General features: G+C 41.1%; 4 protein-coding genes across 4 annotated transcripts in view; all 4 read right to left on the minus strand.

Annotated features, from left to right (window-relative positions):
- The window catches only part of CCL28 (C-C motif chemokine ligand 28), a 22,047-nt gene extending 7,992 nt beyond the window's left edge, over positions 1 to 14,055 (minus strand). Inside the window, exons 1-2 of the mRNA XM_054987176.1 lie at positions 13,938 to 14,055; positions 6,908 to 7,063 (exon numbers count right to left, since the gene is read on the minus strand). Of these exons, the coding sequence (XP_054843151.1) occupies positions 6,908 to 7,063; positions 13,938 to 13,995 (214 nt within the window). The 5' untranslated portion in view covers positions 13,996 to 14,055. The remainder of the gene's footprint in view (positions 1 to 6,907; positions 7,064 to 13,937) is intronic.
- A 26,583-nt stretch (positions 14,056 to 40,638) lies between these two features.
- TMEM267 (transmembrane protein 267) lies at positions 40,639 to 53,074 on the minus strand. Its single transcript, XM_054987088.1, has 3 exons — positions 53,018 to 53,074; positions 50,360 to 50,747; positions 40,639 to 42,074 (listed from the first exon to the last, which is right to left on the minus strand). The coding sequence occupies exons 2-3, from the start codon at positions 50,681 to 50,683 to the stop codon at positions 41,739 to 41,741; spliced, it is 660 nt and encodes a 219-aa protein (XP_054843063.1). The 5' UTR covers positions 50,684 to 50,747; positions 53,018 to 53,074; the 3' UTR covers positions 40,639 to 41,738.
- Positions 53,075 to 57,046: 3,972 nt separating this feature from the next.
- C8H5orf34 (chromosome 8 C5orf34 homolog) lies at positions 57,047 to 76,445 on the minus strand. The gene is made up of 13 exons (XM_054987168.1): positions 76,403 to 76,445; positions 72,534 to 72,756; positions 71,253 to 71,342; positions 70,069 to 70,727; positions 68,707 to 68,808; positions 67,478 to 67,598; positions 65,636 to 65,727; positions 62,774 to 62,843; positions 60,365 to 60,535; positions 58,939 to 59,033; positions 58,391 to 58,483; positions 57,979 to 58,019; positions 57,047 to 57,403 (listed from the first exon to the last, which is right to left on the minus strand). The coding sequence occupies exons 2-13, from the start codon at positions 72,726 to 72,728 to the stop codon at positions 57,177 to 57,179; spliced, it is 1,956 nt and encodes a 651-aa protein (XP_054843143.1). The 5' UTR covers positions 72,729 to 72,756; positions 76,403 to 76,445; the 3' UTR covers positions 57,047 to 57,176.
- A 1,847-nt stretch (positions 76,446 to 78,292) lies between these two features.
- On the minus strand, positions 78,293 to 100,230 carry PAIP1 (poly(A) binding protein interacting protein 1). Its single transcript, XM_054986645.1, has 11 exons — positions 99,890 to 100,230; positions 96,226 to 96,374; positions 95,451 to 95,639; positions 92,194 to 92,306; positions 91,400 to 91,511; positions 87,334 to 87,459; positions 85,969 to 86,075; positions 84,579 to 84,696; positions 84,401 to 84,455; positions 82,793 to 82,886; positions 78,293 to 79,228 (listed from the first exon to the last, which is right to left on the minus strand). Exons 1-11 carry the CDS (start codon positions 100,098 to 100,100, stop codon positions 79,123 to 79,125), a joined length of 1,380 nt encoding a protein of 459 aa, XP_054842620.1. The 5' UTR covers positions 100,101 to 100,230; the 3' UTR covers positions 78,293 to 79,122.
- Between the last annotated feature and the right edge of the window lie 1,941 nt (positions 100,231 to 102,171).

Genomic DNA, 102,171 nt, shown 5'->3' on the forward strand with positions numbered 1-102,171 from the left:
TAACAGTAGCCTCTTGTCCAGAGTACAGGTTGCGCATCAAAATAATCAGATGTTGCGGCACCCCCATTTCTTTTAACACTATCCATAACTTTTCGTGATCCATGCAATCAAAAGCTTTGCTGTAATCTATAAAACGCAGACTGATTTTCTTCTGAAATTCCCTGGTGCGTTCCATTAGCCATCGTAAATTTGCAATGTGATCTCTAGTGCCTCTTCCTTTCCTGAACCCAGCTTGAACATCTGGCATTTCTTGTTCCATAAATGATAAGAGTCTTTGAGCCAAAACACACGAGAAGAAATACCTAGATTCAGCACGTGTTCTCTTACCTCAAGGTTTGCCGGGATCTGTAGGCGTCCTGGAAGCTTAAAGTTTAGCATTTACAGAGCAGCAGGAAGGGAAATACAGGTGCCTGTATTTCCCTTCCCCTTCCTGCTGCTCTGTAAATGCTAAACTTGTTCTCTTACCTCAAGGTTTGTTGGGAAGTGTAGGTGTCTTGGCAGCTTAAAGTTTAGCATTTACAGAGCAGCAGGAAGGGGAAGGGAAATACAGGCACCTGTATTTCCCTTCCTGCTGCTCTGTAAATGCTAAACTTTAAGCTTCCAGGACGCCTACAGATCCCGGCAAACCTTGAGGTAAGAGAACACGTGCTGAATCTAGGTATTTCTTCTCGTGTGTTTTGGCTCTTTGCTGTAGAATCTTGAGCATCACTTTGCTTGCATGGGAGATTAATGCAATAGTCCGATAGTTGCTGCACTCTTTGGCATACCCCTTTTTATAAATTGGAATGTAGATTGAGCGTTTCCAATCTGTGGGCCATTGTTTTGTTTTCCATATTTGTTGACAGATTCTTGTTAAGATTCTGGTGGACTCCATATCTGTAGCTTGAAATAGCTCTATTGGTATTCCATCTACTCCAGGTGCTTTGTTTTTCCCAATTGTTTTGAGTGCAGCTTTTACTTCACTTTCTAAGATTTCTGGTTCTTCATCAAAGCACTCTTCTTCAAAAATATCTGTCATCCTTCCATCTCTTCTGTATAGTTCTTCAGTGTATTGTTTCCATCTTTCCTTTATTTTGTCCTGATCAGATACTGTATTTCCATGTTGATCTTTCAGCATCCCAAGCTGTGGCTTGAATTTCCCTTTGATTTCCCAGATCTTGTGAAACAGATCTCTTGTTCTTCCTTTTTTGTTGTTCTATTTCTTTGCACTGGTTATTATAATAGATTTCTTTGTCTCTGCATGTAGATTGCTGAAAAGCTGCGTTTAGAATTCAGACTCTATTTCTGTCACCTTTTGCTTTTGCTTCCTGTCTGTCTTTAGCAATTTTATGAGTTTTCTCAGTCATCTATTTAAGGCTTCTTCTTTCTTTTGGCTACAGGAGTAGTCTTTGCACATTCTTCCTTGATAATATCTCTGGTTTCAGCCCATAGTTCTTCTGGTTCGCGATCAATTAAACTTAGTATTGCAAATCTATTCCTTACCTGGACTTTGAATTTATCACAAAGATCCTTTAGATTGTATTTTGGCACTATAATTCTTTTAGTGTTTCTCTTCAGCTTTATTCTAATTTTTGATATTAGCAACTCATGGCCTGTATCACATTCAGCTCCTGGTCTTATTTTAGCAGATAGAATGGAACTTCTCCATCTTCTGCTTCCAATTATGTAATATATTTGGTTCCTGTATTGGTTACCCAGTGATTTCCATGTGTACAATCATCTTTTTGGTTGCCTGAAGCATGTGTTAGCAATGAACAGGTTGTTGGCTTCACAAAATTCTATGAGTCACTCTCCTGCTTCATTTTGTGATCCTAGTCCAAATTTCAATTTCATCTTGGACACTTGCGTAAAAGTTTTTGATTTCTTTCTCCTCAGCATCTGTAGTTGGGGCATAAACTAGGATCATGGTTATGTCAACAGGCCTTCCCTGAAGTCTGATTGATATTACTCAGTCAGACTTTGCGTCATAGCTCTTGACTGCTTGTGCTATGTATCTCGTCAGTATTAGGGCAACACTATTTCTTTTGAGTTTGTCATTTCCACAGTAAAACACTTCTTGTTTTTCTGACTGAAATTGTCCTGAGTCAGTCCACATTAGTTAACTCACACCCAGTATTCCAATGTTTAAACATTCCATTTCTTGTTTTACTATTTCTAGCTTACCTGGTTGCATACTTCTCACATCCCATGTTCCTATTGTGTGCACAGCTTTGGACATTCCTTTTGCATCTATTCACATCTGCAACTGGACGTCCTTTTGGCTTTAATCCAGTCCCATCATTAAGAATAGCGCTATTCGTACTTGTCCTCGGATCTTCCGCAGTAGCCAATTGAATGCCATCTGACCTGGGGGTCCTATCTTCCAACACTATATCTTTTTTCATTCTGGATAATTTCATCATAGGGTTTTCAAGCTAAGAGATGACCAGCAGTGGTTGGCCATTGCCTTCATCTGCTTCGCAGTACTAACCAGGGTTAGTTGAAGTGATACTACCGTTGTCTGTGAAAGATCCTCTGCCAGTGTCATCTTCCACTACTGTTGCTGCCCAGTAGCTAACCTTCAGGAATTCCTCTGCTCCCATCACCATTGGAACATTCAGTTCCCTTCTGCTGATGTGACCATTGATTCCTGAAGGGAATCATGTTAGTCTGGTGTCTCAGCTTTGACCATTCTGCCTTGAGTGACTCTTCCAGGAGTTTAGACTCTTGACAAAGCCTGTGCTTTTGATGGTGTTGCTCTCAGTTTCACTGAGACACTCAAACTCCCTGATTACCACGTTATGGTGTGTATCCAGGAGTAAGAGTAAGAGTAAACCAGGAGTAAATTAATAAGAGCAAAAGCCCAATAAAAAGGGCAGAGAGAGAAAAAATAAGGGGGAAAAGAACAGAAAAAGAGAGAGATGAAAAGAAGAAGAGAACAGAAATTAAAGAAAAAAAACAAAGAAAAATAATACATATTTCATTTTCCATTTTTCTCTTCAGAACCTTTCATATCTTTATAAACAATGTAGTTATAGTTCTGATATCTCCAAAATTGATCTTTTCATTATTGCCCCCCCTTCTATTTATTTTTTCCAAATTTATCTTCATAGAAATCAAATCAGCAAATCATCAGTTCATTTCCCCCCCCTGTCTCATGCAGAAAATCAATAAGGGGTTTCCACTTAACCATAAAAGCAGACAATGCTTTATCTCTGATTAAAGCAGTAGATTTAGCCATTTCTGTTAACTCCATCATTTTCACAATCCAGTCATCCATTAAAGGCAATGTTGTACTTTTCCATTTTTGTGCATATAAAAGCCTAGCCACCATTGTCATATATAGAAACTAGCTTGATGCCCGTGCTTCGCTATAGTATTTAACGACTTTAAATCCAGTTGTAATATTTATGGGTATGTAACTTTTTGGTTTGGGGTGGGGTGGGGTTGAGTTGGTTTTGTAGTATAATAGGATACAGCCCGGAAAACCCACAACAACCATATAATAGGATAGTATTTCATTAATGATGGCAGCCTTGTCATTCTTCAGGGTCAGAATGGCACGCTTGCACAGCCTGTCCATGGAGTTCTCTGTGATAGTGATGATATCAGGGTATTTCATGGCTGTTAGGTATGCTAGGGTTGTCACTACTGTGCCCAGGCCTGCAGGGATGGTCGCCTTTCCCTTGGACTTGGGACTTGCTGGTACTTGGCCACTGCTACTTAGTGCACCGCAGGAGTATGCAGTGTATATTTCTTTACCGCTTCTCTACATTGCTTCCTCCTTTTAGCATCAGTATATCTTACACAATGTCTGCCAGGAGGCTTCTTGGGAGCAGTAAGAGGTGATGGCTGCAAGAGGTGTGAGGTGGAGTTGGACTGAGGGAGGGGTGGTGTGGTGGGCACTTCGGCAGGTTCATGTGAGAGGTTCACATTGAAATGGCCCCTAGAAACGTCGTGCACCATCTCCCCATGAACATTTAAAAACTCAGTTGCCATACTGACTTTTATATAAAATCACTTTTCAGGAGTCTTGTACTGTCTTTCTTCAACTGTCTGCAGTTTCCTTGACCTGATTTTTACCTCATAACACAGTTCCACAGCTGACCCATCAGTCTACCAGCCACACAGGAAAGCCAGGCCCCGCAGGGAAATTGGCAACCCTAGAGGGGCAGACTGGGAGGTGTATTTTTACCTCAGGACACATTCAATGACTGGGAGTCATTGAATGTGTCCTAAGGTACTGCATGTGTCCTGCATACTGTTTAGAATGTTGAGATCATGGCCAATCAAAGCCGCATATACAAATGCCCTCAGGGAGGCTACGTTAGTTGGCAGTTGGGGGGGGGGGGGAGCAGGCAACAGCCTGCCAGCCACACAGGGAAACTGTATCCCTATGGGAAAACACATTTTACCCCTATTTATCCCCTTAGGGGGCAAATTTCATAAAACCCCTTCTTAGTGAGCCTCTACATCACAGAAGGAACATTCTCTCCAAATTTCATGTTTCTAGGTCCAGGGGTTTGGGCTGGGCATTGATGAGTCAGTCAGGACTCTTGTCTTTATATATATAGATAAGTTACTATGTTTATATTTTCCAGTTGTTTGCCAATTAGTCTCAGCAAAAAGGTTTCTGGTTTAAATTGTATATTGATCTTCAGAATTTTCTGCATTATCTTATGAGTTTGGGACTAAAATTTATTTGCTTTAGGACAAGATGATAAAACATTCTTTCATGTTGCTCACATTTCTAACATTTGTTTGACATACCTTCACTCATTTTTGCTAATTTATCTGGAGATGTATACCACTGATACATCTTTTTGTAAAAAATTTCTTGAAATGTGGAACTCAAAGCGAATTTGACCCCCTTTACCCACATATTTTTCCACTGGTCCATTTGTATATCATTTTAGCCCATTTTACCATATAATCTTTCACACATTCTTAGGAAGAGGACATTTTGAGCAATGGGACAGGGTTGCTGGCTCTGCTTGGGAAAATTCCTGGAGATTTGGAGGTCGAGATTTGGGAGGGTGGGGTTTGGGGAGGAAAGGGACCTCAGCATAGAATCCACCCTCCAAAGCAGCCATTTTCTCCAGGGGAACTGATCTTTAGTCTGGAGACCAGTTGTAGTTCTGGGAGATTTCCAGGCCACACCTAGAGTTTGGCAAGTTTTCTCATGGGTGATCCTTCCTATTGGACCAGGAGACAGAACTAAGCTTCAGATTCCTCTCTGCTTCTTGGGAGATCTGGGATTGCCAACTTCCTGGTGGGCCCTGAAGTTCTCCCAGAAATGCTGATTTTCAGACTACAGAGATTAGTTCCCCAGGAGGGAAAGAAAAGCTTTGGAGCACGGACATCACCTCCCTGCTCAGCTCCTCCCTCTCCCCAGACTCTGCTTTCCCAGGCTCTGCCCCCAAATCTAGTTGGATTTCCCAATCCAGAATTGGCTTCCTTAGGGAACCCCTTTTCCAAGTCTCCTGTCTGGGAAAGGAGTGCACAGTTTTTCAGACACTCTCATTGTCAACTCATTGTGGTTTTCCTTTTTTGTCACTTTTTCTCTGCTTCCTAGTTTGTCATTTTCCCTTTGGGATATGAGAGTCTTTCTTTATTTAAAAAAATGTTTCTTTAACTATTGATGCTTCAACCAAACTGTCAGAGGTGATAGCAAGGCTGCACTCTGATGCAACACTGAAAGCCAAAATCTCCTCTTTTTATATCAATCTCCATTGTATCTTGGTGCTCTCCTCCATTTAATTCTCACAACAGCTCTAAGAAACAAGTTAGGCAGAGAGAGAATTACTTGCCCAAGGCCACTGGGATGGTTTCACCACGTCTGATGTGATGCCACCACCTCCATTTAGCACGGTGCTCTTGTCCTTCTTGCCAAAACAGTCACCCTCCATTACTCCTAGTTTGGCCCTCAGATGGCTGCATAAGGAGCAGGGGGCTGAACCTGGGTCTTCCCAGACCTAGTCCCACACACTAATCATCACACCATTCCCCTCAGGGCTGAAGTTCCTGAAAAGTTTGTCAGGTACATTGGGCAGGGGATTGGACCACCTAGTCCATCTAGTCCACCCAAATGCCCCTAATCAATGGTTTAAATGCTGCTAGCTTCCCTGCCACTTTGTTTCCAAAGGGCTGTGCAAAACTCTTGGTTTTTATTCCCTTTGGCAAAGCCTGAAACATGCCTAGTAGGGAGGGTAAAGCAGCTATTTAATTCTTTCCTGGCTTTTAAAGCCAGGAGGAAAGTGTAGTAATTGTTGCCATGTTGCCATGTTACAATGTCACAACGTTGCAACACTTTCTTTTAAAAAGAGAGAGAGAGTGTGTCCATACTCCAAAAGAGGAAGGGAAAACCAGCCATTTAGCCCTTTCTTGGCTTTTAAAGCCAGCAGGGAATAAGCAAACTCCTGCAAACATGGGAAGCAGAACAGCCAGCACATAGCAGCAGGGAAAGGGACATTTAAACTCCTAATCAACTGCTTGTCGGGGAGATCTCCCCAACAAGCAGCTGATCCAAGCCGATCTCCGGTTGCCTAGGAAACTGATTTATTAGTGCCAGGTCTGCAGTGACGAACCAGCCTAGTTCGTAATGAACTTTGTTTCGTATTTCAGTTCGTGCCCATCTCTTATCAGGAATAGCATGGAAATGCTTCCATTCATTTTCTGTTCCACACTGTTGCTCATAGTGAGACCAGGGCTGCTGATTGATTTGCTCCTGTACCTTTAACAGGGTTTTGAAATGCAGATGTGATATGCAGGTGGTGATATTTTATGGCATGGAGGTAAATATTACCATCTACCTGTTGTGGCAAATCAAAAATCAGCTAAAACAATGTCTACAGGGCTCAGTGCAAAAGTTGGCACACCTACAGCAAGCAGGCTGGCTTTTCAAATAAAAATGAACCGTAAATTTTACCATTTGAGCTTTCCAGCGAGGTCATAATTTCATAGTTAGGGTTAAAGGTAGACAGCAGGCAAGTATGTTGAGAATGGCGCCAAAGTGTAGGCTGGATAGTAAGGAGGAAAGAAAATGCCTTTCTTGAACCAGTAGCAGCCAGATTCTGTGAAACTCCTAAGGAAGTCAAAGGGGAGGAATGAGAACTCAAAGTCCCCTTTTTATCTGTGAACACTGAACCCTTTCTTAAGTAGTGAATATTCCCTCCCCCCAATCCCTTCAGGGACCAGCTGTTTAATATGTCTGAGCTACTGTTAACTGAGGGAAAGATATTTTGTAGGGGGAAAACTTGTAGTTCAATTACTCCTCTAATTTCTACTTTATCATTCTTTGTGGAGGCTCAATAAGACAATTTTAAGCTTTTGCAAAGACAAGCTGAAACTTCAGAACACAGAACATTACAATGGTGCCCTCATGGTTCCAGAGCCATTAATTATTTCCCCGGTGTGAGTCTCAACAACTTACAAGTACCGATGAAGCCATCTTGTAAAAACAGATTTTGGTAGGTATGTGGGGAAAGGAGGGCTGGAATTTTTTTATTTTGGTCTCACACAATTTTAAAGTTGTGAAGAAACTGAAATTGTTAAAGATTCCTTGGTTCAATCATCAACCAAAAGGGAGCCTACAACCAAGAAATCAGAAGAAGATTAAGACTTGGAAGAACGTCCATGAAAGAACTAGAAAAGTTACTTGGAGACAAGGATTTGTTGCTCAAGACCAAGATTAAAATAATTCATATGATGGTATTCTCCATTACTATGTATGGATGTGAAAGCTGGACAGTGAAGAAAGCTGACAGGAAGAAAATTGATTCATTTGAAATGTAGTGCTAGAGGAGAGTTTTGTGGATCCCATGGATAGCCAAAAAGACAAACAAGTGAGTTCCTGATCAAATCAAGCCTGAATTCTCTCTAGAAACTAAAATGACAAAACTGAAGCTATTGTACCTCAGTCACATCATGAGAAGACAAGACTCTCTGGAAAAGTCAATAATTCTAGGAAAAGCTGAAGGCAGTAGAAAGACCTAAAATCAGACGGCTTAACTCAATAAAAGAAGCCATATCCTCCAGTTTGCAATATCTGAGCAAGTCTTTAACAATTGGATATTTTGGAGGTCTTTCATTCATTCACAGTCGGCATAAGTTGGAAGTGACTTGACTGCACATAACATACACACTGTTTAGAAGATACTTGTGTATATTAGTGCACATGTATGTTTTTTGAAAGAATGCTTTGGTAGGCTTGGGTCCATGCTGCAAGGACCTTTCCCAGGAAGAATCCTTGTGTCTAAGAGAGCAAGTTAGTAGGGGGGGAGGGGGGTAAGCCGACCTTTCTCTTTTGTTTTTAACAGTATGAAGGAATCAGCACGTTGTCACAAATCTTTTAAAGAATATAGGGAAAGCAGTTGCTGGTCTTGACTGAGCAGATTGTGAACGGGGCCCTTTTCACACTGCTTACCTGCTGCCGGAATGTCGCGAAATATCGCGCAAAAAATGCGGAAGATAGCATCTTCTCGCAAGAGTTTTGCACAATGTTGTGCAAAACTCTCATGAGAAGACACTATCTTCCGTGTTTTTTGCGCAATATTTCGTGATGTTCCGGCAGCAGGTAAGCAGTGTGAAAAGGGCCCGGGGCTTCTACCGGACAGAATTGGGGCTGGCGTTTGTTCCTTGGCCAAAACACGGCAAATAGGGAACAGGGAACCCAGAATAGAGCAGGACAAAAAACAGAGGAGCTACAGAATAATACAGCTTCAGGTAACTTAGGAACAATTGAGTCCATATCAATATAACATGCACTGGTGCCCAGGTGCGAGAAATATCTGAAAATGGCAAGATTGTCCAATCAGGTGAAAGTGAAAAGTAAATATGGTTCAAAGATGGGGCATTCTGATTAAGGGCCAACAGACAATCATATGCGTGAGAAACTTTTAGACATTATTTCTACTATTCGCTATTATGATCAAAAGTAACAAGGAACTTCTAGAACAGAAGTTAAATTTTAGGGCTCATGTGTGTATGGATAATGTTGTATGGTTGAAGTTTTAACATAATTGGCCAAGAATGTGAGCCTTATCAAGGGGAACAGATAGCAGTTCAAGATAATTTTGAAAGCTTATAAATATGGGGGTCTGAATTGGCTATCAGCTTCTTAGCAGAAGCTCCCTACTTGGTGATTATACTTCATTTGGGGTAAGACATTTAATGGAAGAGAAGGTGGCATGGTATACAGGCTGATCTCATCAGATCTCGAAAGCAGGGCCAGTACTTGGATGGGTGACCACCAAGGAAGATTCAGTAGAGGAAAGCACTGGCAAACCACCTCTGCTTCTCACTTGCCTTAAAGCCCCTTGCTGAAGTTGTTATAAGTCAATTGCAACTTGATGGCACATATATATATGCACACACAAGACATTTAATGGACTTACGCAATTGCTCTTCTTATTTTATAACCACCATGTATAATGTTATAACCATGTAGTATAAATAGTCATACTTTTAAAAATCACTCACTGTTAAAGGTGTTAATATAGATGTGTCTTAATACAAGGTAAAGTTGGAGGCATAGATTCTTACATAGAATTTGCTTGTGTACTCTACTCACAGTGAACCAGACAAGTTGAGTGTACTTCTTACTAGGAAGTAAAGGTTTATAAAAGTATGCATGGGGCAGAGCAAGTAGAACTTTTTCTTGCTCTCCCACAATACCAGAACTTGAGGGCACTCAATGAAGTTGATGAGCAATAGATTCAGGAAAGACAAAAGGAAATACTTATTTGTTCAGTGAGTGATATAAAATTTGGAATTCACTGCCAGAATTTGTAGTGATGGCCACAAGCATAGAGGGGCCATAAAAGGGGATTACATAAATTCATGGAAAATGGGTCCCTCAGTGGCTACTACTAGCCATGTTGGCTAAAGGAAACATGCATGATTAGGGGCATTAAACCTCTGCATATAGTATTAGGAGCCAACATGCCTCTACATCCTGTTGTGGGCCTTCCAGAATAACTGGATGGCTATTGTGTGATCCAGGATGCTGGCCTAGATGGACCACTGGTCTGATGGCTCTTCTTATGTTCTTATGATTTATGAATGCTAACTTAGACGCATAAGGCTTCTTAGGAGTAGGACTATATAAATAAGGCCTGACAAAATACATTTGGAACAAGGAAAGGTTTTTTTTAAAAATAGTGTAGATATACAGTAAGAATGAGCCGGTACAGTTTAGTGGTCAGAGTAAGATCTGAGAGATTTGGTTTTAAATCCTCACCCTGCTATGGAGTTGGTTGCGTAACCTTGAGCCAGTCACCCTCTTTCAGTCTAACCTACTTAACAGGGTTGTTGTGAGGATAAAATGGGTAAAGAACCGAGTATGATACTCTGAGCTTATTGGAGGAAAGGCGAGATAAATATGAACTAGGTAGATAGATGCATATAAATATCACTTACTACTGTGGGCTGGCTGTTGAAAGCGTGAGAACAGAAGGCACTAACTGAAGTTGGTGATTCTACAAGAATAACTGATTTTCACTACTCATACCTTGTAGCTGACCTTAAATGCAGTGTTAGGGTTACCAGCTCCAGGTTGGGTAATTTTTCAGAATTTCTGTACGTTATTGATTATCACTTAGTTCTGTGCTGTAAAAAACTTTGCATGCTGATTTCTACCTGATAAAGAGACATCATAATCTTATATGTACATTTCTATTGAACAGGACTGAAATTTGAGTATGCTAGGAAAATCCATAAAATTAACTAGTAGTGAATGTCACGAGGTGCATGAACTTTTCCTCTTTGCAGAATAGCTCAAGAGGGGTGAAGGAGATTTGGAAAATGGCACGGGAGAATGAATTAATCCCTCTCTGCCTGTATTAAAGCCACAATTTGAATAATTCCTCTCCTTGCAGTTTATATTTACCATTAACAAATGTTCACAGATCTCTGGACATCACATTTAGTTTGACCTTTTGTTTCAGCTCCATTATTAAGCAATCAGTTTGACAGTTGAAAAATGGCTGCCTCTTACAACTTTTATCATGACATTTACCATACTTGGTTCCCCCCTCCCTTACAGACCAATCTGAATGCTTACTATGTCTGCCAGTAGATGCATAAGACCAGTAAATTTCAGCATTCTGAAACTTTCTTTCTAAAAGTTGTACCTTAGGTGAAAAAATGAAATCCTGCTTTCAAGTCATAGTTGACTTATGGTGACCCCTGGTGGGGTTTTCATGGCAAGAAACCAACAGAGGTAGTTTGCCATTGCCTGCCTCTGCAACCCTGGTCTTTGTTGGAGGTCTCCCATCCAATTACTAACCAAGGCCAACACTGCTTAGTTTCTGAGCAAAATCAGTTTCTGAGCAAAATCAGTTTCTGAGCAAAATCAGGCTTTCCTGGACTATCCAGGTCAGGGTATATGTAAGGTGGTGTTAATAAAATATAGAAGCATACTTATGTCAGGGCTATATTGGTTGCTGGGGGGAAAGATGCCACAAATGATCATGGTATCTTGGCACCGTAAGAACAGTCATCTGATGAGGAGATATGCTAGTTTAAGGGGGGGAAGGTTCCACCTACTAGAGTTATATGGCAGAATGCTGTGCTTTGATTTATTCTTTAAAAAGTACAGCACCCTGCTTTTAATAAAAGACTAAGAAACCAGAGCGCTGGGTGGTTAAATCAATATAATAGGATCATACAGTTTTATGAGAGAACAAAACAGTTCTTTTGTCCACCAGGAAGCTCTTGTATATTTGGCTGAGCATGTTAAAATAACTGGAAGGTTACCTGGAAAAGAAACCACAATATTTGCATACGAAGAGAGTTATATCCTGGTCCTATTATATGAGTGGCACATCAAAGCCAGTGATAGTGGAAAACTCTTAAAACTGTGTATATTGTTCATCTCCAAGACATGTTATAGGCATAGAGAATGTTAGGCACTTATAGCCGTATTTCCTTAATGGAGGGATGCTATCCAAAATCAATGGGTGAATCCACAAAGTAAATACAAATGGCAATCGCTGGACAGCATTTGTAAAGAGGAAATAATTCAGTGCCTAATCTGATATAGCTTCATTCAAATTAAGGTTTATCCCTGGAAGCTGTTTTGCAAGCCATGCTGTGCTGCTGTGCTACGTGGCACACTTTTAGGCTTGGTATGGACTGTTCATGGATGGATTACCAATGGACATTCATAGGCAGTGGGGTGCAGCAGAAATCCTTTCTTCTAAACATTGGGCAAGTCATACCCACTTATGATGGTATGAGCTAAAATCAGGTTTGTTTGATGTGACAGTCTTGTGTGCCTAATTGACATGCTTATGGCCAAAGGATATCAACATGGGGGGAAATGCAATTCCAGTGACTTTGTATATATCTACTTGTTTGACATAATATACTCTGCTTGCTAGAGCTTAAAATAATTGGACTCTTGCTGTTTTGGATCTTGCATGCTATGCATCTCTCTGGGTGCTGCAAAGCCTATGCTCCTCTGCCAAGCAAATTTCCTCTCATGTTAGGAACTTTGGCTCCTTGAAAAATGTGGGAATTGTGCAAATGAACATGACCAGCACAAGGGAAAGCTTGTTTCACAGTGGAGGATCCCTTTCTCATCACCTGAAGAGAAGTATATGTCATATATGCCTTCTGCATATCTGCCATGAATGTATGTGGGCTCTGCCCCTGGTCTCTGAGAGTATGGGATGTTCTTTATTGCTGTAATGCCAGCAGGTTATCTCGCAAATGTTTACTTTCTCACAGTGTCCTTGACTGCTAGCTGAAACTGGCTCGAAATGTATCCTTCTTGAGAACCAAAGATAAGTCCATCTTTCTCACTGTCTACTCTAAAACAATGTCTCACTCCAACCTCCCCCCCCATTAATGGTCCTCTTTCCCAAGGTGGGAAGATTCCCTATAACTAACATTACTAGCCCCACATACACCACTTCTGCCAATTTCCACTGTCTGTGCACCTTGTACTGAATGAATCTCTAATAAAGTTACTTCAGCTGGAACACCTGTGTGTTAACTGTGGAGAACTTGGAGACCCTAACTGCCAGGGACTGACAGTCATAAAGTTACAAAAACATCTGTTCAACCCCCACCCCCCAAACTGAAGGATGCCATATTCCAGAGGCCCAATCCATCTTCTGCAGTGGAATTCCCTTGGCTCCTCGATATTTTCACCCCAATCCAATAAATGAGATCGACACAGGCAGTGAGTGTGGATGAATTTCTTTTGCAGATGTGCATCACGATATTAATTTTGTTCGCGCTGAATTGGATGCATCTGATCCTGACAGAGCTTTCATGTCTATCTCAGACAACTAGCTATACACAACAGATGGTGGCTGCAGCTGAAGGGGGGGCCAGTGAATAATTGTTTGGCTCAGAAAAGATACTGTGAGTAGCTCCATGTTCAGGGTGACCTGATGTGAAAAGAGATACAGATCCTGTACTTTTAAAAGTTGCACAGAATTTCATAAGGATAACTTTTTCCGTGTCTGCAAAGCTGTAATATAACAAACTGCACCCTATTCCGTTCAGAATGGCACAGAGAGAAAAGAGGAGGAGGTCCGAAATTGAGGGGATCAGTCCAGCCAGGACAGTTTGGCAGCTGAATCTTTATGAACTGGGATTGTCCCCAACTCTCCTTCACTAGATCAGACCATTCAAATCCCCTTGCTTTCAGTACACTTTAACTAAGCCTTGATGATTTTTCTCCAGATCATGTTTTTGTCCTATACCCCAAACATTGCAAACTGCTTATAGTGGCATTGGCATCCCAGATTCCTATTGATTTGTATATAATGTAAAAAGGAACTTGCTCAAAGATCTTCCCAGTGACTGCAGAGGAAACAAAAGCAAAACTAGCACCTCTAATTTTCACAGCGTAAATGGTTACTTTTCTCAACATTGTATAATGCTTTAATTAAATCCCTTTCTATAAATGCAGCAAGTTGGTAGTAAAGTTGGACATGACTTACCCGCTGATATATGAAGGATCAACATTCCAAATGTAGCGAGGACCATGCTCAAGTTCATGTTTCTTGTGTGCCAGAGGCCTTAGATCAGATTGGAAGCAATAGAGAAAGTGCTGCAAAGGCTATTACTACCTCTTTAGATAGAGGAACAAAGGAAGTTCAGAGGCCCGCCCCTGGCAAAGTGTAAATATAAGCAGAGGCTGATTATGGACTTAAAAAAAAACTTTTTGTAGCTGCTTCTTCTAAAGTAAAGAAACATCCTCCGTTCAATGGTTGTTGTGGGTTTTCCGGGCTGTATTGCCGTGGTCTTGGCATTGTAGTTCCTGACGTTTCGCCAGCAGCTGTGGCTGGCATCTTCAGAGGTGTAGCACCAAAAGACTGTGACACTGAGAGATCTTGGTCTTTTGGTGCTACACCTCTGAAGATGCCAGCCACAGCTGCTGGCGAAACGTCAGGAACTACAATGCCAAGACCACGGCGATACAGCCCGGAAAACCCACAACAACCATCGTTCTCCAGCCGTGAAAGCCTTCGACAATACATCCTTCGTTCATTTGGATATTTCAATCAATTTAAAGGAATGCTCTGGGGGATTTTAGAATTCTAAATACATGCTCTGTTGAAGCTATGGTGTAAGCTTGGAACATGAAACTCCTTGAAGCCATTGACCGGACTGACTCTGGTCGACCTTCTCCCACCCTTGCAGGTGAAGCCAGCGCCACACCAAAGCTACCTCAAGTCACACTCATAGGTCAGGATGGGTCAAGTGATGCTCCCATGACCCGTCTCTGCTTAGAATTCTAGGCCTAAGCAGGGCCGGATCTACATATTTTTTGAGTGGGGGCAAAAGTAAAAAATGGCGCCCCCTTATATTTTTCTTTATATATACGTATATGATCAATATTTTTAATATAGATATATAATAAACAAGTCTTTTAAACAACAGAATAAATTGTGTTGACTCCCTTTGCAGAAAGTCACTGGGGCAAGGCTGCCATGGGTAGGCACACTCTCGAATGCAAGCTGAACTCATCCCAGAGAAAGCCCAAAGTGACAAAACTGAGGGACAGGAATAAAATCCCCCCACAACCAAGGTGAAGGAAGGGGACCAGGGCTGGATTGACGGGGGGGGCAGGGGGATAGTCTGCCCCTGGCGCCGCCAAAGAGGGGGCGCCGGGCGCAGCTGCCAGCCACCAGGAGTGCACGGGGGGCTGGGAGGCCACCTGTGCCATTCGCCTGCCCCGCAGGATGAGGTGGCTGGCTTGCCGTGCACACCCTGTCCTGCGGGGCTGGTGAATGGCAGTGCGGGGGGCTGGGAGGCCGCCCGCATCATTCGCCTGCCTCTCAGGACAGGGGGCGGTGAGCTTCCCCCTGTCCTGCAGGGCAGACGAATGGTGTGGGCAGCTTCCCAGCCACCTGCACTGCCTCCACCAACTCCACGGCATGCCGGGGCAGCCAGCGAGCCGCGCAGGCGGCACGCTCCTCCCTGCATGATGACATCATCACGCAGTGCCAGGAGTGCATGCACGCTGCACGCACGCACGATGAGCTGGACTTGGGTTGCCCTGGGCGCTGGCAACCCTAGATCCAGCCCTGAAGGGGACAAACATCTAATCAGAGAATCACATCTATTCCTACCAAACCAAATGGAGGGAAGAGACATGGCTGGAACTTAGGCCAACAGTGCCAGTGTCATTCACAGCAGCCAGGCACTGGGTTCAGCCAGTGGGGAAATACCACAGAACAGAACCAAACAGTATCCAACCAGAAGCACAAGGCATTCCCTCGCTTCAGTCTGCTTCTTTTGGGTTACGTTGCAGCTGACTGCCTTGCTTCAGTTGGGGTTGGGAGGAAAAGATGTGATTCTTTTATGTGGTGTTGGTCTCTGTAATGATTTCAAGAAATGGGTGCATGTATCTTTAAATGCTTGGTTTGAGCTAGGTGAAGAGTGGGGGTGAAAGAGAGGAATGAGTGAGCGATATGATTGGTTGACTGAGATTGTGGGCGGAGTGAATGCAGTTGAGACTGGGAAAGAGAGAGCTAAGTGGGAGTCAGTCAGAGGAAAGCAGGCTAGCTGTGTGCTGCCTGAGTATGTTGGAGGATTTATGAGAGAAATATAAAACTGTGTGGAACCTGAACTGAGCATGTTTGTGAAAGGATACTCAGTCAGGGAAAGTGAGGCCAGCTGTGTGCTTCCTGAGCAGGTTTAATATTCCTGTGAATGAGAGTCAGAGAAAGAGAGGCTGGCTGTGTGCTGCCTGAGTATATTGAAGTATTTGTGAGAGAACTATTGAGTCTAGTGAAAGAGGCTAACTGTGTGTGAAGCCTTAGAAGAAATCTGTGTGAATGAGAGTAAATGAAGTAACTTTAAGAACCGAGAACTACTTTTATGAAACCAATACGCTTGACTAAATAAAAGTTTATTTTGTTTTGTTATCTCCCAGCGTAGCTATCATTGCTATATCCCATTCCTATCCTCAGGGCCACATAGAACCACGGAGGAGCCTGACGCTTTGGAACGTTACCAAAGGAAAAATTTAAATAAAATATCTTGGAATAATATATTCCTGGTGGCAGCAAACTACCCAGAGGGTGTAAGGGAAAGATTAAAATAAAAATCTACCCCAAAGGAAGTAAAGGTCATAACAGTCTCCTTCCTTCACTTTGGTTTATGGGGGGGGAATCCATTCCTGTGCTTCAGTTAGGTTCTGTTGGGCTTTCTCTGATATGAGCTCAGCTTGCATTTGGGAATTTCCCCTGGCCATGTCAGCCTTGTCCCAATGTGTTTCTGCAATGGGAGTCAGCTTTGTATTGTCGAAGGCTTTCACGGCCGGAGAACGATGGTTGTTGGGGGTTTTCCGGGCTGTATTGCCGTGGTCTTGGCATTGTAGTTCCTGACGTTTCGCCAGCAGCTGTGGCTGGCATCTTCAGAGGTGTAGCACCAAAAGACAGAGATCTCTCAGTGTCACAGTGTGGAAAAGATGTAGGTCATTTGTATCTACTCAGGAGGGGTGGGGTTGAGCTGAGTCATTCTGTAAGAGTTTCCCAGGGTGTGGAATGCTAATGGCGGGAGGCTTCACTGTAACCTGAGGAGGTTCTTTTGCATATGGATTGGTGCTTGATGTGCTAATCTTCTCTGCAGGGCTATTGTCGGGTGTGGAGTGTTTTGTTGGCCTGGTGTTTTTCAGAACTGGAGCCCATGCTCTGTTCATTCTTAAGGTTTCTTCTTTCCTGTTGAAGTTTTGCTTATGCTTGTGAATTTCAATGGCTTCCCTGTGCAGTCTGACAAAGTAGTTGGAAGTGTTGTCCAGTATTTTGGTGTCCTGGAATAAGATACTGTGCCCAGTTTGAGTTAGGCTATGTTCAGCCACTGCTGATTTTTCAGGCTGTCCAAGTCTGCAGTGTCTTTCATGTTCTTTTATTCTTGTCTGGATGCTACGCTTTGTGGTCCTGATGTAAACTTGTCCACAGCTGCAGGGTATACGGTATACTCCTGCAGAGGTGAGGGGGTCTCTGCTGTCTTTTGCTGATCGTAGCATCTGTTGTATTTTTCGGGTGGGTCTGAATACTGCTTGAAGGTTGTGCTTTTCCATAAGCTTTCCCATCTGATCAGTAATTCCTTTGATATATGGCAAAAACACTTTTCCTGTAGGTTACCTACATCTTTTCCACACTGTGACACTGAGAGATCTCTGTCTTTTGGTGCTACACCTCTGAAGATGCCAGCCACAGCTTCTGGCGAAACGTCAGGAACTACAATGCCAAGACCACAGCAATACAGCCCGGAAAACCCCCAACAACCATCGGAGTCAGCTTTGATGGCTTACCCTTAGTTTTAGGAGAGCCCACCCTCTATTTTGCTCATTCACACATGCAGATCCTTGTTGTCCCTCTAAGAGAGGAACAGGCCTATGCAAAGCAGCTTCTGGAAGTTTGCTCAGCTGTGGACTCACAGTATGCCCTTGGGCATATCAACATATCTCAATATGCTGAGAGGAAGTAGAGACCTACCCTGCAGGGTTATTGTGCAAATAAGAACTATTTCAATAATAAACCAGCCAGAATGCTCCAGCTGGACTCTCTATACCTGGCATTATTCCTCCTCCAAAAAGCTGCTTCGTGATAGGATGTATGTATGCTCTACAACCCTGGTATTCCTTTCCACTGGAAGTCTGCCAAAACCCAAGAGTCTTCTAGCTGGGCTGATTGTCAATGATGAGGCAGAATAGCAACCAGACTGAGAAACTTTTTAATCACAATTCAGACGGGGGGGGGGGGGCTTGAGGTCTAGAAACTTGCATAGACTTGCTTTCAAGGCTTGCTTTTTCCAGGCTGACAATGTGGCAACTAAGCGATTTCCCGCACCCCACCTTTGACCCACTAAACACGTATTGCCTCCTCTGAACCTTTGGGATAGCAAAAGATGGAGATTTACACAAAAGTACAAAAAAGAAACTCTTTAAAGAGAGGCTTGCAAATCCTATCTTTTGAGATTGCCAAAGAAACTTTCCCAAATAGGGGCTTTGAAGATGCAGCTAACCTGGGGTCTACAAGGAGTTTAGCAATACGACAAAGAAAGCACTCTGCACATGCACAGAGGCATTCATGTGTTAGGATGTTCCAAAGCCAGTATTGAATAAAGGTTCTGAAAAACAGCCCTGGAATTTAAAAAAAGTGCAAAGCCAGTTAAAGTGCCCCATAGCAGAAAATGGAGCTGTTCCCAACCTAGGCAGTGGACTCTTTAGCTGATTCCACACACGTTGGATAATGCACTTCCAATCCTCTTTAGAGATCATTTGGAACTGAATTTTTCGAGTGTGAAACAAAAAATCCACTTCCAAACGATAGCTAAAGTGCATTGAAAGTGCATTATCCAACGTGTGCGGAATCAGCCTTTATTTGTCTCCAGTACTTAAAAGAGAGGTGCCAGGAAACATGTGCCAAGCCCCATCCTTGAATTTCCCAATTCCAGATATAACCAGGCTGGTTGTGATTACTGTAGGACTAAATGAACTTTAAGGGCAAACTAAGGTGGATGTTTGTTGTTTTGTTTGTTGATTACTTTGGAAGAGGAAGCGAAGAAGAAGCAGAGGGGGGAGAACCTGTGGAAAAGCTTAACTCTTTCCTTGCCCGCCATTCCTCCACTCCAGACAGCCTCTCCACCAAACCCGGCTAGCAAACAGAGCCTCCCAAGGCAGAACTGCTGTCCTCCAGTGAGTGAAGGGCAAGTGCCGCTGCTGGCCTCTTTCCCTCCCTCCCTTAGAGCCTGACAACTTCTGCCAAAGTGGCTGGCCCGCGAGAGAGGCCTGGCCCAGTACTTACACTGCCCACCCTGCTCCCACAGCATGTGCTCTGCATGCATGCGCGCACAGCAGCAGCCACCTCGCTGCCACTTGCTCTCGGCGCACAGTTGGACACTCTGTTGAGGAAGAGGGAAAGGGTGGCGGCTGGCAGCTAGGCTTGCTCTGTATGCGTGCGCACATGTAGAAGCCTCCGTGCCTGCCGCCCTCTCTTTGGTGCCGCCTGGGTCAAGTGACCACCCTGCCTTTCCCCAAGATCTGGCTCAGGGCCTAAGTAACTAGAGGGATTTTGCTTTGTCTTTACTTAAAGGAAGGTAGGTGTGACACACATGGATACAGGATAACTGCCAGGGTGACAATGACTTAATTTAAAAAAAAAATATTTATGAATTTTCCAAGTATAAACAAAAAACATACATGAACAATTAACCAACTAAATAACTATTTACAAGAATATTGAGCTTACAAGCTGATTGAGAAAGTAGTCACATTAGCATTACTATGTTGTGAGCGGAAGAGTCAGGGGCATTCTTTTGGTTGTTATTGCATAGGACCTATGCAATAGGTAGTTCAAAAATGGTAGCCATTGTTTTAGAGGTGTTTGTCAGTGTTGTGAGTTGTCCAAATAGATAAGATAGTTGGAAATTTTGTCCATAAAGAAGAAGTCCCATAGTTTCTTGATCCAGTTTGCAAGGATTGTTCCTTCTTCCAGGAGGAAGCTATCATTGCAGCAGAAAGCATCGTTGAAATGAGATCTTTCCTTATAGTAGGGACTGTGGTCTTCCCATAGGCCTAACAAAATTATTTCTGGTTGCAAGGATATGGTATAACCAGTGACAGGTTTAATGCGCAAAATAATTGATTTCCAAAATGATAAAATTTTAGAGCAATTCCACCAGCAATGAAAGAAATCTCCTAACATGCCACATTGTCTCCAGCAATATGGTTGAAAAGTTGGGTTGATATGGCGGAGTTGAAGCAGGGTCATGTACCACCTGGCTAGGATTTTGAAAGACTGGGGTTTGATGTTGAATATCCTGCTCTGGAGATTTTTGCTACGCTAGATCGATGTGACTTAAATTTCTAAGCAGTATTCTCATATTGCTAATGCTCTGACAGAATGGATTCCCATGTCAGACACCCATACATAAAGCTACTACCAGTACTATGCAACTGAAATGAAAGCCTGAGCTAACCTTATCGCTCACCCATTGGCCTGTATCGCTCGTCTCATTGCAGTTCTCGTTATTCCACACATTGCAACAAATGTGCTACAGGTCAGCAGTTTCCAAGCCGTAGCTGCTTGTATAGTGTTGGGAGCCCCTGAGTAAAAAGAGGTCCCACAAGGCACAAATAGCAAGCCCACGGAAGGAAGAGCACTTGGTGTAGTCCATTCCACTGTAACGTTGCTGTTCACCAGGGCTGGTGTCAGCATTCCCTCTAGTGGGCCAGCTGCTGGGGTCTGGAGCTTCTGGTGGACCCACTGCCCTGAATCTCTTCCCCAGCAAGTTCACTTGGGGGCTCTGCCATCAGCAGCACTCCTGGCTGCATGTAAGTGCAGCGATGGCCCTGGTGAAACTCTCAGCTGTGCATGCTGCTCAGCTCAGCTGGGGAAAAGGCAGATGTGAGCATGGGCAGTTGGAAGGATTGTAAGTAGGTGAGGGAAGGATGCACTGGTGGGAGGGCAGTGTCTGCTCAGAACCCCCCCCCCCCAAACTTGGAGCTACCCCTGTCAAGAGAGTCTACTGCAAGGATGAGCAACCTCCCAAATAATTTTTTCTCCTGAAGCTCTGAATTCTACCTATCTGAAGTGTGATTCCTTTTGATTAATTCTCAGTTGCTCAGCCAGTGCTCTTATTCCCTTTTTCTCCAAAGCAAGACATGTTCTGGATCCTCTTTCCACTTTTCAGGATTCAAAATTGATAGATGGCTAATTAAGTTCTTACAGCCAGAAGTTCTCTCTTCCGTTGTGCTTTGTTTGGCTTTGTTTTAAATAGTTGTGTGAATAGCTTTGTCCTCACACAGTCAATGATCACTTGAATGAATGGAGACACGGTGATTTGGGGGCTTTTTCTGGACTGTTCAGTTTGATATTTGTTGGAAATAATGTATTGTTCAACCTTCTGGGCTCATAGAGTGAATGGCTGGGACTGTTTTTAGAATATCAGCCCTCTTGATGTACATTTCCTGCAGGTTGTCTGTTTTTGAAGTTGTTATTTCACATCAACATATTTAATTCTCAGCATGGCCCTGTCGGTGGATACTTTAAACCCAGAGGCTGGAGCCATGGGCAGATAAGACAGATTTTTATGCAAACATAAGAAAAACACTGGATTTACCAAAAACAAACAAACACTGAATCTTTTTAAAAAAGCCACAAATGTTGGAGGTGTTGAAGAAACCCCAAATAATAGAAACAGCACCTGTAGCTATAAAAACAGATGCCCTCCCAGTGGGCATTGTGGAAGTTGATAGGCAACCACAACAGTATTGCCAGCCTTTGAGTCTTGATTTCTGCCAGTAACAAGAAGGTGGAGGATGCAGGGCCCTTAATAGGGCTGCTTTTGGCTTCTGGGGGAGGACTCCACAGGCAGCTCACTCACTACCATACGACTTGCATGACTCGCCCAGGTCTGACTGCTCACTACTGTTCAACTGCAGCCACCCCATGAAAGCCAGTGTGGTATAGTGGTTACAGTTTCAGACTACAATCTGGGAGACCCAGGTTCAAATCCCCACTCTGCCATGGAAGCTCACTGGGTGACCTTGAGCTAATTACACATTCTTAGCCTGGTCTACCTCATAGGGTAGTTGTGAGAATAAAATGGAGGAGAGGAGAATGACCAACTACTTGGGTTCCCCATTGTGGAGAAAGACAAGAAAAATAAAAACAGCTGAAAACGGGGGCAGGTAAAAGGTCGTTTGGTTAGTGGGTGAGAAGGAAGCATGGAAAGGTGAGGATATGGTGGCTGCCAGGAGGAGGAGAAAAGGAAATAGTGTATGGAGGGGGAAATGGGGAAAAGTGAGGTGCTCCTTGCAAGTCCGTGCAGGTTCCCCACAGTACAAGTGGACCCAGCTTGCTGGCTGGCACCATGCAACTGGGTCATAGTTTCCTGGGTAGACCCTGCCACGGGGAGCGAAAGCTGAAGATAAAGGTAGGTTGGCTGTGGAGGAATAGAAGTGACTCAGCATGCCTGAACAAGGGGGGGGTACTACTTTTTTCCTTTACATTAGAAGCAAACTATGTATTTGTGTGATGTCCCCCTGCCCCCCTGTCTAATCTGGAAGCTTCTCTCTGACTCCCCATTCCCTTTCTGTGCTCCTTTGCTCTCTCTCTCCTTTTGCTCTTGCAAGAAGTGAATACTTCCTGCAGAGCTCTCCTGTGCATGCGTGCTAAGAGGCACACCCATACTCTCACTTATGTGCAGCTGGATTTGCTGGCCACTTGTAACAGGGAATAGTGTTATTTAAGTTAGATTTCTATGTTTTCTTCTGCTATTACAAGAATGCAAATTAATGTGAATTGAATTCAATAAAAAGTTTTACCAGATAAGCTTTATCTGTTGCAATATGCTAGCTTGGAGGGTGTTTCACATGTGATTTCACATGTGCATCTTTGCTACAACAACTAACAAATATCACCAACGGGCTGGTTAGTGGGTGGGAAGGAGAGAAGTAAGCAGGAAAAGGGGAGAGGCGATGGGACTTTCAAGGAAGGGAAAGAGGAAATAATGGGGGAGAGGAAAATGAGTTACTCCCGCAACTCCTAGTAGGTCCCTTGCTTCTTTTTGTAAAATCTCAGACAAGTTTTAAGAGTTTGGTGAGGACATCCAGCATTTTAAAAAAGGTTTCAGATAAAATGTGCAGAACATAGCTTTGAATGTAGACTTTGAAATTAATTAATTCAATTTCAGACCTCAATCGGTCTTGTGAGGCCTCCTCAGACATTTTGACACTGCGGGGTATGTTTGCCAGAAAGCTCTGACTGCTTCTACAATGATGCCACCCACCTTATATTTGAACGCTTTGTCAATTTTGGGGGAAGTGGTTCACAAGAGGTTTTCAGCGATCAGCTGTACAAAGATTATAAAGCATCCCAAAAGGCCTTCAAGTCACTTGGGGCTCCCTTGGCTTTTAAAGCTCCTTCTACAGAAAGTTCCAATCTGTGGTTTCGGCAATATTATAATATCCATTTCGGAAACTCCATCTGTAGTAGTTTTCCAAACTTTCATGCCTAACATCACATTTGTGTTGGAATATATGTGTGTTGCAAGGTCTGACATTCAGTCATTATGGGGTTAATGTGTTTACCTACCATGCTATTGTTTAGCTTGACCTAGAAGAGAACCTGGCACAGAGCCAATAGCCTAGAAGCCTGGGAAACTGAAGGGTGTTTGTAAATTGTTATTGGTCAATAGATCAGGTGATTTTCTTTCAGGGTCAAGAAGACAGAGGAAGAATCTCCATTCCTATCCAACTCTTTGTCTGTACTCGTGGTCAGCAGGATGTAGCCTTAGACTTTGTTATTTTGTAGCAATCCTGCGCACCTTTTTCCTTTAGAAGTAAATGATTTTTAAAAGCAAACTGACGCTCTGACTCTCTATTGAGATCCATTGCACCTCTGATTTTAAGCTATTTTAACCCTTTTCCCAACAATTTGCACCTTCTCTACAAAAGCAAATTAACACTTGGGCCATTTTCACACTGCTTACTGGCTACGGAACATTGGCCGATTCCAGACGGCCCCCTGCCTCGCGAAACGTCGCGCGTCGTTGCGCGTCGTTGCGCAGAAAACGCGAAATATCGCGTTTTCTCGCGCGAGTTTTGCACGACGTCGCGCAAAACTCGCGCGAGAAAACGCGATATTTCGCGTTTTCTGCGCAACGACGTGCAACGACGCGCGACGTTTCGCGAGGCAGGGGGCCGTCTGGAATCGGCCATTGTGCTGAGCTCCCGGAACGACAGTGTCTTCCTGGCAAAATCATGCCAGGCAAAATTGCGCCAGGAAGATGCTGTCATTCTGGGAGCTTGGCGCAATGTTCCGTGGCCGGTAAGCAGTGTGAAAACGGCCTTGGATTAGCAGCTATTGAGAGAACCTATAATACAGCAAATTTTAAAAATTTCCCTCTTTAATATTTTTTGCTGTTGCACTTTCCAGTTCAATCAAGTCCAGGGAAAACAAAATAGGACTCAGAATTTCATCTATACTAATGTTCAAGAAAATGATGTGAGTTGACCAGCTAGGGTTGTTGATTCATTGACAAGTTCAGTAGTTTTAGGCGTATGGTTGATAATTCTGTTGGCAATTATCTTTTCATTTCAGTGGATGGATGAGTGATTATTTGAGTTGCCAGCTCCAGGTTGGGAAATGCCGGTGATTTGGGGATTTGGAGGGTGAAGGTTGGAGAAGGTGAGGTTGGAGAGAGACCTCAGTGGGGTATAATGCCATAGTCCACCCTCCAACGCAGCCATTTTTTCTGACGAAACTGATCTCTGGGCATGCCTAGCTCTGTTCCCAGAAGAGAACAGGAAAAACAAGCGGTACATCATGATGGTTAGTGTTGTGTGCTGCGTGCTGTAAACTTGGTTATACAATGGCATCACTTTGCACAATTAACCCTGTGTCCATGCTGCCTCAAGGTATGTAGGCCAACTCAGCAACTGGTACAGTCTGATGACATCATTGGTTCCTGGTATATGCTGGCTGTCTTTGGTGGGAGGCTGGCTTCACTTTGATGTAGTAAAAAAGGCCTATAAAATCCCATCCTCTGCTCCTGCCACCCAGCAAACTAATTGATTATTGGTTTTACTCCTTTCTCATCCACCCCAGCCCAGTTCTGGATGCACACCAGTTCTTGCCCGTCTCTTTCATCCCTTTCTCATCTCTCATGCCTATCTTATCTCTGTCTTCCCTCCTCTTGGCTCTGTTCCCCCTTCTCCCTGACACAGGCGCGGTTAATGGCGTGGCTTTGTCAGAGCAACGAGCCCCATGGCGGAGAGTGGTAAGCTGCAGTACTGCAGCCCAAGCTCTGCTCACAACCTGAGTTTGATCCTGGCGGAAGCTGGGTTCAAGTAGCCAGCTCAAGGTTGACTCAGCCTTCCATCCTTCCGAGATCAGTAAAATGAGTACCTGGTTTGCTGGGGGTAAAGTGTAGATGACTTGGGAAGCCATGGCAAACCACCCCGTAACAAAAAAAGTCTGCCAAGAAAACGTTGTGATGCGACGTCCCCCCCATGAGTCAGTAATGACTCGGTGCTTGCACAGGGGACTACCTTTACCTTTACCTGTCAGAGCAAGGGATATACAATGTAGATATTGCTATTGTGGTGCTGCATGTCGGGCTTTATGAGTTTGCCATGAATCTGTTTTATTTTTTAAAACAAAAAGATTGACTCAATGAGCTTTGGCACCCTTGTAAAGATTACTCCTGAGCTGCAGTCAATTCAGGAGCTTCCTTTCTGTTGGATCAGATATAAGCCCACTGCTCAGCTTTTAAACTTGGCCTCCAAAGTAATTCACAAAAATTCAAGTTAAAATATGTTTTAAGACAAGAGGAACAGTTAAGTTTGTCTACTCATGCTTGTTCAGAAGAGGAGCAACTATGTAACCTTGAGCTCCTTGGAAGAAGAGTTGGAAACATGCAACAAGTCATAAATGCCAATGGGCAAAACTCCCACAAGGAAGACACTGTCCTGGGAAATGGCTTAGCTTTTAATAAGAGAGGATTATGGAGGGATCATTGCAGCCAGATTGCTAAATCCACGTTCTTCTATGACTTTGACAAGTGGCACACGGGACTTGGAATGAGAAAAAACCCCCACAGTCCTCAAGAGCTAGCTATGTCTTCACTACCAGCCAGAATACACCAAAATATCCTTGGCCATATTTATCTTCATTACTACCTTATGGTTTATAAAGAGGAGAGAGATGCTCCCTCTTGGAGACAGATCGATATCATCTTCATGTAACTATCAGTTACTATGCATGCCAGTCAGCACATGGTGCATTGCAAGGATCCTCTGAAGTACTGTGCAAGCATGTTCTTTTTCCTTTTTAATGTGACATTTTAACATTTGACAGGTCACCCGGCAGGTCTGGAACAGAGAGAAAGTGGACATTTAAAAATAAAAGACAGAATTTGTTTCTGGGTCCATGGAATAGCCACAGACGAAGCACATGGTTCAAATTCTTCTCACATGAGGGGTGGAATATGGGACACCCCCCCTTTATCCATTCCTCTCAAAGCAAACGGTGAGATACAAATCTAAACCATCACTCTCAGTGGCACATACTTTTTTCCTTATAGTTAAAAGCAAGAGATGAGGCAAAGCTGGCAAGCCTTGGCAAATGTGTTTCTCATTGTCAGAAGTCAGAACTGACGACGTTTGTTCAACAACTGTCCTTGTGCAATGGTATAAAAAAACCAGGAACAGCTTTTTTGTTTGTTATGTACCTTGACTGAAACCCAAGTTAAGTTACATAGGCTTTACAATGGTAGAAATGTTATACTTTTAGACCCAAGGGTAATACAAGCGTAAAGATTGTGTAATGTTGGCTGAATTGAATAGTTGCAACAGCTGGTACGCTGAAGTCCAAAGATCAAATAAACTTTTTGAGTACGTCCGGGAGATAAAAGTGGGAGTGTGTGAAGGTGTGGCATGTGCCCCAAGTGCCATCTTTGTTGACCCACTGGTGACCCTATTCACACACTTGGCAGTCATCTGCTTTAACCTCTGCTAATTGTATCAGACCCCTAGCTATCCTTCCCTATCAGGGATGATTCAAGTGGGTAGCTCCTCCAAAACGCTACCCTTCCATTCTCCCAGCTTTCAGGCATATTATATAAAGGGCATGCAAGTAGTTTAGAGCCCCTCCCATTCCTATCTTACACTCCAACAGCCAGATCAGGCCAATTCCCTAGCAGCCGTCTGGCAAGCCCATCCATGTACATGGAAGTGCAATGCAGAAATCTTCCCCCCTTCCATCTGTGGAAAAAGTCTTCCATGCTCTGAGGCAGAGATCTTTCCATGCCTCGCTACATGGGATCTTTTCTGCATGCAAAACATATGCTCCACCACTATGCCACAGACTTTCAAGAGCATGCATATATTGAGAATAAATATATAAGGTGGAGAAGGAAGGGTGTGTTCCTGCTCCCTTCTTAAATGGCACCTCCTGCTTACTCCAATGTTTTGCTGGAAGCCAGTGCTCTAAGACGTGACTTTGCACAGTGAGACACATGGGGCCCTTTTACATCATATGCTTTTCCTGCATTAACCCTATAGACCTACGCCATTATCTCCTCCTCCCTCCCAACATCTGTTTTCATGGTCATCTTGCTGCAAGTCTCCTGATCCATGCTCTATTTCATTGACTGTCACTTGTGAGAGTGGGATAATTCACCATTGCTTCTTGAGAACATCCCGTCCCAGTTTTTGCATGGCTAGACATCAGCAGGCAAAGGTTTATTGGTGTCCGGCTGATGATCAAGCATTTAACTGTGTTTCCTTATTTCCACTTACATCACTGGAACTTGGGCAAAAATGAATATTCTCTGTATTAGCTCCCATGTGTATTAGCGTCTTTGAAAACAAGCATTTTTACAGTTACCTTTGCTTTTAAAAAGAATTACAAAAAGGTTACAAACACTGCTGACTTCACATTTGTCCCCAGAGGGAAAAATGCAGCAGGAAAAAAGTCTTCATGATTGCAGAAACCTGACCATTGGAAAAATGACTTTGATTTATTTGCCACTGCTGGGAAAATTCTAAAAAAGTCGAACTGGCTTCCTTAGATAATCCAGGCTGGCTGCTGTTCCTTTGCATTGTGGTCCTTCAGCCACTGTGTTGATTTAGAAATCCCTGCTCACAGATAATCAACACAACACTGTTCTATTGCTGAGAGCTACAATAGCCATGTAGGCAGCATAACTCAAACCCCTGAAGGGAGGAAGATACCATTTGAAACAGTGCCTGAAGTGCACATTCACAGTCTTATCTCGACCCAAACTGTCTCTTCTCACCTGTTTTTCTTCTCTTGGAGTCCCTGTGAGATAAATATGGCTGAAGAAAGATTATGTGAACATGGGAATACAGATAGGAGCTGAAGCTCAAACCAAATGAGGAGTTGCCTTTTAAGTATGGTTGGTTACAATACAGACAGATAAAAGATCTATTTGACTCAGACCAAAGGAAAACAGGTTTTAGAATTAAAAACTCAGAATTTGAAGAACTCTTGTTGGGAGATAATACTAAAGCGATTTCAAAAATGTATAAATTGTTATTGAAGTGGTTCACAGAAGATGAAACAGTCAAGGTACAGATGGTAAAGTGGGCAATAAATTGTAATAATGAAATAACAATGGAAGCGTGGGAACAATTGTGGAAAAATACGTTAAAAATATCAACATGTACCAGTATAAGAGAGAATGGCTATAAAATGCTATATAGATGGTATTTAACACTGAAAAAATTAGCCATAGCCAATAAACAGCTATCTAATAAGTGTTGGAAATGTAAGGAGCATGAAGGCTCTCTATTTCATATGTAGTGGACTTGCCGTAAGGCTAGAGACTTTTGGTCTAAAATTTGTGTTGAGATGTCTTTGATACTTCAGTATAATGTTGTTAAAAATCCAGAAATGTTGTTATTATCTTTGCATTTAGAAGATGTTAATAGAAATGATAAGACATTGTTATATTATATGATAACAGCAGCAAGAATGTTATATGCTCAATACTGGAAGAAAGAAGAAATACCTGAAATTGAAGAATGGACAAGGAAATTGTTGTACATGGCTGAAATGGACAAGTTAAGAAATTTGGAAGATCAAGATCCGAATATGTTTTTGGAAGACTGGAAAAAACTAAAAAAATATATGGAAAAGAGATGGGATGTTAAGGGACAATTATGGTCTTTCGAAGGGTTTTAAAGATACTAAAGTAAGATAAGATTTAGTTAAGATCTTTACCAATAATGAGATAAGAACAACTATAGTATAGAGATAATGTGATAATAATAATGGGGGGTTGGAGTGCTGTTGGAAGTCAATATGGAAAAGGGGGAGGGGAGGGGGTGGGGAAATATATCTGTGGGAAATAAAATGAACTGTACATGTGTTTTAATCTGATTGTATTGACCCATCCAATAAAAAAACTATTTTACAGGGAATACAGATAGGAGGAGGGTTGAACAAGCCAAGCAGCTTAAATTGGCCCCCTGCTTTGGAAGGATTCGATGGCAACTTAGTTCTGATGCACAGGCCTGCTGCCACCCTGTTTACGTTACCCCCAAGCTCCATTGATTGCAATGGGATTGAAGAACACCACACTGCAGCTTTATAGCAATGATTGTCAATCTATTGTTGCTAGCCAAGAGACTTCTCATGAAATTTCTGGTAAGATGTTTTACGTATTTTCAGTGAGTACAATCAGTGAGGATGATGACAGGCAGAAAAAGCATACATGAATTTTCCGTTCAGAAATGGGTAATTGTGATATCTTAAGTAATTTCGATTATTGACTACACGCGGAACCCTCTGAAGCATCAAAGGGAAATGAACAGCACTTAGATAAATGATAAAATGGGATAGCATCCATGTATTCCATGCTGCACTCTTTAAAGGGTGGCAATACAAATGATAATCCATACAACCTTGGTCCCATGAGCTGCTGAATTCTTTTTTCTGGTCTTTTGAGTCATTGTTTGTAAAAGTGACAGATGTAATCACAGGGTGAACTGCTGCCACAACTTCAGTGATATAAACATTTTAGCTGCTTCTCCATTGTAGAATCTTGACCAAATCATCTTGCTCTGCTACAAACCAATATAAAACATTTAAACTAGATGAACAGGTGTAGTTTGAAGACCTGAGTAGTACATCAATTGTAACCTAGCTACATTAGGAAATTCACAAAAAAATAAAACATGTTTATGTAGATTTGTATTTTTCCTCAAGTTATTCCAGAAGACATAAGAAGTCTGCCAAGCATCTTCCAAGTACAGTTTTGGTATTCTACTTTGTCTCATTTGAATACAAGTTAGAACCATAATATCCCAAAATCATTATTAGATGTATTTAAAAATTGTTTTTGTTACTACTGTATATGACTTAAACATAATCAGATGTTTATTTGTATATGTTACAAATGTTGTTTATGTTACAAATAAACATATATACATATATTTCTGATTTTATTGTATGTTTCAGTAAGGTGTGTGTGTGTGTGTGGAGGGGGGCGCTGTCTTTAATTCCAGTCAAAATCCTTTTAATTTCTGTATTTGCTGAGGCTTGCCATAATAATGTTTTTTCTGAACTCCTTCCCTTCCCTTTTTAAAAATTATAAAATTTGTTAAAAGTAAACTAATTCTCAACAAATATCTCAATCCATAACTGGAAAAGAAAGGGAAGGGCCCCCGAAAAGAAATATACTAATCAACCCAAGCCATATAGCTGCAACAAGTCCTATTGAATGTCCTCATGTTTCTTGTACACATCTTTTCTGGAAAATGCTATACACTTTTACAGCTAAGTCCGAAGTTCTATATATAGAATTGGATTTCCATCACTGCAGGACTAGTCTTTTAGCTGTTGTTGTAACCCATAAAATTCATAATTGTTTCTCTTCTCTAAGTGGCCCTTATCTTTAAAGCCCCAACAGACTGAGACTAGAGCATCTGAGATAACCACCTGAGGGCCTGCTCCATTGTCTTTGCAACAGGGGCTGTCCAGTGAGAATGGAATGCAGTCATAGGCGACACCAGGGGTCATTCCGTAGAAAAGGAGCTGGAGGAACTCATTAGCACAGCTTATTAGCATATGCCACGCCCCTTGACATCACCATAAGTGTGTCATTAGCATAACTGATTTGCATATGCCACGCCCCCTGACATCCCCTATCCTGGCTGTTTTGGACCCGATCCTGGACATTCAGGGCCAAAAATAGGCCAAAAATGGCAAAAAAAGGGCTGAAAATGGCCGAAAAGGGGCCCAAAACGATCAGGATCAGGCCGCTGCTGAGCAGGAGAGTGATCCAGCACCCGTCAGAGGCCCTATCCAGGCTGTTTTGGCCCCAATCCAGGCTGAAATGGACCCCAAATGGCCGAGAGTCAGGTAGGCAGAGCCACCTGACATGTGACCTCTTTGGGGAACTGCCGGAACTGTGTTCCGGCACATTCCCCCTTGAAATGAGCCCTGGGCGACACACTCCTTATCCCATATAAATCCAATAAGGCTGTTTCTACATACAATTCTTCATTTAGCTTTTACCTGGCACTTCCCCTTTGCGCTTTCCTTGCCTTAGTCCCCCACAACTGCCATTGCTGCCCCTAGGCTTTAAAAAAATCAGCTATTAACATAATACTGTGATTTACGTTGTCCAAGACCATTGGGTCATCAGGATTATTTGAAATAAAGAAAAAAGATATAATGTTATAGTGGTCTGTCTGTGGCAGGGATCTCCAATGTGCTGTCCATGGGTGCCATGGCACCAGCTAACCCCATCCATGGCATCTACCAAGAAGATTTACAAGGTGGGCAGGGCCAGTTGGTGCTTTTGCCCGGCATAGCTTCTGATTGGCCATAGGAGATCCGATTGGCTGTGCAGATTTTTAAATGCAGTTACCATCACAGCACAAGGATCTTCATAAACTGTCTGAATGCAAGAAAATATGTTTAAACAATATGTTTGTTTTTAAAAGGTAAGCTTTTAAACAGCTTCTTCCTGAAATGTTGAAGAGTTAAGTGTTGTGCATAACCTCATTACCTGGTATGGGAGTGGCAGCCATGTCGTGGTTGAGCCGACCACCCTGTGTCAGAATTCCAAAGGTGGATACAGGCTTAAAAAGACCCTGACCTATGGTATCCTCTGAATTTCTGACTTTTGATTTTTTTAAAAAACCCTCTCCTTTCTCCACAACAAAATGGGCTAGATGCTTATTTTTAAATGCAATATTCTGATGTTCCAGTGCTTTGGCAATGAAATAGTACTCTGGTGGTGAGGAGAAATGACAGCTGAGGGGATGGTACCAAAGCAAGGAAAAAGATGCCAATTTGGGTAGTACCAGCAAAAATGTGCACCTCTATCCACATGGCATACACAGTTGGACTGCAATCTTTCCCAAAAGATTGTAGCAAAAAGGGGGGAAACATGGGAAATGAAAGATAGGGGGCATCACTGTGTGAATGCTACAAGAAAAAAACCCTCCTCATTTGGATTTCAACGTGGAACAAAAATTCCACGTCCAAGCACCCTAATACATCTATTTGTTTTCCTAGTTCCAGAAAAAGATCTAACTATAATTGTTTTCTTCTGTGCTTAAACATATTAAAATATTTTAGGTTTATTGAATCTTCACGCTAAACTAGCATTCAATATGCCTCAGTTCTTATCATGTAGTCTCTTTTACAGTTTAAACAGAGTTTTAAATGATGTTCCAAAAATATGACTTGTCTTTTTCTAGGCTTCTTGGAGTTCCCCTTTCTTTTTAAATTCAAAGCATCTATTGCTTGCAATTTGCTTTCCACCCAGTTTAGATCAATGATACACACTAAGTGGCTCCATGCCTCTCCTGAGCACTGTTGCCCAATGTGGCACCCACCTTATATTTCAGGAAAGAGGGTAAGTCCATTGCTTGTTGGGGCTTGTGGGTGGCAGGTAGTTCCTACCTTGAAACAGCTGTGAGCTTCCCACAGCTGTAGGACTTGTGCTATGGATGGAAGTAAAAGGCCTGACTTCTCTAATAATCCCCATCTTCTTTGCAGCCTCTGTGCCCCCATTCCAGCATCTGGGCAGCTACCGGAAGGACTGCAAGCTGGCCAAAGAGAAGAGTGTACATCCACCACAGCAGCAAAAGATCAAGCTCACCACAGTGGGATGGTGTTTATGTACTTCTAAACATTTTGCCAGTCTCCTGGAGGTTAACTGATGGACAACAATGGACCCTCTGTTCCTTTACAGTAGCTAAAAGACTTATTAGCGAGACAAATGGCCACCTGCCATAATTCAGTGAGGACCTTATAACCTTATCAACGTATGAACATATGTTATATAGACAATTGCATATTTATAGAAATGTGGAAACTTTTCATAGTTTGTGTGTAGACCTGTCACTATTGTTGATTTTTTTCTTATTTTATATGAGGTTTGTATCTTTTATAAAAATTAACAACTTTAAAAAATGGGTGGTGATGTTTTTACTCTCCTTTCACCACAACCAGCCCTAGAATGTTGCTCCTATTTTAAAAGACAGGTCAGGCTTGTTTATATAGCAAAGTAAGTAAAGCTTACCAATTAGAAGATGCACATTTCTACAAGATTTCACTGCCTAATATAACCGTGCAGTTAGCAAACCACCTGCAAGAAGCTGTTTCTTGGATTTTATGATTGTGAAAGTCTTTTGACGCACAACAGAGAAGTACAAAGTACACAAAGGGAAATACTTGGCAAAAAAAATCAATATGTAACCAGATAGGTACTCTCTAAATGGAATACAGGTAGTGCAAGATTCTTTTAAACTTCTGAGTGTACTATGGCTGGGGGTCACCAAGAGGCAAACAACTTTTTCTAACTCCAAAGGCCATTTGAGAAATACATTAAACTATGGCAAGTGTGCATTGTATTGTTACAATTAACTAACAAACTTATGGTAGGGATTAGGTGTCAAATTGCAGTTGACAGACATAATCTAAATATGCAGAAGTCTTTCTTCACAGATAAGATAACAATTTAAAACTGTCCTTCAAAATTCATTGGTAGAAAATTCAATAATTGATTTAGGCTTCTTCACACTTCCTTTTCCTGATACTATAACAAGTGATTACATACTATCTCTGAAGGCCAGAAGTCTAGCCACTTTCTAAAAATCAAAAGTAAGCAGTCTCTAGCTTTTAAGACCAATTTACTATTTAAGACCAATTATTTACTACCTAAGATGTTTTTCCAAAGATGGTAATTGATATATGCTCATGTACTTTTTCCAAATCATATCAAAATAAGATTTGTGAACAATTTGCTAATTTGCAAACGTTTTCTAGTAAAATAGTAGGTAACTTTCTCCATGGTTTATTAAATTAAATGCCACATCCACAGAGAACCTGCTTGAGGCAGCACACAAAGTAAAACATGGTAAGATTATAAAGCAGCATAAAAATCATAAAAATTAACAGACTATTAAAAACCCAGCCAGAGCATAAAACATTTTGCAGCCTAAAATGAACCTTATAATGCAGTCCTCAAGATAAAAGCAGATCAGATAAAATGTTTAAAAGATCAACCCCTTTAGTTAAAAGCCTAAGGAGGAAGAAATGTTTTGGCCTGGTGCCAAAACAGAACAAGCACCAGGTGAGCCTCAAGGGGAAGGGCGTGTCACAGGCAAGGTGCCACCATAAAAAACCCCATGTCTCTGACCACCACCTGCCTCACCTCTACAGGCAAGAACATGGAGAGCAGGACACGCAAGGCCGATCTCAAGTAGGAAGCTGGACAGTACAGGCAGAAGTGGTTCTTCAAGCATCCTTAGCTGACTGAGTGCTTCCCATAGCTGGACATTGTTAAAAGATAGTTCTGGACTACATGGTCTTTTTGTGCAACCCAGCAAATTAATTTTCGTCTTCCTAAAAACCATGCCTTGCAGCCACAGGTATTTTGATAAAATATGCTAAGCATCTGACAACCTGGACTACAAAAATATACCTCTGTTCATAGGGGAGTAGCCCTTACTTGATGTTCCCTCACATACATTTTTATTCCACCCTTCCTCCAAGGAACTCAGGGTGGTGCACATAGTTTTTTCCTTCAATTTATCCTCACAACCACCCTGTGAGGTAAGGTAAACTGAAAGGGAGTGATCCAGTAAAGTACATGGATGGAGATTTGAACCCATGGCCTCCCACCCCAAGCCTAATACTATCCACTATGTTGTCTCTAATGATTCCAGCTTCACTTGTTAATACATTTAACCAATGGAAATCAATGATGAAAAAAATTAGAACTATTCATATTATTTAGTACATTGGATCCCACTCTTCCTCCAAGGAATTTAGGGCAATGTATATTGTTTTCGATTCTATTTTACCTTCATTACCACCCTGTGAGGTTGTGGTATTGTGACTGCTCCAAGTCACCCAAAAAGGCAGTGGGGATTTGACCATGGAGCTCTCAGATCTCGTCCCAACCATTATATCACACTGCCTCAGAGGAAAAAAGAGAAGCCAAATTTTGATAGAAGTACAAAGCAAACTATTTGTCGTTGAACATTTTTAATGCCCCTTTAGTGTTACCAAGAAAACAATAGTCAGTCCAGTATTCACAGTTGTGTTCACAAACAGCAGAAAATATGAAGACCGAACATGTACCAGTGTATTAAAAGGGGAAAACCCTAGAATTTTAGGTTCCTTTCTCTTTGAAAAATAGCTAGGTAGGAATTCTGTGGTTGCCTGAAGCTAGAGAATGAAGGATAGGCTTGTGCAGTAACATTAAAAACAGCATATTCCAAATATTTCAGGATGTTGTCTCTTACAACCTATACTGATTTCAATGCAAGTTTCTGAGCATAGAATCATAGGGCTGGAAGGGACATCTAGGGTCATCAACCCCTTGCACAATGCAGGAAATTCACAACTACCATCCCATCCCCACGCCCCCAATGATCCCTTCTCCATGCCCAGAAGATGGCAAAATACTGTCAGGATCCCTAGTCAAACTGGCCTGGGGAAAATGGCTTCTTGACCCCAAAGTGGTGATTGGCCTTACCCTGGACATGTAAGAAGGGGCCACAAGAACGAAACACTAATGTAACCCTTCCTGCCCTCCCTCTCTTGATCTGAAGCAATGATTCAATTTAAAGATACAGATTCTCACCGCAGTTCCAAATTTGGCCTTTTGGATACACAATGTTTATATAAGAAGATGAATGGGAACTGAACTCTTATTTTCTGTATGTACTTTGTGGAAACTCAAGCATTTTGACTGCAAGACATGTTCATGTGACTTGGCTTTTCTTCCACTAACTGGTTCTTTATTCATATAGAGCTATTCTGTCTCCAAGAGGTGATCTACTTAGCAAGCTCACAAACTCAAGGCCATTTCAAGTTATAATTAATTGCATCAATTTGACTTCCATCTATCTTGGAAGCACCCACTGTAGCCAAGCACTCATGTGATTCCTACAGTTCTATGGGATTATTAAAAAAAAATACTGACCCTCTAGCCAGGAGCTGGAAGAGACTGCCATGCTTGTACCCATGTTTCCCTAATGTGTTATATCTTGATAAACTGTTCTTGGCTGAGAAGTCAGGTATCAATCTAATGAACAGTTGGTTTACATGAAACATCTTGTGATTGTTATTGTTACTAATTATGGTACCTGGTAAACATGTAACGTATGCCAACTAAGTGTTTTGATAAAGATACTCCTGCCCATTCTTAGTTCCTTTATCAAGTCATTAACTGTGCTTATTTAAAATATTTCAACTGTACTCACTCATCACATAGGTTCCTGAGGTGGCTTCAAAGTGTCAATAAAAACAGAAATAAGAATCAGTAGCCAAACAACAGCATCCAAATATTAACCACAGCACCACAAAAAAGCCCATAATAATAAAAAGAATGTCCAATGATAAAACAGTAAGACTTGCATTAACATGTGTAGTAAAATGAGAGATCAGAAGTGAGAACTGGGGTGGGGATTAAAAACCAGTCAACAATGGCTGGGAAAATAGATTTTTCACCTGCAATTCAGATCACGCTAAACTTGGTACCAGGCAAATTGCTGCACGGAGTCCTCTGAAACTGAGGCACGACAGGGAAGGCCCTGTCTGGTGGCAACCCTTCTGATGTCTGAAAGTAGAACGGAAAGCACACTGAACAGGAGGACCTTTGTAAAAGATCTTAAATTGTTGGTCGTTCATCTGGCACCGTGTAGTCCTTCATATAGCCTGGTCCCTTACTGTTCAGGCATCTCTAGGTCAGCACTTGAATTCTACCTGGAAACTAAACATTCTTTCACAGCTGTTCAGAAATATACCCTATAGCTCACACCAGCTAGCTGTTTTGCAGTTGCATTTGGAAAGAGCTTTCTGAACCATTTTCAAAGGCAGTCCCATACAGAGTACATTAAAGTAATCAAACCTGGATGGGATTAGAATATGGGTATTGTGGCCAGATCATACTTTTCATTGTTGGGAGTCTAAATATATTTTTTGAGGTTTAGTACCTATGTTGCCATAATATAATCATTACGCAGCTACAGAACAATTAACAAATAATTAATGTGTTTCATCTAGCAAGACAGTGCATTTATGGGCACCAAATTTTTAGGAGTGATTAGGTACCCGAAATGGCCTACCCCAGGTGGATGGTTATGCATGGTGATTACAAACAGTTGCCACATGTAAATTTCTGCATTTATCCAGAGATGCGTCGCTCTAAAATAATTTATCAGTGTTTGCAGGGTTGCATCATAAAATAATTTTACTCCAAGTAAATTAATAAACAGCTTTGACCCAAGTGATGATCAATAAGCTGTGTGTTTATATATTACAAAACTTTAAGGCACCCAAGCACAAGCACACAGAGGGGTTCTTTCGAATCAGTTCCCAGAGTATTAACTCTAATACAACAACTGCAACACCACACATACACCGTCTTGTTTTTGTCTTGGGCAACTGTCCACATTCCTGTTAAAGCCATCAGATAAGTAAAAGCATTTTATATTTTAATTAACTCACGATGTCAAATTTCTCTCTACAGCTTCAGTCATTAAACTGAACACTGTTCTACTTAACACAATGATAATGTGCCAGACAGCATAAAACAGCACATTACCAAAATATTTTATTTAGGAAAATAGATATTCTTCTCATTAAAAAAAATAGAACTAGGATTTTTTTGGCATTGTGCTAAACAACTTTAAATTAAACTCTTGGTCAACATAGAAAAGATGGCTAAAATGTAATAAGTAAGTTATCTTGCATTTGAAACTGAATATTAACTTGCATCAGCTGTCCTGAGTAAGGGACTAAGCTCCAGCCAGGATTGATTGTCTATGTAGGTAAAACAAACAAAAACAAGAGGTCAGTGCAAGTGGTGCAGAGATAGCCATTGTTCCACTCCTGTACCAACAGAGTCCTTGAGTCTCAGAGCCAAGCTACAAGTGACGTCTGACACAGATTGGACACTTGTCAGCTTCCCTCAAGTTTTGATGGGAAATGTAGGCATCCTGGTCTTGCAGCTGTAATGGAGAGCCAAGCTGTAAAACCAGGACACCTACATTTCCCATCAAAACTTGAGGGAAGCTGACAAGTGTCCAACCTGGGTAAGGTGCCACTTGTAGCTTGGCTCTCAGTATGAAAGGTCGGCAATAAATAAATAAATAAATGTGTCCTGCTTCAGTGGTTGCTGGGCAGGACATGGGTAAGGGAACAGGAAAAAGACCAACAGGGGGAAAAATCTACAGACAGTAGAGGGAAACATCCCATAGCAGCATATATATTATCTACTCTCTGCTGTCGTGCTTATGAAAAGATTGTCAATACTTGGAGAAAGGAAAACTTCATTACTAGAGATTCAGTCCATAGCAACTTGTATGCCAGAACTCTGAAATCCCTAACATAAGATCCCTAACACAATCCTGTTTCCAGTAAAACCACTGGCACAAACCACCGGATATGAAAGCAAAACTCTTTTATATATCTGTATTTATGTACGCTTTCTTTTAAATATCATGTTGAAGTTCAAACCATTTTTAAACTTAAAAGAACTGTTTCCATGGTACCGTATATGCCATGAAATCCTTGTATATTATAGAAAATTCTGGGGCATGTTCTAGGGTTCAGAATCAGCTCACACTGGGTGCTGGCTGGTCTTAATAGGCCTAATTATTGGCCTGCATATATAACTGCAAATCCTAAAACATGCCCAACTCTTTCCTGGGGCTGTGCAGTGTAGGAGAAGAGTGAATTGATGAGAAAGCTGACTTTCAGAAGTTATTTATTTACAGTATTTATATCTGCTGCTTTTCTCAAAAAAAAGACTCCAGGTAGATAAGCTTGCTAACTCTTACTAATCTCACTGAGGAAACCCAGGATTCCTTGGAGCGCAACTTAAAAAGCCATTGCATTAATTCATTTGGGTGTAACATATTCTACTAGAGGTGCCCTAAAAAGGCTCCTAAAAGAGCCTTCTGTTCTATAGCACGCAATCGCCCCTGAAGATGTCATTTTACTAAAAGGCAGAAACATTGATGAAATCACTGTTGATGAGTGGATTTAATAGGGCAGGAACTGGGGAGAAACAACCACAAACCCCTGGCTCTGGGCTATTAGAAGTGGTCAATGGGACCCATGGCTTTGAGCTTCATTTCCTTTATTAACCAATCCAATCCAGTCCAGTTAATCTAATTAGCTTCTTTTTGTTTAGTTTGTTCAGCATATTAAGCAACTATAATTCAGCATATTAAGACACTATAAGGAAAAGCAGCAGGGAGTGTATTTACATATGTTATAGATCCAGAGGAGTTAGCCGTGTTAGTCTGTAGTAGCAAAATCAAAAAGAGTCCAGTAGCACCTTTAAGACTAACCAACTTTATTGTAGCATAAGCTTTCGAGAATCACAGTTCTCTTCGTCAGATAACATGCATCTGACGAAGAGAACTGTGATTCATGAAAGCTTATGCTACAATAAAGTTGGTTAGTCTTAAAGGTGCTACTGGACTCTTTTTGATTTTATTTACATATGCTAAGTTTGATCACAGCATCTCTTATCAGGCTTCCAGATTCTACTCTGGGACTGGATGTTACAGGAAGATGAGGGGAGTGGCAATGATTAAATTTCAACTGTAGTGGAAGACAGAGTAAAGAATGCAGTTGTAGTACTGGTGGGAGCAGGAAAATTAACAGTTAAGTACACCTAGATGGAGTCATTTTTGGAATCAGCCAAAACACACACAAAAGTGCAAAGGCTTCTCTTCACTTTTGTTTTTGCTTATTATTATTCTAAAGACAGCCACCACCACAGTAGCTGTTCCATAAAACCATCAATAACTAAATCTTGCAAGTAGAATTAACTGGCATTTGTTTAAAGAGCCAAATAGTAGAAATGTATTTTTACAGGGCAACAAAAGTAATTAAAGTCTCCAGTTAATTCCATTTTCTTAAATTCTGCTATTGTATTTTATAAACAGCTGTGTTTCTATCAACTAAAGTAACATATGAAACAATTCACAGGGATCTCACAGCAGCAAGGCTTGAGGGGATGCACCTACAACCCCCTCTTCAGTAAATAAAACTGCACCCTAATATATTCTTCTGTAAACTAGAAGGAATAATAAATTAACTAAAAACTACTATATTAAAAAACCCTTGGTCAGTAAATGGAAAATATAGTGAGAAACCTTTGAACCTGTAGTTATTTTTCCAACATTTTAATTTAGTTACCATTCTAATGAAACTTTTTAAAGAAAACCACAAATAAGATTCTAATACAGTAGATTCTTTCCTCCCATCCATTTCACTGTATGTGAGATTAAATCCCTTAATTTTAAAATCAATCTTTTCAAAAGTTTTAAATACTAAAGCTGCTAAGACCTCTGTATCAGACAAACAAAAAGTTCAGCCTGTCTCATAAGGGGCCATTTGGCACTCTTCAGGGAGTCATTCTGGAGCCACCAGTGCCTGATCATCACAATCTAAAATGGCCAGAACACTGTGGTTGGGTATTTCTCAACAATACACGGTGCTGAATTTATATTAGTCCTTGGAACGTAAATGGCATGCTTCACATCTTCAATATGACTACTGACTTTAGAAGATAGAGTTAAATCTATACTGCATGTGGTTGCCAACTCAGGCCTGGGAAATTTCTGGAGGTCTGAAATTGCGATTTCTTCCAGGGGAACTGATCTCAGCAGTCTAGAGATAATTTGTAATTCTGGGAAAACTCTAGGCCCTGCCTGGAACTTGGCAACTCTAATACTGCAGAGCAGGAAAAATTCTAGAAACCACTAACACATATCTAGCATTGTTAACAGTGGTCTATTATGCTTTCCATATGTTCTGCTCTTTGTATTTGTCTTAACGAGATACATTTCTCTTGGGGTTGGAAGATGGCCACTTCCTTTTCTTCCCAGGCAGCTGCCCACACTCCAACCCAGTTCTATAACCACCACAGCTAGAGTTTGGGAACCAAGGAAAGTATTTACCTGGTATTTGTGACAGAAGCTGTGGGCTGATTCAGCCACTACTGAGTGCAGAGAGAGGAATGTAGATAGGAACAGCAGTTGTTACTGTTTTCTCACAAAATAATCTTTTTGGGAATCAACAAAAGAAAAGGTCTACAGAAAATGGTAATGAATATGCTAAGTGGAACACTGACCAATAACATTATCCTGTGCAGCAGCAGTGGCTTCAGGGAATTGCAGCTATAATAAGCAATGTGGTTACAGGTTAGATCTCAGAAAACTTGAGGGAATTATTTGAGCAATGCAAACACAACCATCTATAATATCCTTATACATCAATATGAATCCCATGTTTTATGGACATCAGTTCCCTTGTTCCTGTTAAATACATAATAAAGGAACAGAAATTAGGTAAAGATGCCGTGATTGCCACATAAAGCCAGTAAGGTAAGGGAGCAGTCTTTCCAAACGGACAGATCCACAAGCCGTGACGAGTTCCATCTCGAACGTGATGTGAAGCCCAAGATATAAACAGCATCCAGGGTAGAAAACACCAGGAATCCTTCAGCTTGAAAAGATGCATAATAAACTTTAGCATCAGACAGACAACAGGAATCACAGTAGAACAGTGAAGAAATGGTCTTTGTGGAAGTGTCAAAGCAGCCTGAGGGAAAGAAAAAAACAGTATGCAACTTCATTGCAAGGAAAAAGAATTTCTTCACCATTTTATAATTACTTTATTAATCTGCATTTTTGTAGAAACAGTCTGGAAAGGCTTCAATGGTCCATAACCAGAATTCTGAATATTGTATGCCATTTGTGGGCCCTAGCGTCACCTACATGTGAATATCACACATTTCTCCATTTAATTGATTGATTTGGTACATTGTTATCCTGCCCTTCCTTGAAGGGGCCCTTGGCAGCATTCATTCTTTTTTCCTTCACCAGTTTATCCTCAAAACCCTGTTAGGTAACTTAGAGTGCAACTAGTCCAATGTCACTCACAGAACTTCATGGCAGAGTGGGATTTGCACCTGAGTATTGCAGATCCTAGCCCTCTCTAACCATTACACCACGCCAACTCTATCTGAGTTGGGACAATAGTTGCACGTACTTCTTATTTATTTCACTGGATTGCTTAGCTTTGGGGAGTATTTGCTATTCACCTCGGTAAGCACTTCTAACTTTGACAGTGAGCTACTTCTATCACAGGCACACCTGCAAGACTCTGAAAGAGAAGTGCCAACATTCAATTTTCATGTTTGAGTGACTGGAGAATTTGGCTCGTAATTCCAAATTCTTAAAAAAAACAACTAGGAGCATGTCAGTTTCAAGATTATCAAAGATGTTGCAAAATGCAAGATACATGAAACAATTTCTAAGAAGTTACCCTTATCAGGTAGCTGGTGGCCTGATGTCTGTGTACCCCCAAAACGACAGTGACCATGGAGATTTAGCCCACTCAAGCTATCCAGTATCCTATGTCAGGAGCCAGCTGGCACAGAGTTACACTCACCAAGGAGGCAGAAGGGTCTGCCAATCAGCTGGGTAGCAGGGGTTGTTGTCCTGGCAACTGGATGTAGCTCAGAGTGCTGAACACTCTGGGGCTGTGTGCTAGGTTGGCTGCCAGGACTAGAGAAATGCTGGGTGTCCCATTAATGGGGGAAGATGAGGGGATCTGCTCAACCTGGAAAGGCTTTACAAGGATATTTAAAGCATCCCAGGCAAGGGAGACTCTCCTGCCAGCTCCTTAGAGCCAGAGAAAGAATCCAGACCAAAGAAGATCAAGATGCAGGAAGCTCCTCCCCTCTGGGAGTTGAGGCCTCTGGGAAAAAGTGGACTCATCAAAGCATTCTAATTTTGACCACCGGTCTTCTGACCAGCACTGGTAGTTAACAGAAATATGAGAGGCTTGCACTGCTGTCTTCCCTTCATAAGGCTGCTGATCCATTTACTACTGGGAATGGAGGAGCAAGTAGTTGCTGTGGAGAGACAAGAAGCTCACTGGGCTCTCTTCAAGGGCAATGGAGATGTTTTCCCTGTAATACATGTATGCTCTGTCAGCAGAAATCCAGGATTGGCCTGGAGCGCCACATACAGGGCTTTTTTTCAGGGGGAGTGTGGGAGAACAGAGGTCCGGCACCTCTTGAAAATACTTGGCAATAGTGCTTGAAAATAACATGATTTCAAAGAATCCCGTGTGTTTCTTCCTCATTTCCCTCTTGAAAGTTCCGCCATCTCTTTTCCCAGAAAAAAACCCCTGGCCACATATACTTAGTTAATGGCAGTTTTGTCCAGGACCAGATATTAGGTAGGCGTAGACAGAACAACGAAAAACAGCTTTGAGGATCAAGGAACCATATAATACAGGAAATACACAGTAAATGTTACTATGGGATTTTAATTCCATAGTATCATCTCATTCTTCTTGACTTTTATGGGTCTTTGTTCTTGCAGTCCCACCCTCCACACCTCCTACATAAAATGTATAGTGCAGATCCTTTTGTAACATCTGAAGAAGTTGGATTCAGTCCACAAAAGCTGGAACAAAATTCTATTCATGTTTAAAGTGTCCCAAGATTTCTGTTCATTTTTGCTGCAACAGACTAACAACCCCTCTGAAATCTGAGCAGCAGGCCTTCCGCCTCTTCCATCAGATTACCATTTAAATAAGGAGAAAATGACTATTAATACATGCAAACCTCACAAAAAATATGAAATTATATATATTCCTTGTGAGGTGCGCCATCTACTGGCAATAGATCAGGCATAATAAGATCTTGCCATCTGGTTTAACATCATTAAAATTTTAGAGAGCCAATTTACACTATTTTACATACTAAAACCCTCCCTTATTTTAAAAATCAAATACCCTTAACAAAGAGGGGGAAAAACAATTAGAATGTCAGTCAAAAATGCAATGAAATTCAGAGTAATATGATTTTATCCATTTATTCAGTTGCATATTTATCAATTGTAAATCCGTAATGGAACACTGAGGATGAACTATGGTTTTATGACAATAAGCGTCATCTAAATTCCTTATGCAAGCATATTCTGAATACTAATTTGGCATATTAAAACTGTGATCCTTAAACCACCTGTTCTGAAACAATTCTATGTGATTGTCTCACATTTTGATTGCATTCTGGCTGGTCCAGAATAGACATGCAACCAAATTCCTTATGCGGTCAGAACACAGAGTTTTGTTGGTTGCTGACACAAGCGTTAGAACTATCAGGGCGATGATGGCACCCTCTGGTAATTGTGCCTGAGTGCTGCCTGTTTACTCTTCACTATTCCTGTGCCTCTCTTGATTTTTCATGGGCAGGAAGACTGCCATCCAACACACAGAAGCCAAGAGGGTTCTCCACCCAGTGTCATATAGACTATAAGGCAAGACATATAACAACTCTAGTGACTAGTGGGAACAGTCTGTTCCTATGCAAGGACTGGATCTCTTTTTCTTCCATGTTTGTGTGTCTTATGCAGAAATGTGACACCCAGCATGAATGTGCAGAGATGGATACAGCTGTACTCGCAAGGCTTTTGTGAAGCTTTCAAAAGTACAGATGCCCTGCAGGCATGACAACCCAATTGCTCTTTGCAGGTTATTACAGCCTACTCTGTAACTGATAAGAGTTTAGTTAAAGAGTGCATCTGTATACATGCTGATATAATCAACTGACAGCGATCTCCTTTCAGGTGCTTTTATGATGGAAGGAGTGACAATGGGTTCCTCACTACCACAGACTATATTCATAGGCCTGCCACTGATGCATGAAACAGCTGAATAGCATCCTCCCCATGGCTATTGTTGGAGATGAACCAAGCAAACAAACATGGGGGAGGCGTGGTGAAGCAAGCAAAATGAATGGCATCTTGGGGACTAAACAAAACAGTTATTCCTGTGCCAGTCATCAGCTGGCTATAGCACTGTGCTCTCAGGCATACATGTGGTGCTTCTCTGAAAAAGTCCCATTTTTGCAGAAAAATTTGAAATCGAAACAAAAAAGGGGTGGTGCTGGTTAAAACCACACAAAATGTTAAAGCAGCACCCAAGGGCCATTGTTAGACAACCACAACAGCATTGCCAGCCTTCCAGGCTTGGTTTCTGTTAGTAAAAGGCAGGGAAACAGGAAGGATCCTTTTGGCATTTAAGGGAGGACTCATTGGAGCCAGTCTCGCTAGTAGCAACCACAGGACAACTTGATACCACATGCACAGGCCCGGCTCCTTGCTACTGTCCAATAGCAGATTCCCCACAAAAGCTAGTATGGTGTATAGTAGTTATAGACTAAATTCCAGGACATCTAGGTTCGAATGCCCATTCTATTACGGAAGCTGATTTATGACTCAGGAGAGTTACATATTCTCAGCCCAACTTACCTCACTGGGCTATTGTGAGGATAAAATGAAGAAGATAACACTGTAAGCTGCTTTGGGACCCTGATGCGGGGAAAAGTGGGGTATAAATTAAGTAAATAAATTGTGGGGGCCTCCTCTTCATCTGGGGCAGAGTCTGGGATAGACACTCCTCTCAAGGCCCCTTCTCCAGGGATTCTGGGTGGGAGGAGTTGGAGGAGCCTCAGAATTGAGGAAGGAGGGGGGTTAGCAATGCGCCCTGCTTCCTCTCTTCCTCCAGTGTTGGGCTGCTTAACTGGCTCTCAATCCCCTGGCCTGCCCCAGGCTCTGCCTCCTGTCTTGCCCATTGGAGGGGTTCCATGGAGCTGCCAGGCCACTGGGCTGGTGAGGTCACTGGGTCACATTCCAACCCCTGGCTCCTTGCAGCCCTCACCCTTCAGAATAGAGGGGCCGTATGACTCTCCTGAGGGTGGTAGCCAATAACACTACTTCCCTCCAAATGGGTGGCATCAGCCGCGTTTCGGCAGCTTTCTAGGCCTCTGTGGAGGGGCCAGGGGTATCTCTGGCCACCACTTGACGTGGCTGAGAGTCTAGGACTGAGCCTTCCCCCAGTATCTCCATCTGGGGCTCTGCCATTGTCAGCCATGGCGACTGCCAACCTGCAGGGCCTCTGCCCTGTTTCATTGTGGCTGCTGGGCAAGCCTGCACTGCTTTGCCATGAGGCTGGAATACAGGGCTGGCTGCTTGCTGTGGTGTCACTGCTTCTCCCTGCCAAGGATCCTCCAGGAAGTAGGGACGCAGCAGCAGCCTACTCAGGATATCAGAGGAACCGATTATAAATAAATATAGTTGAAGATGAGGGGGCTGTTGTCTGGGTAGGAAGGTAAGAGAAAAGCAAGCAGAATGCATCATAATGAAGATTTACAATTATTTCTCCACATATATGGTAAGAACAGAAAATCTCAAGAGTTACTGTGAATTCATTGATATAAATTACAATTATCGTCACACAGCAAAACAAGATGACTAGTACTCTTTCCTGCCGTACAACAATTACTGCAGATGCTTCATGATGTGATTTTTTCCCGTCTCAATCCATTCCTCCATCCATATTGAAGAAATTCTTTAAAAATGATTGAGCAGAAGCTTATCTATGGCACTTACATTACTTTATGTCAATGCTCCATACCACCCCCACCCCCTTATGGCATGGTGTACCTGAAGAGGTCAGGAAAGCTCTCACTCTCCTGGCTTTCCAAATGATTCCAGAGGGGGTTTTTTTGTACACAAGTAATAAGGCTGTGCTGTAAGGAAATGGTTCAGAGAGATGATTTGGGTACGTGATGGGGACTGTAGACTATACTATTGTGTACTGTCTGCTGCTGCAAGTATGCTCCTACTGGGTACTTTATGTCATGTTATATTGTTTATGTTTCGTTTCAGCATTGGTTCAGCTGTGTACTTGATTTCTGCTCCTTCTTGAATGTCTGTAATCCATATCTTATTGTATTGTTTACTGAAAGTCTTAGTCATCGATAGTATTGACTTACACTGTAATAGCTGCCTTGAATCTCAGTGAAAAGAAAGGCTATAATGTAAATAAAATAAATAAAGCTGAGAATATGAGAGTTGCCAAGCTGAGAAAAAAGAGCATGGGGAGGGGGGATACCAGGAAAAGGGAGGTGCCCCTGCAAGTCCTCCACTGCGTAAATGGGCCAACTGCCAGCTCTACAGAACTGGGCCTGGCCCAGCAGCTGGAACCATGCAGAGTTTTCCCAGGAAGAGGCTACCAGGGGGAAGGAAAGCTGATGACAGAGGGGCAGATAAAGATAGGTTGGCTGGTGGGTAAGAAGAAGGAAGCAGGAAAAGGGGAGAAGCTATAGGGCTTACAGGGAAGGGAAAGAGAATATAGTGTGGTAGGTGAAGAGATGCCTAATTTTTTACTTCAATGGGAGATACTTCTATGGAAATCAACGAGAACTTAAAATATCTAATATTGGCTGAAAGTGAGCTGATATTCATACTACTTATACCCAGGGTTTTTTTCTGGGAAAAGAGGTGGTGGAACTCAAGAGGGAAATGAGGAAGAAACACACGGGATTCTTTGAAATCATTATTTTCAAGCACTATTGCTAAGTATTTTCAAGAAGTGCTGGAACTCCGTTTCCCCATGTTCCCCCTGAAAAAAAGCCCTGCTCATACCTCAACATAACTTGTACATTTTGAAGATACCGAAGGACATTGTTTTTATTAAACATGGAACAACAAGTGAAAGTTCAATGTTTGACGGAAAAGGCATCACAACCCAAATTTAAATTAAGTATGCTGTCTATGCAAAGTGGAAGAGGACATATATGGTCCCTATGGGGGGTGGGCAAACCTCAAGTAATTCAAGAAAATCCTGCATTCTGGGAGGATCCCCACCTCCAAAGTAAGCAGGATCCCAGGGCTAGGTATGTATGCTGCCCTCATGCTGCCAGTGAACACAGGCAGGCATAAGCCCTGTTATTCAGGGAAAAACAGAGCATTGTTTCAGCCTGGAACTTAAATGGTAAAGGATGGGGGAAGGAGCAAAAGTGCTTCATCTTCACATTACTGTTGTCTTCAGCCTCTCTCAGGCCCAGGCTGAACAGTGGATTCGGAGCAGGAAAAACACAAGTGACCCCACCCCCATCAAAAGGAACTGAACGTCTTGAGCTTGCTGAGATATTCTTAAACCCAAGGCAAGCCCCTCCTTTTTTCTGGATAGAAGGTAGAGTGGAACAAGTTTGTACATACACTTTTAGCCTTCAAAGCAACCTGCCACTATAGCCCCTGTGCTTGAGCTGGGAAGCTGTGGCAGGTCTTCTCAGTCTGGGTATCAAACTTGCGATCATCCAGGAAGGTATCTTGGTGAACAGCAGCCACCATGGTAACATTTCTGCTTGAGCCAGGCACTTTCTGGCCCACACCTCAGGATCTTTGAACCTGTGGACAGTTTTTTTCCCTTGTACTTTAAAGTTGGGTTAAAGGGGGATAAAGGAATTAACATGTTTAGGGTTCACCTATATTGTGAGAAACCCAGATTTAAAAGACATACTGCTTGATTTTCAACTGTGCACTGTCAACCTGTTCTTATTTCTAGTAGGACAGAAATAGCCATTTCATCATAAAATTAAATGCAAAATTCCCTTCAGTTTGGATACTAATTGAAATTAGGTCATCAGCTTCTTTTTATCAAACCCAGGTAGAAGGAAAACAGCAGATGGAGATCCGTCCTTCAACTCATGCTGGGTAGAAAGGTGACATAAAAATGTTTTCAATAAATACATTTTTTAAAATCCCTCAGACTTACCAATTAATTAGATGTCAAATATTAATGTGCAACAGATACTTACAATATAATCTAATGAAGAACCCTCAAAAGTAAATTACATTGAGTCCAATGGCACTTAATCTTTAAAAAAGAGTGTTTAGGATTGCAGCCTTACACCGCAATCCTACAAATACTTTCCTGGGAGTAAGATTCCTTGAATAGACCTGAGTAGGAATCTGAGTAGACATGCTTAGTACTATTCTCTTAGGCCCTTTTCACACTGCTTTTGTAAACCATTTTTACTGCTGGTTGCTAATGGATTTTTGTGTCATTTCAGTCACAACTATTTCGGCTGTTGGTTGCTAACTGATTTTTTTTAAACCTTTTCACACAAAGCTGTTTGTGCACTGTTTGCAGTGCAGAGTTGAGTCGGTTTATCCGAAAACCCCTTTCTCCCATTCTTCAATTGTTCTGCGCATTTCTGCTTCAGAGCACTATTTGAAATGTCTATAGAGCTTCTGAAGCACCACTTTCTTAATTTTCTTGCTAATTTCCAGTGCCAATTTTGCCACTTTTTCCTTGCCCCAATTCCCTAGAAGTGGCCATCCCCTGCCAACAAGGCTTTTGCAATGAAAAAAATTGGCATTCGAATATTGTTACGTGGTTCACCATTTTAAGTACAGGTGTTCTTTGAATTACCAGCTTTCATTTTTTTTTAAAAAAATAAGCCTCTACCCCTTCCTTTGAGGAGATATACTTTTTTCCTTCTAGCTCTACAAGGGAATGGGATAGAGATTTTTTTTAAAATGAAAGCTGGGAATTCAGAGACCCTGCCACACCTATAGTAATAATAGGACTATTGATATAATGATATTCTAATGCTGACTTTAAAGACAAACACTGCAAAAGCCCTGGTGGCCCAGGAGATGGGGGATGGCCACTTCTGGCACCAGAAAAAGCTGTGCAATTCAAAAGGAACATAGTGCTTCACATACAGTTCAAAAACTGATGTAAATGCTGTTTGAAACTGCTGTCCTCACATCGCTTTACATGGAGCCAGGGTAGTAACAGATAAAACCAGGTCAAAACAAAAATGTGAAAGAGCCCTTAATATATTAACCTACTTGAAGCTCACAGTCCTAAATTTTGGTGTAAAATAAATTGTTCAGAGTTTTCCACTAAAAAACCTTTATATAAGTTCGACCTTCAATATTTGCAGTAGTCTTTGGAGCGACCAATCATGCATCAACTTTCAGTGATATGTAGATTACTGTTGTGGTTCTGCTTACCTTTAATGAAAATGAGCCAGCTAGGATAAAGTGATCCATGTCAATCACAGATGAGAGGAAACCAGCAAAAATTACTTCTGAAAAGTTGCTTTTCTTCTTGAGTCCAATCACAATTGCCCAAGACCACAAACCCACAATACCATGTACGGTGTTATCAGACAGTGCCCGCAACCAATCATTTTGCTGAATAAAAGAAAACTGAAGAAATTTATCTGCTGCAAAGCAGAAAATTCCCAATCCTAGGCTTGAAATAACTGAAGCTGTACTGAATGACTGGAGAAGAGCATGAGCCTTTTCAGTTTCAGATGCCATAGCAAGCAACATGTCTCCATACACAATATGCCATCAGGGTACATATGGTCCATCGTCTGTTAAATCTTCAGTCATTCTGTAATTAGCATAAAGAAAGCTTAATGAGATGGTTTATCAGCATGGAAAATCCCACTTTAAAAGAGCAAATTGATGACAGCTCTTAATGTTTTCTGTCCTAATAAATAAGAGCACCTTGTAAAAAGAAAAATCTGTATATGTATAAAGAGAAATAGCTCAGTGTAGCTTTTGCTGTTTCAAGGACATTAAGATCAGCACACGAAGTTATCAAAATCTGGTTTTACAATATTAGCAACAGAGAACAACATTTTTCATTAAGATAACAAAAATGTGAGGAGCATTTAATTTTGCTTGTTCATTAGCAAGCAACTTCCAAACCCAATTTATTCTTCTTCAGCAGCCACATTGTTTGCAGCAATCAACACAGAAAAAAACCCCTGTATTCACAGCTGTGATGCAGTCCAAAACATTGGTTCTGAAACTGGATACTCATGAGTATTGTTGGGAACGTGGACAAATTTCATAATGAAAGCTCTGGAGTGAAGAAACTTTTGGCCCAAAGAGCCTTCAGATTATACCCCTCAGCTGAACAAGTGAGGAGCCAGTGATCCACCTGTTAAAATACTGTAGAGAAAAGGTTGAAGCCAGAATAAGAGAAGCAGGAAGGGAAGACGTAGAGCTATTGAGGGCGGGGTATAGGAACCTGAGCTTATGCTGTCTAGAGATTGAGGCTGACGGAGCAGGAGTTATGGCTTTGAAGTTCCATAAACTTTCCTAGAAGTAGCAGGAAGAGGAGGAAATTGGATCATGCAGGGACCACTGTGGTAGGGCTGCATGACTACAAGTGACAGAAGTTGAGGGAGTATGTTTGATTTGCTAATGTCAAACAGTACATATATATATATTTCAAACCTAATTCTACTATTTCTCTACCTCTGTGCACAGTAATAGACCAAAGGCAGCCTCACACAAAACAAAGTCTATTAATTCTGGACAGATCCAGGATTGTACGACCTCTTTTACAACTCACTTTTTATAACAGGAAGTGGCCAGAAGGCAGAGAACCAATGTATTTCCTCTAGGTTACTTTTATCAAAAATAATGTTGCCAAACTCCAGCGTGGCCTGAAGAATTACAACTAATCTACAGACTACATAGATCAGTTCCCTTAGAGAAAGCGGCCACTCTGGAGGTCGGACTACATAGCATTATACCCTGTTGAGATCACGCCCATCCCCAAACCTTGCCCTCCCCAGGCTCCACCCCCAAATCTCCAGGAATTCTGCAATCCAGGGCTAGCAACACTATCAGGAAAACCTATGTAGGACTGTATCTCAATAGTCAAAACCTTGGAAACCTAAGCCTACTTAGAACAGATGTTGCTGGCCAAGATAGGTCCAAGCCAACTCTGTATGCTTTTAAAAGCTGGGAGCCCCAACATCACCCACCTTCCAAATTACGGTTCCACCCCACACTGTGGTTTCTAAACAAAGGAAAGATTTTTATCACTTCCTTGATTCCAGTATGATGTGCAGATTTTGCTAAGTTCATTAGGGAATATGCACCTATTATATGGCAACAAAGTTTTAAAAGGTGTTACTGGACCCAAATCTTGCTCTTCTACTACAACACTGCTACCCACCTGAAACAGTCTGTCATCAAGCACTCCGCGTGGATCTATGGGGGGATGGGGGCAGAGCAGGAATCCTGTGAGCCTTTTAACCTCCAGTTACATCAGCTTTCTTCATTTTGAGCCCACGAAAGGCTACACAGGGGCTGAAAACGTGTTAGATCTTTTAGATGCCACCAGCCTGTTTATTTTTGCTGCAACAGGCACCTCGAGTTTCAGGCAGGTAGCCGCCGTGTTGGTTTGCAGCAGAACAGCAGGATTTGAGCCTTAGAGACGAACAAGACTTTCAGGGCATGAGGTTCCGAGAGACAGAGCCCCCTTCTTCAGGCAACTCTATGGGCATTATTACTATAAATGATTGCTATAAGTGATGGGGGCCGAGAGAGAAAGCTTCCCCTGTTGAATTACTGTTTAAAGACATAGGAATTCTGCGAGAGGAGGCGGATGGAGACTGAAAGGAGCCCAGCAGCCACCTAGGCAACGACCGACCCCTCACGCCTTGCCGCCCCAATTCGCGTCTCTCTTCTCCCCCGCTGCTCCATTCCTCCCTCCCTTTCTCCCCACAGGCTTCGCCCCTCTCCAGGTCTCCCCAACCCAGATTTCCTGAGGCCGCCTCTTGCGCCCCCGCCTCGCCCATTCGGGCCTCGGCGCGGCATCCTCCCCCCTCCCCCCTCAGGCTCCCCAACCGTCCCTCTCACCTCCGAAACGCCGCCCGGCAGGTTGACAGCGCCGCTCGCGCCACAGCCCCGCCCACCGGCGCGCGCGGAGCATTCTGGGGTTTGTTTTTTAAATACGAGCTTGTTCCCTGCACCCCCCCCCCCCCCGCCCACGCACGGGCCTCGCCTCAGCTCCCTGGTAACGGCCTTTCTCTGGCTGCCCAGATTGAAACCCCAGCCAGTTTTATCACCCCTCGTAGGGCTTGTGTGGTTTGCGGCAGTGTGGCGTAGGCAAGGGTCCTCTTTAAAAAAACAACAGCTCCCCGCTCTTCACGATTGATACACCTACGAACTTCGCTTGTAAAGGGACAGCCAACCCCAGAAGGGGATTAAGAGTTAATTCTACAGGGAACGAATTTCTAGCCGTAACCCCTTCAAAGACCAACAATGGCCGTTGAACAATACACAAAATCCTAAATTCTACACACTTATAATTCTACAAAGTACATGATATAAATTCAACTGAGATATAGATTCCGCAACAGTTCAATTTGTTCCCAGTTCCCTCCCCCTCCCCTTTCTATAAAAACGTTTAGAATAAAAGCCAGTCTTTAATGTTTGGACATGAGACTTCCAGCGAAAAACAAAAAAAAAATTCCAGGGTGTAATCTTTGATAAGGCTCACTTCACCAGATACAAACAGGAATGAAGATCCACGAATCCTTATGTACAAGCCAGGGTTTTTTTGGTGTGTGTGTGTGTGTGTGTTGCAAACAAGGTCCAGTTTGGCAGTTTCCGAACTCCAGATGGCTCTTCTTTGTAACACCCCTATCTTCTGTCTTGTGTGTGTGTGTGTGTTGCAAACAAGGTCCAGTTTGGCAGTTTCCGAACTCCAGATGGCTCTTCTTTGTAACACCCCTATCTTCTGTCTTGGATAAAGACTGATGGATCTTCATTCCTATTTGTATCTGACATTAAGTTGGGACAGCTTGTAGTATACCATGGTAAATTATGTTGGGCTCAAGAAGACTGAAGACCTACTTCCAACTACTTCTAAATCCGTAGCTCTGTGTTACAGTGCAATCCTAAACAGTTTTACAACCTTCCAAGTGTATTGAAGTTAATGGAGTATGAACGCAGTTGCTCTTGCTTAGAACTTGTACTGTTAATCTGTTGTAGCAAAATCAAACATAAATCCATTGGCACTTTAAAGACTAACAAAATGTTATTTCAGCATGAGCTTTCTGAAATTAACTTCATCTGAATGGAGGGTACATCTATAGGAGATAAATGAAGTATCAATACATGGATAAACACACTACGCATCTGATGAAAGGGTTTCTCACAAAAACTTGTGCTGAAATACATCTTGCTAGTCTTTAAACTGTCACTGGACTTCTGGAATTTCTTTAATGCACCATTAGAGGGATTTTCTTCCTTTTCAACAAACATTGGACCAAACCAGGTTGTTATAGATCAGGGGTGGCCACACTTGCTTAATGTAAGAGCCACATAGAATAAATGTCAGATATTTGAGATCCGCAAGACATGATGCATTGAATTTCAGATGAAGAGGTAGGTTTGGGGGAGTGACATCACAGGAAGGGGTGGGATTTTGGTGCAATATGCTGGCAGTGATATCAGAAGGGGTGGAGCTTGGGAAGAGTCATCACCTGACCTTTGACTTGGAAGTGAAATCACAAAAGTGATATCACATTCTTGCCAGGCTTCACCCCCAAAGGCCCCCGGGTAATTTCTGAGTCAGACCTGGCAACCCCATTTTTATTGAAAATATGAGACATGGAAATAAAAAAGGAAAGAAGGAAAAAAGGAAAAGGGAAAGACATGAAAAGGGAGGGAAAGGGGGGAGGGAACTAAACTAACATGTAATGGCCATGGCAATACTCAGAGACCACCTGGAGCCGCACAATATGTCTTGAAGAGCCACATGTGGCTCCCAAGCCGCAGTTTGGCCACCCGTTATAGATGGTTCATAGGTAAAGGTGCAAGCACTGAGTCATTACTGATCCATAGGGGGACGTCGCATCACGATGTTATCTTGGCAGACATTTGTTACTGGGTGGTTTGCCATTGCCTTCCCCAGTCATCTACACTTTACCCCCAGGAACCTGGGCCTTCGACAATACAACCTGGGTACTCATTTTACTGACTTTGGCAGGATGGAAGGCTAAGTCAGCCTTGAGCTGGCTATCTGAACCCAGCTTCTGCCAGGATCAAACTCATGTTGTGAGCAGAGCTTGGACTGCAGTGTTGCAGCTTAGCACTCTATGCCACAGGGCTCTTAATGGTCCATATTCATCACCAAATAGGAAGACTCCTAGAGCACATGCTTTGCAGACAAAGGGGCCCAGGTTCAATCCCTGACATCTCCAATTAAAGTGTCTTCTCTGCCCAAGACCTTGGGAAGCTACTGGCAGTTAGACACCTTAGTGATCTGCCTCCCTACCAATTTAACTTTATTGACGTTGGTGCACTCCTGGAAATGGAAAGCCCTGCAGGAACAAGTGCAAAATGTACTTGGACACCGGAGCAATCTTCCTCTGAGGCCAGTACAATTCTGTGCTGGCAAAAGGTTGTTGGCTACTCTGAAGAGCAGCAGCTCCCTGCTGCCTTGTGTAGGAGTGTTCCTTATCCTTGTTGCCAAGATTGTGAATGCTGCAGAGTTGAGGTGCTTTGCTGGAACTTGACTTGGACTGGAAAATGCTCAGAAGCTCTGAATACAAGCATGGGCACAAGATCGACCCTAACAGTGACCTGCTACGCTGCTTTGGGATGCACTGTGTAGATCAGTTACTAAATACAAATTAAAATGGGGGAGACAGCAAATAAAGGCAGCTTGCTGGCTTGCAGGGGGAACTCATAATTTTGCAAGATTTTACTGACAACGTTCAGCAAAACTTTACAGATGGAGAAATAAGGAAAGATCTGTTGCAAATTTACATGAAGCCTTGGAGAACTTTGAAGAGGAAAAACCTTTATTTCATGAAATGAGGAACAGAGTTTCAACAAGTAAAAACACTGAACCCACCCAAATATGGCGGGGAGGGTCTTTTATACCTTTCTTTTTCTTGAGACGAAGGCTCTATTCTGAGAGAGAAACACGCCTCTTTTCGTTTCTGTGCCCTAGTGGAGCTTTCTCTTCTCCTTATCTCTTTAGCTCAAACTAGTTCGTTTACAACTTATGCCTTGCTGTCTAAGCTGTTCTCTTACGTTGTTATATATTGAATGCCAAACAACTAAGTTGCTCTGTATTTCAAGCTAGCAAAAATCGGCTGTACTTTTGCTCACAGATCTAACTTCTTTATGAGTATAGAAATGAAAACAAATATTAAACATTTTTATGTTGCCTTTGCAGAGTAAAATTTACCAGAATGTTGTATATTTCAAAGAGACAACTGAAAAAGTCTATTAAAACAATTAGGACCTTGATTAATGGATTTCCCTTATTCAAAAATGCAAACATAAACACTTTAAAAATGATACTTGAATTGCATATAGCTAAGTGAGACTTTGACTTCACACATCTCTTTGCCAAAATGTAGCTGGAAATTCAACATGAGTGAAGTGATATATTCATTCATTTAGGAAATCAGGACCAAGACCCACATTTTAATTAAATATAGAGGCTTTCAATGTAGCAATATTAAAACTAGAAATGATCTGCTATCTTCTGCCTTGCATATAATCTACAAGAAGGGAATCCATGAGGTCTCAAGAGAAGAAGGGAAGATAATCCCTACTTCCTAGCTGTAGTAGTATAGTGGTTGGGCTGTGAATCAGCTTCATGTTGATTTGACTCCCACTACTGCCATGAGCTCAGTAGGTGGCCGTGGATAAGCCACTCCTCTCAACCCCAGCTGTATTGTGGGAATAATGATAAAACTGACTTTGTTCGCCACTCTGAGTGGGGCACTAATTTGTCTAGAAGAGTGATATATAAATGCAGCTATTTTTTGTTATCTCCCTCCCCACTTTCTCCCCCTCCTGGTAGCCACTGCTGCCATATCATTCTAGGCTGCTGAGTCCTCTGTTACATGGGGTACTTTGGTGAATTAATGGCAGAGTCTCAATCTGCTAGAATTTGCTGTTTAAAGTTAGCGACACAGAACACCAAATCTTTATGGCCTATGGCTGCTTGCTTTATTGTTTTAAAATGAAATCCAGTAAATGAGGGACAACATTAAATACTTGTGTGTTTAACCATACTTCGTTTGGCAGAGGAAGCTAGAAGACAGTCAATATCTTTGATCACTTTAGATGTTTTTTCCAAAGTTTCAGATATGTTTTTTTCATTGATCTTCTCGGGTAACAAGATTTCTTTTGGGCTGTTTTGTCTATCCGTGTTGGAGGATGGATATTTTTTCGCTGTCAAAACATTATTTGGAATATTGCTGTTCTCCACTAAAACTATAGGTGTATTTATTGTCAAGGGAAAAAAAACCCTTTGTGTAACAGAATGTACTTTAGAGCTAGTTTTGCATGCACATAGATTGACACTGCAATCCTGTGCATTGTTATGCTAGTCAAAGTCCATCAAGATCAGGACCATTTATTTCAAGGGGCTTAGACTGGAATAACTCTGCATAGAATTGCAGAGTCTAGTTCAAGCTATCACTAACTATTTACAAGTAAAGCAGTCAGATATCAACAAGGAATTAAAACCACTAGTACAGAGGAAGTATATGTATATTAAGTAAGATCTAACTATCGCACACCAAAGATGGCGGTAATCCTAAATGGGTCTACTCAGAATTAGGTGTTATAATTAAGAATTATTCAATGGGGCTTACTCCCAGGAAAGTGCCCTTAGGATTCCAGTCATTATAAAATACACAGTTATTTTTTTGTTGTGTTGAAAGACAAACTGAACCATACTAAATAAAGAAGTCTTGTTACGGTTGGCTTCTTGGGCACTCAGGAGGGGATAATCTAATTTTAATAGTTTCATATGTCCCCTGAACACTGCAAAATAAAAAGGATACAGTTGAATCTTCTTATTTTTTCAAGTTCTGCGGCGGCGGACCTGTATAAAAACAAAAGGTCATACTTCTTAATTGCTGAATAAACATCTTTTAATAATTCAATAAACAAAAATGAACATGTTTCTCCAACCACAACATTTCATATAATACCACATTTTAAAACAAATGTTAAAAGTGCTTATTTTGAAAGAACAGTAATGAAAATCGTTCGCCGTTCAGAATGTTTGATGCCGACTGGCCCCTACTGTGTATGGACAACAAAAGCTCTATAATGGGGCCATACCAAGAAACTCTCTACATTCTGGGGGCGGGGGGACTCAACAGGCATGCAGAAAAAATATGACTTTTGTCAACTCAGCAAGAGAAAGAAAAAAAAGAGGAGGGGACTAAGAAAGACTTTCAAGACAAATACCAGTTTTCTTCAGGAATAGGCTGCGGAGTAGCCATATGGACTGCTCTGTCCTTGTTCAAGCTTGTGCACCATTCCACCACTGTTCTGATGTACCTGTGTTAGGAAGGGGAAGGTTTTGTTACATGAGCTAACAGCAAGTGGCATCCGTACAGGACTTACAACAACCACCCACCTCTGGCAGGAGAAAAATATAGAACATTCAAAGAACAGGTTTCCCAATACCTGCTTGGGCAGTGCAGCATGTAATCTGGCATATGGGGAGCACTTTGAGAAAAGCCAACTAGCATGAACAGAAGCGTTCCCTAACATACTCGGTGGTTGCTCAGACCTGCTAGTACCTATCAACAGTGTGGTCTTAATGGACTGACAAATCATGCACACCTGCGCTGAGAATATCTGAAGGCAAAGATAATCAACCACTCACTTTACAGAAATCCGTAATGCTAGAAAAGGATATCCATTAATAAAATTATCCTTCTTTTTAACAATTCTCTGAAGGTCACGCAATAAATACATACTGAATTTTCTCAATGTAGGAAAATGCTTACCTTTCATAAAGCCCAGGATGATCTATCTGGAGAAGCTCTTGTGCTCCCTCAGGAGAGATCAGTTTAAACCATCCTAAGTTTACATCTTGAAGTCCCTTAGAAGATATTTAAAAAATCAAGAAACGTTCCCTTCCTTATCACCATATCCTAATCAACACTTGTCTTCCCACCACAATGGGATTTAGCTAGGGATTGGTCCTAGTTTCCTCCTTTAAGTTAGAAGCTATGGGCATCACCGGACATACCTTAGCTCAGGAACACATTGGGTTAGTACTGCTCTGGGTTACATTTCTCTAGTTCCTCTGCAAACTCAGGAAGGAAGCTCTAGCAGCACCTCTTGGACTCACAAAAACAAATTATCTACGAAAGTTAAACAGAGCCTGAATAGATATAGTGTTGATTATTCTGTATTGAGGCCAGTCTGCCCAGAGGGGGAAATTATCTGGAAAAGCCCTCCTTTTCAGAATGCAGTACTCTGCCTCTGCTGATCTATGGTCTGTGAAAACTGTTCCATTCAATAAATGGGTGTGGTCTGGACTTCCTAAAGGACTCCCTAAGGGTTCCAGTGTGAAACCAGCCTCATCAATGCACATTCAGATTATGCCCCAAAGCTTTCGTGGAAGGGGCTTTTTGAGTCAATTAGACTATTAGCTCTTCTCTGCTTTGCGTAATTTGTCTAAAAAACAGAGCAAAGCTTTCAAGTCTTGATTTTGTTGCATCTCCACTACTTTTGTGTAGAGTTTCCTACACTTGTTAGATCCTAACAACTTAAAAATGGTTGTGTGAAATTAGCCAAAAAGAGAGGGAACAGTCACCACAAAGTGATTTTTCCCTTCAGCTGTCATGTGGCAGTCTTGTGAATCCATCCCCACATGGAGAACTGATGGGTTAATGATTAATAATTTTTGTTTATGATAATATTTAGCAGAGGATGGTTTGCACAGCATACAAAGAATCACAGAGACATGTGTTCAGCTTCTAAAATAATGTTTACTACATAAAGGATAAAATAATAAAGAGCTAACTAGCTTCTACTTCCTTACATGCTGAAGGTAACTGCAACTGACTAGTGTGGAATGGCGTCCTGGACAAAGGAAAGAATGTTAATAGCCCCCAATAAACTTGGTCAGCCAATAATCAATCCTAGATTAGTTCATTAGGCATGCAACTCCCCTTTGCCCTGGGGACCACACTTAACTGGCCTCATGCTAATTAATTATGCCTAGCTAAGACAGAAAACAGATTAACCCCTTCATGGCAGAAGTGAATGACACATGCATATCCTAACAAGAACTTAAAGCAAAATGAGCAATAGTCAGGATGTATTATTAAGCATTTGAACCATATGTTTTGCATATATGAAACTGAGACACGAGGAAAAAGTTTTCCCCAATGCAGAATTAGAAACAAATGACTCAATGCTCACCTGCGATTTTCCGCAGTAAGAACTGAAATCCCATACTGTGTTCAGGACCATTCCGTCATAAAAAATAGCATGTACTTTATTATCCGAATATGCAAGAAGTCTTCCGACATTGGGAATAATCTTTTCAGCCAGAAGGACTGGTAGTATTTCTCTTCTACCTGCCTCAGAGGACTGTCACAAAACAAACCGAGTGGGACAAAATTAAGTGTAGTTGACCCATACATCCTTAGACTAGTAGCTGGAGAATCATAAGGAATTTCCTTCTTCATTATGATCAGGGTCTTGGGAAATTCAGAGCCTAGATTGTGCTAAAGACTTCAGAAAAGCAGTCCCTAAGCATAATATGCAATTGCCTTGTGCAAAATCTTAAAGAGTCCAAAATTTGGGTAAAAGCTAATTTCTAGACCTCATCAGATAAATAAAGAGACATATGCATGCAGGAGAGAACAATGTATACAGTCAGAAACCCTCTTTGCTGTTTTTCTCAGCAGCAACTTCCACTGCCGAAGGGATGTTGCTCTTCAGTTGGGAGGTGGCTCGCCACGTCAGCCACGAGAAATGCTTCACAAAAATAACATCAGAGCCAGCACCTGTTATAGACATGGTTCTCTCCCACAACATGCTCAACTCCTTCTTCAGATTCAAGACCATATTTTTAGTGATTACATGTTCTAGTCCATCATCACTTCTCTGGCAGGCTGTACCTGTCTTTCCCACAGCCACTATATTATCTATAGTCCTGCATTCTTGCTGAGACTCAGAACAAAAAAATCAGGTGTCACAAAAAAAAGATCTAAAAGCTGAACACTTGCATAGATCAGTCTTGTGAGTCAATTCTATTTTTGTTTTATTTACACTAGCATCCACTGGTATACTCTTTTTTTTTTTAAAAAAAATTACAAAACAGGAGTGCACACTTGAGAACTCTTAAATGTCAAGAGCTGGAACTAACTGTGCAATACCCCTCTAAGCCCAATTATTTAGAAAGGTATAACTCTGCTTAGGATGGGACTATAAGTCTATCATATATGCATCTTTGATGTAAAATATGCCATGTAAAACAGGAGTATACTGGGAAGTTTCACTGGCTATTAGGTTTTAGCTCATGGCCTTTATCTTAAAAAAAAACTGTTATCTGCCCAGAATCTTCAGTTTGTTTATGAATCTACACAAATGAACATGCTTGTTTCTTACTTTCTGGAAAATGAAATGTATCCCACTGTAGCCTCTGGAACCCTCACCTTATGGGGACCCCTATTTTGATCCCCCATTTTGGATCTAGCATGGGCTAAGGGCTCCGGCTAAAGTTAAGCTAACTGAAGTGCAGCAGCCATGCCAAGGACAGGGTGGTGAGTCGTTAAAGCAGCAATGGAATGCAGACCCGCTCCTCCCTAAAGCCCTCCTCAGGCTGATTAAAGGGGGGGGGCATTCTCCCCAAGGCCTTTGGAGCCTCCTCTCTGAATAATTTGGCCCAAATGAATGACCCAAATCTCCAAGACAATGAGCAATGGACAGATCCCAGCTAGTTCCTCCCCTTACCTTAGTGACTGTACGGGAAGATTTCTGCCCTCTCCTTAATCTTATTATTTTTCACTTTTATGCAAAGGAGGAAAACTCCTCCTTTCAACATCAGCCTCCACCCCACTTTAAATTTGGGTGATTCTTCAGAGTTAGGTTTTTTGATAGCCTTAATGCAGGGCAGGATCTGGAAGGTGACCAGCCTTATCTCGCAGACAGACCCATCCTCCTCCCAGAGACAGCCATCTGTCACTGCCTGCCTTTTGTTCACTTCTCATTGCCCCACCTTATGACCAGCACATTCCAGATCATGAATATCGGTACTATAAATGTAGCCCCCAAAACTTTGCATCTGTTTTTCCAGCTACTGCCCCTGTGTGGCACAGGTTCCGTGGAGACACAAGCTGGTCTCTGTCTCTGTGCTCCTTTCTGCTGCCTTCCACATCAGGACTCTACAGGATTTCCATACTCTGAAGGACAAGTCTTATGCTCTCACTCCACCCCTTTGTTTATTTGTTTAGGTGTTAAGTTTAGCATTTTTACTCTGTGTGTATGCAGGTGTGTTTGGATTCTTGTGTGCCGCTTGCCATTCCCCTGTTCTATCAGTTTCTCAATAAAAAATTTAGTTTTATTCTGTCTTCCACCAGCTTGTTTCTGGTATTCTCCCCAGTCTGATAAGAGGTGCTGCTCAGATCTGAGACCTCAGTACAGATAGGCAGGATCCCGTAATTCTCCCAGTTACATATATCTGTACTTGACATGCTGAGAATGGGGATAGTCTAACAGTAAAGGAGCAGATGTGTGTAGACTATTGGGTAACACTGCCAGCAAGATAATTTGCATGATATTTTACAACTGTCAGACTTTCAACACACACTGAAAGCTACATACCACCTTCCAACAGCAGAAGCTGTTACTGGGGGTTAATGAAAGCAGGGCCTCAAGATTATGTTGAAGAACTCTAGGCAGAAAGAAAAAAACAACATTTCATAACTACTTTGGGCATAGTTCATTTATTTTTAAAAAGATTTCTATCTCCCCCCTCCTTTTTCTACTAAATATTTAAGGTGGCATATATATTTTAAAACCCAATATAAAACATGACTTCAAGTAAAAGCAGCAATAGTAATTAAAAAAAATACATTGTCACAGATCAAACAAAAAGCATCCATAAATTGCAAGCCACCAAAGAACAGGTTTCATCCAATGTCTAAAAGATGCTTAAGAAAGTGGAAGTTGAACCTGGATAGAGAGAGCATTCACAGCAAAGGTGGCCCTGGTTCTTGCAACAATCCACCAAACCTGAAGAACCAAAGCCCCCAGAGCAGGGTCTCCAGTACTGATTTTAATAAGAAATAAAGCCATGTTCCTTAAACTTCTTTCAGCCAAGAGATTATTGAATGAATTAAAACTGGAAGCACTTTGTTCCCAAAGGTTTCCTTTTATAATATGAGTGTGAGCGCTAGCTACCCTCAAATGAGCACCCTTCCCATGCTTCTGCATGAGTTCAAGTGCATCGTAAAACAAAGCGAGCAAACTCAGAGCAGCGACTCATGTGGAGATGTATCTGACAACCTCCTCTAACACAAGTAATTCTAACTTAAAAAAATATGATGTAAATGAATCCTCCAATCACATCTGATACAGAGATGGGACAGAATTACTCACCGAGAAGTTTACTGGAATGACAGGAGGCAAGAGCACTAAATCATGCAGAGATACAGCAACCAGCCTCCTCCGTATGTGTGGGGTGGGTGGGTGGTAGTGGTGGTAATTTTGGCTCAAAGGAGCCTTCAAAGAATAATATCTCACAGTATACTAAAAGTTCTGTCACACCACACAGACTTGGAATTACAGCAACAGGATAATTTGAAATCTCAGTTGAAATAAAAGTTGTACGTCTCCTTGGCTGGGAAATGTGCAAGCTTCTAATACAGCAACAGTCTGAGCACCTCCCAAGTGAGTTATTGATTGTTACGAAGCAACGGGAAGCACAACGCAATTTTGCTACTTGTTCACTGCAACCAAAGCTACTTGGCACAGAAATCCGCATTGGAAGAAAGAAGCTATTGGATAGAATACTCAGATCTGGGCTCCAGCTACTGCTCAGGAATGAAATACGCTGAGTGTCTTTAAGCAACCCACTATTTCCCAACACACATCTGTAAACCTGCAACATAATGATGGGTTGCTGTGATGATTCATGAACTTACGACTATAAAGCAAGCAACACTGCATTATATATGGGACTAGTGCTCTGCAGTCCACTTCACTGTGCCTCCTCTGCCCTTGCTTTGGCACAGTTTAAGGCACTAGAAGCTTAGCTCCAATATGCACTCTCCTTGTGTTTTAATATAATCAGTGCTGGAGAAGCTTTCTTAATTATACCCATCAACTGAGAATCAGGCTCAGTCAATGAGGGCATGAGGAAAGGTGTTCTTGGCAGCTGCCTTTCACTTATGGAATTTCCTCCCACTGCACTCATCAGATTCCTAGCTGGGAAACGTTGTAAAAAATACCTGTTTAAGTTGAGGTTTAGGGGTTCAGGTACCAAAGGACAGGAAATTTTTGTTGCGCTTCAGCAGACCAAAGCCACGTTCAGACAAGCATATCCAGAGTGCATGAACATGCATATAGGTCACCAGGGCTTTTTTTCTGGGAAAAAAGGTGGTGGAACTCAGGACCGCAGTGACGTCACTTTGGGTCAGCTGGAACAAGGGGGGAGGTTTTCAAAGTTTAAATTGCCCTAGGAGAAAATGGTCTTAGGGGCCACCAGCCATGTGACCATTTTTTAAGAGCTGCCAGAACTCAGTTCCACCACGTTCCCGCTGAAAAAAACCCTGTAGGTCACACACATTCAATTTAATGATTGAGTGAAGCTCACACACGTATAACAGTTGAGCAGTTCTTAGTGGAAAAGGTCCTGATCCTAGGGAGAAAGCACTGCACTAACACTGTCTTATGCACCTGGTTCTAGGCACATGTTCAGCAATGCATGGATCTCTCTTCTCCACCCCTATCCTACTTCCACCTCATATGTGCCATATGCCTAACAAATGCTTTCAAAAACACAAAAATGGCTCTTCTCGAAATAATCAGCAAAAAAAAAAGGGCGGGAACACCCGCTCGAGAAGGAAAATAGTAACAACACAAATAGTCACACCACAGTAAATTTCAAAATGTTTAAAGTTGCACACGAGCCTAAACCCATACAGTAAACACTTTATAACCACTTGTTAAGGCAGTGTACAACCTAACCAACAATATAATCATCTGCGGACTATCATGAATCGTTCATATGATGATCAAAGAATAAACCCAATAGGGAATCTATTTGTATTTTTACCTCCTCCAGATAAACACCCGTGGAAAGAAAAGAAAGAAAATACGTGAACACACACTTATTTTTGTGACTGTATCTCTTGACTCTTACCTGTACTCCCCTGGGGTCCCTCTGAGTGGGACTCAGACTCAAGGTTTATTCTTTGATCATCATATGAACGATTCATGATAGTCCGCAGATGATTATATTGTTGGTTAGGTTGTACACTGCCTTAACAAGTGGTTATAAAGTGTTTACTGTATGGGTTTAGGCTCGTGTGCAACTTTAAACATTTTGAACTTTACTGTGGTGTGACTATTTGTGTTGTTACTATTTTCCTTCTCGAGCGGGTGTTCCCGCCCTTTTTTTTGCTAACAAATGCTTTCGGCAAAGCACAGCTAATAAAAATAGAGAACCCCCAAACATTTCACCTTAGTGCTTGAGTAATAATTCCACACACGGAGTAGGGAGTCCCTGGCACGTCAGGTGGCAGACTGCTTACAGAAAACATTGTTTCTTCTCTCTTGAACATACAAGAAAGAAATCGGTTTGCACGGCTGTTGAATGAAGAGTCCTGGCCTAGTACAGCTTTAAACCATTGCATTTAAATTTCCAAGGTTGTTTGTCACTATTTACTTTGCTCTCAAAAAGGCTGGGGGTAGGGGAGGGATGCTGCTTTCAAATTACAAGAGCCTGTTTGGCAAATTGTTGATTAGGAGATGACTTCAGTGTCTTGGTTTGGAAACAGGAAACCTATTGCAGACCTGGGATTCTCCAATGCAGCCTTCTCATGGATAGGCACACAACCCATTCAGAAAAGCACTGCATGAAAGATGGTGCTCTTGGAAGTCGAGAGCATCCCAAAACGAGGATAAGGGGCCATTGTAGAGGGACCATATGCTTTGCATTTAATAATGTTCCCAGTTAAAGTTCTGGCATCCCAAAAGGATGAGGTAGCTAGAATGGGAATAACTTCTGCTCGAGACATTGGAGAGCAGCTTCTAGAAAGGGAAGAGATTACTTTCCCAGGACACAGGTGTGTCATATTACACTGCAGATCAAAGTAAGAATGTAAACAATTCAAACAGACTGGCCCTGCACCTGCCCAACCATTGGTGAACGAGAAGAGCTGAATGAATCCGAATAGGGCACCTAGAAATATGTTTGGAGGGACAATTGCTTTTCCGTAGCAAAAATTTACAGGATTGTGGTGCACTGAAGACTAACTAGAACTGTAAAATTTCCAGATATTTTGAAGCAATTGGGCAGGGGGAACGTATCTCTTCCCCTCAGGAAAAAAATTATATGGGAAATGAAATATATACGATACTAGCTTTCCTATCAAACTTTTGTTACTGACAGACCAACATAGAATATATCATTTATAATTGTACTACTTGGCATATTTATGGAATTTAAAAGTATAAATATCTTCATTTTCTGTAAGAAAAATTGTAAGTATACCCAACACTTGAGGAAAACATTGCAAACTACCGCACACCCTATGTTACCATAGCACTTGTTTCTTTACTTTTTGCCACCTGAGAGATAGGAAACAAATTCTGTAGAAAGCAAAAGAGTATTATTTGGACAGAAGCTCTCTCAGAATCATAATAGGTAGGCCAGCCAGCTAATGGATATTAATGGGTATTAAGCTAAACTACTTTGTTACAGAGAAAACACTAAGTGCTTTAATAATGTATCACCATTAAACACATTATAGCATATTAATTGTTGCTACTTAAACAAAAAAACTCTTGAAAATACTATATATCCAATTTTTTTTCCATTTGAAAATTTGAAAAACTCCTCAAACTTTTTCATGCTATACATTTTGATTGGGGAAAACTTTGCTTTAAGAAGCACTTAACTAATTTTAAAAAAGAAATTCCATAGGAAGTTTTTTTAGTGCTCCCATAAATTTTCCAATTTTTTTTCCCATTAGAAAAACTGAAAACAAAGCCCTGGGGGTAAATTCCCCCTGCCGCAGTCTTTTCAGGCCCTCATATCTCTAAACGTAACAAAATGTGATTCCAGCAAAACTTTTGTGGACTAGAGCCCATTTCTTTGGACACTAAGACTGAATCTTCACTTCGGATTCATTTTATATAGGTTTGGGGAAAAATAAATAAATATCAGGGTCAAAAGACCATGAAATGCAGAAAGTACAGAGTGAAATGCACTACAGATCTGCTTAGAATCCCTACTCAGACTTGTTCAGGGGGGCTCACTCCCAGGAAAGCATTCTTAGGTTGGCATTTATGGTCACTTACCTGTTTTGTTTCCTCCCGAACAAAATTACGAGTGAAGTATTTTCCCAAAAATGAACCTTCAGATTTGAAAACGGACCCATCACCAGGGTAAACTTCCACACATTTAGAACCATGGAGAAATCTAAGAGAAAGAAGTGGTCATTAGGCTCACCCAATGTTTTACAAGTCAGGTAAGATGTTATGAAACCATTACAGATAAAATACTGGTGCTGATGGAAGGACATAGAGTTGGGTCCAAAGGTGCCTTGCCGAGGCTGAGCACACTCCTGTGATTTCCAAAGATTTCATAGCCAACGTGCAAACCCCCATGCTTCATCCAACACTGTTCCCAAGGGTCCCCTGACACTCGGGAGCAGCCGTTTGGGCAGCACGGGGAGGGGGGAGCTGTGGAAAACTGAAGTGGGAAGCTCTGTTTGGTGAGCAGAGATCCCAGCTGTGATGATTAGGATCTAACCGAGGGGTGGGCAAATTGCGGCCTGTGGGCCACATGCGGCCCACTACAGAGTTTTTTGTGGCCTGCCAAGACAGTCAGAAAAATCCGCCTTGAACCGAGATTTCCTTCCCATGCGCGACCGAAGATTCGTCTTGTATTTTCCACTAGGATGGCTACGTCAATACGCATGCGCAGTGTAGATACGCGCTTTTCTGGTTGATCTGGTTAATTTCAATTTTGTCTTTGCAACAGTAAAACAGTAAATAAATTGAATAAAACAGTAAATAAATTGAATAAAACTACCAGTATTTTATTTAATTTATATTTATTGATTTTTATGATACAATTTATACCTTTTCTGAAATGCAAAGTTAACTAATGAATGCAATAATTTTAAAAGGTGTGGCCCTCCGCTAACCTCCACTCCCACAAAGTGGCCCCCGAGCCAAAACAATTGCCCACCCCTGATCTAACCCATTCGCTGCAATACAGTACACAGTTATACCTGCTTCAGATCCATAAATCTCAATGTGATTTATGTGCAGGCAAACTGTTCCAGAACTGTGGGTACTGCTTTTGATTTTTTTACACGTATACAGTGAATGCATAAATCCTTAATAAAAAAGTAAATTTGTTTTCTACGTAGTTATATTGTGCCTAAGTCCTTGCTAATTTAGGTACAATGGCATGAACAAGTTTTCCATTGCTCTTTGTTTATATAGTTTCAGACCTAAAAGTTAATACGTGCTTTCCAAGAAAAGATTCATTTTCAGCAGAACAACGCATCTATATTTACTTGTATAGGATGCCCTTGCTCCAAACAATTTTTGTCGGTGGGGAACATGAATGATGTCCAATATCTTCCTTTCTTTGAGAGAAGTAGTTGCTGAAATTCCAGCTGTGGAAAAATGAACAGGAAAATGTATTAGGCAATAGCTAACTGGAATCCTTACTGTAAGCTGAAACTGAAACCCAGGAAACGCACAACATGCAGATATTGCTCTTAAGCACAGTGCAGCCTGGCGTTTAACTTGTTAAAAATAAGCCCTAATATGGTCTATTAGATTTACTCCCAGGTAAGAGGTGCAGCCCTACGGTGCAATCTTCAGAGGACTACAAAGTCCATTGAAGTCAACAGGCTTAGAAAGATATAACTCTACATCCAGATGTATATTAAAAAGTTTACAATGCTATGCGCTTTGAACTCTCTTTCATAATGTGTGTATAACACAATAGCAAAGGCAAATCTGAATTTGGTACAGGCACTTCGTATCTGTACCCCTCTTGTGGGGTGAGAAGGACCCGTGTACGCTGAACACGTCTATGTGAATGTGATCCATTTTCTAGTATGAGCAAATTCTCAGCAGAATAGTCTAGAGTTTTAAAAAATGTACTTTTACCTTTCCTTGAGCCTTATAGCTATACATTCTTTCTTTATATGTAAATGTATAAAGCCCCCTCCCTCAAAATATTCAACACAAGTTACAGTAGAAAATTGAACTGCTGAGTACAGAGTACAGAGTACTGAGTACAGCATTCACAAGTAAACCAGTTCTATAAAATTGATTAAAATTATCCCACTTGTATTCAGTCCCAAGGCAAATACAAAAATCCTAGAAAGCTATTAGAAAGTTCTCAGTGCTGAGTTTTGGGCATTTCCTAGGGGTGGGGGAAGTTTCGTAGTTATGGGTGAGCCATCAAGAACCCTCCACTAGAGGGCATTATGGTTTGAAATGTGCATATATTAGTTCTAGTCAACAGGATACTTGGTCTGAGGTTGGGATGTAACAGGGGAGAAGGTATGCACTATGTAAATTATTTCCTGTGAAAAAATACTAGTTATGAACATCTTTGTGATCCCCATGCTACTTGTAAGGTAACTCAGCAATGGCAGAGCAGCCACTGTGAAATAGAGAAAACTTTAGAAAGTGCTGAATCACACAACAGCAAAATGGAAATCTATAGAGCCTCACGACACTAGGATGGGGAATCCATTACTAGGGGAAATATTTATCCACCAAGGCTCCTCACCTTGCAAAATTTGGATTAAGCCAAATTGAAAAAGTATTGTATGCTAAGTTGTTCATCATGCCAGCATTTGTATATAAAAAACTCTTTTACTGCAAAAGCCCTTAATGCATTCAACTTATTCTCTTACTTGTGAAAGTACGGTGCTTCACAACTCAGTGGCAATGCCAAAGGCAAGCAGGTGACGGTCCTAAAGTTTTCACTTTCAAGAGAAATTTCAAGCCCTCCAGTTGTATGGTCTCTGCTTCCTTCCTCAGGCTCAGCTACATTACCAGCATGCAGCTGATAAAACATAAAGGCTAATGACAAAGGGTATTTCCATTCTTCTGGACAGGAGGACACAGAAAAGCGTTGGGTAACCTGGTAATATTCAAACAAACAGTGCTGGAAAGGCCCAGAGACCTCATCCTTTTCACAAGTGGGACTTGAGCAGTTCTCAAATTTGCTCTCTTGCGTATGCTTTTCTGCATTTCTGCAGTGTACACGGTCCTTCTCTTCCATTCTCGCCGGCTTAGAAGATAGCTGGGAGACAGAATTTAGGCTGGATCTTGCGCATTGGTCCTTTGTTGATTTTTTACAGCTATTGTCCAAAAGAGGCAAAGCTGCAGACAACTTCTGGCTAACTCTGCATAGGTACTCCACTGTAAATTCTTCCTGGAGTTCTGACAAGAAGACACATGCATGACCATCGGTAGAAGAAACTTTCACCCCACCATTGTGTCTACGTATCAACCCACTATCAACAGCAGGGTCAGGCCACCTGGCTTCAGAGACATCTGTGAAAAGAATCTGTAAAAAGTGGAAGTATAGAGAGATGATCTCAAGCATGTAATCTTCATTGCACTCCGTGCTTTGATAATTTAAGTTTACCAGTACAGAATGAAGAGCAATTAATTACTATACTGGTACATTTTTTTTGCAAGAATGGATATGTTCCTGGTTGCCACTGGGCATCCTTCCATCAAGTCTAAGGCTCCTTTGCAACTCCCACATCCATCATTATGCGGAATTATTATGCGGAATTATTTCATATCAAGAGTTTGCACAGGTCCTGAATCAAGGTGTGATAGACTACTATTTGATTATCATATTTCAATTTGCTCTCTGTTCAAGTAATCCCAACAAATTTTATATCCTTGGTTATGTAAATTGCAGCAAATATCTTTCTCTCTCCACATGTACACACACTATACTACAAGCTTTAAATCCATTAATCAGATAAATTCAATTTACATTGGTTTTATTTGATAGTCAAGACAAGACCCAATAATTAGAACTTTAGTCAGAACTCCGTTTTCTTCGCAAGAAGCTTACATTTTTCCTTTCAGAAGGTATAATACTTGAGGGTAAATAAGGGCGATTAGAATATTGATTCCTGAAATCCAGTGCTTGTAGAAGCTGTTTCTGAAGAAAAAAAAGAGTATCGAATTAAGTGCAGATTAGGAAGTGCATTTGGATATTCATCATTAATTCCATTACTATAATGATCAGATTTATTGTGAATTGTTTTACGTGTTGGTTTTAAGATACCACAATTGTACTCTGGGCCTCTGAAATGACCAGGCCAGCATGGCACAGCTGTTCAGAGTGTGGGACTGGGACCTAGGAGGTGCAGATTTGCACCCCCATTTTGCCATGGAAAATAGTTGGGGTGACCTTGGGCCAGTCATATCCTCCTCACAGTATTGTTATGAGGAGGGGAAGAAAATAAAGTGAGCCACTTTGGGTCCCCATTGGGGAAAAAGGTGGGGTATAAATAAAGTCAATAAACAAACAGAAGAAAGAAAATCTGAGATCCCTTGGATTAGTCCAGTCCTGCTACTGCAAGACAGGGCCACCCATCTACTAAATTTCCAACTAGGAGTTACAAAACCCAGAGCACAGAATCCATAACCAGAGAACCGTTTGGTATAGTGGTTAAGAGCGGCAGGACTCTAATCTGGAGAACCGGGTTTGATTCCCCACTCCTCCACTTGAAGCCAGCTGGGTGACCTTGGGTCAGTCACAGCTCCTAGCTCTCTCAGCCCCACCCACCTCACTGGGTGTTTTGTTGTTGGGATAATAATGACATACTTTGTAAACCACTCTGAGTGGGTGTTAAGTCATCCTGAAGGGTGGTATATAAATTGAATGTTATTATTATTATTATTACCCCAGCTATCAGCACTCACCAAACACATTGTTCCAAACAATCCAAGCAAACAGCCACAGTTCTTGAGAACTGCTAATCCATCCCACTTTGGAGATAGATTAAGATGGGTAGCTGTGTTAGTCTGTCTGTAGCAGTAAGAGCAAGAGTCCAGTAGCACCTATAAGACTAAAAAAAATTGTGGTAGGACTTTCATGAGCCTCAGATACCTGAAGAAGTGAGTTGTGGCTCACGAAAGCTCGTCTACAAATGTTGTTAAGTCTTATAAGCGCTACTGGACTCGCTCTTTTCTACCATCCCACTTTGTTCAGTATGTGGGATTACCTTCCAAAAGAAACTTTTATTGGAAGTTCTTGTAGTCCATCAGCGTATTACTCCTCCCTCCCAAATGCCTCCCTTTTTTGCTCTTTAGGATTTTTTTTTAAAAAAAGAATATTCTCATGTACCCGGTAGAGGCTAATAGCAAACTGTGTCCTCTGGCGAACCCTTTCAGCTGGCTGCATTGGATGGGCAGAAGGAGGGACAGCCTTCTCAAATAAAAACTCGGAACCGCAAGGAGAAAGAAGCAATCCAGATCCGTCCACATAGTGCACTTCTACAGAACTGTCTTCATAAAAGATCATGATGCTTTCCTTCTCCATTGCCAACAGATGGTTATCCAAAGAGATCCTATGAAGAGAACCACAAGCGAAGGATGTATTCTTTTCTGGACAAAGTAACTAGCCACTCCTGCCAGAACTAGCACCACACATTTATTTAGATCTCTTAGCTAGGAGAGAATTCAGAAATAACCAAGTTTTTTTTAAAAAAAGCAAAATTGGCATGTTTACGTCCCAGCCATGTAACAAAGAGCTGATCCTCACAACTCCATGAGGAAGATTTAGTTGAAATGGAATGATAGGGCTTAAAAGCTGGGGTTCTCCATACAAACTCGGACCACGGCACCAAAAAAACTCATTAGCACAGAAGAGGGAGGGAGGATGCATGAAAGGAGAGACGAGAATGTGCAGTGAATGGAACATACAAGGAGTAGGCAACACACAATACAGGAAAAGTGCACAGGCTTGCAGAAGAAAGAAGTTTTGAGGAAGGTTTTGACCTAAATAAATATTATCTAACTTACATTGCCTTGCAGTGCCTGTTCCTGATTTAGCCCCATACATCGGACACAAAGAGAGGTCATATAAGGTCACCCAATGAACTTCATGGATGAGTGGAGATTTGAACCCAGTTCGCTCCAGTCCTAGCACGATACTAACACATTAACTCTCTTTATATCTTATCTGTCCTCCAAAGAGCCCAAAGCACAGGGATTATAAGGGCAGATTATAACCACGTACCCCTATCAGTTAATCAGGTGTGTAGCCATGTTGGTCTGTAGTTGAAGAGCAAGATTCAGGACCAACCAGATTTCCAGGGTATGATTTTTTAAAATTATTATTCATTTTTATTAGGACAATGTGCAAAAACAATTCAAGAAAACACCCTGATAACAAGAAAAACAGTAATTTTGTAAAATATACAGATACAGTTAGATTATTTTCCTACATTGCTTACTAAAATCAAGAGGAGTCAACTATTAAATATCGATTGATATAAATCATTTGAAGGAGAAAGATCCTTATTAGCAATGAATTCAAAGAAAGGCCACCAGGGGGTATGAATTTTTGAGAGTCAGCGTTCCCTTCATCAGATGAAGGGTCAAGGAGGGAGTTCTGACTCTCAACAGCTCATCCACTGGAAATCTAATTGGACCTTAAAGTGCACTGGACCCAAATCTTGCTCTATCAGTTAATTTTCACTTTAACCATTTGCTTATCTGTTAGAACCTGTGCCCTCCCTCACCAGTATGTGTAACTGCTAATTTTGTTGATTTGCGATGGGACTCACGCTTTTCTGCATCAACTCCTCCCTTTTCCCCTTTCAATTACACTTGAAAGGCTCATGGTGTAATTCACACCGAAACTTGACTCCTGCCCCACGACAGTTCCTTAAAAATCCCCCAATATGATTCTCCATGTTGGGCCTGGTTAGTACTTGGATGGGAAGCCATCAAGGAAAACCAGAGTCACTATGCAGAGGAAGGCAATGGCAAACCACCTCTGCTCACCTCTTGCCATAAATTGCAATAATTGCACCTCTGCTCACCTCTTGCCATAAATTGGCTGCGACTTGATGGCACCTTACATACACACGCTTTTCCATCGCATATCTAGCTGACAGAGTGAGCCGTGACTGACAAAAACTAATATTGAAATAAATGCTTACTTATTTCAAATATTAGCTTATTTCAATATTGAAATAAGGTGCTGTTTGATTTTTGTTTTATCTTGCAACAACAGACTAACATGGCTACGCCTTTGACACTAAAGGGGTTATTCCCAAAGATTTCCAGCATGCAGCTCAAAGATGTCAGAGTGCCCACCAATGTTTCCTGGTACCCAGTGGCTCTTTGAGCCATGGAGGAAATACAAAAGATATTTAATGGAACAGCAAAAGCCTCCAGCCAGCTTCAAGTCATCTTCTACCAGCTGACTGACCAGCAAGTGCTGAGAGTATTCTGGGCAGGTGTGTCACAGCCATGCGCCCGTCACTTGGCCAGAGAGAGCAATCTGAAGTTCCTGGGACTAGCATCTGTTATTGTAGCCACACAGGGAGGTAAATCCTCTCGTATCTTTGGAACTGAAACAGTAACGGAAAGCTCTGATTGTACCTGCAACGGCAGCTATTAATGATGGCTCTGCTCCAATGACAGATGTGTTGTGATGGACCTTTCTGTCTCCCTAGTACCACTTGGCTGTGGCACCCACTACTCTTTCTCAATTCCAGAAGCATTCAGAGACTCAACAAGGTCGGGGACCTCTGACTGCTCTCTGACACACTAAAAGGTACTGTGATGATTATATAAGCACCCCGTACCAGTGGGGCACATCTGAGTGTTAAGGTGGGTTCCCCATGATTTCTAGGTGCTGTTCTGTGTTCTGGAGGGAGGTGACCGTTTAACTGCTTTTGAGATCTGTACTGAAGGTCCACTTCAAGTGGACCACCTGAAAAGCTTTAAGTTGGTTTCCTTGAACAAATGTGTGATAGTACCTTGACAACTCTTTCAGTGTTTCAATCCATAACACCAAATCTTTCCTTAAAAACATTAATTTAACAGAAAGCTCTGGGTAAGTTTTATATTTCACTGCAACTTAGTTTTAAAAACCTACAGCAGCCACACCCAAATATTAACAAAATAGCTAGCATGCATAGTTATTTCAAATTCTCCTCTCCCTTGGAAATGCACATTTTACAAACAGCAGCTGTATGGTTGCCAACTCTGGGATTTGAGGATAGAAGGATGTCAACAGAGTATAATACCATGGAGTCCACCCTCCAAAGCAGCCATTTTTTTCCAGGGGAACTGATGCCTTAGTTTGGAGAAAAAATGCAGTTTGGGGAGATCTCCAGGTCCCATCAGGAAGTTGACAACAAAGCAGCTGAATATACTGGCAGGCACAGGGATAGATATTTGACAGACTTCCTAAGGTTTGGGCTGCCAGCTTCAAGCATAGACAGCTTCAAGAAGGGACTGGATAAACATATGGAGCAGAGGTCCATCAGTGGCTATTAGCCACAAGGTATAGATGGAATTCTCTGTCTAGGGCAGTGATGCTCTGTATTCTTGGTGTGTGTGGGGGGCAATCAGTGGGAGGGCTTCTAGTGTCCCTTCCCCACTGGCAGACCTCCTGAGGACACCTGGTTTTTTGGCCACTGGGTGACACAGAGTGTTAGACATTGGCCTGATCCAACATGGCTTCTCTTATGGAAAGCTCTGGTTCTAATTCGGAACTATTTCCATTCGGAAGGCTCTGATTCTAGTCTAAATCGACTTGTTTTCATCTGCTTTTTTGTCGATGCCATTTTTAACTGTAGGTATGTTCAGTTTAGTCTTATAGCATTTTTTAATTATAGGATTAAAAAAAAACTTTTAAAAGAAAGCTACGCGAGCCCTTTTTGCTGATGAAGCAGCACTGGAAGGAAACAGCTCTGCAATCCCTCGCAGGCTTTCTGGGGAGTGAGCTCCACTGAACAGAACGGGAATTATATCTGCGTAAACAGGCAAAGGATCGCGCTGTAAATCTATTTCGAGGAGGGGCGACCGTTTGGGGCCGACTTCTGCAAGAAACGGGCTGGTTTCCTCTATTGCAAACTGTATCCCACCCGCAAATCCCCGAGACTCTCCTTCCAAATTCCACCCCAAAACAGAAGAACATCTGAAAAAGTGAAAGATCCGGGTCTAGTTGCACGTTAAAGACCAGCACAAACTCACCTCGTCCGACCGAGACCATCAACGAATTGCTCTGCTGCCGGCATTCAAAAGAGGCGGGGAAGGCGTCCGGAAAGCGCGGGGCAAAAGGCAAGGGGCGGAGCCAGGGGAAAGTGGGCGGCCGCTCGCTCATGGGGACTGGAGGCAGCCAGAATGGGCGGCGCTTCGCAATTTTCCAGGGCTGCTTAAAGTAGCATGGTGGTGGGGTGTCATAGCCGGCTTATGGCGACCCCTGCTGGAGTTTTCAAGGCAAGGGACTAGCAGAAGTGGGTTGCCAGTGCTTGCCTCGAACCAGGTTTTCTGGAGGGCTCCCATCTAGTTACTAACCAAAGCCAACCCTACTTAGTTTGTGAGATCTGACAAGATCAGGCTTAACTGGGCCATCCAGGTCACATACAGCATGGGACAGCTCAAAGAGGTAGGTCTTAAGCCATTTTAAAAATCACATTTGCTCCTGTTCCCCCATTCCTGCCTGTCAAGTGTGGACCTTTGTCATTGGAAATTTTAACTGGAGTTTTAACTTTTCGCCAAAGGTACACACATGAATCGTGAAAACTTTAGTTCACTTTTGTTTAATGATACTGCTCATTTTGTCAACCAATCTAAGCTAAATTAAACACTTTGTCCACGGATTATACTGTAAAAATTACATCTTTGAAGTTTTGTGTCATAAGGAATTGATCTTCATGATTCTTAGGTGAACCTACCACAAATGCACAACCAAATAACGTGACAAGGAGAGGGCTTAAAAATTGTAACAGTCAGAACTTTTGTGGCACCAGTGGTGCAAAAACTTGGATCCAGGGCACATTGGAGCTCCACAAGTAAATCACATCAGATTGCACTGTAAAAAAAAAATCCAACAACTTGGACTCAGACCTTTATGAGAGGCCACGGCCCAGTTGTTGATAGAGTTGGTAACAAGCACGGAGAAAAATGTCCTGTCCCTTCAATAGAGACTTAAATGTGTGGAAATGGACAACTTAAACCTTTCATTGCATGGAGATAACAAAGATCCCATTTATCCTACATTAAAAGGACAGAACTTTTTTTTTCCTCCAGGCACTAGGCAAACCTAGTTGTAGAGTGTCAGCATAGCAGGCAGATCGTCCCAGGTTTCATCCTTCACATTTTCAGTTAAAAGGATTAGGTAGTGGTTGTTGCAAAACAAGCACTACTCACCTTGATAAACCAATGGTCTGATTCAGTAGAAGGTAGCTTCATGACATGACTAAGCACAAAAACCTAGATTCAAAGCATGGATTTTCATGGATCATTGTAATCTCTACAGTTATTCTAAATGCATCCCAGAACCAAAATCAGCTGTCCACTCAAGTCATCTTCAGAGGCACAACTTTGGGTGCCCCCACCACCTGAGCCTAGATGAGTGACAGCCTGAGAAAAAGGCCTTCTCAGTCGTGGTGCCAAAACATTGGAATTTCTCTAGCAGTGTCTTCTGCAAGCGGCCGAAGACTTTTTTGTTTCATTTGACATACCCCTAATAACTTGTTGGCCCTCCTCTGTAGTTTTGGTGCAGTGTGTTTATATATTTTTTATTGAATTTTATGTATTTTAAAAGCTGTTTTAATGTTCAAATGTCATGTTTTCATGTCTGCCAACTTAGGGACCCTATCTGGGTAGAAAGGTGGCATAAATATTAAATAAACATCCTTTTACATACGTAATTTCAAGTGGAACCTTTCATAGTGTTTCTTATGGGCTGTAGTATCACCTTGCCATTTTATATTATACCGTCTCAAAGAAGAATGACAAATGTAAATGTACATTTGCCAGCAGGTATATATATGCTTTTCTTCTGCATAGAACAGCAAGGAAGATCTGATAGGATTACATGATGTAAAAATAAAAAGAGTACAAAAAAGGACAAAAGTATACTCAACAAAACAAAGTAGTTTATTTTCAAAAATCTGATGTTAATAAGCTAAACAAATGAACAGCAGAAGATGTAAATGATGCTAACTGCATTGACACAATTTTTACTAAGTTATAACAGTGCAATGTTAAACAGCACTATTTACATGCATATTTACAACTTGTGTTGTCTTTATATAGGTTCTTTTTACTTCTTGGTAAGTTCTAACATATATTGTGCTAAAATGCCATGAACTGAGCAAATCTGTTCAAGTTGCTCAGCAAATATCTTACTCATTTGAAAACAGTCTTTGCTTGCACATTTTCAAAATTTTCCTCAAAGGGATAATAGGGTGAACTACTCACAATGTTTGTGACTGGGACACATTAAAAAAGATCGGCTAGCAGTTCTAGGAGCCTAAAAGTATGAGATGAAAGCTATGTTCTATACAAAAGAGAGGCAGTACAAATACATACCAAAAGCAAGTCAAAATGTACTTTATGATTCAAGGGATTTTACTCTAAAAAAAAAAACGAAGTGTAGCTTTTTAATAAGACAACCCTCATAGGTATATTAATGTGACATGTTTCAAATAAAATTTGTTCCAGCCAAAACGTTTATTTAACTGTACATAAAATAAACTATGGTATATACATATTGTTTAAGTTACATAGTTTAAGTTTACACTTTTTTGGCAGATTCTGTTTAACAAAATGAACATTGCATAAGTTGAGTACTCAGAAACTTAATTTCCTTTGCTTAGTATGGACATGACAAGACTTTTCCACCCTCTCTACCTGCTATCCATACCTACACTCCTTACTTAAAACACTAATTTATGTGCATAATCTCACTGTTTTCTTTTGCGTTCTGATTCTAAGCAAAATTTCTCATAGGCTTCTTCGATTTCTGGGTCCATTTCATCGTCATCATCATCATCATCATCATCAAAATACCTATGAAAGAAATCCAGTCATTATATGCATTTACACTTTTAGGTAGATATAAGGACATCAAACTTTGACAAAACATCATAGTCCAATACATATATGTAGCCATGAAAATGACTGGAAAGGGTAGTGCAGATTTGGAACAGCAGCATTCTGTGCAACTAAGTAACATCTGTCCAGATAAAATAAAAAGGATACCACCTAATGTCCCACATAAATGCTCAAAAGCATCCGGCGCACAGATTTTTTAGTTCAGTACGTTATAGGAGTAGAGTGCTTTTTAAAGACTTCTTTTATAACCTTGCCTTTCTCCTCAATGGGGACTGAAAGCAGCTTATATCAGTCTGCTCTCCTCTATTTTATTCTAACAACCACCCTGCAAGCTATGTCATGCTGACAAGTGTATGACTGGCCCAAGGTCACCCAGCAAGCTTCCATGACAGATTAGGGATTTGTACCTGGGTCTTCGGATTCTAGACTGGCTATCTAATCACTACATGGTGGTGGCTAAAACACCTGGAATCCAAATCGCCATAAAGTTCATTATCCTTTAGCTTAACCCACCTTACAGAGTTGTGAGGCTAAAATGGGGGAGAGAATTCTCTTGAGCACCTTGGAAGAGTGGGATAAAAATGTTGAGTGAATGCTAGGATGCAATTTTGGTTTTCAAAAGCAAGACCCTATTTTAACAGATGGTCAATACCATCACTAAGGTGAAGATTTACTGGAAGCTTGCTGTCCCACCAAACTAAGACACTGAGGTAAAATAGACTGATCTTGCAGTGATGGATCGGCTATCAGTATCAAAATCTAAGGCAGCTCCTTGGTATAAACTAATCAAATTTGACCATTCAAGATCTCCCTACCTAGCCAGTATTTCTCATCACAACCTCAGAGTGTCTTTCACTGCTCTGCGCTTCCAGAGGATGCAGGCAGCTCTTTTGGCAGGGCGTTATTCTCACACCCCTATGGAACATCGCACCTGCATTTGTGGATTACCTACAGTGGAGAAGCTTTCCCACTACCTACTTTATTGTCCATTATATAGTGTACCCAGAGCTAAATTTTTGGCTAGAATCCTATCAGTGACAAACACATACTCTGAAATCGAGAAGACTGTGTTTTTGTTATCTGACACTGATAATCATGTGTCCTATAGAGTCTCTCAGTTTGCACTCGCAGCCAAAAAGATAAGCTCTAAGGTGGTACTGAATGAGGTTGTTTCGTGACCCCTGGGATAGTTTGGCATACTGTATTGTTTTAATTAATTTTAGTAACCTATATAAACTGTGATAAGGGACTTAACTGTTTATTGGTCAACGTTTGGTGAATTGTGTCGGCCTATGGCTATAGACAATAAACTCTTTTGATTCTGATCTGCAAAATGTGAAGAGCTTTTTTCCTTTTAATTACCAAGGAAAGTTAACCTTTTGAGGAAAACATGCAAATTTAGGTGTCTTAAATTCTTTTCTTAATTACATACTATAATGGAGGGAATGTGCAGTTACTGCTACCTGCACCCCAAATCCATCCCATAGCCCTGAAGGATCAGAACCTGTGACAACATTGGATATTCATGCCTCTGGAGATGCCTAGTTGATCCTTCTATTATAAAGAAGGATCCTCCCAAATATTATTTGGTAAGGAAACATGGTAAGATCGACTCAGCATTGACATGGGCAACCACAACCCTCAAGGGATAGTATGATAAATTAAGGCATGAAACTGAATTTATTTCAAGAAATAAGAATTTACATGGTCCTATGACTCCAGCTGGGATCTAAAGACTTCAGCTGATGCTAACTCTTGACAGAGGCAAGGTTGGAGGCACAGAGAACACCAGTTGGTCAGTTATCGCGCCCAGGGTGCCAAATGTTTGCTTCAGAAGGCTGCTCTTTACTTTTAAAACTTCAGATTTTTAATGTATTTTGCTTGATTTTATTGAGCAGTATTGTACCACTCCCCAATGCCCCCCCCAACTGTTCATGGGGCTGAAGCCCCCCCCCCCAGGAACAGGATTGTTGGGGCATTATTGAGCTGCTACAAGGCTGCTACAAAGACTGGAAAATCATGCTCTAGAAGTTGAAGGCTTGCATCAGTTTAGGCAGGGCCGGATCTTGGGTTCCCGGCGCCCGGGACAACCCAAGTCCGGCTGCCCCCACGCACCCCTGGCACTGCGTGATGATGTCACTTTGTGACATCATCACACAGGGTGGCGTGCCGCCAGCAGAGGGGCATCCTAGCCCTCCGTGACACTCGCTTGCCCAGCAGGACAGGGAGCATGTGGCAAGCTGGCCGCCCCCTCAGCCAGGCAGGTGAATGGCACGGAGAGCTGGGAGGCCACCTGCGCCATTCGCCTGCCCCGCAGGACAGGGAGTGCGCAGCAAGCCGGCCGCCCTCTCAGCAGGCCAGATGAGTAACGCGGGAGGCCTCCCAGCTCTCCATGCCATTCACCTGCCCGGCTGAGGGGGCAGCCGGCTTGCCGCGTGCTCCCTGTCCTGCTAGGCAGGTGAATGGCGCAGGTGGCCACTCAGCTACCTGTGCTGCTGCCAGCATACTCCCGGTGGCTGGCAGCTGCACCTGGTGCCCCCTCTTTGGTGGTGCTGGGGGCAGACTACCCCCCTGCCCCCCCTCGATCCAGCCCTGAGTTTAGGACAAGATGAAGCTTCCCCACTTTCTAACCCCACAAAAGATCAGTTCTAGTGCTGCAGGACTGGTTGGCCACTGTGTAAGACAGTATTCTTGACTAGAAGAACCATGGATCTGATCCAGCAATGCTCTGAGGGACTGAGTGAACTGCAGCAATGCAGAGTAATGCAAGAAAACTCCTTGTGCCTCCCTGCAAAACAGATGATAGGATACCGATCTTTACGGCATATATGGAGATTTTTATCTGTTAGATACCTTTAGATTACTATGCATAGAGGAAAGATGGAGTATAAGTGTCTTAAATGATAAACAAGAGAGAAGAGAACTTCTCAAAATAAGAATACAGGGTGTTTTGCCAAGATAGGATTCATACTTGCACTGTTTCAAGAGTCTTCTGGATTGTAAAGCTATTTTGAGGCATTTCAGGTCAGTATTTGGAGAAGCAAATGGCTGTCTGCCATGTCTCCCAAGTACATATAGTTCCAGGTTGAATAAGGGAAAGCCAGAAGCATCATAGTCAGAACCTATTCCACCAGGGATTTTGCCAGACAGAAGAAAATTTATCCTGGATCTGCTAAGAGATTCTAATTCATACTGCAGAATTGCAAGTATGCCTAGACAGGAAACAGGAGTCCACACTCACATACACTCAAACAGGTTGCTTGAGTATAGGATGAAAGTGGTTTTGGGGCCTCAAAGGAGAATGCATCTGGTTGAGCTAAGTTGACTAAATTTCCAGCAAAAATTGGCCATTTTCATCATAGGAACTTCTAACTCCTATAATGAAGGAGGGTACCCACATTAGTCTGTTTCAGGAAGCACAAAAAGCTCTCTTTAAGATGTCAGAAGACTGCTTTTTGTTTTTATTAAATCAACATGATGATGTGTGCAAAGAGAAGGTTTCCTAAACCGATAACTTACGGATCTCCAGCTCCTGACAAATCAGCTCCATTTTCCTCATACTCTTGAAAAAGATCTTGTCTGTCAAGGAGCTCTTGATATTTCTCTTGATAATCTACAGTAAAGTTAACCAGTTATTCTTTTAAAATTAAACTGCAAGTTTAGTACAGTTGCCACCGCCGTACCAAAAAATGCCCTGTAATTAGCTATGTTCAAATAGATAACTGAATGCATTTCAGTAACCTGAGAACAATGTGCAAATGTCAAAATACTCTGGCACTATTCAGAATGTCTCTTTAGGAATCTCTCTCTCTTCTGGCAGTGTGCACCTTCTAAGAAGAGCTACATGCAACAATAGGGTTTTCTTCTCCCTTGCTTTACATTCAGTAGAATTCTCATCCCTCACCCATTTACTAACAGGTTACAAAAGCACTGTGCCCTCTTTTCTTCTTTCCCAGATGCAGCCCACTCCTAGCTCAATATCCACTATCCCTCACTCCCCCATTAGGAAAAACATAAATGTCTATTATGTGGAAAACATCTGCTTCAAAATGTTAAGTGAAATTAGCAAATTGTTTAAATAAATAGGTGCAACAGTACAAAAATTACACCCAAAGGAAAAGGATTCAATAATGAAGGAGGAAAGTGGGACAATGGCTGGGTAGAGAGGCTTACGCTTCAATGTAATATAAACTTCTAAGTAAAGCCCAAACTGGCATGCTAACAGGGAACAATCTCATAAGTCACAGCCTGCAGTGTGGATTTTACTTTTTCCTTCCGTAACAACCAACAGTAGATTGCATTGGCAGCTTCCTAACAGGCCACAAATGTTTGTCTTATTTGGATATGCAGCAATAATTAAAGTTTTGACTGACCAAAGTTACTGATGCACAATATGTAAACTGTTGAAAACTAATTTATCTCTTTGAAGTCCTGAGAGTCTTTAGCCAATATGGTAAACAGGTGCTAATCTGAAACAATCCTCTAGATTAATGCCTGGAAAATAGAGTGGTGTTCAAGAACACAAGACTTGGTCATCCCAGACCTTCACAAATGTAGCTAGTAGCCATATAGCTATAAGAACTTGGCCTGGTTTGAGATGATTTTAGTTAATCTTGCTACTCTGTAAGAAGGAAGGACGTGCCTGGTATAGACAATGTTTGTGCGTTCCTTCCTTCTGTACTGCATTAATTTCCGAACCTCTCCCCTGCTCCAGTTTACATTAGTCATGATGTAGCATTAATTTTGCACCAAAGTTCATACTAACAGCGGCCTTGCAGTGAAAGCTAATAATGTCCAACTCTTGCTATTTAAACCGGCGGAGAATCCATTTTTGTTGTTTGTCTTTTTCAATTTCTCATCTATGGCACGCATATTATTTAAGCTTTTATTATAAACTTTAAACACCCACATATCTTGTAAGGACTTGATTTCCATAAATGTACTTTCAAGTTCTCTTAACTAAATCTCTATCTTTTGCTAAAGATACACTAGCAAATGAAAAAAAAAATTCAACTTGCAACAAAAGCTACATTACAAATTTGCCTTTGTTAACATTGAACTTGGTTAACTACTCATACTTACAGCAATATTCTGCCCCTACCCAGAAAAATGAAACTGTTGATGTACCTGGATCTGCTGCAGTGAAAGGCACACCTTCAGATGTGTAAAATGTTGGTTCATTCTAAAATTAAAATACATCTATTAGTGATAAATGTAATTAGTACTTTTACCAGTCTATCATGCTCAGCACATTTATCGATATTCAAATAAATCTATCTGAAAGAAAACTGAAAGCATAAATTACCATGAAGTAGTTAGGGTCATTTTCTGGAGTCGCTTCCTTGTATGTTGAAGTTATATGTACCCTTCCCCAGTTACTTGACCGCAGTTCAACAAGTTTCAGAAGCATATGCTTTACATCTCTGTAAGAATACACAGAATAAAGTCATTATATCCCCAACACTAGGGGGAAAATTTCTTATATTGCTTGCAATCAGTAAAAACCTCCTTATAATCTCTGGTGATTTATTCAAAGCTGCTTAGGATTTTAATTTGAAACTATTTTACATGTCTCAGAGAATAAATCAATTTGGAACGACTACTAAGTCAAATGCAACTCTGCAATCCTATGCAGAGTTCCTCCAGTCTAAACTCACTGAAATCAATGGGCTTAGACTGAAATAATTCAGATATTGCACTGTAAAAATCTTTTCACTATTCATATATAACAACTGATACACCTGTATATTGGTCATCACTAGCATCTGCTGAAAGAAGATGGACAATACATAGCTCTGAACTGAGATTTTGGGGCAACTTAGGAACAGCTATTTAGTTTTACATCCTGTCCTTTTTCAAACTTGTATTTAGAAACACTGATAAACCTTCACTGAAAATCAGAGGGAAAAAAGCCCTAGCCTTACCACCATCATCTGCCTCCCGCAAGCCCAATTCCCAGCCTTGAATTCTGTCAGAAGACTATAGGGACCAAAGATAGTTTGCTACCAGCAGCCTACATACATCAAGTGGTAAGCCATCACATCACATTTTATTGGTTTAGCATTTTCACTGCTCTTGTATATTCTTGTATACAACTTCAAGTACCTTACAGCTATGAGGCTAGATATTATTTAAATATATTAATTGGACTGTCCTGAATAACTGTAAAGAAATGCAATGGATAGGGAGAACAGGGATCTATCTACACATGAAGCTGCCTTAGACTGAATCAGAGCACTGGCATATTAAGTTAGTATTGTCTACTCAGACTGGAAGCAGCTCTCCAAGGTCCCAGACAAAGATCTTTCCTTCACTTCACCTACCACTTGATCTCTTTAACTGGAATTGCCAGGAATTGAACCTGGGGGCTTCTGCATGCCAAGCAGATGTTCTCCTGCTGAGCCACAGCCCCTCCTTGTACTTCCTATAAGACTCTCAGCAGGCAGTTGCATTAAGGTTTGCAGTATATTTAAGGTGCTATATTTCTGTTTTATTAAGAAACTTACAGGCCAGGAAGATTCAAAATATTTTCCGTGTTTGAGAGCTACATTACAAGATATTTTAGCCTAAGTGGTGCTATCAACCCAAAATGATGGCAATCTTTAAAGACTTGCTCTGTTTGATTATGTAACTTTAGGCAAGGAACTATCATCATGCCTGAATACATGAAAACCAAGAAATAGTTTTCTTACTACCTGCTGCAATTTGCATCCAAGACGACATTTTCAATTTTCTGTATCATGTCATCCATATAAGTCTTTCCTTTTTCTTTCCATGAGTCTTCCAGCACCGACCCTGTCAACTATGGAATGTATACTATTAGTAAGGACATTTCCAAAATATGACTTTAGAGTCAATAAAATTTCTGTGATATATGGCTGTAGGATAAAGCAATTTTACAGGTACTTTCTGATTATCCTTTGCTTTGAGGGGCCTGGGCTGTAAATTTTTAGTAGGTTGTGCTGGAACTTTTAGTAGCGGCTCTGTCATTCTTGCTCATGGAAACTGGAAGCTGTTCAGTTATCCATCTAGTATTTATGCCACCTATTGACCAGCAAAGCTTTTCATTACATATACTTTACAAAAAGTATACATACACCTTACTGTAGTCATACAAGATTGTTCACCATTGCTAATGAACACTATTGAAATATATTTGTTTTTATGTTTAATCGTATTTTGAAGAGTCCCAATTACATTTATTATTTGATTTAAAGCTACAGATAACAGGAATAAACTTTTAACCAGATTCAGCTTGACCTTTCACCTGCTTGGAAAACAAGTATGTAATACTTCTCTAAAGAAGTGATAAAACTAAGCTCCTCATTAGAGAAGACACTGTGATTAAATAACTGGACACATGAAGCTGCCTTATATTAAGTCAGACCACTGGGCTGTTAAAGTCCAGACTTCCTATTCGGATTGGCTTTGGGTCTCTGGGAAAAACTTTTTATGTCACCTGTTACCTGGTACTTTTAAATAGAGAGGCTGGGAATTGAACCTGGGACCTTCTAAATGCAAAGGCAGATTTTCTGATACTGAAAGATGACCCACTCTCCATAGCTGAAGATCACTTTTTACACATGCAAATAATTTGTGATACAGAAATCAACCCCTACCACAAAAGAATTATTTATAATTATTTTAATGAGTAGTAGGCATACTCAACCCCACCCCCCTGGCCACACTAGAATGAGTGATACTCTTCAATACACCAAACTGGTTCAATATAGTAACAAACCACAGGAATAGTTTGCAATTTTTCTTCCCCTAAGAAGCTGAGGATAACACACATGGGATCATCCTTTTTTATCCACACCATTCCATTCCTAAACAGTTTAGTGCGAATTATGACACACTACAGACCCAGAGTTTAAGAAATGAACAAACATCTGAAAAGAGCCCTCTCCCTGCTGTTGAAGCTCACCACTTTAGCTACTGTGAATATAAATTAAAAAATTAAATATGTTTATAAAAACAATCTGAAAGATCAATAGAATTCTAAAATAAGTATTAAAAAGGAGCGAGAGGTGACAAAATAAACAATGAAAACATCATACTTTCAGTAGTTTTACTGCACAGATCAAATTGTTGTCCACAGGATTAGAAAAAAGTGTGTTTAACAATTCATGAAGTCCAGTCTGAAGAATTTCTGCTCGTGTTACTTGACCTTTAGTCCCTTTAATCTGTAAATATATATTTAAAGCCAAATATTTACAAGCAATTAAACGAGTTCTTACATTTTCAGTAGATTATTCTTATAATTTAGAACCACTGGATTGGGTCACCTTTACTTCAGATTTTTTTTAAAAAATACAAGTTATTAAAACCCATGTATCTGGAGATTCCCAACACAAATCATACCTCCTTTGATGCCACAGCAGAGAAAATAAACACTGAAGGGTGCTACTACCATATTTATTGAGTGTATCTTCTTGATTATTTCACCTATCCATGAGTGCGGGTTTATAATCTAGGGAGATACTGCACTCAAAAAAGTTCACAGCACAGTCAGAGCCCAAGACAGTTCTGAGTTCTCCCCAGAATGCAATTCTCAAACACAGCTTGTTATGTGTAGAATGTCCCACTGCAATTTCATAGTAATCAACCTTTGTGCTGGCTGTTTTTGGAATAGCGATTAGCCTCAAATCAAAATAAACTGGTTCTTGTTCATGTTGTATTGTATAAAGAATTTGGTCTTCTTTCGCAGCAGCATCATGTTGTCTTCTATCTGCAGCAAGTCTTCATTTATCCTCCATCCTCTTTTTTTAGTATTTTTTCCAAATCTCCACATAATTGGGTTACATGAACAAGGATGTGTCAACTTATAAGGTATGGGACACTTATAAAGTGGTAATTAGAGGAATACTGATAGACTTAAATGGAAGAGACAGAAGGAGAAAAGAGGAAAAAAGAAAAGAAATAATGGAAAAAATCAAAGCCAAAGAGGTGCAACTTAAGAAAAGGCCAGGGAAGAAGTGGATATATCAGGATATAAAAATATTGCAGGAGCATGCAGGCAATGAGCAACAAAGAATTGGGAGTGGAATCTGAAAAAAATGAACCAAAAGACATTTGAAGGGGCCAACAAACCTGGCAAATACCTAGCTTGGCAATTGAAAAAGAAAAAAGAGAAGAAAACTATAATTAAAATCCGAGAGGAAGACAGAACATTATTGGACCAAACAGCCATCAGTAAAGCCTTCTATAAATTTTATGCAAAACTGTACCAGAAAAAGGACGTGAACAGGGGTTCAATAGAGGAGTACTTGGAGAAAATGAAACTACCAAAGATGTCGGAGGAATGGAAAGAAAAACTAAATAGAGAAGTAACAGAGGAAGAAATAAAAGAGGCCATCCAATCAACGAAATTGGGGAAAGCACCGGGACCGGATGGATTAACAGCAAAGTTCTATAAAGTGATGGCTAACGAATTGGCACCTTTTCTGAAAGAGGTAATGAATGAAACTATGCAAGGCCAAAAAAATTCCTGATTCATGGAACGAAGCTAACATATCATTGATTCCGAAAGATGGACTGGACTTGACCAATGTTAAAAATTATAGGCCAATTTCGTTATTGAACAATGACTACAAAATATTTGCAAAAGTTTTGGCAGAAAGAATAAAAGGATGGCTGGTGGAATTTATTGCAGAGGAACAGGCAGGATTTCAATCCCAATTATTAGAGACTCAAAACAGTTTGATAAATGGCAAAGGAAAATTTCAGACTTTGTGTGGGCAGGCAAGAAACCACGCGTGAAAATGAAAGTACTGCAGGATGCGAAAGAAAGAGGTGGCTTCCAACTGCCCAATATAAGACTATATTATGAAGCAGTATGTCTGGTATGGTTAAAAGATTGGATGTTAAAAAATCGTAAATTGCTGGCCTTGGAGGGACATAAAAAATTATTTGGATGGCATGCATACATGTGGTATGATAAAGTAAAAGCAAACTCGATGTTTTTGCACCATTACATTTGGAGAAGCCTCTTCACAGTCTGGAAAAAATATAAGGTTTACATGGAAGATGGAATTCCTTCATGGGTGGTTCCGTATGAAGTAATAGATCTGAGAACTGCTGACAACGAGAAGCAGTGCCTAACATACAAGGAGATAACACAAGTACAACATTCAATGCTAAGAATAAAAACAGAAGAAGAGTTGTCTCCTTGTTATGGATGGTTCCACTATAGACAGTTTAGAGATCTTTACAACTCGGACTGCTTAAAAGGAGGTATAAGAATGGAAAACTCTGAACTAGAAGAAGTGATGTTACAGGAAGGCAAGAAAGAAATATCCAAAATTTATAAATTACTTCTGAAATGGAATACAGAGGATGAAATAGTTAAAACCCAGATGGTGAAGTGGGCAATAAACTTTCATAAAGAAATAACAATGGAGGCGTGGGATCACCTGTGGAAAAACACATTGAAGATTTCAACTTGTACGAATATTAAAGAGAATGTATATAAAATGATCTACAGATGGTATTTAACGCCAAAGAAAATTGCGCTAGGGAATACAAACATGTCAGACAAATGCTGGAAATGTAAAAAGCATGAAGGATCACTGTATCATATGTGGTGGACCTGTGAAGTAGCTAAGCAATATTGGGGAGATATAATTGAAGTAATTAATGAGATTTTACAAATTCAAATAAATAAGAACCCAGAATTGTTGCTACTGAACTTGGGGATGGAAGCTGTACCAATGCAGTATAGAACATTGTTATTTTACATGACTACAGCGGCAAGACTTTTGTACGCGCAGAAGTGGAAAATACAAGAAATACCAACTATAGAAGACTGGATTTACAAATTGCTGTACATGGCAGAAATGGACAAAATGACAAGGAAGCTTAAAGATCTTGACCTAGGACAATATACTGCTGATTGGGGGAAATTAAAACAATATTTAGAGAAAAAATGGGATGTGAAAGGAGAACTGTGGCAGTTTGAGAATTTCTAAAGGGTGGTGGTGTAAATGGAGGAGAGAAGTGACTTTACCATTAAGGGGGAAATTTAACTATGACAATCTAAGCTAATATTAAGAAAATTTGAAGTAAAACGGATACATTAGAAAATTTATATCATATATTACATATATTATGATGTATGGTGTTAGTATATGCACTGTATACTATATTGGGATGCTATATTACAACGCATGCTAGGTTATATTGCATGGAATAGTATATAACAAATACTATATTGATAGTATATTGGATAGAGAACATGCATAAAAGAATCAGAACATGCTTAGAGTAAGAGATATTATAATTTAAGTGTTATAGATAAATACATGTTATGTTATATTTTAATGCATGCTATGCTATGTTGTATGGTACAGTATACAGCAAATACTATATTGATAGTATAGTTGACAGAGCATTTGTATAAAAGAATTAGAATATGCTTAGAGTAAGAGATATTATGATCTATGTGTTGAAGAAAAATATAAGTGAAATAGTATTAAGCAATAAAAGGGGGTAAGGGTTTGAAAGCTGTTGGAATAGGGAGGGGGGAGGAAAAGGGTGGGGAACAGGATTAATTAGATATGAAGGGAATGTATGTATTAAATTTAAAAATTTAAACTCACCAATAATTTTTTTTTCAAAATAAACTGGTTCTCTCGACAGAAAAACAAGGGTTTTTTTGGGGAGGGAGGATACAAACAACCCTGTGATTCGAATATTTATAGGCATATTTATACCAAACCAGGCTAAATTTGATATAAGGCCAGTCCATTCTGCAATGTTGCATACTGCCTCTAGGTGCTACTACATACACCTCTTAAGTGATACACATGGCCCTTAGGATGGCGCCGTCACTTTGACATGAGATCACAAAACTTTCAATACCCAAGTTTTTTCAGCACTCCACAAGCACTCCCCCATTCCCTCGAATTTTCCCAGGCCTCCTTTATTGAAATAAAATTATACAATAAATAAAAACAACATATTACATACAGTTTATATAAATGTTAGTAGTTTTTCATTCACTTACAGTGCACAATGCCTTCTGCTCAACAAGATTCTGGCTACAACCCTGCATTTATTAATTTTTTTTTAAAAACTCACTAGCCCTTTATTGGGAATAATATGAGGAACATGCCACTTTTTTACCTCTAAGTTTAGATAGAGTTCAGCTAAAAATAGCACAAATGCATGAAATCTTTTCCGTACAGCTTCATCTCCTTTGGCTGCTTCATCTCTATTTTCATACTCTTTTCGACACCTAAAAAAACCACACATACACACGCACTTGAATCAACATTTCATTTTGCAATGCTGATTAATTCTAGCTCTACACAAGGGAGTTTAAATGTGGTATTAAGGGGGTTAAAGAAGAAGTATGTATTAAAATGGGATGATGTGTGAAGGAAACAATTAAGTATCAACCAATCATCACGGTTGCTCAAATGGACCAATGTATATGCAAGCTCTGCCCTATTATCGTGCCAGTGCGTAAGCATCACAATCAGTATGATATAGGTGCTACAGTATTGGGTTTTGACCAGAGACAACTGGATTCAACTCTCTGCTCAGCTGTGAGATTTACTAAGTAATTTGGGGTTATCGATATTTCCTACATTAATTATCTCTAAGTAACTGTGAAGGTAAAATCCGTACTCCCCTAAGTTTCTAGGATTTTAATAAATAAATGACAATGAGAAGCATTTTGCTAGTCCTAACGAAAAGCTAGCAATGGTTTCCCCATGTAAGTAGTACACTTACACCACCTTTTATATGGAGGGGCAACAGTGACTCTCAGCAATATATCTAGTATATAAGAAAGTACTATAAGCAAAAAAAGTTAGCAGTAATTACATTTTTTAGCAGACAATAAACACTGAATAAGAACAGAACCAATTCCAAGCAGGATAGTTTTTCATAATTAAAAATGCTTAGATACTGACCTGTGAAGCAATAATTGTCTAAAGTTGCCACTTTGTGGATTACTGGTGAGATGATGAGAAAGATAATTGCACAGTCTTGCCCCCAGATAGGAAAAATTTGGGACAGATGTAGCCTTCCAAACAAACAAGAAACATTCAGAAATAGAAAACAGAAAGTTTGTGTAGTGAATTTTTGTACTTGTTTGAAAGGTTCTCTCAAGTAATCCATTTCAATAATTTCACAAACCATGGCCTTCAAGTTGCCAGATCTGAGTGAGAAAGTCCATGATAGGACATTTTGGAGGATGTCAATTCATAAGGATGTCATAAGTTGGAAGTAATTTGACAGCACATAACACACACACAATTTCACTAGCACAATCTGCCAAATCACCCAAGGTAACAAGTACTTTGTATTGTCGAAGGCTAACAAGTACTTTACTCAAGGACCTTATATCATACTTCTAGCAGAGTTTCAAAGAAATAAGATTTCCATGCATCCATGTATAACCACTGCACCCTGCATTACTGTACCTAACCCAGGAACACTGAAATAATGAAGCCTTCAGAAGTTCACAAAAAAGGCCTGTAATTTTTTCAGAAGAAATTCACAATTTCCTTATATTAGCATGCAATTCAATTACATAATGAACTCTTTTTTGTATTAAGTTCTTTTAGAAAGTTTTTCATGTTTAGAGAAGTTGACACTTATTTTTATTTTATTTTAGTAAATTTATAGTCCGCTCTCCCCGAAAGCGGGCTCAGTGCGGAGAACAACACAATAGGATACATAAAAAGATAAAAACAATGGTAGCAATTACATTGTATTAAAATCATTAATGCAGCACACCCAACACCCATCTTCATTCTCCAATATCAGGGCCTGCGGGTAGGGTAGCCAACTATCTGATGAATAACAGAAATTGGGAGTCGGATGATCCGCCCGCCTCAGCACCCATATACCTGACGGAACATCTCCGCCTTACAAGCCCAGTGGAATGCTGATGGGTTCCACTGGGTTTGGGTCTCCATAGACAGAGAGTTCCACCATGTGGGTGCCAGGGCTGAAAAAGCCCTGGTCCTGGTCGAGGGAAGGCGAATCTCCTTGGGGCCAGGGATCACCAGTAGCTGTTTATCTGCTGACCGGAGCATTTTCCAGGGAATATAGGGTGAGAGATGGTGCTGTAGGTATGCTGGTCCCAACCCAAGCTTATTATTTTTCACCACTTCACTCTCAAAGACAGAAAGTTAGAAACTATACTACCTAACTGGCATGTGGAAAACAAAACTCCTGAGTTGAAGATATATAGGGAATCATTACCTTGATTCTCTGGAATGGTAAAACAAATCTAAGAAGCTCGGAATAATCAAACTCCCTCTCCAAAAAAACCTCTGTTGTTTTTTCTAAGTTCTAATGCTTTCTAGCCATGCATCATGAGCACATTTTTCTTTGTATTGATTTCCTGGAAATGACATCTCTCCCTTCCAATCGGACCCCCTTGCAAGGGAGAAGCATGAGCACTCCCAGCCAATCCCAAGCTGCAGAGAACTGCCCTTCCCCTTTCCCCTCCTTTGAGAGAGAGAGAGAGATTGAGAGAGAGAGAGAGAGAGAGAGAGAGAGAGAGATTTCTTTCCCTCTGAAAGCAGACAGCCTGGCCTTGTTGAGGGACCTGTACAATTCAAATTCTTGGGGGGGGGGGGGAGAGCCTAATTTTCTGTAAAATTGACTCCCTTTGTTCAATTCACATAAACATTTTGGAGGTCTTTAGATTAGAGAGAGGACTGCATTTTGTGCAAATTTGATCCTATTATCTTTATAAACAGCTTCCCCATACCCTTAAATAGATTTTCCATTAAAAATAATGGTCCTGAAAAAATAATGGAATTGACTCCCAAACTGGTAATACCCTATCCAGAAATAAGCAATTATGGTAAACTTTTCCCCTTGAATTTCAGATCAGAAATTATAATGACATTTTTCAGTGCACACTCCACTACCTGACAAAGCAAAGGAACAAGCAAAGGAACAAGTTATATATATGTATGGGTAAATTTCACAAATCAGTTTAAAATTTTCCTATGGAAAAGTTTTCAAAATCAAGTGATTTACATACATGATTCATCTAAACTTTGTCTTTCAACCAGAGGCACAAACAGCTGTCTAGCCCAAAACAAAAACTCTAATGCAGATTTTAACAGGAATCTGAAAAGCTATATTAGTTATTTTACTTTCATTTAACAAGCAGCAATTAAAACCTGCACTGAACAAAAGGAAACTAAAAACAATTAACATAACTCACAAAAGGTTGTTACTGTAGGAACTTGGGTTGTTCTGCTGTCTCCAATTATCCTAATTGAAAAGCTCAACTCAAGGTCTCCATCCTCATTTTTAAGATGCCTCAAATTTGCTACTCAATAGAAAGGGATGTCTTTTTACATCCACAGTCCTCTACAGAAAATATAGTCGTTGCATCTATATAACACCAACACATGGAAAGGTGAGAACTAACGAACACAGAATTAACAAAAAGATACTGAGTTATATCAAATATTCCCTTCTGCTAAGTGAGGAGTTACAGTTGTAAAGGGAGACACTGGATTCAACACTGTGTACATATGAAATTTCAAATAATGTTTTACTTTGGACCACTTCCTGCCGTCTTTACTCCTCATTTGGTTTCTGTGACCAAGTTTTTCCTTCAATAAAAATTTAGCAAACCTAAAAAAAAATTGGCAAACTTAGCAGATATCACAGAACGAAAGTTTTCATCTTATTCATACCAAGCTTAGTTTTTCATACCAAGCTTGAAAAAGTACATTAAAACTAGTAGTGAGAACATCATCACTTGGCAGCCCAGTATCGAAAGACATACTCCTGGTCTATTACCATTTTCAAGCTGTGTAGCAAAGCTTTATTCTTAGAATCTCCAAATTCTCAGAAAATTTCAATACAAGCCTTTATCTGTGCTTAGCTTTATGCTTCTTTTTCAAATTTTCTGCTACCATGCCATATTGTATCTTTTTCACTGTTGTTCATTATTGTACTCTGCTCAGCGAAAATTCTAGCTGTTGATTATATTGTATTTTCACTTGTACCGTGTAATCCACCTTGGATCTCAGTGAGGAGGTTGGACTATAAATCATCATCATCCTCATTTAAAATAAAATACTTTCATAAATTCCTTTTTGTTTTATTTGGTACTGTTATTACAAAAATATGCAAATATGGTCTGATATAAGGTGCAACTTGTCTGTTACATCACAGATGACCAACCTACCTGTTGGTAAATGAGTTCAACAAGTTCTTGTAATGCTTCATCTGTAGTGACACAGCCATTTAGAGTTTCTGAAAAGGGTGCTATTTCATTTTCAAAACAGGCTGGCTGTTCTGCAAGATGATTTAGAAAATCCTGCACATATTCTGTTAGGGTTGTATATCCATCACAACTATCCTCTGAAGAAGATTCCTAAATGTAATTACAGACAATGTCTTTTACTCATTAAAATTTTCAACTAAAACTTCTTTATTTCTGACTAACACTACAATGTTAAAAAGAGTAGGTTTTACAGATGCACAATATAGGAATATTTGCAAAAATGGCATAATGTTTTATATTAGAGCCTAATCAATAGCTCCATTCTATTGTGTTGTTGACCTCCTCTTCCCACAATTAGGAACTCCAAAGTACCTGAGGTTGGATTAGAAACCTCAGTTGAGGTTTTCAAGATATCCCCAAAGCATGTTATTGAGAGCATGCGATATCTCAGCATACTGAAACTGCTTATTACAGGATGCTCAGCTGAATAAGGACAAGAACAACAAATAAAAATGTTTAGATGTGTGGCAGTGCTGGAGTAACTAAAGGAAAGAAAATTCTATTTTTAAACACATCAGTATTTTAGGACCTTCACAGATGTTCAGTCTCTGTAACGCCTAGGAAAACTTTTGAGACGTAGCTTTCAAGATAAAAGCCGTTACTTCCACAAAAGATCGAGAATCCTCCAAGAAGATATACATACTTGCTTGGAAAAAGGAACAGAAATAATACTTACAGTCAGATTAGGGGAATATCCTGAAGGGTAAAATTCAGGAGCGTTCACTGACAGCTTTGACATTACTACTGGAGCCACAACCACCTGAGGTTTAGCAATTGTGGATACAGAACAATTTTTTTCTGGTAATGATGTATTTCTTGCGTGTTCTGAAATGTTAGGAAAAACACATGTAAAAATAATGAATATTTTAACACAATATGCTTAAGATACATAGCAATTAAAATCAGTTTACCTTTCCTTTATGTTTTAAGCACATCTTGACAATTTTACCCTGGCATTTTGAAATTGCCAGCTAGATACATAGTTTTATTTATTTAAAAATTTACATCTTAATTTTCATATAAGATGTCCAATGCAGTATACGCATATTTGCTTTATATCTACCAAAGAGAAATACAATGTGTACTATACAACATCCAAATATGTAGACATACTGTTTTGATGTTACAGTAACATGTAGAGTCTCTCTACATGAGATGCCTGGGCTTGTGCTTGTCAAGTGTCAGGAGACGCAATGTTAGCTGGCAACTGTAGTTTTAAAAGACAGAGCCAGCAGAGATCACTCTAGAGGGGATGGATTCTCTCACAAGTCCTCTGCTGCCTCTGGCATGCCAGATTGTCTCCCCTTCCAGAGCTTTTACTCTGCCATCCTCACGGCTTAAAACTTTGAATTAACCAAGCCTTGGCAGGACAAAGGCTCTGGAAGAGGAGATACCAAAGACAGCGAAGGTCTGTGAAACAGTCCATCCCATCCAGAGCGATCTCCGCCAGCTCTGCCTTTTCAAACTATGCTACCAGGCAAACACTGTATCTCCTGACACTTGATGAACTCGCACTCAGGTGTCTTGTGCAGAGAGATTCGTAGTTTCATATAAAACATCCACAGTATGCATGTAGGCTTCTTGTTTCCTGGGTGATAGTGTTTTAGCATCATTCAATAAGGCATTCTCTGTCATCATTCAGTATCACCAACGTACCCGATACTTTTCAGACTTACATAAGCTGTGGTGCTTATAATCTAAAATTTTATCTGATCCTGGGATGAGGCAGGCTAAACATTCATTAAAATAGATAGTCAGTCTGCAATCTATAATCTATTGTATTGTTTACTGAATGTGCTTGCTACTGATCCCATTGAATTATACTGCACAATTTGCCTTGAGTCTCAGTGACAAAGGTGGACAATGAATAATATAAATAAATGACTGTTCACTAAACAATTTCTCTTAAATGACAAACACAAAATATAGACATTTGTAACTTTACTCTATTTTCAAGTATAGGTTGTGCCAGCCAGCCTTTTCACATAGGACAAAACGTGGTTTTTGCAACTCTTAAATTCAAATTAACAGTAAAATCAACACAATTTAAAAATTGTTCTTTCATAAGGACATTAAAAAACCATGATGGTAATTTTACAGCTATATCGTAAAACATACTTACTTGGAAAGGTCCCCCTACATTCAATTAAACTTTGATAGCTCTTCTATGCACACTTATTACACTGATATTGTTGGCTGCCTTGAGTCCTACCACAAAGGCAATAAACATTTTAACTGAATAAACTAATAGAAGAAACCACCACTGAATCCAGTGGGACTTATTTTGAGTAATTATGCTTTGGATTGGGGAGTTATTTTTCTGTTTGTATCCTTAAGATTTCTAATCATATTCCCTTGGAAATAGCTCTTATTAATTCAGTGGAATTTACTTCCACTTAAGTAAGCACACGATTACATCCTCAGTAACACATATGACAACAAATGAAAACAGATAAACAAAAAGCAGAATCCACAGTGATGTCTTTATATCCCTGACAGGGTTCAGGACGTTGTACATAGTTCCCCTCCTTCCATTTTACTGTAACATAGCCCTGTTCTCAAGTTGCAGCGGACACACGAATATCTGTGTACAGCATACACTTGATTTAAAAGTTTGTTGAATAATTCTCACATTACATTCAACACATGCACAGCTGAACATGTGGTTGAAATGCCATATTTATCTAGGAACTAGTCCCTCATTTCATTTGTAATGTGAACATGCATTAGCTCCTTCTTACAAACAGGTGCACACATGTACATGTACATGTACATGTACATGTACATGTAGGTTTTTTATAATATTAATTTTTATTTATATCCTGTTTTTCCCCCTAACCAGGGACCCAAAGTGACTTTTCACATTATCCCCCCTCTTCACTTAATCTGCACAACAACAATGTTGTGAGGGTAGGTTTGGCTGAGAGATTGTGATAAGCCCACAGTAGGCTTCCATACCTAGGGGAAGGATTTGAACCCACCTGTCTCAGGTCCTAGTCCAACATTCTAACCACTTAACCACGCCTACATGTGTTCACTACAGCATATGAACAGGGCTGTTGTGAGGCAGGGTTAAGTTCTAAGCTACTGGAAAAGTCACCCAGGGAGCTTTATAGCAAGAGTGGGAATAACAAACTACGGTACTTCCAGTCTTAGTCAGACATTACAGTAGTTCAGGTTTATGAATACAGAAGGTCATTTCTGTGTGTGATATCAAAGTTTAACCCAATATAGATCAATAACATAGTCTGCATGCACATGGTGTCAGGTACTACTCTACTGATGCAGTACAGTAATTGTCTCTTGCATGAAAAATACAATTTGCGAGGCCAATGACTGGTGGATAGTGCACTATCATTTGCACTATAGCAATGTATGGATTAATCAGTATTTCCATCCATAAATCTGTGTTTCTTTCATATCATTAAAATATTGCTGAAAGGAGAAACAGGGATAAAGGAAGTCCTATTAACAACACCAGAACTACATAGTTTTTGCCTCTGGTTAAATGACGCCTTGAAAATTCCTCCCCCTTCTCCAATGCAAGTCATTTCAACAGGAAAGACGCTCAGCAAGGTCGCAATGAACCGATGATTTCAATGGGCTTAGACTGGAGTAATTCTGCTTAGGATTTCACTGGAAATAGTAAAAATATGTCTCTATTTAGCATACCTGATGTGGTTACTTATTTGAATCCCTAGGAACTATAAACCTGAACTAAGGTTGCCAATCTCCAGGTGGGGCCTGGAATGATAAGCACTCTCCAGACAACAGAGATCAGTTCCCCTGGAGAAAACGGCCGTTTTGGTGGGAGGACTCTACGGCATTATGCCATGCTGAAGTCCTCCGCAGCCCCCAGGCTCCACCCCCCAAATTTGCAGGAATCTCCCAATCCAGAGTTGGCAACCGTGCCTATCGCCCACCACGCAAGTCACTCGGGCCTTTTAAATAAACCAAGAACAACGAAAAGCAAAGGGTTCTAGTTAGTACAAAGGCTCGCGTTAGTCATTTGTTACAATAGCGCGTGGAACCAGGAGTCGCTTTGAAAACAGAGATGCGTCTAAGGAACAACAACGCACGGAAGGGGGTGGTGGCGACAACGCCCACCCTGGAAGATGTGGCCCCCTTAAGAAAATGGGCGAAAAGGGGGAGAGGAAAGGGGAATATCCTCTTTTTTACCCCGGCTTCGAGTTCCCTTTGCTGGCCACAGAACCGGGCTCAGGACGCCCAGCGGGTCAGCCAGCCTGGTCACCTCCTGGATGGGAAGCAGCAGCCGGGACTGGGCCGCTGCGTTTCGAATGGAGGGAGGGGAGAGGAAGGCGCTGAGGCGAGCGATATACCTGAGGCGCCATTGCTGCCCGGCGGCGCCGTTTTGGGCGGCCGAAGGGGCTCTTGCGGGCGTGGGAAGCCTTGCCTGAGGAGCAGCTCCGGGGCGCCGAAGCCCCCGCCGCCTCTCACCCCCAAGCCGGCCCCGCTCTCGGGAGCCAACGGGGCGCCTCCCCCTCGGCCTCGGCCCGCGCCGGGGGCCCGGTCGAAGCCGTTGTCGGACATGTCGGCCTCCTCAGCTCTTCCTCATGAGCCAGGCCGAGTTCCTCCAGGCCGCACCTCGGGGCCGCCGGTCCAGGCCGCGCCCTCCGCCCCTCGAACCGAACCTGCTTCACTTTCAGTTCTTCCGTGAGGAAGAGAGAAATGGGGGGGGGGAACCGAACACGGGACTCTTGTTGCATTTCTCTGCTTAGCATCACAGCGCCCCACCGCGTTTCGGAGGCCTCTCCCGCGTCGCCATAGTAACCAATGGTTCATAACTGCTCAGCTTGTGTAGTCTCATGAAGAACCACAACGGAGGAAGTCATTTTCGTGTGTTAATAAAGGCTAAACTTGTGCAGGCCGTGAAGAACCAGAACAGAGGACGGTGGGCCAAAAACAGCGACAACCTTGACAAGGACCTGAAGTTCTGCGAGAAATACTCGCTGCACGGCATTATTCACACGACTACTGTGTGGAGCTTACTGAGGGCGCTTTTCAGTAGGGCTCCTCGTGACCACATGCTCCTGTTACAGTGCAATTCCGTGCTAAAGCAAAAAAAAAAAAATCGCAAGTGTATACATAGGCTTCTATAAATGGTCCTCAAATATCTAAAAATACGTTCATAGGCTCTTGTTATCTGTGATACTTTCAAATGTTGATATATAAAGTCCTCTATTCAATGAATTACAGGGATTGGGCTTTTGTCTTTCCAACGCTGCAGTATTAAGCCTTTTTAGCCACTGTAATAGCACAGAGGGTCCATTTCCATTGAGACAGGCAAATATTTTTAAAGTGTGTAAGCACCACCACTGTGACCAGCTTGCTCTTTTGATGGATGTTTTACAATCATACTTGTAATCCACCTCGAGTTCCAGTAAGAAAGAAATAAAAATAACGATAGCAGCAGCTCTGCTTAGGATGGCATTACTGGTTTGTTAACAGGAAAAAAGAAAAAGGAAGAAGCAAAAAGGATACATTTGTGGCACCTTAAAACCAAACAGATTTATGCCACAAGTTTTTATGTACTAGATCCCACTTTATCAGATACTTGCACTTCATCATCATGATGTGATGAACTCAGTTATATTCTATGAAATATGTGCCATAGTAAATCTGTTTGGTTCTAACAGCGCCATTCTAATCAGAAAGATATTCTTGTAACCTACAGTAGCACAATGGTTAAGTGGTTCAGCTGTGAATCAGCACTCTACTGGTTTGAATCCCACTACTGCCATGAGCTCAGTAGGTGGCTTTGGGTAAGCCACTCCTCTCAGCCCCAGCTTCCCAGCTGTATTGTGGGGATAGTAATGTTCACTGCTCTGGGTGAGGCACTAATCTGTCTAGAAGAGCGGTATGTAAATACAGTTGTTGTTATTGTTGACTTCAGTGGGCTTAGAAGGGTGCTAATCTGTTTATGACTGCACACGTCACAAGACTCCTTAATTTCACTAGATGAGAGAAGTGTTAATTGACTCATCACTATGACTTTGGCAGTTTCCACACACATTGAACAATGCACTTTCAATGCACTTTAGTTATCCTTTAGAAGTGGATTTTTTGTTCCACACATGGAAAATCTGTTACAAATGTGCACTAAAGCGTATTGAAAGTGGATTATTTAATGTGTGTGGAAACGGCCTTTGAATTAAACCTGCATACATTCCATATAAAAAGATCTTTCGTAAAGCATATTTTCTATTTTCAGATAATGTGCATATGTTGCAGGAAGTATTACTTAGAAGAGGTATTAACACACTTTCTCTAACACGAAATTGAATGCCTCATTGAGACAGTGGTTGCCATCTGTATCTTTTGTTAAAACACTTGTAGAAAATTTAATTGCAAAAAAATAAGATGCTTTATATTCAATAAAAAGATAGTAATTCCGATCGTGTGTAGATTACATTTCCTTACCACTGAATAATCAAATCATCCAATCCTACGTAAAATCAGGTGTGTCGTTCCCAGGGTCCACCTCCTAATTTCCAGGAGTTTCCCATCCTGGAGTTGGCAACTCTATTTACCACCCAAGCATCAACCCTCGTTACATATCATTATACTTCAATTGCTGTATGTTGTATTCATTTATTAGCTT

This window comes from Eublepharis macularius, chromosome 8, assembly GCF_028583425.1.
Source record: "Eublepharis macularius isolate TG4126 chromosome 8, MPM_Emac_v1.0, whole genome shotgun sequence".
Lineage (NCBI taxonomy): Eukaryota > Metazoa > Chordata > Lepidosauria > Squamata > Eublepharidae > Eublepharis > Eublepharis macularius.

Coding starts and splice junctions, on each gene's coding strand:
- TMEM267 (XM_054987088.1), bottom strand. CDS start 50,683: ATGTTGCTTGCTATGGCATCTGAAACTGAAAAGGCTCATGCTCTTCTC. Junction 42,075..50,359: donor CTGGCTCATTTTCATTAAAG/GTAAGCAGAACC, acceptor TCTTTCCCTCAG/GCTGCTTTGACACTTCCACA.
- C8H5orf34 (XM_054987168.1), bottom strand. CDS start 72,728: ATGGAGAAGGAAAGCATCATGATCTTTTATGAAGACAGTTCTGTAGAA. Junction 68,809..70,068: donor GAAGCACCGTACTTTCACAA/GTAAGAGAATAA, acceptor ATTTTTCCACAG/CTGGAATTTCAGCAACTACT. Junction 57,404..57,978: donor AAAAATAAGAAGATTCAACT/GTATCCTTTTTA, acceptor ATACACCTATAG/TTTTAGTGGAGAACAGCAAT.
- PAIP1 (XM_054986645.1), bottom strand. CDS start 100,100: ATGTCCGACAACGGCTTCGACCGGGCCCCCGGCGCGGGCCGAGGCCGA. Junction 84,456..84,578: donor ATGACCCTAACTACTTCATG/GTAATTTATGCT, acceptor TTTTAATTTTAG/AATGAACCAACATTTTACAC. Junction 82,887..84,400: donor TTTCACTGCAGCAGATCCAG/GTACATCAACAG, acceptor ACTTTACTGTAG/ATTATCAAGAGAAATATCAA.